The following is a 144,179-nucleotide window of genomic DNA, read 5'->3' on the forward strand; positions in this document are numbered from 1 at the left end:
GAAAATGTTGTGCAGATGAAGAAGCCTCATTGAATTTCTTTTATGAATGTCAATGTGTTCACCTATCATCATCTTAAATATTTAATGTTCTATGATGGGTGAGAGAGAGACAGTTTTCCATGACCTGTCACCTAAACAAAAGACACCCTGTCTCAAATTGAGGCTAATTGTCCCCATTAACATATTTTCCATATTCATGGTAAAACCCTCTACCCCAACTCCCAAGCCATTAGAACTAAGATCGTTTCAGGCCTAAGGGAACACGTGCATGCAAATTTAGGTGGATCAGCGTTTCGCGTGCATGCATTATGAAGGATTGAGATGACTGATAACCTATCTGAGTTTTATTTATTCTTTTATGTATTTTTAAGACTTGTTTCTCATTTGCACTTACACCAGTCACTTGAAGGTCTCTACAGCAATAAACATGAATGATTCCATCTGTTTCTATAATCTGTACCAGTGTTGGAAATGGATGAATAGAGATGCCTCCACAAACCGCAAAACCTCAGTTGTATCACTCCAACCACAGAAATGTGTTATGAAAAGCAAAATAAAAGAGAAGCAGTTTTTCAACAAACAGGAAGGGCATAGATACAGCACCATGCACGCACACAGGCAAACACACACACAGTAGGCACAGTTGGAGATGAGTTGTCCTTTCTGTCTGAGGTTTGAGGACGTATTGTAAATCAAATCAAATCAAATTTATTTGTATAGCCCTTTTTACACGCAAGCATGTCACAGAGGGCTTCACATACGCCCATAGAACTGCCCCTCAACCAACCTAAACCCTCAAATCTACTGCAAGGCCCCAATGTTCTCAGGCCCTGTCTGAGAAGTAGTTGGAACTACATCTTATCATTGAGTCTGTCCATGTCACTGGAGGGACAGTCATACTTATACACCACCCTACCTACATGCTCAGAATTCGTTTTTCTGAGATGTAGTTTTAAAACACAAGATTGGAAGTTTATTACAACTACATTGCTGTTTCACAGCACATTTAGCTTTCAACTCTATGGTGAACATTTGTTTCCATGGAGAGAATTCATCATAATCATCATCATCATCTCAGTCCTGTTTTTCTGTCCAGCTGGGTTGTGAGCAGGATATGACATCATGAGGTCGCTGGTTGTCATTTTTTGATGGTTGGCAGCCACAACTGCTGATGCCTCAGCACCTGTGTGTAAACAATAATTCATCAACCCATCTGAATCAATAATCTTTGAGACAACCATGTCATACAGAAATGGCTGTGCGTAACTCATGCAACACCAACCTAGCTCTTCCAATATCCAGATAAAGCAATGTATTTGCCATTATAGTATATGTACTATTACAGTTGAAGTTCAAGTATTTTATTGTCAGATGCACAGAACAACACAAAGTCAGACTGGGCATTGAAATTCTTAGGACAAGACAACGCAAAGCCACCTGGCATAACATAACATATAAGTACTCGGAACATAAATTACAGAACATAAATTACACCTGTGATAAGCAAAAATATAATAAACCTCCTAAATATACAAAATAATATACAATACAGTATATTTAACCTCTAATACACATAATAACCTATACTAACCGTAGACCTATACCAACCTTAGACTTATACTAACCTAAAGACAAGTGGGGTAACAATTAGTGCAATATTGCTGATAGTACAACCAGTAGCTGAAAGTGACAGTGTGTTAATTGGCTAGTGAGAAGTGGCGAGAGAGTATCAATGTCCATTCAGAAGCCTGATGGCCCTTGGAAAGAAACTATTCTCCAGTCTACGTGTGCGAGACTGAATGCTTCGGTATTGCCTGCCAGAAGGCAATGGAGTAAAAAGACTGAAGGATGGGTGGTAACAGTCTCTCAGAATCCTGCCAGCTTTCCTGAGGCATTGTGTATGGTAGGTGTCCTGTAGGGCCGGGAGTTTCCTGCCAATTATGAACTCAGCAGACCTGACCACACTGCGTAGGACCTTGCAGCCCCTGTCTGTGCAGCTCCACACTGTGATGCAACCAGTCAGTATGCTTTCTATTGTGCATCTGTAAGTTAGTGAGGATGAATGAGTCCATGCCAAACTTCTTCAGTCTCCTCAGGAAGAAGAGGCGTTTACAGGCCGCTTTGACCACCGTGTCCATGTGAGCAGACCAGTTGAGGTAATTGCAGATGTTCACCCCAAGGAACCTGAAGCAGCAGACTTTTTCCACTTCGGATCCGTTAATGTGTAGGGGTGCATGCTCCTCCTCCTGCCGCCTCCTATAGTTCACAATCATCTCCTTAGTCTTGCTGACATTGAGAGAGAGGTTATTATCCTTACATCATGATGTCAGGGTATCAACCTCCTCTCTGTGGGCTGACTCTTCACTGTCAGAAATGAGGCCCACAATTGTTGTGTCGTCTGCAAACTTAAAGAGGAGGTTGCAACTGTGTGTTGCTGCACAGTCATGTGTGAACAAAGAGAACAGGAGAGGGATGAGCACACAGCCCTGGGGGGTGCCTGTACACATGACAGCATAACGTAAGTATCCTAAGTATAACCAGAGATTTCAGCATTTGAACATCATGCCTTTCCTAAACGAATCCTTTAATCCCTTGTAACCTTTCATAAAAGTCACCTACTGGTGAGGCCATACTTGTTTAGTTTATATGCTCATGTGCTTACTTACAATATATTCTCATGAGGGACCCTGGTCAATCTGTGATCCATTTCACCACCGTTGATGTGGTGCAGTGCGACAAAAGCTTTTCTTTCTTTACCCTCTATCAGCTGTGTGGAAACATTTCTAAATGGTTCTATGTAGTATGGCTCTGACTCTATTAATATGTGCGTTCTACCTTAAAAAGGTTTGTGTCATATCAGAGAGTTGAAAAGAAAGGTCAGAGAATGATGGTAGGAATCTAGAGCAGGAAGGCTGTGACATCTCAACACTATCAACTTCATCAAATGATCATCCATATGTGTTACATTGGCATTATAATTGACCTTGTGTAACTTATTCCTGATAGAAAATGGAATTCAATTTCCTAAAGACTGTAGGAACCCTTAATTAGTCTGTCTGTGGTGTCAGTGTTTGTTTCAGGCTCATTTGCAGTTGAAGGGAAAAAAGCTGAATTGACAAATTGTGCTAATCCAAGCATACAGTTTCTGAATATCAAAGCCATTCATTTGACTCAAACTGCACTGCATGCAGTAAATTCCATAGTAAACAACAATGTTCCGAAACTGAAAGGACAACAAAAACATTTCAGAATCTGGATTAGTCCCATGTTTAGGCAAATATGTAATCTAATTTCATTTTAATAAAATCAGTTCCTGAGCGGTCGTTCACTTCGTACAGCTCCACAGTTTGAAAAAAGATAACCTAAGATTGCTAGGATACAGCACTATGTGGTGGTTAAATTATTTTAAATAACTCTATAATCGTTTGTCCTACAGTATATTGTAATGTACAACCTTTGGATGCATAGGTAAACACGCTATAATCTTTGCTACGTGTAAAAACCTCGTTTCTGTATGTCATTGCTACTGGACATGGTACTAATATTTCATAAACATTTCAGTATAGGTTCTGGCAGATCTTTCTGTTCAAAGGGCTTGTCTATTTTTGGGGGATCATAAAAAGAGTTCCAAATTAGGCTGACAGGAAAAGTAAATGGGAAAGAAAAAACGAGTGAAACGTGTGTGAGGGAGGAAGGGAGAAAGAAAACACTTCTGGTATGAATGGAGCACCATCTGCTGACGGAACTATAGGTGCGTCCTCCAGTCATCTCTGTTTGTTATTTTTGTACATTTAGCCTACTTAGCATCAATGATGTCATAGTCATAATTGAGCATTACAATGTAATATTTGCAAATAATTTTTATTTAGGTCTTATCTGTAGGCTACAAAAAGATTTGTCACTTTGACTGATGGGCCATGATGTTAGAGAAAGTCATGCGCAAGTCAACGGAACATAACATGATGAATGGTTGCCATCTGTCGGCGATAAACAAAACCTACTCTTCAGAAACTATTTTTCTAACGTTCCCGACAGGTCAACCAAAGTTGAATTGTCCTAGTAGAATCAGATATTTTGGATGCAGGAATGAAATCAGATAGCCTCATCCCTAAACATAATTGTATTATTTGAAATGTAACCAGGTAGCCTACATGTAAAAAAAAAAAAAAAAAACTTTCTGTTAGGATAAGTCGTAATATCTGCAGGGTCGAGAGAGGAGCCGATCACTCTAAAAGCGTTTTTAGAAACGCGGCGCTAGCAAACCCATTGTCTCCAATAATACTGCGCTTATCGCGCGCTCCTCTCATGAGAAGTGCTTTGCGTTTTTCTAGACCTTTTTAGACGCGCATAAAAGTTACACATTTCAGCACACCATGTCAATGTCACAGGCGGCGCACACAGCCCCGCTCCACAAGCAGATTCACCCGCTGTAAAAAACAATATAAAAATTTACGAGGCGTTTTTGAGGCAGCCGCGTTCATAGACACGCGTTCAATATGATCGGCCCCAGAGGCTACGCGGTGTACACCTGATCCGACAGCTCCCTGCCTACAAGCCAATCAGATTTTAGCGTAAACACACAATTGCGTAATCGGTGTTGTTGTGCTCAGGATGAGCCCAGCTAGCAAGCTAGCATAAAAGACAGAGAACTGAAGTTCACGACTGTACTGGTCGGTCGTTGTCGTCTATTGAAATTAGTTTGAATTTGTTTTATGTGGGATTAGTTTTCCGTTCTGTGTTAACACAAGATTCAATGTCGATTAAAAGGGATAGTTCAACTGAGGAGAGTTTACAGGGTGAGTTTAGAGATGTTCTAGAGCTAGCTAGTGCTAGTTAAGAACATCTCCTAAAAGCTAGCTAGCAAACCAGGCCACATAACGTGTTGTAACATGTGGTTTAACGTAAGCCTTCAAAACTGTATCGATTTGTCCACATGGTATGGCATGTCTAAATGTAAAACAGATACGTGACATGTCTACTTTGAATGCGGTTGTAGGTTCCTGGATAGAGCTTCACTATGGCACGAGCTCTCAGGGTCCACAGGGGACTGGGAGCGGGGAGCAGATCTCCAGTATGCAGGTAGACCTGGAGAAATTGCTGCTGGACGCACAGCACGAGTCAGGCAGAAGCAGCTCCAAAGGAAGCTCCCAGTGTAACAGGTCCGATCACCAATTAAAGTGTGGCATACTGCTTTAGTTGAATGTGTCATTGCAACCATCCAAGGGCTAGTGTAGAATCAATGACGCATAGACCCTCCATGCCCTCGTGAATGTAACATTCTCTCACTTTCTACAGTCCCCCGAGATCACAGACTCCTCTTCATCTGTGTAGAGGCTCTGAGGGAAACAGTTCCCAGGTACTTATAGCCTACATGTAACAGACTTAGCTGACCTATCGGCAACCGAAGACTTGACACTAATGTTGTTGTTTTAGTCTGAAGAAGACTACCAAGAGAGAAGACAGGAAGTAGAGAGCCTGATGAAGAAGAATGCTGATTGGATCTGGGACTGGTCAAGTCGACCTGAAAACAACCCACCGAAGTATGTAGCTAGGAATCTCCCCTGTAGTTTTAGGCCAGTTGGATAAGTTCTGAGGAAAGCACTTTTAAACTGACCCTATATTGTGTGTGTGTGTGTGTGTCTTCTGCAGGCAGTTCCAACTGAAACACCGTAGACGCTCAGGAAACCTCAGCATCAGGAACACTAGTGTCATGAAGAAGGGTGGCGTTCTGTCACCTGACTTCCTGAAGCTTATCCTGCCCTCCTTGATCATCTCTCACATAATGGCAGTTGGCCTGGGGTAAGACTCAGGGATGTTGAAAGGAATTCACAGGCAAACTATGGGGATGTTTGTGCAAGGCATGCATTGCATGTGCTGAACTCATTGTAGATCAGCATTTCATGTTCATTATTAGAATATAGCTACAGTCTTATTTCAGTATGTCATTTGTGTTTCTCCTTTTTCTTAGAATCTACATTGGGAGGCGTCTCGCCACACACAGCGCATACTGAGGATGAAGTGTTGTGATGTAACCTTTCACGTGGGTGTGACTCATACAGCTGAGCATGCCTGAGAACAGGTCCAGGATCAGGGCAATATGGTCACGTGACATTCTATTTTAGCTTTGATGGCTTCATGTCATCATCGGCAAGCAAGGCATTGGCTATTTGCTGCTTTCCTCTCCCCCCCTCCAAAAAAAGCCTTTCAAAAAATAATGTGCTGCCATTTCACAGCCTGTCACTTTCACTGGTTATCACTTCACTTGATTATTTTTCATATCTGTTACGATTAAATCATAGTGACATTTTTAAGTAGTTGGTTTATTTTGATGGTAGTTTAGTTGAATTTCATTTTTAAATATATTCCTGCACTAATTTTCACACAGTATCATGTAGATTAATGTTTGTATTTTTTTGCTTACATTTTGTTAACAGTGAAAATATTAAAAGGGAATGCAATGTGACGGTTCAAACAATTGAAAGTAATTGGACAATCATTGTTGGATTTTCTTTTTGTTAACAATTTTGTTAAAATAAAATAAAAAATAAAATTGTAGTTGGTTTTTATTTACTGGAGCAAGCACCTTCAACGAGTGACAGAAATACATTGTTGCCTTAACAAATATACACTCAACAGGCTAAGGATTGTTTTCTCGATCATTGAATGAATGCCACAGACAAGCACAAATGAACACAATTAGATTTTATTCAACTTTGGTCAAAATAATTAAACAAGTGAATACATTGCCACTAAGTTGAGGATCAATGGACAGAGACAGCATTGTGTTTCCATTTTAATAACATAATCAGTACATGTTCCTTGTATAGTCAACCATCATTTTTCCATTGACCTGGAAAAAGATCCAACATTTGCACTACGCAATTCTGATTGGAGTGGCATTCCAAATAACGAATAAGGGCACATATAAGAGGCTTGTCTTAATGTCCTACTCTTCACATAAAGAACCATAAACTCTGCATGTTTTGGAGGCACTCGGTATCATTTTAACTGTATGGTGTGCAATAATCCTCCTTTTAACTAGTATATCTGGTATTTTAAAAGACAGCCACAAATAGCAGCAGTAATATGAGGACATACTGTAAATCTATACAACAGGATTTAAAAATAATGCACATAAGGTCTGTAAAACTTTAGGGGTCATAACTTGTAGCTGTCATTGATAGTATTAAGGCTGCAGATTCCCTTTGTCCTGTGTGGCCCCATCTCCAGACAAGTTTTCAGCCTGCATCTTTAATAATCAACCGATAGATGTAAATGTTTTGACACATGATCGTTCCCCAACAGTGGTTCTGAGCCTAAGTAGTTTCTTTTCCAAGATTGCTTCAGAACTGCTTAAAGACAGTGGCGTGACTGGACATAATTTTTTCCATCTTTCTACAACATAAACACATGCAAAGCAATAAAGAGCATCATGATGTGATACATACTTCTAAATTTGAAAACACATCTGGAGTTTTTGTTACTTTTATTAGGTGGATGACACCATTAAATGTTCTTGGGTAGATACAGTTAGTGAAATAATGTTACTACGTCGAATGGTGTCAATTAGGGATGAGGGATAGCAAGGTGTTGAGAAAAGTCAGTTTTCCAAATTGATGACAACCTGAATACATGGTCATTGGGGAATGTTAACAGGTAGGCCTACAGCACACCAATCCATGTATCATAAAGGTCAAGAAGTGTCGTCTTAAGGTGGTATGATGTTGACAAGACGTCATTCCCAGGGCTCTTTAGAGTTCAGTCATTAAATAATGAAACGGAGGCTCAAAAATGTTGACAAACACCAACGTTCAAGAGTTTGACCTCTTACGAGGGCCATTCCATTGTTTTGACCAAAGTCTGTTTTCTGGGTCTGAGGGTGTCTGAATTGGCTTGTTACCAAGGACAAAAAAACAAGCATCAGACCCAAAATAAAACAAGCCTACTGATCAACCTCTTGCAGCAACAAAAGGAGACAAATGCTTTCAAATTCTTCACCAGGACAACAAGGCTGTTTCTTCTTTAACAGACAGACAGACAGGTAGGCTTAACAACGCAAGAACGGTAAAGCCTGGTCATCGAAACACACGCTCAAACTCCTTGTTAGTTGATTTTGTCCTGGAAAATGTACAGGTTGTTGGTGGCTGCCACGGCGATCACATTATCTTTGGGGTGCCAGGCTGTGTGGAGGATCTTCTTGTTGAAGTCTAAGCTGTCCACGCTGATCTCATCCTTCTTTCTCTTGCCACCAGTGGACACCTTGCGTGATTTGAGGGTGGCCCGGGGTTTGCTGCTCTCACGGGACGCCTCCAGGGTGATGTCCCTCCTGGTGTTGCGGTCGAACATCCGGAAGAAGTTGTTATAGGAGCCGGTCATGATGGCACTGAGACAGAGGGAAATATGGACATTTTACATCCTTTGTTCAAGACATTTAAGGCTGCGGATGTTTGTATCCACTTATTTTGGCAGGCTAATCAAAATGCTTAAAGGACAAGTACAACAATGCAGTTCTGCTAAAAGACAAACGGTGAGAAAACTACTGGGGCATACCTGTCGCTGCCATTCCAGCAGCACTCAAATTTGTCAAATATGCAGTCATTTTCATACAATGAGCACAGTTTGCTGCGAAGGTATTCATGGACCTGGAACAGAAGAAATGAATGATTTACTTATTACTTCATTATTTACTTCTTCAGTTAATCATACCACTTGAATGGCGTTGTTGACCTTAAATCTATTCCTGGGGAATTTGAATACTGATTGACAGAAAGCAGTTTTCAAAGCATATATAACTTCACCCAAGGCTATGATACTGTATGTTGACTTTAGATGGACTAAAATATACAACTAGGGTACCTGATAGGTTTCCACTGGCCTATTCTCCATGTTGAGGTCCCACACTTTGACTGAGAGGTAGTCCCGTGTCATCATATAGCGCCCGCTGTGACTAAACTTCACATCTGAGATGGAGGAAATGATTTCTGAGAAAAATGACCTGCTGCTTGGGTCTTCAGGCTCCTCAAAGACTGGGGACAAGGAGAAATAGCCATCAATATACATTTGATAAATTCCACGTGGAAACTAGAATCGAACTGTGGCATAGCATTTTCTCTTTTAGTCTCTTAAGAGCCATACTCACACTTAGTGTGCCTGTCACAGAGGGCTGCGGCTCGCATGTCACAGAGACGGATGGTGCCTTTGCTACTGCTGTACACAAATACATTACATTGGTGAGGGTGGCACTCGGCAGCTGTGATCACTTCTGTCAGCTCCTCCATGTTGGCCGGCTTGATATCTACAATATCTGGGAACACGCTGTTAAGGGCAAGCCATGAACTAGCCATGTAGTCACTATCATACATCTCAAGCATTGCTTGAATGGATACTATTGTATTAATACAGACATCAGCTAAAACACCAGCAATAGGAATTGAACCAGTCACTTTCTGACAAAGGATACTAAAACTACGGTCTGTGATCTCCATGTGCCACAGGTTTATTCTTAGGTCGTCTGCGGACAGGTACGTTTCATGATCGCTATTTACAGAAATGGAATTAATGTGATAGGTGTGCGCATTTGCAAAGATCCTCCTTGGGCTTGCTTCTACCATAAGGTCCATTGGCATTATCACAGGTACCTGTGGGTATGAAACAAATTCCTTTTAGAAAGCACAGGCTTCAGTGTGAGGTTTTATAGTATTTACAATATCTAGAATATGTGGTGAGACATAAGAAGACATCTACAGAAGCATACCCGCAGTGAAGTAATTCTAAAGGGATCTCTGAGTCGTCCATCTTCATCCTTTAGGTTGTAGCCTTCAGCTCTTTTGTCTCTTTCACTAATTTTCCACAATTTGATTGTTTTATCTGCACAAACATTGGAATGCCTTTTGGTCAACATTATTCCCTTTTTACAGTTAAAACAAAAGTTATAACTTATAAGTAACAGACTACTTCATAGCAAAAGCAAAAAAAGCTCTTACCATTTGTTGAGAGTAGAAAGTGAGCAGCGTTTTGTTGGGGTAACCATCTTATTTTGTTAATTTTCTCCTCAATTTCTAAACTTTTCAAATAGTCAAACTCAGGTTCATGACTCTGAAAAGTGCTGTAGACATTATATTCCCCTCTCAGGTGTGGTCGATTCTTCGACTGAAAACACACAAAAGACATTCGCTGATATTTCTCATTCTCAACATCGAAGGCCACATATGCCATGTTACAGCACTGGTCATGTGGTCTGTGAGAATGGAAAAAAATGTGGTGGCCTGGATCATGACCCAGATAAAGAGCTGGCTAGCCCTAAATTTTCCTATGTGCAGTAGTGTGCTTCTTGCCACATGTTGCATACATGTAGCCTGTAATTAAATGCTCACCTCTTCTTCATGTTGAAATATTACCACTCTGCCTCCCTTATCACCAGTTGCAAGCAGCTCCCCAGAATAATTAAACTCAACTGTTGAGATAATATCAGCTGAAAGAAATAAAATGATTTTAGTAATGTTCCTTATTTGCATTGAAACGTGTACAATACATTGAGACAACATATTACACAAATAAGCCGGAGCCTATACACACAGAGAAGCATATGATGGTGAAAATAAAACCCAAATCTGACTGTACTAAATAGAGACCAGTCATTGATAGAGACGAGGATAGAGAACAAGAGACGTCACTTGTCATACATTCAGACGCAGAGCGATGACGTCACTGCTAACGAGCTATAGATCAGGGTGTTTGCAAAAAATATTTAATTTAACAACAGGCTACCTAAGGTCATACATTATTCCAAATATTTAGACAAACATGCATGCACTTTACATATTTTCCCGATATCAAACATCAGAGATGCTTGCTAGCCTCACTAGTGATTCGAGACATCTGATCTGACAGCAGCGAACAGCACGTATTAGCTTGCTAGCTTAGCACATGCAAGGACTGCAATGTTTTATAATCATGCTACACCGTTCCAAAACAATTACTCCTGCCAAAGAGTTCACATTAGGGCCTAGAATCGAAAATTGTCTGTTGCGACCACTTACCTTCTGCAACATCTTCATCTATTGCCCCTTTCACTTGAGAAAAACACCACTGAAAATCATTTCCTCCTGCCACCCCTGCAACATATGAATGAGGCTTCAATATTGTGTAGTTTGATAGCCAGCGACTATCCATTACGTCTCAATTTGGTTTATTCAGGATTAACTTGATATCAGACAGGCCACAATGCTAGCTGCCTGACAGATACAGCTACTGGCTAACGTTGATTAGCTAGCTCACTTGTCTAGCTCGCGAGCTAGCTCATGTAACTAGTGATGCCCTGTTAAAGCCCAGACTAGAAGTCACTACCTTACCGGCCATTGCTTCATTTAGCGGTTATTGCTGTACACAGCGTGCACTTGCAATGCAACTAGCTGGCGTTGGCCAAATTGCTTGTAACATCCACAATCCAGATGAGTAGTCGGCCTCAGATTCTCAAAACCACGGAAATTATCTGTGATTTTTTTCTCCAAGATGGCGCACAGTGCGTGACCGTCTGACGTCATTTACACATGGTTCTGAGTTGAGCCCGAGTCATCCAGCATCACTCCTTATTTCATTGCGAGTGAGCGGTTGTTATAATGTTCATTTAACTTGACATGCATTAAGTATCCATCTATCCATCTATCCATCTATCTATCCATCTATCCATCTATCCACCTATTCATCCATCCATCTACCCCTTTATCTCATTATTCGACCAAGCCCCTCTGCTATCAGCTTGATATGTCACAATATCAGATCACCACTACTTTCAAAAGTAGATAAACCCCTTCCTTAGTTTGTTTAAAAATCCACTTAATCTGATATGCTGTTCAGAAACTCTATCCTTACGCTATCCCAATGGATGTGATTCATTGATAGTATACGTGTATACCATCCAGATACATGTTATATTTAGATAAATATCTAGATAAGGTATTTATCTAGATATACGATGTTTAGACAGGGTGTGAGGGACATCCAGTGGACATTTGGAGACCTATCATTTACTGACTGAAATGACTGGGGAGAGAAACAGGAGAAGAATACATAACCAGGGTCATTAAAATCACCCATTATCTTATTACTAGGTTAAATCATTACATACATGGGCACAACATACAACACAATATTAACCTAAGACCCACTAAACACTGTAGATACAGGACAGATTAAGAGCAAGTGTTGAAATCCACTACACAACTTTCTAAAAATAAGATACATAAATACAATTGATAAACAAAATAACATTCCAATGTTCAGTATTAGCTATGCTATCATTTTGTATGATTTGATATGGTGTGACGACATTACTTCTGAAATTCAGAAAATGAATGGGAGAAATCAATCAAAACAAGGCTTTTTCTGTATGTTGCATACTGTATAACCCTAATCAACCCCTTAAACACTTACGTTCGCACACTTGATTAGAACTCTGAATTAAAATATCTGGTTGTGATTTAAACAATTTACAATTACATATTGTGGGAAATAATTTGTTGCAAATGTAAGCATTTGGAAATTCAAGTGTTGTATACATTGGGCCTTTGTGGCCCACATCTTGGTTGTTGTAACTGTGTGTACTGTTGCTACACCAGGTAAGAAGAGGTGTTGCCTTTATTCCGAGCCTCCAGTAACACCACTGACTCTGATAGTTCCCCTCTCCACTGGGAATTCATTATAAAACAGCTAGGGGCTGCTTGTGGAAGGTTACTGTGCTGCCCGTATGTTAACTTGTCGCTATCACGCAAGGCAAACATGTGGTGCAGCTGCTTTCTCTGGCTGTGGGCTACCTGGAGAGATTGATTGGTGAACCTTGTGTTTTATCCAGGATCAGAGCCACAGTCAGTAGACATGGCGCCTCCGGAGAAGCAGCCATTTTCCCAAGAAAATGTTCCTCATTACCAGGACCCTTAAAATGAAGGTGTATTGACATAAGTTGGCTTTTTTGGTGAATACATCTTACTACAGTATTTACTACAGTCTTTAGTGCCTAAACAACAAACCCACTCATCATCAACACTTCTTGGTTTATTTTTATATCACACATGACGGCATGCACAGATGCACTGTGACTTAACTTTTGATTGAGATACTGAGTGTAGTATACACTGTGTGCTTTGATTGACTTGTTATGGTCCCAAAACCTAGATAAAAAATATCCGACAGACATAAATACCATGTTTACTACATTTAGAAGGTTGCATTTTACAGAATAAAATGTGAAGTATCAAGGGAGGGTTACCTAAAGTACCATAAACACAAGTTAATCAAACCTTTCACACTCCACTTTAGAATACATCTCCATCACACACACCCTTACCCCCCGACACCCCCCCCCCCATCTCCCTCTCCCCCGGTCAGTCTGCACACTGGACCTTTCTGCGCTGCTCTGGGGCATGAGCCCTGTCCAGTCCCTCAGTCTTTGCACACACAACAGCAAAGACAAACACTATCAATTATTCAGGACCCACTCTTGTTTGGCTTCTGTGCTATCTTATTATTTCTCTATTGTTGCTGCTAGACTCTCTCTCTTCTCTCAGAGGAAGAGAAATACAAGGCCCGAGGATTAGGGCCATGCCCTGCTTGGTAAATTAACACTGATAGTGGAGAAAATCTACATGCATACCCCTCAAAACTCCTCTCACTGCATACTCACTATCCTCAAGGAAGAACCTCAGGAGCTCTGTGAGACCTAAAAACATGTTTTGTTTGTTTGCATGATCCTCGCATACATGATACTCGCCTGTGCCCAGACTATGGTCATTATTTACATTTCAGAAGCAAGCTAGATGGAATGTCTATGACTGCTTATCCTCAGTTAAGTACAATTCTACAAATCTCAATGAGGGTGACACTTTTCTCTATGATTTACTAATCGGAGAGGATGTCATTCTTCAATTAGCAAATTATCAGTATTCTATATTTTCAACACTAGATGGCACTATGTCACTTATTATTTACAGTCGTTCATATTTGTGTGAAGAGAATGAAATGGTATGCACTGCTTTCATTGTCTTTAACTTTACAAAAATTAATATGTGACATACAAATGAGCCAATACGTATAATCTTCTTTGTTCTCCAACTGGCCAGGGTAGTAGCATCCTTATACACTTTGCTTATGTCATAGCAAGTGCTTGGTGTTCAACTGTAAAATAACATTTTAAGCAACATGATGATATTATACATTTATAACACTTCATGACACACCTGTGTCATCAATTGTACCTATCAAGAAATATATTGGACGGAATATACAGCACAAACCTTGCTGTAATGATAAGGTGGGTTAAATTGCACTTGTATCTTGTCTTCAAACAGTCTGTCTTTCCTCAGGGGGAACAGTGGAGTTCACCAAGACTGTTTCTCTAATAACACTCCTCGACAATGAAGCATCGGCTCGTAACACACTGTAAGCTGCCACAATATAGGACAAGTATAAAGGGCTTAGCAGCTAATAAAGTAGCAAGTCTTCAAATCCATGTCAGAGGAGCAGTGTACCATAGGGACCTTTCATAACTCTTGTACGGAGTATGCAGGTTCACCTGCAGAGTAAAGGTTACACGTCCGCATTGAACTGCTCTGATCGGATGAGTTGCTTTGAGTCCTGTCAAGACTGCATGTTTCGTTTTTGTTTGGTTATGAACTAAACTAGGATGACTTTAAAACCTCATTTTAAATTGCTTCATGAGACAACATGACAACATGCTTTTAGCGTTTCCTCCTAGATTTGCATTTTGTCTAACTGGTAGTTGCTTATTGTTGCACTTGAAATAGTGTGTTCATTTTCCTTGTCCACTTTTTCAGCAATACATATAGCTTCAAAATAATAAATGGACTGTGTTTACGTGGTTAGTTGTAGCAAACTTATCAAAAATGATTAAAGGCCTCTCAGCAATTATCTACAATTGCTTTATTCCACAAATGGTCTCTCTCTCTCTCTCTCTCTCTCTCTCTCTCTCTCTCTCTCTCTCTGTCTCTCTCTGGTGAAGCTGTACTTTACCTGAACATGGACACTCCTCCAGCATTTCCACCCACTTTGTTTGAGTCTTTGATCCACAGTATTCCAGTTAAAGTTACACCCATGTGCTGCAAGTTGAAACTTCCAGCATTGTTGCTCAGGGGAACCTTATACCCGTGGCGCCTTGTGCTTTTGTCCTTCCCTTTAGCAACAGAACTCTCCTATGGCACGGGACAAAGGACTACTCACGACACCATTTTATGATCTCTGTGATGATACTGTTTCCTTTTCTTGCTTGTTGTTACCTACATCTACTTAATTTTCCTTTCTACTCTAAACCAAGAAATTAATATATGTACGAATACATTTGCCTCCCTCTCTGATAAGTTTTATAGGCATGGAAATTATATGACAACAAGTCGCTGATGTTTAAAATATTTTATAAAACCAGTTTGTCTGATGAAATAAAGTGATGGGAGAGAAGTGCAATTTGGATAAATGGATTCCGGACTGAATATTTGCTCAGTTCTAAAATAATTAGATACATATTCATTGTATCCATGTTTTACCTTTACCATCACTGTTTATATTTATTCCACTAGATTAAATGATTAAATGAAGGTTGATGTCAGGACAATTCTCCAGGTTTACCTTTTTTATTCATGTGGGAGGCATTGCCCTTCCCCTTTAAAAGGTAGTAATGAAAACTACACCATGTACACAACTGTCAAGAACAGTTGCAAGAGTAATTGGAGATAAGGTATAAGAGGAGATTAACACTATCTGTTTCAACAACTGCCATTTGAAATGTTCTATGAGTGAAACCTTCATGACCAAGTAAATCAGTTTAATATTACTTACAAAAACTACACCATGGAACAAATCTTCAGACCATATGTGTTTCTCCAGGGTTTCTCTACGTTTTCATTGAAACGGTATATAAGTCTAGGCCTATATGGTGCTTGAAACTGCACTTTCATGCTGTAAGTAAAACTCTGTTTATGTTGAATAAGTCATACACATACAGTAGCGTCTCATGTAAAAGGAGTGTCCCATGCATTAATACCTTAAATGTTTACATCCTGGGTCTCTGACAAAGTTCAGGGTTGACATTTGAGATGCACGTGGATGCCCTTTTGCCTTCATGTTGCAGTTCTCCAGAAAATGTGGTTTGGCATGTTTACATAGGATTTCTTCATCTTCCTTTTATGCCCCCATGGGCCATCTGTAGGTGAGAGGAACTAAGATTATGATCCCCTGTTTCTCTGAGGGGCTTTTCCTTATGCACACCCTCACAGATGTCGACATTTGGTTAGGCGGTGTTCATAGAAGCCCTAGATTAGCAGCAGAGCTTGGAAGAGTCTGTTTAGGCATAGTTATACGAGTGGTTACTTTATTACATGTAAACAATACATAATGTGGTGTGATATAGATCTTTGTGATTATTAAAACATTATAGGATGTTAAGTTAAAACTTAAAATTAATCACTGGTTATTTATTCTGACACTTTTAACCTTGTCTGGGTTTTTAGTCATTGATATGTCTGACTTGTTCGGCCAGACATTAAGATAGAATCAAAGTGCCCAGCAGATGGTGAGCTATATGTCATAATACTATCAAATCCAAAAGGAATTGAAGATGGAATCCTATTCTCCCCTCATCGCTTCATGGCATAATCTTCACAGGATTTTCAAAGCAAAGTCATTGAGAATTGCCTAGCACAGGGACTACTTATCTGGGGCAAATATGGTTGACAATGCATCGACTGCGTTTATGTACATCACACTCACTCAGTACCGTGAATGTTTCCCAGTGAGCGGGTGGAGCATCCTCTCCTGAATTCTATTTCTCTTCCCACGTCCCAGCGCTGCCGTGGAAAGTAGGCCAAGAGAGTGCCAGGGCGTTGCTTTTTTAAGATGATCAGTTTGTCGGTGTGTTTTTGTGTGTGCTCAGGACAGCTATTCATGTGGCTTCACTCTGTAGAACAAAGACTTGCATTATGCCATTTGCACCATGTCCAATGGCAAAGAGGGGGAAATTGAGAGGTTGGAAAATAAGGACAGGGCTCTTAAGTGTAGATGAAAAGATAATACAGAATCTGACAGAAAAAAAAATGAATTTACTTCCTCTTTTCCACCTCTTTGTTTGGGCAGAAGGGTCCCTTGCTGGTAGCCTTCAACTGCTAAGGAATACACTGATTAATTTTAACTATTGCTGTCCTGTTTCAGCTGACATCACCATCAACCTTGATTCAAACTCACATTCAGTTTTGACAGCTTCTGGCTGTGGAATATTATTGGTTCAATTGTTGTGGATGTCAAATGTGACGCAGTCGTACTTTGTCCTGCCTTCCTACTATTTCGGGACAGTAGAATGTGTGAAAGTCAATTACAACCTATAGTTTATTTGTCAAGCTTTATTTTGGCATACCTGACATAAATGATTTGAATGAGGCAACGGAGAAATACACCCATGCACAAAAGCAAACATCACTAAACATATCCCAAAAGAATTCCCAGCTACCTCAAGTACAGACTGTGACTTTAACAACAGGTTACATCATACAGGTCAATTAAAGTCAATTAAACGCAAACAATGTAAACAAATGAGAGGTATGAATAGATCAAACATTAGATTGGTTTCATTAATGATTGAGACAATCAAATATGGAAAAACTATTAAGATAGATTGGGAAAATATGTGAACATTTCTTTGACTCCTGTAGGTGGGGCAATACCACCATGGGTCAGTTCCAGCTTATTCAATGGGTTCAATGAGACAGGGAACGTTTTCTACATTATTTCTACATTGAAAACACCATCTGAATCAAAGCATGAGCGCATAAGTCTTAATTCAACATGTGTTTTGTTCTGAAGATGTCAACGTTTATATAAACTGTCATTTGGTGTTGCTGGTGTGTGTTTCAATTGAGAATAAAAGACTATATAAACAGCAAAACTGGCCATCAACATGACAGGCCTACTTACTTTGGCCTTCAAACTGTGATGGACATTAAGAAGACATGCTATGAAACGACAATACCTAGAGGTATATGGTCATATGTATTTTGGACTAAATTTCCAGGGGATGTTTTAGATGTTAATAGCCCTGAAGTGGTCTCGGTTTCTTATTTAATTTCTCTCGCCTTCTTTAAATGTAATTCGCCCGCAGACTGCGCCGCGAGGCTTTAAACCGCGCAGAAACTCTCTCATCATTTCCTCAGCAGAATGGAAATGCAAATTGTGCGAGCGGGCAATGCCCTTGACAGAACTCACCACTGCACACAATTAATGAGACCACTCTCTGACTGAAGTTCACGAAAATGTGATGTCACAGCAATGCAGGGATATGTCACAATATTAGTCTACAGAAGTATTTTATACTCTATATATTTTATTACTGTAATAATTATTAATAGGCCTAATAAAAATGTTTTCCATCATCACTATTATGATAATGATAACGTAAACATGTTTATTTATTTATTTTTGCAACTTTTAACTTAAAACGAAATGTAAATATTTTAGGGAAATGGTATGGTGGCACATGTCTAGATCAGACTTAGCGGTATCTTTTGACATCTTTAAGCAACACTTTCAAAGAGACTAAAGCAATCATCCCCATCAAATCGCGCATTCTTCTAAACAGATGATTTTTTTGCACATTGAATTTAAAGGTATTGTGATATTTAAAATAAATGTTACCACTCTGTGTTGTTTTTAATTTTTTTCAAAGAAGGAAATTCGATTAATAGTAGGCTATAGGCTATAGCAGAGGTGACCAGCTGGCCCAAATCAACATGATGATCACAGTAACCAAAGAGGGGCGCTGTCTATCAACCAATTCGGACGTTAAAATTGAGGGCAGCATCGTAAACTCGGGTAGGCCCACTGTACATTTCCTCAATATACTTATTTTTGGCTATTTTATCATTCTTTGCATTATTTCTTGGGAAATGTGAAAGTCTTAATAATTGTATCAAGGTTTGACTAGTCGAGTTTTTTAAGGTTTTTTAAGGTGTTATTTGTTTTGGTTGTCGGGTTATAGGTTGTTGACTATTTATAAACTTGAAGCCTATTATTCTAGCCCATTCTTCTTTTTTTATAATATGCAACGCCAATTTCTGTCACAAGATTTCCCCTTGGCTCCTGTTTCAGAACCATTAGGCCTCGGTAAAGGCTTGAATAAATATGAAGTCTGACCTAAAAGCACTTGATGAACAAAGGTAACCCAATCAAATTGATTGACCTAGTCCTAATTAGTGAGAATGTTGCCCAAATATTTTACTTTTATGCAACAAATATATGTCACCTTTTTTATCATTCAGCGTCTACCCTTACAAATATTTTCACTTCTTAGAACAAATGATGAAGGTGGTTTATTTTTGATAATCAATTGAAACAGGTTGAAATAAAGAAAATGTCCTAAAGTAAGCCTACATATGGGCAGCTGGGCAGCGGCCCTCTGATTGACTTTGCCTTGACATCTGGGAGGCCCGCTGGCCCGTGGCACGCGCATAGGCTGATGTCGCCATTTACATGCAAATTTATAGAGATCATGAGGGCCTCGCCCCGTGAATTCACACAAAAAGAAGACGTCACTCTCAATACGGAGGAGGTTGGTTCCTTCAAGACGGGAGGTCTTGCAAGTCATGGTGCACATTTTTATTGATCACCGTCAGTGATTCAAAAAAGTTTGGGTTGTATAGAGCTTCTCCAAGTTCATTGACTGTGAGCCCCACTGAATAAGACAAAAAAATACGCTTAACTGGTCATTAAACTGGCCTAATATTTTGTCTGTGTGGTGATAAAAAAATAGTGCTCTTATATCAGGAATCTTGTTGCCACTTACCTTGAGTAGCCTATAATGTCTCTTAAAATGTTATAAATTATTTTTCTTTAAAGCTGTATGAAGATAAAGTGAAAAAATGAAATATAGAAGCCCACACCATGTCATACACATATATTTAGGCTATGCTTGGCCACAGAAAGTACGGTAAGTGATTTAAATATTTATTTTATTTTGGACGTGTGATGCTTACGTTCACCTAATGATGAGAGCGCATTTTCCACGGTGTAAAGCCCACCAAGCAGATGATCCCGCAGAATGAGCCGAAACGGATTCAGGCTCCGCGCCTCTGTGAGGAGCAGCTGACTCCCTCTCTCCACGTCCAGATGGCTCCTGCACACAGATTTGCATTCATTTTCCTCTAATATCTTCTGAAATAGCGGGACAGCTGCATTTGTTGTCAAATACGGTTTAAACTCCCTTTCAGGATAGCATCGTTACCTACGTGACGGGTGTGGAGATCCATTTTCCCTCTCCAGTCAACAGTATCAGAACTAAGAGGATTTGTCTCAAAGTCTCCTAATTTGATAATCAGATTTAAATCGCATTGGTGCGTGTAATCAGGGGTTAAGTTATAATAAACGACTTGGAGCCATGTGCAAAAACCACGGTTTAAATTCATTGAAAGATGGCAATGCCAATTTCACAGCCACATTTTCACAATTTTGGTTCTTGGTTTATTTAATGTGTTACACCTCAAAGAACATTCTTATGTTTGGATTGACATCCTATTGAAATTGAAGTTGTCCCCAAAAATATCAAACACCATGCACTCATTATCACCATGTGACGTGGAAATAGATTTTATCAAAAGGTGAAAGCAACAGATTATAATTCACTTATCTTTGGCAGTAGCTATTAACCCTCACACCAGCTAGATATATTGCTCTCTCTCTCTCTCTCTCTCTCTCTCTCTCTCTCTCTCTCTCTTTTTTCTCTCTCCCTCTGTCTCTCCCCCCTCCACTCACATAGAAACACACACACCATCACTCTATCCCCCCCCAATGAGGCGCATGGATTCTCTCGGACTGACATGGCCAAACACGGCCGACAGTGCTTTAGTTAGCCTCGAAAATTAAAACCGAGCAACTTCTTTATTGTGAAACACAGAGTACACAATGCAAATTAGTTTGATTGTGTCATTATACCTGTTCAAATCCAATAACTACAAAGGTCAGAAAATATGCTCAGCCAAATGTAAAGGAATTGAACCCGTGAATGATTGATAGTCCACTGCATTATCATGCAGAGTGTATGTAATTAAATCCCTAAATACTGTTGTGGCCAATTGTTACAAGAAATAGTGGTTTTAGTGAGTGAAATAACAGGCTACTGTACTTTTTTGGCCCAACGATTTTATAGCTGTATTGACTTTATTTTCAGAACACCAAGGACTGTACAAAGCTACTTATTTTACTTAACATGCTGTTCGGATTGTTGTTTTTCGATTTCAACAGGCTACAACTATACAGACATGTATATAACATAATTATTGTAATGGGCCATAGGCTGCTTGTCAACTGTTTATGAAAAATAAATAAGATTTAGACAATATGCAGTTACAGACCCATTATAACTGTTTTCGTTACAAAGTCTTGTGAAAGAACAATTCTTTATCAACGCTCAAATTTTTATAACATTTCTCAAGGTCTGATTCTTTTCAATAATTAAAGGTTATTGGAACACTGGAAAGTGCGTTCACAATATTCATATAAAATGTTAAATATGACAATGATTGAATTATGTTTAATTGTGATCGGATTTTGAATGATGGTTACACCTCGTTGAATTTTCATATCATAAAAAAAATCAACTCACCACATTGCAAGAGGAAAGTGGAGCGAATGTTCTCAGATTGCTTCTATAGGGCTGTTCTCGTATAGTCGAGTGCCGCTGCTTGACAGGAACCGTCAGCCCACCATATATGGTAAAAGCTACGCCCCATGAGCGTCATATTCTGACAGAGCCTCTCCCGTGGGTTTAGAGTTTTGGCTCTCGGGAAAGATTTCAGTCCTCGGGGAAAGAGGGCTTAGTTTTGCATGTTCCCATCCATCCTGCACGACGCGAAAGGCCCCTTATCCACCTCTCCTGTGTACTAGGAACACCTCTACGGTGATCAGCCTTTGCCTGTGTTTGTCTTGTGGAGAAGCAGTACCTTTTCAGGAGTGGTTTATTCAACTGTGTCCTAAAGGTTTTGGATGCGGTGCTTCGGGGATGTTGCCACTTTGAGAGCATCACCCAAACACAAACAACAACCATCGATTTTTCTGTGAATAGGAAAACCAAAAAGGAACAATAGCTACAAAAAAAACTTGTCGATTGAACAATTCACTTTTCCAGTCTGTGGATACCCCTCTTACTAAGTACAGCACTTTGAGAATTGTTCACATCGTTTCAACCCAGGACGGACTGAAGAGGGAGGCAAGACCTGTGGACCGGGTTTTCCCTCGCAAGTCTGATACGGCTCTTAATACTTATCCTGTAAACCCTGAAGGATAACACGTTTGGACGCTTATTCGGCTAATTTCGCAGGAGGCTTTTTACACGTAAATTGTTCTAAATGTTTGGGATTCAGGAAACTATACCGCGGGGTGGGACAACGATGAAGGAGGAACCGCTGGGTGGACTGAATCCAGTCCGCTCATGGATGCACACAGCTGGGGTGGTGGATGCGAACACAGCCGCCCAAAGGTACGCATGCCAAATCATCTGATTTTCTCACGCATTCCTCATATCGACCCTCAATCCCCTCAATACTCTGTATCAATTACGGTCTCCCAATGCCCCCCTTTGGCTTTCCCCTCTTTCATTACATCAGATTACCCTTATTGTGACAAATCAAGAAATCTCCCGTACTCAAACGTGCTACTGCATCTCCAGTGTTTTCATCAGCTCTCATCATCTTTCCCCCGTGCCTGATACTTAACCGAGATGGTTTCTTGTCTTTTCCCCGCAGCGGTGTTGGCTTGGCACGGGCACATTATGAAAAGCAGCCGCCTTCCAACCTCAGAAAATCAAATTTTTTCCATTTCGTCTTGGCGCTGTATGACAGACAGGGTCAACCAGTGGAGATCGAACGGACAGCCTTTGTGGACTTTGTGGAGAAAGATAAAGTAAGCTACATGTTTTAGAACATCTCTTGAGTAATTTCATGATATTTAAAAATATAGCTAAATAAAGTAGTTCATTCAAGTTAAAATGGCTGTCGGTCTGTTAGGTGTCAACGCGGATAATCACATTTTATCTCAATATCTTATTATCCCCTTTTCATATATATACTTTGTGAATAACGGGCATAGATAGAAAGTTAGATAGATAGATAGACAGATAGGTACAGATAGATAGATATACAGATAGACGCAGATAGATACAGATAGATACAGATAGATATATACAGATAGATAGGTAATAACTAAAACAATTTTCATTTGCTGACAATTTTCAGGAACCTAACAGTGAAAAAACTAACAATGGGATACATTATAAACTACAATTATTGTACAGCAATGGTAAGTGAAATGCTTGAATGCTTGGTTTTTAAATTGTAGTTTCAAAATAATATTAATTGTAATATTCATGATGTGTGATAGCCCATGTATGGTATTTTATATAAATTACGATTTATATAAATTATGGTATTAATATTTTAAGTAGTGTGATTACTGAATTAAAGCTTATGTGCTAGTCCTAACAATGCTTATTTTTGCACCTTAGGCGTCAGAACAGAACAGGATCTTTACATACGGTTAATCGATTCCATGACGAAGCAGGTAAGGTTACTCTTGTATTCATAAAGTACCTCTTACCCACTGGAGACAGTGGTTCTTCCACCTGCACTCTTCACAACCCATGCAAACCATAACCTTTAGGGTATAGAATGTGCTTTTGAGATGTGTTTACACTGTCTCAAATAAAATCACATTACCTGTGTAACAAGAATAGACAGTATAGCCACTTACCTACGTTTGAATCTCGTCGAAGTCATTTTATATAGGCTAAAATTGTCGTATACTTTCACATTTCAAATATACAAACTATATATATAGTTTTTTTTTCTAATTGTATTTATTTTAGGGACATAAAGGCTAATTGATGTTTTATCGACACTTGTTTTTAGATTGCATGTAGGCTATAGGCTTTTTAATTAACTGATATAATTTGTTTGATTTGAGTTTGATTCACCTACATTGAGATTTTTCAGTGGCTTCATAGCCTAGCATACCTATCTTAAAATAGAAGCATACAGGTTAAATATAGGCTATATTTGTAATTTTTTTATTTATTAAATTAGCATTTGTCATAATCCCCAAGGTATGCAGAGACTATTTAGTAAGTTAATTACAATGGACTTTCTTTGAATATATATATGTATATACACACATATATATATACATTATTATTTTCTTTAAAATGTGTGTTATCATCTATAATTTAATATAGCTGATACATTTGAATAGAGCCGTGAAAGCCTCCACTACTCACAAGGAAAATTCCTCTGCGAATGATGTGAGTCAATGACGCAGAACAAGCAGTTTATGGATTTCTGTTTCTGCAGCTGCAAACAGTGACATAAATCAAACCAATACAGATAATAGTCCGGTGCTTAACAAACACAAACAACGTAATGTACAGGTTAATTTAATGCTATTTCTTTTATTTTACGATGAAATGTTAAAATATGAGTGATCAATCAAAGTCCCCCTAAAACCAACATAGCACTTTATAAAAGCACATAAGTTTTGTTACATCTATACTTTGATAAGAGAAGTGCTTCTATTTTACAATGCCTGTGTAGGCTACGTCTGTTATTGCGTTGTATGCTCACTAAAAGGGAGCAAAGTGTCTCTCTCGCTCCTTAGAATAGAGAGAAGGAGGAGGGATCGAGGGAGGAGAGCGGCAGAACTGATAGCTCCACACCATCTGTTTCAGCCAATGCTCAAAAATTACTCAACCGTACCGCCAGACACCGCTTTTTATCCACAGAAAGATCATTGTTAGCAGCTCAAAATAAACAACAGATTGCCCATTAACACTTTCCCCCAAATATCCACAGATTATAAGCATATTGATGACACTTCTTATTGGATCACTCTTTATTGAAATATGTAGCCTTCAGGCCTATACAAAATCATTTTTTTTTTGTACATGTAAACATTTAATCTAATCAATTTAATATTAGGCTACTTTTTAAAGACAATATATTATTAGGCTTCTACAATGATGACAGTTATTAGTATGAGACCTTTCTTTTGTGGGCCGTTATTAGGCCTATTCATCACCGGAAATAACAATGTAGTTTACCTGACAAATACATTTACAAATATATTTAAAATGAGTTTGAATTAGCTAAATAATATTTATAATAATTAACCTACTTTAGAAATATGGATGCAAATTCAATCGTTTTCAATAGTTGGGTGCTAACAGTCCCTGTCTTCATTTGTTGTATTTGACCGTAACCGACACGTATTTCTGTATCATTCTCTCAGGCCATTATTTATGAGGGGCAAGACAAGAATCCCGAAATGTGCAGAGTTCTTCTCACGCATGAAATCATGTGCAGGTAAGCGATTTTTCCAAAAACACTCATACGGTTAACCTTAAATCTGCTGAGAAGGATGTTTCCAACTAATTTTCTCATCTCTTGCATTGGGGTCACGTTCAATCCAAATTCGATCGACCACAGGCCTCGAAATCTCTTAAGGATATCGAATACTTTAGTTTGGTATGAATGTGACTCTAACTATATGAATTGAACATTTGGAAAAAGTTTAGCAGTATGCACGAGAGAGACGATTTTACACATTGCTACTTAATCCTAAAGTACACTCACAAGCACCTTGGAAAGGTTTTACGGTCAGGGCTGGGTCTATGAAGTCTGTTGAAGTTTGATGCCTGTTACTGTTTTAGAATCCGGTCTCGGTTAATCCCACCTGTCACCAATGATCAGCTACCATATTATCGTCTTTAACCACGTACATCTCAACATCTCATGTTGCGCTGCTATTCAGCGGTGTCATTGATACTAAAAGGAAAAACGTCTTTTGTTGTTATTGTTCAGCTCAGCGTGAGCTTTGTGAGAATTGAATTCGGATACTGTCGGTTAACCTTTTCTTTGTTACACCCGAGCATTGTTCAAGTTGTTGGTTGAATAAAGAGCAAGCACAGCATAAGAAATAAGCATGAATTGCCTTATGCAATGAAAAACTCATCCCTCACGTTCTGTGTCTAAATGCATCAACCACTTATTTGTGACACGTACAGTATAACATGCTTGTGCATCAGAATTTGTTGTTGTTGCTGTCACCGAAGTGCATTTAGTCTACTTTAACAATGTTGCCTATCATCAGCAAATAAGGCAAGGAATGTAACTTCATGTTGGTATTCCAATGCATTTCCTCATAGAAAACTGCCATCAAGCAAATCATTTACTTTAATGTCCAAAAGTGATACCAGGAAGTGTTTCTCAACATAGAATCGAAGTCTTTTATACTTTATTTGAATGAGGAATGGCCTCTGAAAATCATAGTAGGTTTGCTTAAAGGATTTGTTTTCATCTCCTCACCAGACAGCATCAATCAATAGCATTTCTATATGTAGATATACATGTAACTAGCTATATGTTAAACATTTTTATGAAAGCTACAGTGGTTTATTAATGTTTTACATTCTGTTTAAATTAAAAGCCCTGTTTGAACAACTGAAGGTATAGGTTTAGGGGGATGATGGAAACATGTGGTGGGGATAGATTATGCTTTTGAGGCCATAATTGATAAATGCCCTGCAGAAATATTGGTTGAGGGTGGCATCTTGCATCTCCCCCAGAAATAGCAGCTTGGCAATTAGAGGTAAACAAAAGCTGAAGCTGTGAAAAGTGACTCCCCTGTCTCCTGCCTCCAACCCCCCCCCCCCCCCCCTTCAACACTGAGGCAAACACCACAACATGTCGGTTTTCCATTTTATATCACCCCTCAGTATCAGTGAAATAGTAAATCACGTGTACAGGAAAATATCATATCAGTCCTTCTTAGTCCAAACGGAAGACCATTTTTCTTCCATCTAGTTATCTGTGCAGTGTTTTTTTGAATCAGCCACATTGTTTTGATCTGAAACGCATGCTCCCTGTTTGTCTCCAGCCGGTGTTGTGACAAGAAGAGCTGCGGGAACAGGAACGAGACTCCTTCAGACCCTGTGATCATCGACAGGTAGGCCACTTTCCCCTCCATCCTTTCACTTTATGTGTTTGTGACCTGTCTGTCAGAATCAGTCCTGTGTCCCGCTGGGGAGGGACTGCATGAATGAATGAGCGAGTGAGCGAGTGAGCAAGTGTCTGAGTGAGTGAGTGAGGGAACAAGTGAGCAAGTGAGTGAGCGAGCGAGTGTGAGTGAGCGAGTGAGAGTCCATGCAGTAAGAATTTGTGTATGAGACCTCCCCCTGTGGGTGTCTGAGCGCCCAGGTTTGTTTCCTAACTTCGACCTTATGGTCCACTCTGTGGGAGCCGTAGGTGTTTTTCCGTGTGAGTGGTTGAGGGGCGTCTTTCCCAGGTTCGATGCTCTCTGAGGGTCGGTCGCCACCTGTATAGGGTTCATTCAAGCACAGGTGTTCCAATCATTGATGCATCTCACTGGGAATTCTCCTAATTAGCTGAGGAGAACTTCATGGATTTTGGCACGGAGCCTCTTCCTTTGTTAAAGTCTGTTCCTGCTTACATAGTTAGCGGGAGTTCATCATAACCTGTTATTGTGATCTATAATGTGGAGGTTATGATAAAGTAAATGGTTTTGTAGAGTATCATCCTGTCAGAACAGTTGGGTGAGCAGAGAACATTTAGGGATGCAGTGTCAGATTTTTGGTGCTTGCTTTACTGAAAGAGCTTTGAGAGAAACGTCTTTTTCTCTCCACAGGTTGTTATTTCATTCAGAGCATTCAATGTAGACTCCTTAATCTTTCTTACCCAGACAACAGTATGTGTGGGTGTGTGTGTGTGTGGGAGGGGGTTTGGTGGGGGTGCGGGGTGGGGGTGGTATTTTCAGCATTGGATTTCAATGTAACTCTCGCCATGGAGTGGGGGAGAGACAGCAATGCTAATGTTTGACTTGCCGGAATCACTGTTTGCTTAGCAGAGAATGCCTGGTATCTGACAGAGGGGACAACTCTCTTATTAGTAATCAAATAGGGCTGAGCAGTTGTTGCTGCCACTCCAACAGCGTCTCATGCATCAGGAAGTAGGAGCTGCCCTGGGAGTCTAGATGGATTACCACAGCTACTGCTGTCTGACGACTCGCTGGTGACACACATGCGCCTTGCTGCTGTTGACCATCGCTTTGTAGTGTTGTAAGAATGCAGATGGCGTACTTCATGTGGTGTGATCAAACCGATTCAGTTTGGAGGCGTCTCGGTTAAGGAGGTCTGTTCCAAAATCTCCAAAAGTAGTGTCTTTGTCCGGTGTGTTCGCCGGTAATGAACAGAAAGTGTGAGGTTAGGAGGATAACGTGAGACATGTACAGTGTTTCTCTAACTTCTGCTGCTTTCGGGTTGACTTTGTGTCACTTGCCGCCTTCGCGGCGTCGGGTTTCACACTCACATTGTTCTTCAATCTGCAGGACAAAACATGTAACACAAGTACAATAGCAAAAAAAAATGAACGCACATGGAATCAAAGTCAAGCAAGAGAGAACAAAAACAAGGAAAAGAGTGGCGGCTGGGATATTGTAAGCTCAGCCAGCAGTGGAGGCTCCGATTTTCATTGTGACGAGCCTGAATAGCAGCAGAGTATCCCTTTCCTTACACAATGAGCGTCTCTGTTGAATCACAAAAGCATATGTTCCTCATTAGACCCTCCCATTGTCTCCATGTCGTAACTATGAGCCCATCAGCTCACCCTCACGGACCCACACGGTGCGTCTCACTGACTGTGGAAGAGCAGGCTTGGAGAGCAGAGCGGCAGTTGTGTGAGGTGGCCGGTGCTTGACACTCTCACTGGGGTACACATGTACAACACATTGACCTACGCAGGGCCGTTTCTGCCCCAATCTTTCGGCCCATTTTCACCGAACATATGGATAAGCGTTCAGTTAAGCCTGTGTGTTTTACAGTCACTTTTGTTACATCTGTCATTTTCTCATGCAAATCATCGGAGGCACCTGTGCTGGGGTGGCTGCTGGCTAAGACTGATTATTTCCATTACATATGAGCCGAGATGAGTGATTCAAACCTTATTGTGGAATCAGGCCTGTATCATCGTCCTGTAATTAAAGTATAGATATAGCTGCCTTCCATATTTCCTAGAGAAACAGTAGCATTGCAATCCTTAAGTAACAGATTTGGAGTGAATCATTGATGGCGTTCTCTGTAACATTTTCCCAGATGGTACGAGGGGAAAGCGCACACAGCTAGCTGGCATCTAGCAAGACATTAACTGGCGTTCCCATGGATCTGGCATATCCGACTGAGTTTGGGAAACTTATCATTCCAAATGTGTCCTATTTTCCTGTGGTCAAGCCAGACATCTGTTTACCCTATTTTCTCCCAGAGTTAGATAAAGATTTTTGGTTATATTTTTTGAAGAGGAAGGTTTCTTTTTTTTATTAAGTTTGTTAGATATAATCCTAACAGCTGTCACAAAGTTTCAGCACTGGTTGGGTTTTGAATATTTCACAACTTACTCTCGATGCTGTTACATTATTCATATTCATTTTTGGAGAAGGACAGTTTGTATTTATGTATGTATGTATGTATGTATGTGTGTGTTTAAGAATGTCCATATATCTTGTGTCTCCTGCAAAGAAAAATATTACATGTCTTCCCAACACTCTAAGTAAACATATTTTCCTCTTCCAATGAAGAAATGAAAATGTTGGGTCTCTGTTAGACACTAATTGCATTTCGTTACTAATTGTATCCATATTGCTATGACTACAGTAGTTGTAATTGGTTACAATAATATCTTCCCAGTTATGAAGTCAGTGGTGAAACGGATGTCACATCTATAAGCTAATGGTGCCTTGAAGTAAGTGCAGGCATAGGTTTACTCAAGCAGTAATTTGAGTCTGGAGAGTTATAGTGATGAGGTGCCCAATATCTGATTAGGCGGTTTCCTCATTTACTATATGTGTAGAGCAGAGCAAGCCAAACATAACTCAATTTGCGATGACTCTCCTAGCCTGGTATCTGTCTTCACTCTCTCACATATTGACTTTGTCTTCTCTCATGTGAAAGATTAGATACATTGTTCAGGCTTACACATGGATTTTGTAATAAGAAGGCACATGCTGTTGAAAGAGAAGAGAAAATGACTCATTCTCAATGTCAAAGTTCATAGGTCACACAGTGCTCCTTGCGCTGTAGAGATGCAGCAGATTTCTCGTGAATAGCATGCAAGGCGTGTACTTCTCAGAGCAAATGCTGCACATACATAAATCTGGAATCTAATGTATGTTCATACGGCTTAACATCCTGTGTCAGTTTAATCTCTTTTTCACAGTCCGACTGTGAAGAAGACCAAAACATGTCAGGTCCATTTATTCCAGCGTCAACGGCACTCCCTTTCACTTCCTGTCACAAAGGTCAAAGGGTACTGACCTTTGGAGTACTGCCCAGCCACTGAATAATTCATGACATTGACTTTTTTTTTCTTCTTTTATTTTGGTCAGCACACATGGTTGTGCTGTGGAAGGCTTTTATTCATTTAGCTCATTTGAAGAGGCCTCTGTGCACCTGTTTGTGGTATAATACAATTACATTTTTGGCCTAATGTAAATTTTGCTTAGCTCTTCGTTACGTCCCTCATTAGCGAGCTGTATTTTCCAAATGACGTTGCGTAATCTTTCATTTATTGGAACACCTACGAGGTCATATCCCAGAGTGAACTAGCTTGTTGTAGAGGTTGTTTACTGGTAACAAAAGACTCAATGTTTGACCGGCTCAACTGTGGTTTCTCTTCCTTTCTTACAACAAATAGGAAAATGTGTGGGTTCCCATCTGGTTTTTGCAAAAGCATGATTACCTCCAAAAGCTGAACAAATGCCAGTATTTATAAGGTCAGCTCTTTCTGTGGAAATGTGATGTAAATGAGAAACAGCGAAAGGGGACATTAAACAAAATTAAATTCATTGTCTCCTTTAATGTCATTTACATTTTTGGCTAAGCCCCGGACTGTCAAAGAGGATTTCTGAAACCATTTTAATTACACTTCGGCTATGGAAAAGAGGGTGTGTTTTCATTGAGGCAGTGTTTTGATAACCCGCACAGAGAAGTCTGTTTATTAAGTACCTAAATGACACATTTTCACAGCATCTGTGATGGTAATTAATATTGCACACGAAGGAAGTATTTCCAATCCGCTACCACTGTCTGCAGTGCGAGTGAGAATGATGCAATGCCTAAGTCACAGCCACTCTGTGTTGTCATGGATGTTGAATGCTGCAGGTGTTTCTCCTGGATGTTTCGCATCAAACAGCACATCAATCGCACACTGGATGTGGGCTTGAAGTGTCGAAGTCAAGTTGATGAAAGTGGCTGAGTGCGCACGGGTAACGTGCACCCGCACGCACGCGCGCGCCTATGTTCGTGGCTCAACAATCTTTCCACCTTTGCGTTGTATTTACGTCTGTCTCGATGCAATTCGTGTGACAGATGTGAGTGTTTGACACCCGTTGAGGAACGAGAGAGCAGACTGGCCACCCCTCACTCGGGCCGGCGTGCCGTTTGAGTGAAGCCTGTCTCCTCTTGAGCCAGAGCAGGACGAGCAGGAAGTGTTGAGAGCGAAAGCTGTACTTGGCAGCCCTGAGTTGGCTTGCACTTGCCGAAAAATGAAACCCAGACCCTCTGTGCAGCCCCCGGAGCCAGAACCTCCTTCCCAGCGCTCCAACATCCAGGATTGGGTAATACTGTTCACGAAGCAAAACATTACCTCAAATTATTCGGCCCCTGCTCTCTATTCCCTCCTCCCTCGTGTCAGTTTTATCGCAGTTTGTAAATGTCAAGACACGTACAAAGACGCACAGTATAAATGATATTTTCCAAATTATGCTCTCATGTTTGGGTTCACATGAGTGGCGGCTGAACGTAACACGGTGCCTGCGCCTCCCTGGGGAGGCCCACCTCACTGGGGTAGGATTCCCCAGTGGCATCAGCTAATGGCAAGACTTGACAACAGCAGAGAAGCCGGGGGTGTTGTGTTTTACTAGTGCTGAGCAGGGGTGATGACTTTAACATGTGTGCACAGAGAGAGAAGGAGATGTTTGTGTGTGTGTGTGAGCGTGTGTGTGTGTGTGTGTGTGGTGTGCTAAAGAGTGAGGTGTGTGGTAGGGGAGAGCAGTGCGGGCCAACAGAGCGACGGGTTCGGCTCCAGCTTGACGGCAGTGAAAGACGAAACATGGTTCCACATGTGTTGAGAAAGAGCAGTCCATCTGTCCGTGGAGACAACCCCTCCCCCTAACCACCCCTACCCCCCCCCTCTCTCTCTCTCCTCCTCTGCCTCTCTCTCTCCCCCACTCTCCACTCCCCTGGTTCCCTGTGCTGACAGGAACAAGGCCAGAGCTGGGGTGATGGGATGAAGGTTGGGCCAAAAGCAACACTGGCCCTCAAACACACACACACAAACCCACACACACACATACCCACACACATACACACACACATACACTCACACACACATGCAGAAGAAAAGGCTGATCACAATGCTGGTCATATACTTGTTATTGTAGTGTTTATCTGCTTTGCCAAAGTTTGTATTTTATTAAGGACTGTTGAATGTAGCACTGCCATTCAAGCGAAACACAGTGTTGAGGATTCTGTGGTGTTGACAAAAGAAGTAAATGTATCAAGAATAATTCATTTGAAAGGAATTTACAATTGTGCACAGTCGTACATGGTCAAAATCATACGTTATTGAAAATTAAATTGGAACTAAATAAAACATGTTGCTCCAGCTCAAATATTTAACAGCTCTCTTTTATAATTAAACTCTGTCGCTGTTTTAAGATGTTGTTTGGTTTCTTAAAGCATTAATGACGCAAGAGCCTTCTCAAACAGCCCTGGATTCTATGAATCGCATTTAGGTCACACAGCCGAGTGTTGTTTCAGGTTTTTTTTTTCTTTTGAAAAAGGGTCTCCTTTCTTTCTCTTGGCATGTTCTCACTCCTATTCAATCCTTATTAGGTTCCCCCTAATTGTCAAACAAACTGTTGGGTCAACCTCAGTCGTATCTGGCCGTAAAACAGCACATTAGGCCCTGGTGAGGGATATATGTGGTATTTCATCGGAGACGGAGTAATGCTGGGGTTTTATGGTTAAGTACCAGTTCACGCCCACGCCATTTGTTTCGCATTAGAGTGGAGGTTTTGTAAATCAGATCAATATGCTCACTGAGATGTGATTCCTCTCCGGGATCTCCCCAGTCCTTCTTTTCTCCAGTATTTTTCTTAGAGGACTGGTTGTCGATGCACACTCCCTCCCTCCCTCCCTCCCTCCCTCCCTCCCTCCCTCCCTCCCTCCCTCCCTCCCTCCCTCCCTCCCTCCCTCCCTCCCTCCCTCCCTCCCTCCCTCCCTCCCTCCCTCCCTCCCTCCCTCCCTCCCTCCCTCCACTCCCTCCCTCCCTCCCTCCCTCCACTCCCTCCCTCCCTCCCACCTTCACCTCAATCTATTTCCATTTTCAGAATGTAGCAATTTGTAGTGTGACATGGCGGAGATTAGGATGGGAAGCTGTCGGAGGGTTCTATCGGACATGGTCCCGTTCCCACTGGCGTGAGGTCACAGGACAAAGACAGGGGGATTCTGGGATAGGGTCATCAGTTACCTCGGGGAAACGAGTTGGTCTGCTGCCCGCTCCGCTGGCCCAGGGGTCCCGGGATGTATCGTAGGAGAAGCCCCAGAGAAAGCGTCCTGAACCAGTGTCATTTATTAAAAGTGACAAGTTATTTCTAAGTATAGCCCTGTTTTTATTGTTTTACAATGCTGTCATTTGGAACAGTGACTCTCTGTCCAGGATTCACGTACAAGTGATGAATGTCAGGGGTGACCCTATTTTTCTATTATTTCTTTTTACACATAATACACATTTCGTTTTAAACATATACACATCCAGCACTCACATGGGGACGTGCAGTTTATGGCGCTGCTTGTTATTGTTATGAATTAAAACAACTACCAGGCCAAAATAGAGATCATTCATTTCACAGCCCTGATGAAAAAGAACAACAGCATCTCCCCAGTTTGCTCAAAGACATTTGTATTGTAAATGAACAACAGCTTGCAGTATGTATCTCCGGCTAACCCCTCTGTAATCAACCCCAGAGGTTACACTCAACGTAACCACACTGCGGTGTGTGGGAGGAGAGCAAGGAGACGACTCTCACTATCTTACTGCACTAGCCCGGGCACTCTTTATTTTGTGTTGGCACCACATCTGCGTAGACAAACACACGAGTCGTACTCATCCTACCAACCGTGTGTTGTAAAAACGTTTGACCCCTTTTTGCATTGTGACTAGGTAGGTGACCACCACCCCCCCCCCTCTCCCCCAAACACACACATCCTTGCCCCCCCCCCGCCCAAACCTTCCCCTCTTTTACAGCCTGCCTCAACAGTGTTAATGATATATGACAGAAATTTCCTTGTGCTGGTTCAGTGGCAAGAAAGGTCCTGGCTAGTCTATATCAATCCATCTGACTTATGTTCCCATGTCTTGAATTACCGCATGATGGAAACCTGCTGTGGGCTCCTCTCACCAATTTAAATCAGATCTCCTGCACCGGCCGGCGTGATATTGATCCATATTCAACAGCCAGGCTGCCGATCGATCAGTATTGATTTACAATAAAAAACACTCGTCTGCTTGTTCAGCAGCGGTCTGTGTACTCTTGAAGAAAAGAAAAAAAAAGAAAAAAAGGCGAAGATGTCTTCGCAGTGCTTTATCCGCCGATATAAACATGTGGGCCGGTTGTTCCCTCTCTAGGAAGAGGGGACGTTTTAGACCAGGCGGTCTGGCGAACACCTAGCTCTGCCCACAGCAGGTCCGGCAGCCCTCACCAGCCAGGTGAAAGAACACAATAAAGATGATTTAGATAGATACTTCTGAGTCATTCATGGACGAGGGCTCGTCCCTCTCTGATTTAGGGGGGGAGGGTGGCCAGTGGTTGGGGTGTGTGTGGGTGCGTGTCGGGGGGGTGTGTGTCGGGGGGTGGTGGTGGTGGGGGTTGGGGTGGGGGTGGCGGTCGTGTCAAATTCATCGGAAAAATTCATACCGACTGTTAAAAGCGTCGGATCATGCCTGAGCACTTTTGCTTGATTTCTGCATGTTAACACGATGACACGACTTCCTGCGGTTTGGGGTATTAATTGGACCCTCTGGTGATCCCGCCCGCCCTCCCACAGACAGACAGCCGGGAACACGCCTTCCCACACGGTCACTATTAGAGCCGAGTGTGTTAGCCCGAGCAGGGAGGCCCACTCAGATCCAGATCCTGCTGTACTCCGCGTCACGTCTTAGTCCTAATCTCCAGGACTTCCTCCTCCCCGCCAAATAACTGTTCCCATCCAGCAGATCCCACTCCCAGCCCCAGCCCAGGCTGGCCACATCTGAAAGTTATTATCCCCAATCTCTGACATCCAGGAGTTTACAGTTATATAATGATGGGGAAAACCGCATGTCCCCGGAGGGAGAGAACATTTCTGGGATGCCTCCCCATCTGTTTCTGGGGTTTGGGTAGCGGGGATGGGGGGTGGGGGTTTGTAGCTGGTGGATCGGACCGAACCCCTACAGGACGGGACAGCGGTCTGGCAGTCATTACATGGTGTGATAGCGCAAATCCAAATCAGATCTCATCGACCTCCCCCTTCAGCAAGGGTGGCACCCTTCCCTCCCAGCATGCCCGGCGTATGTGCTGTTTGTTTGGTTTTTGTTGTGGGGAGGAGGGCTGGGTGGTGGGGGTGGTGTTGTGTGGTGGGGGCCAGGGTTGGGGGTTGGGGTGTGTGGGTGGGTGGGGGGAGGGTGGGGGTGGCTGTGGGTGAGGGTCGGGAGAGGTGGCAGGGGGGGGGTGGACAGAGGCTCGAGGGCTAATGCGGGTCCTTGGGCCAGCCGGGTCGGAGGCGGCGACGCTAAACCCGAGCCGCCCGGCGTTAGCTGTGCTCCCTCACCGCTGGCTCGGCCGTGTTTGGACTGCAGCTCCGGTTTGCTTTCTTAGAGGGAAGCTGAGCCCCTGTAATCACTGGCCCTTCCCTGGGGTGGGGGAGCCCAGCTCAGGCGGAGGGGAGTGATGACATAGGCTCACAGAGGCCCGGACACGCCAGCCCCGTTGCTCTTAGACTATTTATTTTCTCTTCTCATTGTATGGTTTAAGTCACACCATATTAAGTTTGGACCCTATGCACGTGCATGGCACTCAGATGTGATGAGGTATACGGCGTAAATCTGTCGTCTTTGTTTGTACTAATAATGCCGGGGATTAGTGACTCACTGACCTCAGTGTAATCTTTATTAGTCTGTTAACCATATCCTCTGGTTATGAGGCAGTCAGGCGGGATCTGATAGGGGAGAGAGAGAGAGAGAGATCTAGACAGACCTGCATCCAGGGGCAACGGAGGTTAACCTAGGAGCAAATCACTCGCAAACAAGAAATCTAACGCATTAGCTGTAAAGTCTTTCAATTTGTTTTACGGATGAACACATGTAGAAATGCACTCGTGTCGGGATTCTTCTAGACTGGGAAAGCCTTGCGTTGAGGAGTTCAACAGCTGCACACAAACTGTGTGTTGTGTCAGACCACCAGCAATGTTTTATTCAATGTCACAGCTCTGTTCTGTTTTGTTACGTTATTGAAATAACGCCTGCCGATTCGGATAGAGTCAACCTGGTGGGCCAATCTCATTGTACCCAGTGGAGAGTGAAAGCCATCTCGACGGTCCTGGCTCAGAAGAACACACAGTGAGATTGGACGAGAGGGGGCCGAGAGAGACAGTGAGAGAGAGAGCGAGAACGAGAGAGAGAGAGCGAGTGTGTGTGAGGGAGAGAGAGAGAGTGCTCCAGATGGAGAACCCAGATAACAGGGGAAACGTCCGGGCCCTGTTCCAGGGGTTTCCATAATGGGACGCTACCCCTGCTTGCTTATTAAGTTGTGCACACAAGGAGGGGCAATGAGGAAGATGGAGAGGAGGGGAGATAAGGGCCACGCAGGGCAGCATGGACGACCCCACGTGCCGTCACCTCTCTGTTGTAAGTGTCAGCCAGACACTGTCGGAGAAATCGCAGGTCAGATGATTGTGGCCTGAGCGCGGCAGCGTGGGTAAATGCCTCTTTATTTGGATCGGCCGAGAGGCGCACCGTGAGATTTGTGTTTTGCTTTCCATCCGAAATGGAGAAAGTGCGACGCTGAGTTGAGGCCGGGGGGGGGCGCCTTCAGGGGGTCACAAGGTCACGACCTCCCCGGTACCTGAGTTGACCTCACACAGCAGAGTCATTTCTCAGGCTCCAACAAATCTGGGTGACTAGCTGGCTGGCTGGCTGGGTGGTGCTTGGGTGGGTCGGGGGATTGGGGGTGGGTCGGACCGGTGTGGAATGATCTATCAACAACAGCAGCAGACATGCAGACAGCATGGCAGCTTCTGCAGCTAAACAGAGTGAGACAGATAGGCAGGACCCTCTCGTACGTATCAGCCGACAGAGGTCAGGAGACAAGGCTGAGCGTAATGGATGTTTGACACTGACCTCTCATCCAAACCAGGTGTATTTATCAGCATGCTGCCACCAATGCCAGCTTTATCCGCTTGTGAATTATTGAATTGGGCGGGGTGGAGGGGGGGGGGGGGGGGTTTATAGAGGTTTTGACTGTCTTTTTCTCTCCTTTTTCACCGTGGCAGTTGTGTTAGGAGAGTTAAGAGTCTGCTTCTTCAGCTCCTTGTAAGACCAGGATGGAAGGGATGTGTCAGTCTAGTTTTTGTCCGTTTTTATGTTTTATACCATTTTTCACGCAAGCCGCTGTCTTCCATGTTTAAAATTGGGGATCATGTTTTGCACACTGTCAGTTCCAACAAGCCCCGCTTAATCCGCTCAGAGAGAAACGGGGGGGAGGGGGGAGAAAACTCTGAAGTTGCATTTTTCCCTTCCAAGAGCCACATTTGTGTACAGATAGGCCTGTCACTTTCTGAAACAACATTCATGATTCTTTGATTGTTGCTCAGCCATCACCCTTTGTCATCCTCCGTGGGAGAAAGGGGAGTTTTACAAAGTGGCTTTTTGTCGTGTGAGGGAAGTAAACTTCATCAGGTCGACGGCGAGGTGTGCTTTATATGTCACTCAGTGGAGCTCCCGCCTAATGAAATGCTGCATACAGATTCCTGCCTGCGGGCTCTGGGGGATAAGACCGTAGTAACAGAATGAAACAAACCCCTTCCCCTTTCCTGTACCCATACACACACCTCTTTCTCTCTCTCTCTCTCTCTCTCTCTCTCTCTCTCTCTCTCTCTCTCTCTCTCTCTCTCTCTCTCTCTCTCTCTCTCTCTCGCTCTCTCTCTCTCTGTCTCTCGCTCTCTCTCTCTCTCTCTCAAACACACACACACACACGCGCACACCCACACATGCACACCCCCGCGTACACACAGCGCGGCAGTGCATCCATGTGAAGAGATCCAAATCTGCAATTTATTCAAATATTGATATTTCTACTTGTCAGGAGAAAGGTGCCTTGAAATTTCCTCTGAGTACTCCTGTCAGAAAAATAGCGAGAAATGTGTCAGATAATTCATAAATGGAGTTCAGCGCTGTGAAGTCAGTGGGGAACAGCAAAAATATATATGCTTGTCAATGAAGAATAGGAGCAATATTACAGAGACCGCTGCTCATTCTTCCATCATGTCAAGCAAACAACCTCTGCAGGCACACAGGACTGTATTAGGAACTCTGCCTGTGTGTGCATGAGTGTGTGTGCGGTTATATGCTTATGTGTGCATGTGTATTTGGACATGTCTCCATGTGTGTACATTTGTGTCTGTATATTTATCTGCATGTGAATGTGTGTGTGCTTTAGCTATGTTGTGGCTCCTACTTAGAATCTGTTTGTTGTCTTTCTCCGCCGAGACACACCATTTCCCATCCTCTCGGCAGCCAATGGGATCGCATCCCGGTCTGTAGAGGGCCGTAACCGGACGCTGCCTGGCCTCCATGTGGTTTAGATTAGGGCCCCCGAAGCTGTGGAGGACGCCTCAAATGACGTGAGGCACTCGCAACACAAATTCCATTCTGCTGAATGGTGGAGGAAAAGAGCTCTCTTGGAGGATCCTCCGAGATGTTTTGGCTCCGACGTGGAGCGATTAAAACAGGGCGGAAACCAATAACTCAATGAATCATGGCGAAATGTCCCGTGAAATCTCGCCCCGACTCTGTCACACCCCTCCTGCGAGGCCGAATCGACTCTCTCGCTCTCTCTCTCTCTCTCTCTCTCTCCCTGGCTTCATTATGAGAACTTCTTTCGTTTTTTTTTAAACAACCCTATCAGAAAAAAGCTCTTGTTCTGTTCTCCGTCCACTGACTCAAACTTTCCGCGCCCGGGCAAGATAAGGTTCACTCGTCTTCCCGTCAGCTACATCGCAGTCTTGACAGACGCGTGGCTTCGCCGGCCCCCGACATGATGCATCGGGCGGAAGCGACGTGCCAAGGCGAGACAGAAGCGGAGAGCCCCCCTATCTACCGCGGTCACGTGACGCCATAGTTCATAGCCCCGTTGACGAGGAGCGGTTTGGCACAGCTTGGGCCCCATCTGGGAGATGCAGATAGCCAGACAGGGGAGCTATTTTACAGCAATGCATCTGTGGGCCCCCGAATAGCTGTTTAGCATACGCCGCCGTACAGGAGAATGTGGTCTCAGCGTGGCCAGCTGCAGATTAGGCTTCATTTCCTAAGTACAAATGCAACACCTGATCCGAGAGAGTTTTGAAACGGCGTCGACGGGGAGGGGACTCTCGGCGCGTTTCGTTCCGCGTTCTCGGCTTCCTTATCCGGCCGAGGTTTTTTTTGGGACGCCGCGTGGAGTGAGTGATGTGCTTAAGTGCGCTGTCAAGTCTCAGGCCGTAGTAAAAGCCTAAAGAGAGCGTGTCCAACAGCGGGCTTGGTGCTTCTGTCATCCGGGTGTCAGGGAGAGGCAGTGCTCTCACTGCTGACTGTGAGAAGGTAAACGTTTACCACCTCAATCCCCCATTAACTCTGCCGAAGGCTCTTCGATCCTCTGTGAAAATAATGATATTGATCAGGCCGCCACTACAAACGCAATGGTTGCCTCGGCAGAAGGATGGCTCTTCATTACAATATGGGGATTTAGAGGATGTGCTCTGCACATGGGAGTTGCTGGCGTTTGTGTGTGTGTGTGTGTGTGGCTGTGCGTGTTTGTGTGGCTGCGTTGTCATGGACGTATCTGTTATCGTGTGCCGTCTTTGTGTCGTGTGTTGTGTTTGCGTGCGTGCGTTGTCTGTGTGTGTGGCGGGCGCACAGCTTCTTCTTCACACTCGCCATCAAACAATAAAATCACTCTGCAGCGTCCCCTTCTTCTTCAAACAGAGACCGTAGCAAGCGAAGGGTGGTACAGCACAATTAACTTGTAAGCCCAACCTCACACACCCTTATGGGCTTGTTTTTGTATCTCTTTCCCCCTGCTCTCCCCTCTCCACCAGGCTGTCACATTACACTCCCCACCCCCCAGCCCCTCTAGCCCCCACCCTAACCCTACCCCGCCCCCCCTTCCCCTCCCCCTCAGCCTCACAGAGTGAGCCTAGAAGGCTCCACGGAGATCAGGAGCTCCCTGTCGGCCGCTTGCTTTGTCACGGTAGCCCAGGGAGCGTGGAACTCACCCAGAGCTGTTGAACAACACAAAGCACAGGGGCTGTCAATAGGCGCTCCGCAAACTAATTGCCTGTCAAATGAACCGCCCTCGTTAAGCTGCCCACACACACACACACACGTGCACGCCCCCCCACCCCCCCCCCCCCCCACCCCTACGCACGCGCACCGGGGAGCGTAGAAGACTCCGAAAGCGCGGTGATACCTTGTTAAAGGAAAGACACACGAGGGTGGCACTTCCCAGTCGTTACCGATGTGCCATCGAGCAAGCGGCACCGGGATTGCTTTCGGTGTCATTATTAAAGGGAACACATAGGGAACAATATCTCCCCGTCCGATTCCGAAACAGCACTTCCACGGGCTGCCGTCATTGCTCCTCCCTTTTTTACCCTCATTAGACAGTGGCAGGGCGCCGTACGCTGACTGTTATTGCTTTGTGTTGGCGTTGCGCGCCACGCGCGCGCGTGTTTCTCTGTAGTCATTAGGGGCCGTAGTAGTGTAGTGCCGGTGCCTTGTCTGTGTGACTGTAACAGTGGTGTCGGGGATTGACACAGCTGGGGAGAGCAGCTTGAGGCTGCATGCTCAGGAATACACAGGGGTGTTCAAAGCCTCTCTCTGAATCCTGATCAGAGCGTTGCCCCGGCCAACTGATGGCCTATTAAATATACATGCGCAGGGGTCAGGCGCTGGAGGTCTCGCCTTCCTCCCAGCCATGTGCACTTAAGCGGAAGGGCCGGGCAACAATAAAAAAAAAAGGGAGAAAACCTCCTCTCGCTCCGGCGAGCTCTCCCCTGACACCCTCACCTCCAGTGTGTACGTCAAGTACAGCGCTCACCTGGTGCCATATTACAACTCGCCTTTGTGAAAAGGCCAAATGATGCATTTTTTACGTCCGTCATTATATATTTATATTCAATAACACCCAAGGACCTCTCTCTCACTCTCTCGCACTCTCTCTCTCTCTGGCGGTCTCTCTTTTCTTTTCGACGGCATTGATAAATAGCCCCAGTTGATACAAGTGTCGGTATCAGTGTCTCTTCCCGCGGGCGTGTGCACAAGAGAGAGACAGAGGGAGGACTGGGAGAGACCTGTATTGCCCAGTCATGATTAGCATATTCCGAGTGACAAGGCCTCTGTGTTCTTCGTTAAGCCAGCTCTGTCCGCCTAATGAACTGGAGCACCACTTTATCATTAACCCAGCCCCGAGCAGTTTGAAGTGTGGCGGAAACGGCCTTACTGGGGCGTCGCAGGGACCTGGTGCATGACCTTTCACCCTTGTGAGTGACCAATGAGACAGGGGCCGTGACAGCTAGACACACAGACACACACTCGCCCTGGAAGTCGACTAAACAGGATCGGCTCCTTGTTGTAATCCAGTGAAAACATGAAGAGCAGAGGAAGGTCTGTGGATTGATTAGGTAATAGGATCATGGAAGGATATCCACAAACTGACAATGGGCTTGTTGAACATCCACAGGGTCGGCATACATCATCACAAACAACTTGGTGGTGTCTCTATTAAGAACCCCCCCCCCCCCCCCCCTTCCCTTCACCTCCACCCCTGACATTATGTCTCCCCCCCCCCCCACCACCACTTTCTCGCTTCTCCTTCTCACATTGTTTGTGCTCATTAAGAGACGGGGCGACCCACACATTCAAACGTCAGACCTTCCTCTCATGAGTAATGGCCACGCTCTCACGGAGGATAATGCCGTTTAAACTCAGCCCAGCCTGTCTATTAGGAGAGACCCGATGGCGGACGACCAATAATAAAGAACTATTTATTCCTCTCTATGTGACGCTAACTAGGTAACATATCACGTGGGGCCCTTTGCTAAGGGCCTCTCCTCCTGTCAGATATGGCACCCTCCATCCTGTCCCCCCCCCCCCCCCCCACCCCCCCTCTTCACTCTCCACATGAGTCTGGCCATAAATGCGCACACACCCCATATATATTTGATGGTTAATATTTATCCTCGCTAGGGAAGTGCACTTTACATGTGGTAACATACGATTACCTGCGATTCTTATGGCAAAGAAACAAAATCGATATGGATATATAATTCATGACAGAGGGGCTATCAGTTTTTATGGCTCTCTATCCAGCCTCATTAAAGTTTTATCGTAATTGACTGAAACCAAGAGTTTTTAAGGCATGTTTCTCCCTCACTTTCTACCTTTAATAATTAAGGTTAGTTTAATTGGTTGTATTTCGAAGCAGCATGTGAATGATATAGGACTGGAATGATACATAATGATATGCTATGCATTCATGTGTCATTTTATACATTCAGCAAGGCAGATGAAACATCCCAATACCTCAAAATACCACCACCCCCGGCCCCCCCGTCCCCCATCCCCTACCGCCACCCCAAACAGACCCCAAAAATCGAAAAAACCCCAGCTCCTTCATGAAATTCTTTTCATGTCACTCATTGCTCTGTTAATGCAATGACACGCCGCTGTCACTCAGAAAGCTCCCATCAACCCCTTAGCCCTGAATCGACTCCACTGATTGGTGGTCAACTTGTTCTCTTGAAGGGAGATTGACAGATGGAAAATTGCACTCTCAGATTTCACCCTTCATTCGTTGCAGTTGGTCTTCCACTCGTCAGGCGTCCGCCACGGGCCCGAGACAGACAGAGGCTTTATCCATTAGCCGTTTGCTGGGCGGGCGGATGGGCAGATTGAGGAGGGATGGAGGAGATTGGGGGGAGGGGGGGGGTCTTGTAGGAGACAATCCTACATTTGAGCACTCTTGAGGGAAAATCAATCATGTCATCATAAGTGAGAAGTATGGATGAATTTCATCAGCTGGTTCCTGTCTTCCTCACGCCACTGGCTTCCTGACTGGCCTGTCCCACTGATTGGCTTGCTCCATGACCCCTGAATCAGGAGAGATGGAGGATGTGGCTTTAATAGCAGAGATAGGACAGGAGTTGCATTGGGTGTTTCTTTTTTCTTTTCTTTTTTTACTGTACTGCTATAAGCCTCCTGTGAGTTTTCCCTGACAAAAATGGTCAGGGATTTACCACATCATTTTGTACCAAGCCAGCATTAAGCAATGATGTTTCTCAACCACTACTCTTTCCCCCCCGATATGATGAAGTGTTACAAAAGGCACTGGTACTTTGCCTCTCAAAGTCGTTGGCCTATCGTCTCATGAGGTCATGGATGAGCTCTAAAAGCATAGTGGGTATAGGGTGTGAAACAATCAAAAATGGATGAAAGTGATGACATGGAAAGCAGAGAGGAAATATCGACGGCTCGTTTACAGCCTTGTTGTGATGCGAGTGACAGAAAGAGAGAGAGAGAGTGAGAAAGACAGGAGGAGAGGGAGAGAGGGAGAGGGGTGGGTGGAGAATGCGGGAAGGGGGGGGGGGGGTGAGGGGAGGGTTAGAGTGGTGATAAATTTAATGGAAAAATCAAATACAAAACAAATTCATTCCTCTCAACTTGATGCTTGAGTCGTTTCTTTCTTGGCTTGAGCTAAGCCTTAAAATAAACTGTCACTCCTTATCGATTGCATCTGAATTGTTACCGAGATTTCTGAAAAGTAGTCTTGACAAGCAACGTGCAAATGGTCATCTCGGGAGAGGCGAACATGCAGACAGGACACTTGATTCTTCAGATGAAACAAGGGGCTTCTTCTCCCCATGTTAAATCTCAGGTGACACACTTCCTAGGGTCGCGCATTGCATTGATGAATGTGTCGCTTCATTGGTTGCTCATTGGTGTCAGTGTTATCGGTGAAACTGTAATGTGGCAATCCTCCCTCACTCCAAGGCAGATCGAAAGGTTATTCTACTGTCATTGCTGTGGTGCTTGCTACACAGATAGCGGCTACGGCGCACGGAAAGATTTGAATTCGATTTGTTTATCCACGTATGCGTGCAACGTCTACGACCCAATTCAATGTCGATTCTATGAAGAAGAAAAAATGCAGCTCGTGTTTAAATGAATGCTGTCTAACACAGATATGCAGCACTGTGTATCACGATACATTTGATTGCAGTCCTACGGTTTGCTCATTGTGGCTCTACTGTAGCAGGCTGCATGGTTGTGCTGTGTAGCAACTTTGAGCCTGAAGACAGGGGGCGGGGTGTGGGAGCTGAGGAAAGCTTGGTTGTATCCACTCATCCCCTAGCTGACAGAGCGACTGCAGGAGAAAAGGATTTCGCCGGATTGAGTGCCATTTTCTCTTCTTTAACAAGGAAATTAGTGTGTAAAGGAGATCTGTCAGGATAAAGAGCAGCTTGACTGCCGCCAACCTCCCTCACTCTGTCTCTCTCTCCCCCTTCCTCCTGTATGGCTCTCACCCTCTCCCTCGCTTTCTGGTTTTCTCTCCCCCATATCTCTCTCTCTCTCTTCTCTCTCTCTCTCTCTCTCTCTCTCTCTCTCTCTCTCTCTCTCTCTCTCTCTCTCTCTCTCTCTCTGTCTCTCTCTCTCTCCCTCTCCCCCTCTCTGTCTTACTCTTTCCCTATCTCCCTCCCTTCCCCACTCAATGACTCCCTCAGGGGATCTCCCTTGAGCATTAGCAGAACACATCCAATGTCCCAGCTACATGATTTCATGATATGATTTGTACCGGGGATTTACAATAATCCGGAAAAATAAAGTTGGAAGTGAAGGACTCTCAATAAGGCAAGCAAACAACCAAAACCAAACCCTTTGAAGATTTGCTTTATCTTTAGTTGCATGGAAAATGCATTGGCAATTTAACAATAGGTTTGACAGGTTTGAATAGCTTTTGCCTTTATGCGGGTGATTAGATTAAGAAAAGGAATTTCTCAGATAGAACATCATACGCTCATTTAAATTTTCATGTCCTCTGTTCTTGCTCAATGATTGGGAGCTGGGATGTGTGTTAGAAATTAACTTGTAGTCAAAGCTTTTATTGCAGAACCTCATGAGGGTATATTGGGTATATGTACATGTACTTCTTAACGTTAACGTTTTGCTACAACATCAGTGAAAGCTTACTTTGACACCTGAATGGGACAGCTAAGAGACCGCCCAGTGTGTTTTAATCAATCTGCATCAAAGGTGTGAGGTATGAAAGAAAAAGCAAAAACGGAAGAAAAAAAAACACCTAGATGAATTTCAAGTGTGGACTGCTCTCCCGATAAGAAAAACAGCCTCGCAGGTAAGTAAGAGAGACAATTAGGGAATTTCCGTCAGCGACGGTGCTGCATACTAAAAAACGCAAATCGCTATTTCCTTATCTGGCCCCCACTGTGCAGGGAGCTGCAGCTGAGGTCCGATCTCACCCGTCAATCAAAGCAGCCGCTCAGTGGGGGGTGTGTCCTGGTGCGAGAGCCTACCCCCAAGTCATTAGCAGGCACAGTCAAACTGTACTGAGAACTGCTCACCGCGCGCCGTTTTGAATATGCCCGGCCCCTGTGACAGGATCAGTTTAGCGATCTGTAGGATTGATCTCCTCTTTAAAGTTTCGCCTGAGGCGACTCTAATTGGGGACGAGGCTGCCTCCCTCTCCCTGCTCTCCCTTAACTGTCAGTCTTGGCTTTGTTTACTGAGGACATGCCCAAACCTATTTACTCAATAATGAGGAGACATGGTGGGGATGCTGCTGATCACGTCGAGGCCCACAGCGGGACTTCACACTGCTGAGGAGGGAGGGAGGTAGAGGAGGAGGGGAGAGGAGGAGGGGAGAGGAGGAGGGGAGAGGAGGAGGGGAGAGGAGGAGGGGAGAGGAGGAGGGGACAGACCCCACTCCTCGAGTTTCTTGGAGGTTGCGACATCTAGCCCACACAGTTATCGCCGCGCCGAGTCATGCGATCCTTTTTTCTCTGTGTGCTCCCGAGCCCTAGCACGGCAAGAACCTTCTTATGGTCCTCTTGTGAAGACCCCACAGATGACGTTGGCTGCATCGAAACAGCGGGGCGTCCGAGAGGCGCTACAAAACAAGCGAGAGAGATGGCCAAAAGCCAATCCTTCAGCCCCTCTGACGCATGTTCAGGCACCACTGACGGTGCGTTCCAGCGGACCACTGATGAGAGGCGTGCTTTGGCTTGATAGGCCACTTCCTCTTCCTGGTTCTATAGAGCCAATGCCTCTTCAGATCCCCCCCTTCTCATTTAGGCTGCTCTCACCGGCAGCGGATGACAAAGCCCGCGCGGGCGAGGAGGAGAGGCTGAAGCCCATTGATGCCCTTTGGGATTCATGAATGATGAAGTGAAGGGCCCCGCCGCTATCGGGGAGACACAACATTGCTCTTAATAGAAAAGCCTTTAAACGGGGGAGAGGAGGTGGGGGAGAGGGGAGAATGGGGGGTGTGGGGGGGGACTCTCTGACACTCGGCTGATAAGAGGGAGCTCTTCAGAAGTGGAGCCGGGTACAATGGGACACACTGATGGGGGTACAATGACACACATGTTGCTTCTGACAGACAGCGATTTAGACGTGGGAAAAAAAAAACGAGAAGGGGGGGGGGGGACCCTCTCTCTCTTCCCCCCCTTTAGCTCCATCATGTGTCTGGTACACCTGTGCCTGGTGTCTTCATTTAACCGCAGCCTATCCCAACTTCTTACCGCCATGCAAGTCCCGAGTAACCACAGCAACCGGCGATGAAAGATTGAATTTGAGAATGTTTAATTGTCGCGAACACGTCGTCATTTGTCATCTGGGGTTTGAGTAGTCAGAGAAGGTAAACAGAGTTACTTCCCAGAAGGAGGAAGAGGCGGGTATCGTGAGAGGGGAGGGTGAGAAAGAGAGAGAGAGAGAGAGATAGAGGGGGAGCGAAAAAAGAGGGGTGCAAGGAGAGCGGGAGAGAACAGAGGGAGCGGGAAGGAGAGAGGGAGAGGGAGGGAGAGAAGGAAAGCTGTCAGTTTGAGGAATGAGCGTGATAAGAGGAAGGGACTCACCAGATGGGCAGAGAAAGCGTCAGCGTACTTCTCAATTAAACATGTAAATACAGCGAGCAGGCAGACAGAGAGGCGCAGAGTTAAATAAACATCACGACGGGCTGGGATTACACACACACACACTCACAACACCTAAATCTTTCAGAATTTCCGAAAAAGATCAATCTACATTCTCGACGAATAAGTATGCTAATATCACATCAAATGGAAACGCACAAAATAGACGATCACAGGTGTGTATCACCTCCCACCAAAAAAAATCTCATGAAAGGACTAGAGTTAGTCTGATGACATTATCGATGTGATGTTGTAGACGTTGGACATTTCTCAACATCAGACAGACCCCCCACTTGGCCTGGTTTCATGCCCAGAGAGTCAGGAGAAAGCTCGGATCCTGTCCTTCCCATGGTGCTCAGAGGTGTCCTGAGAGAAAGCGAGAGAGAGCGCATGGTATCATAAACACAGCATCACCGTGCGGTATTTCTTATTCATATCTCTCCTTTTTTTAACCCCCGATTATATTGAAATGTTCCTCAGTCATTCTCATGTGTTATTCTGGAGGTTTACAAGACCCACATCAAGAAATGCAAAGCAGGCCGTGAATAGGGCTCGGCATGCAGAACGACGAACATAGCGTAACTGGGCACCATCTCAGAGTGTATTCACCGATTGACATTCAGCCCAGATGTTATCGCATCGCCTCAGTATTTCAAAGCGCTGAGACGATGAAAGACATCTGTCACTTGTTGCCTCTGAGCTGAAAGTGAACGGGCTGGGGAAAACCTGAACGGACAAAAGCCCATTTTTGACCACCGGCCCCTGACGTGTTTACAAACGGAAAGAGACAGTGACAGGGAAACCCTAGATGAATGGATGTGTGGGCGTTGCTCTCCCTCCTCATTGCCTGTGCTAAGTTATTCCGTAGCTGGTAGGCCAGCGGGGGGTGCAGCGGGGGGAGTCAGGAAGTGGAGGAACAGGCAGAAGCAGACAGAATGCCTGGAGGTCTCTGTAGGAGCAATAGAGCAGGCATGGGAATGGAAGCTACTGTAGTAGATAAGCACATCTGACTGGACGACCCCCTAACCTCATTTCACAAGTGAGCATTGTCTTATGTAAGTGAGCAGATAAAGAGTACAGTGTGTTTTGTCGACAATATTATCACTATGGCAACAAAATAAGTGCATCACAGTGTGTTTGTACAACGATAACAAAGTAGTCATTATTGTTATTAGAAGGGAAGTACTAATTATAATCCTGATAATATTACTATAATAATAGCAGTGGTAGGATTTGTGAGAGAGGTTTTGAAGCCGTATCTTAAGGGTAGTATTAAAGTGTATTTTGATATCACTCTTACGACAATGGCTGCAGTCATTTATCTGCTGTCGGCTCTCCCTCAGACCTGTATCTATTTCAGGTTGTATGTCAAGTGAGAGCAGCTATATCTGGCTGGCAATTAAGCTGGTCCTGCCTCCCCTTGATGCTTGATTAGTCCGATTGATGGAGGAGGCCATATGTGGCGGTGTCAAAACTTGGCAGCCAGGCTCCATCCTCTCAAATGAGAGGCTGGCAATAAAGAGGCAGGCTGCCCAGCGAGGGTTTACGTATGTGGGGCCTGCAGTGCGGAGATTCGGGCCCCGTTTTCTCTGGAGTCCTAATGGCCTGGCCCCCCTACAGCCAAGTTCCATAGGGCTGAGAGGTGGCCACTGGCTGGGGGTGGGAGGGGGGGGGGGGGTGTCACTGGACGACCCCTCTGGGACGGGAGCTGCAGGGTGGAGGTAAGAGGAGAGGAGGGCAGGAGGGTGGGAGGGGAAAGGAGGGGGAGGGGGAAGAGGAGGGAGAGGGAGGCGGGAGGCGGAGAGAGCCGAAAGCCATGGCCCCCTTCCCAATCTCTCTCGGAGACAACAAAAAGGGAATGCTTGAGAAGGGGAAGCAGCGGGAGGAGAGCACAAAGACAAAGGCACGGGCAAGGTCAGTGGAGCTAATGGGCCTGAGCCGTGCGCTGCCTAGGGCTAGGCACACTTCTGTTCTCCCTCCCACACCGGGCCTTCAAAGACCCCCGGGTCCACCCCTCTCCTCCACTGTCCTCCTCTCTCCTCTGCTCTCTCCCTCAGAGCATGGGAGATGGATCCCAAAAATTGTGGTGCCAGTCACAAGTTCACACTTTTCGTCTGAACACACAACCCCAAACGCAGTAATGGGATTAATGTGTGTTTCATTTGCTAATGTGCCCAAAAAAATGACAACATTCTTCGCTGCATAAATAAGTGTATTTAAAGCTTCCTTGTTTAGTCTCCTGTCACAATACAGTAACAGTGAGCCCAGATTTCACAGAGTGGGTGAACAGAACTGTTGGAGAAAGATGCACTGACTGACTGACAAACCGACTGACTGACTGACTGACTGATTGACTGGCTGGCATTGCTTGCCTGGCTCCACTCGGAGGCTCCTTTAATGTGCAGCGGAGTAGAATAAGTGAGTGGCTGTGGGCACCAGCTGAGCTCGCTCTCGTCTTCGCCTGGTTGCTGAGGGGTGAGCCGCTGCCACCTGACACTGGGCACACGGCACAGGGCTGCTCTTGGCAGCATGGCACGGCACACATGTCCCCTCATTTGGATGGAGATTCAGACACAACACACAAAAGCTTCACTCCCCCCCCTCCTCCCTCTGTCCCTGTCTCACTTTCACTCTCCCCCCTCTCCCTGTGTTTTTTTCTTTTTTTTCTTTTTTTTCTCCCTCTCTTCCCCTTCTTTTAGTTTTCAAGGCATCATAATAATCTGGGTATCTTCTTGATCATGGCCCGTGTTTTTTTTTTCTTTCTCTGTCTCCTTCTTTTCTTCCTCATCTTCTTGGAGACGAGTTTGAAATTGCCTGCGTCAGGACTTTGCTAATTAAAGTCATACTTTCAAAAATGCCATAATAACTGTTAATTAGCTTGATGCTATTTTCAGCATAATTTGCTAATTAGTGGAAAACCTGTACAGCGTTTCTCTCTAATTACAGTATGGCTTTGCACGGCGCATCTGTGCCTTGACTCCAAATGATACCATTACAAAGTCCCGTATTACGCATTCTCTCAAAACAGTTAATTGCCTCCACAGACACGGAGCTAGATCAGTCAGCTGATTTTTATGGTAATAAATGGACAGACACAAGCATCCCTGGTTCTTGTTTATTACTTAAACAAGAAAAACAACCTCCTTATGAGATGAGTTGAGTTTGAAATATAATCCGACTGCTTGAATGATTTTGTGTACTCATGCATGGGGTTGCCCCACCGTTAATGTGAAGCTATGCTGCTATCTGATGTGAATACAAGTTTTTTTTTATGTGTTTGCAGTAGCACTTAGCACTTTGTATAATAGAAATGTGAAAAATACAGTGAAATAATACGTTTATTTTTTTTTTATGAACCTGGTATTGTTAGTAGAGTATTCATAATTTTCTTTACTGGAGAAATGGCCCAAACAAGTACTTAGCTAGTTGGCTAGAATGTAAACAACTATTAACTGTGTATTATTAGTGACCGCAAATGATGTACCTCCCAGAAGCTTCCCGTGATTCGACACATACTGTACAAGAGAATTACAGCTATTAACCGAAAGGTGATCATGGTACATGTGTATACTAGGGACAAATTATGAGTCATTAAGTGTGGTGATGAGCGTGATTGGCGTGACCTCTGACCCTCCCCTCCTTGTCAGCTGTGCCCATCCTCTGCTTTGCCCTCCATTTGACAGCCACCAGTCTGACAGGGGGTAGCGTTGGCGCCGGCTAATTAATGCACCACTTCAGAGACCCTTTCATTTATGGCTTCTGAAAGGCATTATTAAATTAATTAAACCACCAAGAGTTAGTCATTATGAAATCAGGAGGTTTACATGGATGACAGCGTTTATGAATTAAACATCCCCAAAGTTCCTCGCAGGAGATACCCGGAGCTCAGAGTGGGTACCTAGCGCGACAGATGTTTTGCACCCCCCCCCCCCCCCCCCCCCCCCCCAAGCTAACCTGTATTGCAAGCGATTTAGGTCTCGTTTGGGGGTTTGAAAACTGAGATGGGGGGGAAAAAAAGGTTTGGGGTAGCTAATGAGCAGAGAAAGAGGGGGGAAAGAAGGTCACATGCTCTGTTCATGTGTAGACAGTGCAGATGGTACCTTATTCCGACAATGCAACGACGAATCACGTCAATTTGATGATGGTTAATAGACAGATATTCTCTGTTGGGTTCCCGAGAACCATATGAGCTCTCTGTTAGCCTCGGTGGAGCGCTGTATTCCGGAAGTTCACGCAGGTGGTTTTTACATCTTTGTGATCATCATGTGATCTTAAAGCTACAAGCGTTTGAGAGAAACGGAGCCCTTACAGTCAGGCTCAGCTGAAGAGCAGAGCCTAGCAGAGATGAGAGGCTCACTCAAGGGCCCTGACGATGGACCCCTTTCATCTGTACACTGAGATTCACAGATCTTCTCAAGTGGCTCTCTATCTGTGTCCTCCTCTCTCTCTCTGTCTCCCCTCCCTCCCTCACTCCCTTTCTCACTCACTCTATTTAGGAAGTTTGCCAGCAAGTGTCTTTGTTTACAATGCCAAGGGAAAATGTCAGAGCCGTTGAGAAAAAAATATCCTTAGAATCTTTTTTTCTTTTTTTCTTTCTCTTTTTTCATCTTTGTAATCTAACAGTTTACTGAACTTGATAAGTGTCCTATCAACATGCTAATCAAATTACTTCGGAACCAAAATTGACAGTTTTCATTAATTATACAAGATTATTCTAATTGCAATTCAAATTTATTCATTCCGAACAGAAGGTATTCAGTAATATTTTACAAAATTTGCATATTAAATGGAGGGAGTTGTGCATTATGCATGGTAATGTATGCACAGTTTCTTATTTTTAACTTCATGGCCATATGTGGTGTCGTTGTAGGAGCAGGTGAAAAGTCTAAGTGTGTTTAATTTGCTTGACAAACATTCGGCTGGAGCTTGTCAAGGGGAGTATTGTGAATGCCAATCTTTATTCCCTCTTTATTGATTACCCCAAACTCTAAACATCTGGAGGTAAATGGCACTGAGAGACATGAGCTGAATCATGGGATTAGTACCTTCAACTACTGAATCACTATCAATTACACCAATAACATAATTCAAGTGCACTGCACAAGAGCTGCCATACCTTGACTTCAGAAAGGATTATTATTATCACACATGAAACTGATACATGAAACATGAGAACAAGGGGATGTGACCCTACAACCTTGATGGAAAAAAACATAAATATGTGTTACATATTTCTTTATTTGGACAATGTATGTACATTTTAATGTTCAAAGGACAGCCCGCTAATGGATGCTAGCAGTAAAACAAACATATTTACTTGTTGAAACACACAACCTTCCAATTTGCACCTTGTTTTCATTTCCTAGAGCAGAACAGGCATTGAAGCGAAAACGTCTTACCGGGAAGCAGTTTACTGTATGAAGACAGAAGTGTGTGTGTGTTTGTGTGGGTGTGTGTGTGTACACTCAGAGGCAGTGTGTGTGCGTGCTCTAGATTCACAGGCGAGGACGTGTATTGTAATGTAAGTGTAATAATTATCAAACAGCATCGGGAGCTCTGGGTGTGGACCTGAACACAGGGAGAGCATGTTTGATGTGTAGAACCAGCCCGCGGTGCATCCATACAGGGTGACTAAATCGCACGGTTCATGGAGCACATTAGTATTGCTCCACATCCACCCACGCTCTAAAGGTGATTTCCATTTAGACACACATTTCCACATGAAGATAAATATGACTTGAATCGTAATTTCCCTGAAGTAAATATAATACAAATACAACATAATATAGTGTCAGGCCAAGCAGGCTAATAGATTACTGGCGTGTTTTCCATTTGTATGGTAAGTGGTGAGCCTAGGTGGTGGTCTAGCGAGTAACAAATTGAATGTTTAATCCATCTCAGTGCAGATTGAGGATATCAAAAAGACTGGTAGTCTTATGAGTTCTCTGGTGACTGGTGGTACATTAGATATTTGTGTTCTTTGGGGGCTTGAGGAATGTGTTGGCTTAGCTAGGAGTGCAAAGTGGCAGATAAATGTAATTTCTTATCTTTTATGAAGGCATCTGTTATTTCTCAAATAGGTATTTGAACTTGACATATTTTGAGTTTTTCACTCGACTGTGCTGTAATGCCTGACTTCTGTCAGACTTGACTGTCTGTATTGAAAGAGAGGGAGTGGAAGATAGCTGTGCTATTGTAACACACGATATGGTAAACATGCCTCTTGCCAATTATACACAGACAAGCACAGGGGTTAACACTACCCCCTCTTGGAGCACTCCAACTGTGTTTGTCATAGAGCGGCATGCTCTCCACATTAAACATAACCTCAAAGAGAAATGTGCAGTACATTTGCTTTAGTGTCATCACACATCCTCTGAGTACATATTTAATAGTTTAATAAATGTTTGCTCTTGCGTTTTGGGCTAAGCAAGATTAACTTGAAACCTCTGAGCATCTTTTAAAGTAGGACAAATTGATATTTTTAAAATGTCTTAATCTGTTTACTATGATGTTTATGCAAGGAATTATTACAAACTAATTAAAGAAATCAGCTTGATATAATTAGTCATATTTCAGGAAGCTCATTAGAAGTAATTAGCATGAAGAATAAGCCCTGTAGGAGTGAAGGCCCTGGCCCATGCAGTCACCACATCTCTGCTTTATCTGGTTACACATCAACCCCCATTGTTTGTTGTTTGAGGATGTCTGAAGTGGCCCGAAATATTTTCAGTCATTGCCTCGAGAGCCAGGGGGGCGTCTTTCAACACATTTCTCCCCTTAAGCAACTCAACCTGTATGTGGAAGAACCAGACACCCTCCCCTGTCTACATAAAAGAGGAGGAGAGAGAGGAAAAACACTGTCTGTTTATCTGTCAGGTTCCCTGACAAAGAACTGAGCTGACAAGGGAGGGTTTCCCTCTGTGGAGTCAGGGGGCTTTATTCCCCATACTTACATGCCCAGTCTATGCCCAGAGACTCATGTTATTTGCAAATCGCACTCTTTGAAATTCTCCCAAACGGAGCGAGACATGCCGCGCTACCAGTTTGTCAGCAGCCTTCACAACAGCTAGCTATATCGCTAACAGTGTGCGCTTCTGGAGGATGCAGCCTTCTCCCAGCATTTGCCCCGCTGTCACTTTCTCCGGCACAGTCGATCTGTGTCTTCATTCCAGGAGTCCAATCTCCCTCAGAGGGTTGTCATCTCCACGATGGACTGACCAATCATCGCATGACTTACAACCTTGAGTACCCGATATTGTGTAACTCCAAATACATGTTCCAAAAAAGACATTTTATATCGTAAAATTCCAATTTTTGAAGTAGTGTTTACAACAATCTGCGGGAGTAACATTGACCTGACTGAAGGTTAAGAGTTCTATTAGTCAGAGAGTGATTAGGATAGGTTATCTTTATGATAACCTTTTGCACCAAGTGCTAAGAGCGAAAGGGGATGCGCCACACAATGTCTGTTTATTCTCTATACCATTTTCCCACAAGCCTTTCCTAAACATGCGGACAGAGAAGGGCTTGTGTGGTGCTGATGTCACAGAGCTACCTGGCCTCCCTCTTACAAAGGCTAAGGTATCATTAGCTTGGTACACACAATGGCCATTCAACCAAGCTACTGCGCTCCTCCGGAACACAGAACAATGTTATTTTTTGTCTCAGAATTATAAAGACAGAGTTTTGCAGGAAACCTGACAGACAAAACCTTTTCGAAGGTAAATGCTTCAGGCGGCTTTTTGGTTTAATCTTTTCCCATTAGCATTTTACTTCTTTTTCTTTTCACACAAAGGCCATATTTACGGGGTCAAAAGCAAAGGCTTTGGGTCTCTGGAGGGTGCTTTTTCTCTAGGCAGATACTATGGACTACTATGAACCTTTGTTAGCCATTTTATATCCTGTAAGTTACCAGTAGGTCTATTGAACACTTGGATTCTGAAACAGAGTACCAAACCATAAGAGTATATCTGTGAAATTATATATATTGCCTTTTTATAACCTAATGACAGCAACATAAATTTTTCCAGCATACGACCCTTATATAAAGAATGAGATAAATCACACATGCATGTGTATAAGTAAATATGTCCCTATTACAATGGTCTGGGTTTATATACTGTACAGTGATAGTAATATTGTCAACAGTACAACAGCTGTGCTAAGGGTTCATATGTGCTACCTTTGTGTGGTGTGTGTGCGTGTGTGTGTGTGTGACTCCATGTGTGTGATTCATTCCAGGGCAGTTTTAGTCCTTATAAAATATTCATTTTGGTTGTGCAGGGCCCTGTAATTGCCATCTCTCACCCTGAATTATTTATACCTCGCACAGACTGACAAAGCTTTGCCATACGGCCCCAGATGAATCAGAAAGCAGCCATCTCTGCTGCCAACAGCACTGGGCTTTCACACAAATATGGCAGCCACGTCTCTCTGCCTGGCCTCTCTTAATTTGACATTTTCTTTTCCCCCTGCCTTTGTCCTAGGTGCACAGAAGGTTACCTGTTAGCTTTAAGCACTGACCTGTTCTCTCTCACGCTCTCTCTCTCTCTCTCTCTCTCTCTCTCTCTCTCTCTCTCTCTCTCTCTCTCTCTCTCTCTCTCTCTCTCTCTCTCTCTCTCTCTCTCTCTCTCTCTCTCTCTCCTACATGACAGTCCACTGTGGTGGGTGTTTTTGAGGCAGAGTTAATGTGGCAGCAATAGCAGAGTGGCTGCCTCATGTTTTATGATGACTGACCAGCCTTGACATCCACTTTAGATGCATGTATTATACATTAGTAATAATATGATGTAGGGAGCAAACACACTCGTACATTCATACATCTGTGCACAGCTAACAAACACACCGGTGCACGCCACACCAGTGGCTGCACACACACACAGGCACACACTCATAGCCCCCCCCCCCCCCCCCCTCCCCCCAGCCCCCCACCCCCACACACACCCCCCTCCTCCCCCACCCCCACCGTCCTCTCCAGGATGCGGCATGCCTGTCAGTGAATGGTCAAAGCCCTCCCGCTGCTCTTTCCTGTACAGCTGCGTTGTGTTGCGTATGCCTCGGCCTGATCCTTCCAAGGTGCTGCCCGTGGGGCCAGGGCACGTCTCCCACATGCACCGCTCTATGGCCCTCATTGTAGGCAAACTCTGGGGCCTTCCAGGCACCCCACGTCCAACACCCTAAATACTACTATTCACCCCAGTCGGTTAGTCCAACATGTGCTTATCTTCCATCTCACTAGTGCAGCGAGGTGCTGACTGGTATTTCCTCCGAGGCCCCAAGCCCCAACGCCAAGCAGCAATCAGAGCACCATATTTCCCCCCTGTACGAAAATAACCCAGAGATACCTTCTCCACGTCCAGCTGGCTTTCAGTGTAAACATTTTGGGAGAAATTTGAGCTGCATTGTTGACATGGGTGATTACTGTAATTAAATAAAGCGCTCTATTTACCTATTGAGAACACGATAAGGACAATTATTAGTATCGTGTCTGGTGTTGGTTTTAGGATTGTCATTTTGGTGAGAATGTGGACTATCTATGGTTGTTGTTTTTTCTAACAGTAGGACCACAGCAGAGAGAAATAGCAGAATTATTTATGGTGTGTGTCTCGTGTGTCTTGTTTTTTTTCTTCTTACATCTTCAAAGCCACGAAACAGAGAAACCATATTCAAAGTAAAACAAAGGACAGACACAGGGATAGTACACAGGAGCTGTAGTTAGCTGTTCGAGATCTGACAGACAGAAAGAGAGAGAGCGACAGAGAGAGGGAGAGAGAGACCGAGAGACAGAGAGAGAGAGAGAGAGAGAGAGAGAGAGAGAGCGAGAGAGAGAGAGAGAGAGGTCTAGGACTATGAAGCGCTGCACACACCCCGGACCTCGTCCCCAGCACAGTTACACTGTGATGGATAGTTCTCAGGAGCACTGAGTCTTCATCTAATCTGTTTCAGTAAACCTGTGCTGAGGCCTGGAGGGAGTCTGGGCTAGATGTGTGTAGGAGTGTTTGACGTGATCCATTTGTGCGAGACAAGCATTTCTCTTTCTGTTAAGCAAGAAGCTAAGGGAAATAGAAAGAAGGAAAAAAGACAGAGAGGGAAAAAGGAAGAGAGAGGGAGAGGATGCTGTTATGAGTCCAGTAGCCATGGACTAGATGAAGAGAGATTGACAGAGTGGGGGATCCTCTAGTGAAATGATGTCAATGCCACTCTACCCATTAGGGGATGGGAAGATAGTGGTTGAGGAAAAGGAGTGTAGAAGGATGAGTGGAGGAGGGGGGTTACATCAGAGAGTGCAGAGGGAATATTTTTACCATTGGCAAAAACCAGGTACAAACAAAACCGAACAGACAGTGGCAGAAAAGACAGAAGACATACATCAGCAGCACTACCTTGATTCATCCCTCACTAGAATCATCTAGACCTGTGGAATGGTCACCGTTGAACAATAACAGTGACTGTGACATTGACTATTGGGTTCCAAAGCGGAGAGCAATGGCTCCCTGGAGTGTGAAGGGTTAATTTGGCAAACCCAATAAGGTTGGATAGTAAGGCACTTGTTCCCTGCTAAAGAAGTGATAGGATCTGTGTGGCTCTGGTCCCCGGACGCTTGTTCGGGGGGGGGAGAGCAAATACCGTTAATGCGCTGTGGTTTACAGCAGCTCGAGCCCAGGAAAACTGCTCTGCTTGACGAGAGAAGACAACAGCGACCAGAGCGCGGCACAAACCGACGCCCTCCTCGTTTTCGGAGATCTGAGAGGTTGAAATACAAAGTCAGTACTATGCCCACTCTTGTAGATTGAGATTAGGATCTATACATTGACACCTTTACATCTTTTCTTGCTCTTACTCGCTCACTCCTATAAGTACTTGGGCCTGTCACAACAGGGATGTGAATACAGTACAGTGAAGGGCCTAATAACTGGCATGGTGGGAAACGCAGGAGGCTTGACATTAAGACCCTGGCGTTTTGGAAATCCGATAGGCTATTGACCCATGTACTACTATCTCAGCGTAGAGATCTGGTGTCAGCAGATTGTAGTCTGGTGTTGGGAAACGGTTGTTACAGAGCCCGCTGGAACAGAAGCAGCTGGGTTCTGATGGGCTGGAGCTGGGCGCTGATCGATACACACCGCCCCGCAACGGATGACCTCACTGTCATGGCTGCCGACTGTGGACGTTGCATGTTAGTCATTAGTGCTGGGGCACCAATCAGGAGTTTAGGCCTGTCAATACCTGGCTCTCTCCAATATCACAGCCATCTGTCAGAGTATCGTGTGTCAGTTCTCCACAAATGCCCTGACAATTTGTATTTTGTGACGTTCGAACACGTGGTCCAATGTGTCAAATCCCATTGCAAAGATTTCTTAACCTCTGCCAAATAAAGCACGTTGTACGTAGTCTCGCAGTGAAGTAGGAGCACCTTTAACATGATCCTTATTTGGCCCTTTCTCTGGTGCTTAGTGGGTTGACAGGGAGAAGTGAGGGTGACATCTATCCCCCCCAATTAGGTCAGCTTCCCGAATTAGGGAAGACTGTCCTCACTTCATTTATTTGTTCCCCCCACCCCCCCCCCGGCTCTCTCCTCCGTTTGATGGTGGGAGAGGGGCGAGCTAGAATTAGGCCGATGGGTCTCCCTTTGAGTGTCAGCCTAAAATGATCAGAGTAAAGATAAGAGGGTCTAGCAGCCCTCAAATCAGTCAAAGTGCCAAAGTCGGCCTTTTTCTCCTCAATTACCGGGCCTGTGAAGCCAGGGAGTGGAAACAGCCTAGCCCGTTGCATTACTAAAGAGACAATCTATTTCCCCTTTGACCGGAGGGAGAGAAATCATTATGGCATGATTAGTAGCTCTAGCAGTGGGTGCGCATGGAGGTGCTACAGGAGGATGGTATTAATTGCCTTAGTCCTCGCCTGAGCGGGATTGTTTTAGCGTTGATTTGTGGACCTGTAAGACTGCCAGTCGGCAGATAAAAGCTGACGGCAGGGTCTTCGTTAAGACTGGCAGACATCAGACAAGGCGGGAGAGAGCTGTGTGTCAAAATAAGCTCTCCCCTCCATCTCCCAAGTCCTATATCTCTATATAACGCTGTCTCCCTTATCTCTTTGTCTCACCTCTCACTTACTTTTCCCCGGTCTTTCTTTTACTCTTCCTTCCCTCTCTTGTCCATCTGATGAACTCCACCCCCCCACCCCTCTCTCTCTCTCTCTCTCTCTCTCTCACTGCCTCTTTCTCTCAACCAACTGATAGCTGCCTGGGCCGATTATTCCATCCAGCTTGGTCCACGGAGAGGCTCCTCTCATCTCCTCTCCTGTCTTTGCCGGAGCCTTAATTAGCCATGTTAATATCCCCTTCATTGGCCTTAATATCACTCAACACCTTCCTCCATCTCGGCGGCCACCGGGGCCTCCCTGTCCTGTCAGAACAGCTGATTATTGAGAAGGATAGCTTTAATCAAACCTAATTGCAGTTCATTCTTTCTCCCTATCCCCCCTTGCCCTCCGTTGCCAACATCTAATGGCAGCGACGACTTGATATCCCATTAAAAAACAATTAAACAACCTCCTTTTGTCTCCCTGCGTGCCAAAACACCAGCCCAAAGTTCTGTAGATATTTAAGAAGTGAGAGAAAGGGAGCGAGAGAGGGGCCGCGTCTTAATTGCTTGCCTTTTCACCAAGGACCAATTTAGACAATGCTCATGTAGAATCTTAAACAACTGTAATGTAATAGATGTTTCTCTGCTGCTACTGCTTTGGACTGCTACTGAAATTAAGCTTCTTTTTTTGCGGGGGAAAACAGTTGTTAATCGCCTTGATAACAGTAAACTCAAATGAGCTCTAGTACCTGCTAGTGTGAGTACATGTTATTCTCCTGTTGTCTGTTTCTTCAGTTTATTGTTGCTTCACTTTTGACTCTTAAGTGCTAAGAGCAGCCTTGTAAGAAAGTCACGCAGGATCATAAACGAATGAAGACGCTCCTAGTATGTTGCTTCTATAAAATATGTTCACTGTCAAGTAAAAACATTTAAACTGTTTACTTGATATAAACTGCATCTTGCACAGAGTGGCATACTGCATGCATATATACACAGCTGAACGCACACACTCGTCAAACCCAATCTGTACGAGAGGCGACAGACAAATAAAAGTCGTATTTCAGGTCTGCTTTCCGCAGATGTCTGCCGCTCCACATTACGACTCTATTGGGAAATAAAAACAGGGTCAGGGAATTAGAGTACGTAATGGTCATTCTGATGATCGGCCAACAGATGCAACCTCAACACAGAGCGAAACACAATTAAGCGAAATGCACTAATGACAAAGCCCGGTCTTTTTATGGGCTAAGCCACACACCAACGGGCAATCAGAATTCTGGCGTGGCTCAAAATGTCCGTTATTGATGTCGCGGGCCAAAGCTCCTTGGATGTGAGGCGCAAATATTTTTTCACCTCTCATCCTCTCCAGGGCTCTCTGCGGTGGTACTGGAGTCTATTGGAGGGCGCTTCTAAATGGCTAGTGCGTGTGTTAATGTGGCCTGGGTTGGGCGGGTCATTTCAGAGGTTGATTTACTGCCCTGGAAGGGAGCCCGCTGAGAGACGCAGAAGGCTTAAGTGTTGAGAAAGCGTCCTTGCAGGCCACAGGCCTCAGTGTTTAGCTAAATAAAATGCTCATGCAATATGTGGCGCAATATATGGCAGCTAATACCGGTAAGTGGCTGCAATGCTGTGAGCCAATTTCGTTTTTTTTCCAGCGGCAACATTGTACCGCACATAAAGCGAGTACATAGAAAGAGGTGAAAAATTAGCATCTGTTACTGTAAGTGTTTAGACTACATCCCATTTTAGAGAACCACAAAGCATCAACACTTGTGGTTCTGTCTAATATTTTGTACACGTGACAAGCGAGTCATTATGTATTATGCATTTGCAGGCGTGTTACACATTTCCATTGATCGTAGATGTTCAGGATTAGTTAGGGGGAGGCATTTTACAGGGTACGACACAGTAAAACAAGCCTCAGCTTAGCTTACTCTCCTATTCTCCCTTATCATTTTCGCTCAAAGGTTATTGGAGATCTCTCTAGGAGGCTTTTTCAATAAAATCCCACAGAACTGACGTCCACAGGCTAACGTTTGGCAGCTGAAGCGCGGGCTCCCAGACTAACCGAGCCCAGATCCCTCTTAGACGTGACATTTGTTCGGAGACGATTAGCCAGGTTGTAATTTGTGGCATAATTGCCTAACCCACCCACCAGTGTGTGTGTTTGTGTGTGGTTGTCCGTCTCTGCGGTTGTATGTATGTGTGGTTCTGTGTGTGTGGGTGTGTGTAAGTGTGTGTTTGTGTGTGTGTGGCGTGCGGTGGTCCCAAGAGTGGCCGCCTAATTGCCTGACAGGCCTATAAGTTTTGTGGCGCGCTCTCACCTTGTTAGGTCCTTTATCCCTGATGCTCTTCAAACAAGACCTGGTCACAGGTGGGCCTCATTTGCCTCCCTATTGAACAGGAGAACTTTAATTGCACAGGGGGTGTTCTGGGATTAAATAGGTGGGCGGAATATCAAGTGACTTCCTGTATGTTCGCAGCAGATGGGAGTTGGAGAAGGCTGTGAACTCAGGTGAAGAGATGGGATGACAATGGCTTGATGCTAGAAGCAGGGTGTTCTCTTTGAAGGAACAGTCGCTATGGTTGGATTGTGGAATGGTGAAGTGCCATATATTAGTCAGACCTACGTAACGTGCCGCATCGTCGAGGGAGATGACGGCCATTCCTATTGGCCTTTTGTCTTTGCTATTGGAGATCTGTGGTCTGGGTTTGGTTGACTCTAGTTCCAGTATGTGGTGAATTAAAACAATGTGTTTGTTTTTTTGTGCTCTCTCTTGCAGATTCTTCCTAAAGTTTTTCCTCAAGTGCAATCAGAACTGTCTGAAGAATGCAGGGAATCCCAGAGACATGCGCAGATTCCAGGTAACTTTAAATTGCACGACATCCTTAAGAAACGTGTTTTCGTCACGTTTCACACGCACACGCGCGCACGCACACACACACACACACGTACACACATCCGTACACATGCACACACGGATCTGGGAAGTATGGAGAGGAATTGAGTGTTTGAGTGTGAGTCAGTGCTCTGTTGAACACATGTAAAGAATATTTATTGGGGAATAGCATCTGACACAAATAAGGATGTAGGATTTAGGAGGTGCTATCAATTGTGACTCTGACAGCTTTCTGAGCCACAGCACAGAATGAAGGAGTATCCCACCACGTGTAACAACAGTGTTAACTCGCACACACACACACGCACACACACACACACACACACAGACACACAGACGCGCGCACACGCAGACACCCACACAAAACACTGTGCAGCCAATGAAAACCAGCTGAAAGGTGTTTCCCAACACACTGTAGCCTGGCTTGCTATCAGATCACAGCCAGGGAGCAGTAAGTCTGGAGCCCTTTAGGACTCTCTGCTCCAGGACAAGAACCCTCCAGCTCCCAACCCAGAGAGACCGGGGTGGGAGGGGTGGGGGGGGTGGGGGAGGGTCTGTCACAACAGCCAAAGGTCCATGACAGGAGCGTCCAAGAGTAAGTCGGACATGCTGAAGTTCATAGGAGACAGGGCGATCATACTTGACAGACACTTTTGTGTCTCAGGCAAGCATAAGTGGATGCTTTTAGGGTTATGTACATCTCCCCCTCCCCCCCATTCACATCTGCTTCATCTCAACAAATTCAACAAATGGAGATTTATTTCGTAAAAAGAAAACACAATCGCCAACATGGATTCTATGAATGTGATTTATCATTATTGTTCGGTTTTGGCATTGGGGAGTATTGTAATGCTTCCCAATATTTTTGGCGATCATCTCCGGTCTCCTGTCCAATGGCCAGAATGCCTTTTTTTCCTAAATAGATTTCCCAGATGCTCCTGTGTAGGTGTTTCTCCGGCCAAGGTTGTGTATTCTGCATGCCTTCCACTCCACTTATTACCCCCCAAAACCAGCTGGAGGCCAGAGAGGGCCCAATCCATCATTCCAGGCTTGGCCTAGCTCTGAACCTGCTCACAAGAATGGAGCTCTTTCACCTCCTCCCTCCCCCCCCCTCCCCCCTTCTCCTTGCCTTCCCTCTGCTCCCCACCTCCTCCCTTCTTCCACAAACCAACCAAACCCCCCCCCCCCCCCACCACCACCTCAATCTCTCTCTCCCCCCCCCCCCCCGCCAGCCTTCACTCCCCCCCCCCCGAAAATTCCACCGCTCCACTGAGGTCAGTTACCGGCGAAGTGAACCTTAGAGGGGCTCTCTGTTTCCGGCACGGAAACACTTTGGCCATTCATACGCGCACCACTGTTTAGAGATCTGGTGGTTAAAAGAAAAGAATAACAAACAAAAAAACAAGCTTTCTCAAATGTGGAGTCTGCCTTTTTAGGAATCTGATCCTGGGAAAACTGTTTGTTTAGCGAGGAGAACTGTGACCATTCAAGTTGTTAATCTGTACGTTTACCCACCACCGCATTTAAATTGAGAACAAACCTTATCAATGCTTCTGCATGTGTGTTAAGACGGTCATAAATGAGGGGAACATGCGTTGTATTTTAGACACCTGAGTGCCTGAGTAATCCAAAGTCACTGTCCAAAAATACATTGTTCCAACACAGCTACTCAGACAACCAGACCGGACCCGAAGATTTCAACTGCTTTGCCTCCTGTTCTGTCTTTGTGTTACGGATTACTAAATGACACGTTCTACCTTCACTCTTGTTGCAGGTTGTCGTATCAACAACCGTCAATGTGGACGGCCATGTCTTGGCTGTTTCAGACAACATGTTCGTCCACAACAACTCCAAGCACGGGCGAAGGGCTCGCAGACTCGACCCTTCAGAAGGTACGCCTCCTTATCTGGAGAATGGTAGGCACATTTTACATCTTATTATTTGCTACGCTCTCTTCCTTCTCTTGAATAAATCTTTTTTTAATTTTTTGACTTCTTCCATTTCCGTAGTGCTCTCAGTCTTTTGGCATCCTTTCCAGCTCCATCTGTGTCAGTCTGTTCTCTTTTGTTGCTTCTTGTCTCCCTAACACTCACCCTTTTATTAGAATTGGACATGGTACATGTTATACAGTGTGAAATGATTTTTGAAATGATAATTGTGATTCCAATGCTACCGGCGATTCCTGCTGTAGAACCTTGTGCCGTTTCCAAACCTTGTGAAGATGTTAATTGCGCCTAAGTTTACTTTCGAGCCTTGGTGAAACATGATCAAATTGCTTAAGAATTTCACTGTGAGGTCAATTTCCTGTCGTTCGGGGTGCTGCAGTTTCAACTGTGAGAGACCAGAAACAGGGAGGAGGGCAAAGAGGAGGAGAGGGGGTGGGGCAGGGGGGGGCGTCTATGAGAAAAACAGAACTTACTGTTTTTCTTCCAACTGATTCCATATGATAGACTGATTGCCTGCTCGGCCAAAAGAGAGAGAGAAACAGGACCACCAATCCATGGGAAATCCAAAAAGTAAAATGCACTAAACATAACCTTTTGACCCCCCCCCCCGGTCCCCTCTCACAGATGAGAGCGCACACAGCCGAAAGATCATGGAAAAAAAATTTGGGAGCCAATTGTGCAAATTGCTTATCTTCAGATTTTAAGAGCCAATTATGGGTGGCCAAACAGTTTATATACACCAATGACTAAACCTACCTTCAGCCTGAGCTTTAATAGGCATTAATGGTTCTATCACCAAAAGCAAATGTAATGCTTAATAGAACAATGAAAAAAGAAAAAAAAAGACTACTAGACAATTAATATATCTCCATGCACTCTAGCCCTAGTGGGGGGAAAAAGCTAATCTATTTGTTTTTGTCTTTATTAATGACTCCTCTACTGGAGAACAAAATCAAATAATTAAAGTCCTGCCCCAAGCACCAAAGTCATTATGTTCGCTGACGTTTTGTTTGTGTGTCTCACGTTTATGACACGATAGGTGTGGATTGCCTAGCAACCAGTTTCTTAATGAGGAGAGCAATTAAAGAGGTTGAGCCCTCTCCACCATGTTTACCTTATCCCACGGGACCCTGTGTGTGTGTGTGGTGTGTGTGTGTGTTCTATACAGGTTACTGAAACCCCATCCTTTTCTGTTCCTCCTCACCACACCCTTCAAAGCACAAGACTGACTCCTCAAACAGCCGAAAAGAAAGCGAGCTGTTGTTGTCAGTTGCGCAATTGAACGTGGCAAGTGCGAAGAGAAGCTTTTCATCTATCGGCAACTCGCATGCAGCAACAATGTTAGCATAAGCAACGACCTCGTCATGTTCGGAGACCCCGTTTCAGACACTCCCTCGACGTGACACGTGAGAACAGGATACTCGGTCATAAAACGTAATCCTATCCATGTCCTCCATAGCTCACTGACACCAGGCAGGCAGACAAGGCAGCGTGCTTTAAATTAGCAACACATTCTTCCCTGGGAGTTCACTGGGTGAGAAGCCTCTGATATGTGACCGAGTGACTCAGGGAGGCTTCCTCTCGATGCCTGTGTGACTGGCTCTCATTGATCACTAGGTGCTGCCCCCTGTTGGCGCTGAGGGGGAATGTATGTCAACACCACCTGAACCGTCCACGTTCTGAATCTGTGGCCCTTTGTGTAAACTATCACACAAGCATATGTATTCAGACACAAATGCGCCTTTGGCTGGCTGTCACTCACACATGTATACAATCAGACACAAATATGTGTACAGATTCTCTTTCGAGCTCTCGCTCCCTCTTAGTCACACGGGCGCACGCACACACGCGGGCACACACACACGCGGGCACACACACACGTTCCACAGCTCTGTCTCCCTTGTACAGAGCACCACACAATATAGTAGACTCAGCATAGAAGCCTGCAGGGCTTGGCTCATTTACATGCCAAGTGGCTGTAATGTTGTTAGGGTTTATGCAATAAAGACAAGTGAATCCAGACTGCTGGGCCTAAAAGAGGGAGAGAGAAAGAGAGAGAGAGAGAGACAGAGAGAGCGAGAGAATGGCAGAGAGAGGGAGAGTCAAAGGGAACAGATGGTCTAGGGAGAGGTAAAAGGTATAATCCCATCAGCTGCACTATCAGCCGACCATCTGGACATCCCACAGCACAATTACAACACATTTCAGCAGGCAGAACAAAGGACAGCCTCGCCAGGGCCACAGCAGACCTGTTTGAGCGTCTCAATACTAGAGCTTTGACCTCAGCTCAGATCTGGGATCAGTTGGACGTTACTCTGGCAACAGCCGAAACCAGGGAGGACGGGAAAACCTGCTGATCCCGGATCCGCCCATACTGGTCTCGACTCAAGCAGTCACCTGTCCACATTAAGCATAGATATGCTGCAGCAGAACACAACAGTTCCTCGAATAGGTGTAGAGCAGGAATGCCGTTTTCCCCCTGTTGTGACTCTTAAAGTTGGTACGTGGGTGACTGAGCTTGACACTGGCAGCCCTGTATGGTCCTGTGGTCTCCATCCCCTCCCTGTGATGCCTATCATCTGCTGAGGGGGGCATTGTGCGTGTCTATCATCAGATCGCCTGCGCTGCCTGTGTAATCCACTTTGCCACGGTCCCCATTCAACACATGCTCCCCTCTCTGTCTGTGCATTGAGACATATGCAAATGATCAGGCAGAAGGGTGGATGGCTTAGGGACTCAGTTGCCGCCGCTGCACGGATCCTTTCTGTGTGTGTGTGTGTGTGTGTGTGTGTGTGTGTGTGGGAGGGTGGGCTTTGGGATTTCTGAGGTGTTTGTGTGTGTGTGTGAAAGTGTGTGTGTTTGTACATGTGTGTGTGCTTGCAAGCTGCAGCTGCCCCCCAACATCCACCGTCATCTTTCTTCCTCCTCCTCCTCCACTCTCTCTCTCTCTCTCTCTCTCTCTCTCTCTCTCTCTCTCTCTCTCTCTCTCTCTCTCTCTCTCTCTCTCTCTCTCTCTCTCTCTCTCTCTCTCTATCCCACTCTCCCTCTCTCCCCCCCCCCAAAGTCAATTTGTTTACAGTAATTTTGAAGGGTGAATTATTTGCCGTAATCGTCCGTACTGATGAAGGTCAGCTCCTGAGAGGGGACCCCGCATGCCCACAGAGGCTTGGTCCTCTTTCAGGCGCTCCGCTTCGCAATTAAAGAAAGCAAATGTCACTCCTCTAGGCCTCCCAAATGAAAATCTGTAGGAGGTGATTAGCATGAAGTCAACAGCAGTGGCTGCTGAAGTCAGATTCCCTGTAGTACCAGTGTGTGCACTTTATGGGCCGGGAGAGACAGCAAACATGACCTCAGCAGACCTAACAGCAAGGCAAACAAAGGAGATGTCTTGTCTGTGGTGATCCATACAACACTGGCTAACAGTGATTTACTTACCTTGAGTGTTAGACACTCATAATGAAGGCCAAACACTGCACTCATGTAAAACCACCCGCTGAAAATATTCCTCTGCATTTTGAGTAGCAGTGTAGAATCATGGAAAATTCACAGTGCTGTATATTAAATTATATTGATGGAAAGAGATTAAATTTGATATTGGTATTATATGGTTAGCTGTCAAGCTATTTCTGTTGTAAACATAGGGTTTGGTGTGAACACCATATTAAGGTAATACATCAAATGACAGTGAGTATTTGGCACAAGATCATTCAAATTAGATTATAACAACAGCCCAGAGCGCTAATGTATGGTGCAGCTATGTCGCAAAAACTCCTGCCAGATGAAAAGCATTGTAATAAACAATCTGAAATGGATTGAATCGATCACAAAAGGCACAAAAACCGTGTGTGAATAATTCATAAGTGCATTCATGATCTGAAACCTGAAACCGCATTCAGAGCAATAATATGTCAGAGAACAAAGACAATGGGCCCAACATGAACCAGCAAAGCTTTAGCTCGTCATTTTCACTTATCAGCCTTCTTCTTGACTCATTTGAGACGTGTTCAACTTTGAAATATTCTACTGTAAACGCAGCGCTACGCTTAATCAATTCTGATGGCTACATTTGCCCTGACACATAATTTGCTACATGAAATCATTTTCCCGGGCGAGCCTAGCGTTTAGCCTTTGTGAAGCGGACCATTTGAAGGGTCTGCTTAACTACAGCACTCTTAACGCGCTGATGAATGGTTTTGATTCTCTAGCCTTAAAGGAGAAATCCATCATGTTCTCTTTCTTTCCAGGGGTGATTACCATCGCCACAGATATATACATATATGTCTATGTGAGAGAGACATGGCTTCACTGTGTGAGAGATAAGGTGCTGAATTCGCTCTTCTGTTTTGTGTTGGATAAGCAGCCACCCCGTGCATCAAGGCCATCAGCCCCAGCGAGGGCTGGACCACTGGGGGAGCCACCGTCATCATCATAGGGGACAACTTCTTCGACGGCCTGCAAGTCGTGTTCGGGACCATGCTCGTATGGAGCGAGGTACTGAGCTCTCCAGGACTGTGCATGTTTAGGGATGCTGTTAGAGATTTGATATTTGGGTTTGGAGAATGAACACCCGGGCGTTTAGCGTTTGGTTGAGATGGTTTCCCGTGTGTGTAATTCTGCCCCCCCCCCCCCCCAACCCCCCTCTCTGTCTCAGCTGATCACCCCCCACGCCATCCGTGTCCAGACCCCCCCCAGGCACATCCCTGGAGTGGTGGAAGTCACGCTGTCCTACAAGTCCAAGCAGTTCTGCAAAGGTGCCCCCGGGAGGTTCGTCTACACCGGTGAGTCAGGCTGCTTTGTGCCCCATCTCAGTCTCTCCTTGGTGGGCTTGACTGCCCTGGCATTCCCCCCCCTCTCTCTCCCTGAATGGAGATCAGTGTCCATGCATCGCTAATGAACTAAGCAGGGCCCTTGCTCTTAGGAATGTTAAATGTGTGAGATCTGCCTGACTAGCTCAAGGTGTTTGGTAGACGGGGCTTCTACGAGTGCAACTCGATCCCTCCCTGAACTGCCATTATAAAGGGTTGCTGCCAAGCTCTGTTAAACTCAAGCTGTCAGGGGAACTTACTTTGCCAGTTCTATTTACCTAGTGTGAGATATGCAGTGCATCTGTTAATTTGCTGATTTCTGAGATATGTTACGGGATTTCTTATTGTTTTAAGATGTAAAAGATTTGGAATTGTCTTGCACAATGTGAGTGTGAGTGTGTGTCTGTGTGTGTGTATCACACTCTAAGTGAAGGCTGATTATCTTGGCAAACAGAAGGAAGTGGTGGTCTTATCTGTCATCATTGGTGAGCAGGCCGAGGTTGCAGGGGTCACGGTCTGTCTGACCTGGAAGCCTCTCCCTGTTAGGGCTCTGATGGGGGAGTGAGACACACTGCGCCAAAGCACCCCCCCCCCCCCCCCCCCCACCACCACCACCTTCCACACCTCCCCCCACCATTCCCCCACAGGCCTCAAACACAGCCCCGGCCTTGAGCTCACAGCACATCCACCCGAAAAAAAAAGTGGAGTAGGGTTGGAGGTCCAGGAGGTAGCCCCCCCCACCCCCCCCTCCCATACCCCCAGCCAGACCCTCCATCCTAGGGCAGCTGTTTCTCATCAAGCCCTCCCCCCCCCCCCCCCCCCCTCCCACCAGCCATTCGTACCCCTTCCCCTCCAACCATGCAGTCTGGCCCAGCGCTCCTGCGTTTAACCTCCCTAGCAGGGGCCAGAGCAGAGGCCAACAAGGCACCGGGATAATGAAACAAGAGTGTTGTGTGCCGTGCAGCGAGTGTGTGTGTGTGTGCGTGTGCGTGTCTCACTGAAGCCTGGGGAAGGTGTATAAGTTAAGACATTAATGGCTTCTATAGCACCCCGGTGAAAGTGCCAGGTCCCTTAAGAACAGACCCCATTAGTCACACAGGCTAAGCGGATTGGGATGATTACCATCAGGTTTTAGTGGGGAAACGTGTCTCCGTCTGCAGCTCTCTCTCTCGCGTGCACGCTCGCTCGCTCCTTGCCTGGGTTCCTTCTCTGTTCCAGTTAGTAGAAAGATACAATTACCCCGCGAGGCAATGGCTCTGCAATTGATTAGTGCAGTGAATTAAAAGAGAGAGTCGCTAGCGGACAGGTCCAGCTCCTCGCCGCGCTGCCTCACCTCACCTCGACTGTACGGGGATCAGCGTTTAAGAGGACCGGGCCGTGAGCGGACTCAGGGCGCCTGACGGCAGGATTAACGCCCCGTTCATGCAGTATCTACAGCGATGGGACATTAAAACCACTGAGGACAGTCGGGTCACCTAGAACAGATACATGATATTCCACGTCGACAGAGCAGAGGTTTTCCGATGCATTGAAAAGGTGGCCAAAAGCATAGATTCACACACCCCACGATAGAGTTGTTGTTGTGGTGTGAAATCGCTTTTCTTCAACATGGTAAGTTACCAGGCTTTGGATGAATCACGACGGCAGTGCATGTTAAATGAAGACACGAGCAGAGAGCGATGTTCCTACTCTGTTTTGAAGGGCACCGAATGTAATGGTGTCATGTTAGTGCACCGTGTGTGCATATCAAAGGTCCATTTATCAAAGCCCATGCTTCAAGCGTGACTATTCAACATGCCTTGAGAAATGCGCTTTGAGACCTTTTTCATGTTGACTCTTCTTGCCCCAACGCCCTAATTGTGGAGATTTAGCTCGCTCAATTTAAGAAATTATCACAAATTACCCAAAGTCAACAAGGAGAAGACTGCAGCGGGCTCTAACAGCAGACGAACATGCCGTGTCGGGCCGGCGTTCTGGAAAACGTCCAAAACTCACAGGATATCTGTGAGAATGGGAGCCCTATGTCGTCCCTCCAACACAAGCTAATAGACACCGTTCGACTGAAGCTACTTTAAACGTCACCCTGCTTTGAAAGAACACATGGTTTTTAACCTTCAGGCAGTTCCATGTATGTGTGTGTCTCCTCGCCTCGTTCGCTTGCGACTGGGAGAGCTGGTTTGTCCTTAGTCTGATCCAGGTATTGGTTATCCATGGGTCAGGACAGCTGTGAGAGCAAACTGTCAGCGAGGTTGTAAAAAATCAAAAGGAGACAGGAGTAGCTGTCCCTAAGTCAATACTACGCTCTGTATTAAGCACTGCTTTTTTAAGCAGAGACTAAGTTATTAAGGATCCTTCCTCGAACCTCAAGCTTCATTGCCACAACACTTTTTTCCTTTCAACCCTTTTGCAAAGTTACAGTAGAAAAGTGTATACCCTCCAAGAATAACTTGGACTAAACATGTTGTCCAATTTGACCATGTAATTGCATGGGAGCGTTTGGCCTGGTTTCTCAGAGCCCTCCCGCCTTCCCTCCCCCAGCCCCATGCAGAGCTTAGCGGCATGGTGGGCCAGCAGCCCTAACCCACTCAGACACTATTTATCCTAATCAGTGACATCCACATAACCAGGATTGCTTAAAATGAACCCTTTCCTCGCCCCAGAAAACGCACATTTGCCAGGGACCCATTTGTCATGGGTAAATTGAGGGTCAGTAAACTTCTTGGTGTATCCTCTAGTGGGGATCTGAGACATGCATCATGAGGTTAGAGGAGAATGATTGGCGAAGGCGAGCTGTCACACATTTGTCAGGGGAGGAGAACATTATTTGCTAATTTCCCAAGCTGGGCACTGACAGGGTGCTTCGTCTTCAGACCTTAGGTGACCACCATGGCTTCTCAGCTATTAGTACAAGTCAAGGGCTCTATTTTTTCCCCTCCCATAAAGAGACTGTAACAAGAGTCATTGGTTCCGACCTCCCAGAGTCAAAGCACACATGGGTGAAGGATTCTGAATGAGCCAGATGCCCCCTATACAGTAAGGAGCTCCTGTCTGGCAGACTTAGTTGGGTCCAGACAGCCTTGAGGGCTGATGGATCACAAAGTTTTCTTGTCAAGGTGACGGTATCGACTCCACTGCACCAAAATCTGACAAAATGGGTATGAGGCAGTCATTCATCAACGTAAGGACAAAGAGGTCATGTGTGCTTCACTCAATACTGCTGGAGATCAGGAATGTCAGCCTGGGATGGAGTGGAGAAGGAAGATCTTAATATACTATGGATCAGTTTTCTCTTTTATCCGTTTTTTCCCCCCTTAGTTTGTAAACACTTGGTTTGGCGGATGCAACGCTTTGTGAATATTTGATTCTGTGTCCATGTACTTTCAGGCTGGCTGGCTTGCGTACAGTATGTTCACACGCCAGAGATATAAATAGTGATAGGACTCTACGACTTAGACTCTAAAATTAAACCCTGCACTCTACTCTGAGAATGTGGGGAGAAAAAAAAACAACAACACGGTATTGTGGTACTTCACCAGAGAAAGAAAGAAAAAAGAAGTTAGGTAAACAAACATGGAGTCCTTTATCAAAGCAGATCAGATGGGGTCTTGTCCTGTTCAGTCAGTGTATCGGGCCTATCCCCCGGTCTCCCCTCCGCCCATCGGTCCGGCGGCACTTTGAAGTTGTGGATCTGGGGCTGATCAGATACCCTGCCTCATCGCCATTTCCTCCTCCACAGGGCAGGGTGGGGAGCTACTGGTCAGCCACGGGGCGTGACCTACACTTACAGATATGCTGTAATCAAAGCCGTTCACAGAGGTATGTAAACATATCTCTTATAAAGGGGGATTCAGATACCCACAACAAAGGCGACGGTGCAGAGTCCTAGACCAATGTGCGTTTGAAACCCGCCAGATAGAACATGCAGTGGAGAGCCTTTATGACCACTAGGCAGTAAAGAAATAAGAAAAACAGTTGAAATAGGCATTTACAAATGTCATGGCCGTTGTTAGGTTGGATGCAGCACAGCGCTTTGACCGCGTTGACCGAGACCCCATCACCCTGCTCATTTCTCTAATACCTGTCCCACTGTCTGTCTCATTAGAGCCATGGTATTTAGCGAGCTCCGCGGGAGTGTCTACGACAGTTGTCGCCCAGTCAGACGGCCGCAGATGGGGAGGCCCTTTTGTGAGCGTGTGCGGATAGCGACAGGGTTTCAGGGGAGGAAGGTCCTTGCGTCCAATTAGGGGTCTGACGTGACACGCGCGCTTCCTCCCCCACTGTCAGCCGGCCTGTCAGGTGGGCTTTGAGCTGCGCTCGCTGGCATTACACCACCGCCTGTTATCAGGAAGTGACCTGTGAAATCCGGCGCTGAGAAATTGATTGAAATAAGTGGCTGCAGTTGAGCATGTCTTTTACCTATTAGGCTACAGTACAGCTCTCGCGGTGAAATTCAGCACTAAGTATAGTGGCTTGGTGGCTTTAAGGGAGAACGAATGGTACCAGGACAGAGGTGTTTCTCTGGAAAGAGGGTATTCATTGATTTGATTTTAATTGGCCCCCCTTTTTGCTCTGCCGTGTTGTTAGATGTCTGTTTTCTAATGGTGCTTCAGGCTTCAAATGGATCGTCCTCACTAAGTTACTGCATCAGTCCTGCACAGTGAGCAAGGTAAAAAAAAAAGGATGGGGGTGGTGTGTGGGGAGGGGCGGAGGAGGCTATTGATAGACGAGATGTTCTACACCCCCCCCTGACCCCCCCCCTCCCCGCCCCATTTTCAGTGCATTCAACATCCAACAGGCTTCGAAAGAACTTCAACCCCCACCCACAGCCCCAATCGTGCTCCCCCCCCCCCTCAACCCCCAACCCCTCCCACCACTGACTTTGATGATTGAAATTCATCTGCAAGTTTATTGAGAAATGAATGAGAGAGGCTGCGCGGTATTGACTGTGAGAGGAAAACACAACTCATCTTGAATGAGGGGGTGCGAACGCGGCCGTAATTTAGCCGTCATCGATCGGCGCCCTGTCCATGTATTGATCTTCATTTTACAATATTAATTTGCGCCTGCAATCAGCTGTGAAGGCACCCCATCTGATTCCTGTAGGTGGGTAATGTGTGAAAGTCCCACGTCACCCTCCCTGAAGAAGCCCACTTCCTTCAGATGTCGTCTGAGGGGACAGAACAAGTGCCGCCGCCCCTGTCGACCAGATATAAACGAAAGGAGTTTTGATGTGGATGTATGGATGTGCAATACCATACATCCCTGCAATTTAACCTTGTTAATGACATTTTATCTGTTGCAGGTGCAATATCAGCTGGAAATGTAACTGTCCAGGTTTTTGGTCTCATCTATATCAGCTCAAAGTTCATGAAATTTCTATGAACATTGATCGCACTCCATTGATTCATCTTAACTGCAGATCTATGACATTTTAATTTCCTGTTCATCCTGAGACTTCTGGAGATGGAATCACTCAATGAATAACTTGCTGGGGAGTTGGATGGAGAGAAATATGGTCAGTGTTCATAGGCCTCGGGTTTGATTTGTGTGGATTTGCTGTGAATTCAGGGTAGACTGGGTTCGGTTTGAAAATGGCTACCATGCATGCCTCTGTGTGGGGTGTCAATCCTTCTCCTCTCTGCACCTGGGAATCTATAGCATTGAATTGCATGACTTCTGAGCATCTTCCAGTGAACCCGATCTGTGGGGCCCTGCTCAAATTCACCTGTTTACCTTCGATAACCCCTGATTGCGAATTGGCTTTTCCTTTTAATCTCCGATTGAGCCTTCGGGAAATAGTACCCGCTTAATGAGGACACTTCTTGATGTGACACCATCGGTGATCTTGAATGCATTCATTTCCATGCTTTTCATATGATTTCAGAAGCCTAAGAGGCTTCTGTTGGACACTTTGATGATCTACAAATGTAATAACATTTGAATGAACTTCTCCTTGTTCTGTTATCGGCACCCCCTCCAACCAACTCCCACTCCTCCTCTAATTTGTGTTAAGGGAAGAAAAAAAATAACTGCTCAATGGTGTAGGAGGAGTGGAGATAAGCTCCGAGCAGTTAAGTATAATTAGCGAAAGTAATAGCTGGCAAATGGCAACAAGGCTAGGTTTTTATCTCCTGGAAAGATAGAGTTATCGTAATAAGCTGTAATGGCGGGCAGGAATGCTAGCACTGTGTGCATGTTTCCATTCAAGCCCATAGACTTAACAAGGAGTCATTTCCCTGAAATTTACTGCCCTACTCCAACATTTCCCTACGTTTATGCCCAATACTGTAAATGTCAATACACAAGTTCAATCCACTCCCATACACAGAGAGGACGGCAGCATGGCTGGTGTATTGCCATGTAAGCATTTCTATCTGCCAACGTCGGCCTTGTTCCGTTGTTCCTCTAGAGCGGTTACTCATGTCCTATTTCTAGAAAACATGGCGAGGGAGCAGCAGACCATGCTCAGGCGCCATGTTCGACCGTCCACTCTGCATTTTAAGCAAAGTGGCCGAGGTGGGGGCCCCTTGGAGTGGATGTGTGAGGAACAAGAGCGGGATGACAGGCGAGATTAAGGCATTAGATCAAAAAAAGATCGAGGAAGTGCACATCCCAGGCAGAGGAATTCCACTGAAGCCATGCCATTGAGTGGGGTGTGTGTTTGTGTGCGTGACGTGGTGTGTGTGCGTGCGTGCGTGCACGTGTGTTTGGGTGTGTATGCGTTGCTTGAAATGAGAAATGATATGCTCACAGCTGCACACACCGAGTCATGCATTCCACTTCTCCATATTCTGAAACATGACCGTTCCCTCAGTAGAGTGAGGAAATTACTGAAATATTTATCAAGTTTTCCTCCAGCCTCCACCAAGAAGGAGTACACTCCCATGTGCAGCCTTTTTCTTTGTCGAGGAATCATTTAGCTTTTTCAAAACAATTACATTCTTAAACCGTCAACAACTTAAATTGAAACATTTTTGATTTTGTTCATCAACTAGCCCTTGTATGTTAATTTACAAACAATTATATCGATGTGTGAGTAATGGGAAAGCAGTGAACATTTAGGTAGGATAATTGCACTTAATGCTTCGCTTTTGCAGCTGAACTTTCAGTGAATCTGAAAGTGAAAATGCTATTAGTGTTTATCATTCTTTCCTCTCCTTCTCTCTTTACTCCCCCGACCCCTTCCATCTCTGGCGATGTATTCAAATGCAAAGCCTGCCTTACCTCCCTGTGTCTTTTTCTCTCTAATTATCCGTGAGGTCAGTAAGCAAAATGGGGAAGAAGCCAGGAGATCAATACAAATTATCCCTGAGCAAACCAGTGCTGACAGTTTGAATTGCAGCATATGTTTACCCAAAATCAGGCAATTTATCTTAATATCAGGCGAGTAATGCAGCAGGGGTGAGAGGTCAGACAATCTCTCCACCTCATAATTACCCGCCTCTAAAACAGGAAAGTGGTATTGATTGGCCGCGGGCCGGGAAGCGGGCGTGACTGGAACGTGCCAGCAACTCCCTCCCTCCCCACTGCTGCTCACTAGCCCCGCCTTAACCCCCACACCCCTCCCTCCCCCCCTCGGCCAGACTCCCCACCCAGAGAAGGATTTATGGGATGTGTGTGGAGGGGTTTCATGTTTCCTCACCGTGGCAGAGAACCTCAGGGTGGGTGGGTGGGGGGGGGGGGGTGACTACACTCCCTACCACCCCCCACCTCCCTCCTCTCTCCTCAGTGCTGTGTTGGGAGGATGAAGAGGACCAAACTAGTACTGGCATTTATAGAGTCCAAGGGCATCACGGAGCTCCTGGACTTCTGACATGTTTGAGGTAGATGTTTGAAAGAAGGTGAAGTGGGACATCAATTTTTTACACATAGTCGGATCAGGAGACAGGCTGAACAGCCAAGTTTAATAGATGAAAAATAAAGCTCCCCAAAATGTGATTGACAACAAATAGCTTGCTATGAATACTGTAGAACAATTATTATTTATTGTGCAGAGTGAATCCCAGTACTCAGTATATATAATGATCAGCCTTGTAGAGATATTGATGTGGCCAGTGTCTGTCTGCTGTGTACATGGTATGACTACAGAACTGTCAACCCATCAACTGACAGCACCGTTTAGCACTAATGCAAGTCTCCATCAGCTGTCAAAAGCATTTGCATGAAATCAATAGCAGATGGCGGTGTGTGTCACCAATTTCATTACGTGGGGTTGTTACAAAGATCATCTCCATGATAGATGAGAGAGCGCCGCGTCGACAGAGCTCTGCCCCGCCGTCAGCGCCGCCGTCCAATCACAGGACCGGGAGACGCGTCCTAATCCCCGTTTACGCGAGGAAGGCGTCACATTTGCTCTCCTGCGTCCTGCGTTCACCTCGAACATCAGCGTGTTTACCCGTGGAGTGCCTCGACACCGCATCCCGTATGTCACAATGTCCTCCCCAATAACATCTTTGGACTTTCGGAGAAAAAAAAAATACAAATCCCAACTGCTTCAAAAATACATTTACTGTACGCACAGTATTCGTTGGATCCCGGCACACCGAGTCCTACACCATGGCAGCCCCCAGTCGGTTCCTGTTCTGGATGTGTGGTGTGCTGTGTTCCCAGCATGCCTGGCGGCTGGGGTAGGCCCCAGCTGAGGCGGAGGACAGGAGAGCGTGATGTATCACCCGGAGAGAGCCCAGTGACAGCCTCTGATGATGGATGGCCTGATTATGGAGTGCTTTTTACACATACACAATTTACATCACACTGAGCAGAGGGGTCTGGCAGGGCTACAATGCACAAACACACACACACAAACACAGACACTTGTGCTCACACAGACACACCACGCCACACTCTCATAACAGATGCACACTCTGACACATACACACACGACTGCCACTATGCATAGATAGGAGGGGGGAGGAAATAACAAAAGAAAGAGGGCAAAATGTTAGCGAGAGCCTTGTCATGTACGATCAATAACACAGATCAATCTTTTATTTAGCATAAAATGGCGTTCTCACGTTTCAAAAGCGGACCTTTGTCTTTTTGGGATGCATGATGACACGTCAAATGTAATTTCCCCGGGTGTCTGTTGTGACGTGGGGTTTATTTAGGTACACAGTGCCTGGGAATCCATCCACCCTACGCGGCCACTATCTGGGAGCTGGTTGTCATTGACCAGTACCTTGCACTCTCCATGCTGGAGCACCTAATTGCTCCACTTGATCATGCTCTACCTAGCAATTACTGTATTTAAGATTTTGCACCAAAGGCTGTTTGCGTTTCCGAGTTTTGCGTGGGTTCGGGAATGTGGGTGAGAAAGAGAGAGAGAGAGACAGAGAGAGCGAGGTAGAGAGAGAGAGAGAGGTAGAGAGAGACAGAGAGAAAGAGAGGGTGTTTACCCTGTCCTCCTCCTCCTGCTGCGGCTCCCTACCCAGAGTGTTTGTGGCTCCGCCTGGGCGTGTGGCGTCCTCCTTCATGTTCGCCGGTGTTCAGCAGGCCCAGCGAGCTGCGCGGTGTTAATGCTGAAATTACATGCTGAGTAATGAGTGATGGGCCAAATTACAGGCTGAACAATGAATAGAGGCAGGCAGCTCTTATTAGTCTCCACAGAAAGCCATTGATTTATGAAGCGCCGCGCTCGGCGGAGTTACTCTGCTGAAAATGATATCTACATTGAGAAGTGATGTTCTCTATTAAGTCGTTCCTTCCACCCGTTCGCCCCCGTCCTCCCTCCCTCCCTCCCTCCCACTTTCCCTCCCCTCCCTCCCCTCCCTCTGGTCCCTGCCTACGGGGGTACACACATGATTGTTTAGAATCAGGCTGTAAGGAAGCCTTCAATTACCCATTAGGACTGTCAGACATAAAACGTACCGGTCTTACACCAAGTCTGGGGTTATGATTCATTTACTTTGCGCCTCTGATTCATCGGCCAATATGCCTCACGCTCCAGATTACAGTTTGAAGGCTGCTGGAGATTAATGTGCGGATGGGTCCCACTGCCGTATTTCACAGGCCCAGCTCGCTGCTACGGGAGGTGCGGAAGGTGGACTGACAGCAGCGTACCGTAGATCAATGTGTGGGCAGCCTTTTCACAGATTATTAAAGCACTGTTAGATTAAAAGACCCCCACCATGTAGTTTGCAGTCAATATTCTCAATTAGATAGAAAGGGTGAAGGAAGGAGGGGGGGGGTGGGTGAGGGCATGAGTGAGTGATCAGAGACCTGTCTGAGTTTGATGGGGGCTATCATAGCTGTTGATGTGATAGCACTTGGTCACACGTGTCTGACTCACAGCCTGCTGGGATCTTAACTACAAAGGGAAGGTTCACCCGGCACTGTTAGTGTCTAGATACAGTACAGTACAGAAGATACAGTACGCTACTGTAGGTCAACTTTCCAACTGATTCATTCGCATCTGAAGCGAATGGATGTCTGACTCGGATGGATGTCTGTGACTTCAAGTGATGTATTGCTTTGTGAAGCAGGTTCATGTCTCAATTCAAGAACTCAGAGTCGTTATGCTGAATTGCCTTCCTCTTCTGTTCCAGCCCTGAATGAGCCGACCATCGACTATGGCTTCCAGAGGCTGCAGAAGGTCATCCCCAGGCACCCCGGTGACCCTGAAAGGTTACCAAAGGTAACTAACTCTAGAACAACTGCTTGTGTGAAGATAATGGTATATGCAGATATGCTCCCATGGTGAGGTAGACATGTGTGTCACAACAAATAATCCCCATGGTCTAATGGTAAACACTTTGGCCATATGAGTGGAAAACCCAGGGTTTGATCTCCATGCTAAGGTCCTGCTACACACATAGAGACTAAATGGACTTTTTGCAAAACAATAACAATCCAAGCAGCACCGTGACCTGCGAGTACACAAAGCCCAACCACAGACAAAGAAACAAAAACATAAAGCTTTACCAAACTGAAATGCTCACATGTGCCCCTTCGCCATCAGAGTAATGGTATTGGTTTTGTGAGGGGGTTAGGGGGAGGCGTAAACTCTCTGTGTGGTAAAATAGCTCAATCAGGCGTTTTCCTCTCCAGTAGTCTGAGGAGATGGTAATCTGGATAGAGCTCCACGTCTGTACCCTCATTACCCCACTCCTGTTTTCCTTTCATTTTCTACAGCTCGATTTGGTTTAATCTTTTGTTTACAGAACCGTGTGCCGTAAACCCCCTAGTCTTAGTTTGGCTAATAGATGAAGAACCTGCCTTTAATATGGGCTGGTTCTCACTGTTTTCTTTTTTAACGGAAGTAAAAGAGTAAAGAGCATTTTTGATTTTGGGCCGCACATGAGGAGCCTGCCATGTTGATGCATTTTAGAATGAAAAGCCAGAGACCAAGCAGCCACGCTTTTTTTAGTCACCAGAAATACTTTTTATTCCACTAATTCCATTTCAACTGAAGGCAATTTATTACTCTGCTTCAAACATTTCGATCCTGCTAATTTCCATATGCTGACTGGCATCCCAGATGCTTCAAGTGTAATATTATGACTGATTAGTTTGCTCAAATTCCCATGGCATCTACTAAAGTGGTGACCACCTCAGAGTTTTAATAATAGCGTAAAACCTTTTAAGACCTTATCTATTAAACCCCAGCATGCAACACAGCAATATCATTAACGTCCAACGGACAATTTAATAAAGAACAGACTGTGTGGTATGGTACGACCATGTCAATGTGCAGATATACGACAGCACAGTCAGTCTCTAGTACGGCAACTATATTATATGAAGTGCTTCAATTAGATAGTCCCCATGGAGACAGAAAACAACACCTGGACATGAAATGTTACTCTAATTTCAACTGTAAATGTGTAACAGCACAAAAAAAAGTCAAAGTCACTTTAATATCTGAAAGAGATACGCAACCTCTCTGGCCTGTCTCTGAGTCTCTATAGAGCCTTTTCAATTTAGCCAATAGATCACCAAACATGCAACACAGCTGACAATAATGTCAACACACACTTTAACAAAAGAGGCCATTTTATTTTTTCCCTCTTAGAATTAACCGCCTTTAGCAAAGACATTTTGACACTGAATCCAAGATAAGTCTCTTCAGGGTGCTTATTCCTAATATAGCCAGGTCTCCCAGCATAAGCATATAGCAATCACAGAGTGAGATGAAACCCTGCACTTCCAATAAACAACATAAATATTTGATTTGGTCTCTAATGGACCCAAATATGGGGTTCAGGGGGCATGTAAATGATCCCACCAAGTGATTCGTCATTGTTAAGCTTGCCATCTGAGGGTCGGCTCTTGGGGTCAAAAGCACATTTCCAATAAAAGCGCCTCTGGCTGGCTGGCATGTTAGGTTTGGAATGAGAACAGAAGCAGGCATATAGAGAACAGCCATTACTGGGTGCAGGTGAGGTGGGGAGACTCTATAAAAAGGAGATAAAGCTGGAGGACGTGTAGTATGCATTAGCAGAAAGGCAAATCGACACCGCTCCCTCCCTCCCCCCCTCCCTCCTCAATGACTTCACCCCCCAGTTGATAATATTACTGCACTATTGATTTCCACCAGCCTTTTCCCTTGGACCAGTAAGACACGTGGTAATTGTAAGGAGACAGAAAGCCAATACAGGAGCGCTCATGGATTGTAGGGGATGCACGCTAATATTGTTGCTACACAGAGAAAAATGGGGGGAAGCTGTCTCTGATTGAAGTTTACCTCGTAATTTTGAGACAACATCGCAGATGACAGGCTGACCCTTTGGGAGGAGCACGGATAAAAATTCAATGCAAAGTCCAGGGTGAATATGAAAGCAATAAGTGTGAGCAGTCAAGTGATGAGAAAGGAGATTGGTTTGTGGGCATGGCGTTAAGTGAACAGAGACTTCTGAATTCACCCTCCTTTTTAAGATCTTGTTATAAAACAATTTTCGATTCATAATATAAAAAAGACAATTTATAATACTATTTTGTGCCTTCCGGCAGTAATGGACAAATAGACTAGATATCACATTATATCACACTCAATTTCTCTCTTCTGTAACAAATTATATTCATTACGAAATTAAAAGCGGAAACTCAATATTGTTTTATTATTAACTTGATTGCTTTGGATTATTTTCTTTTTTTTCCAATTGAGCACAAAACTATTCTTTTCCAATTCTTTGTGTAATCCACAAGGAGAAAATATTACAAATGTGTTCATGTCAAGCAATTACCCATGTATTTAAATGAATCTCTCTTCCTGTGCTCTTTGAAGTACCTTCATCTAATGGCCCTATGCTTCTGAATGTATTCATTACCTCAGGCTAGAGCTAACAGAGTAATTGCCTTACAGTTTCATAATGGCATTAGCACTCCAAGCTACATAACCTAGCCCCCTTTATTAACTGTGATAATATAAGTACACAATCCCGGCTAATCTTGTGCTTGAGAAATCACAATTTGGCGGTTTTTAGACCACAGAGCTGTCATGTAAAACATGTAATATACCACATCATTTGTCATGCAAAAACTCAGATCATGTGTGCCGTCGTATGTCTTCATGAATTTAGATGAGCTGTTATGTTTACTCTCACATTTTGTACAGTTGTTGAACGCGAGATCCCTGTGTAAAACAACAAATGGAGAAATATCCGTCATGCCTTTGTCACAGAACACCAGAGATCATTTCACTGCTTTAATTGTTTCCATTTAACATGATGTCTTCTCATATGTCTCCATGACAAGAAAGCCAATTACACTTATGCTGAAGTAGTATACAGATTTACATGGAAATGCCCTCAGAACACTATTCCACTGCTAATCGTATTCACAGCGTGAGCTGATACGCGTGAAAGCGTCTCGTCGGAAGCAAACAAACTCCTGCGTTGATTGGGAACAGCACTTCTCATCATCCCTGGATATGACTAGGCCCCCACTTAAGCATAGCCTTGCGAGTCAGCTTGGTTAGTTAAGACACCACGCGGTAAACGACAGATTAAGGATGAGAGGCAATATCGTTTTCTCCCTCTCTTTTTTTCCAGCTGTCCTTATGTTGCCGCTACAAAGTACCATATGGACGACGAGGGAGAGGACGTTCACAGAGAATGAAACATGGCTCGCGAACGTGACAGTCTTAATTGCTGTAATTGTTGTTTAAAATTGAGAGCCATGTAGAAGATCTTGAAATATGATAGAATAGATTATTGGTAATTATTAACTGCAGAAAAAAATGAAAGAAAACCACTTTATCTCACTCAGCGAGCGAGAAGAGAAATCTGCTCCGCCTGATGAGAACACATCAAGACAGCTGGTCCTCTCATTTAGTGTACCTGCCTTACGACAACCATAATTCTTTATTTGTATGCAAACTAGATGCATGCAACGTTGAGCATACACACCAATTTCAGAGGTAAAAGCCCATTCTAACAGCCACCCATCCGGTAACTTGGGGTGGATTAAGCGATATGTTTCTATAAGAGAGCATGGCAGACGCTGGAAGTGGCTTCCACAGTGATTCATCTTGATAAATCAAGGACTCGGAGAGAGATATGCTCTTCAGGATGAAAGGGGGCCCATACACACTCCATACACACTCCATAAGCTACGCCTTGGAAATGCAGGCCAAGTCTTGGAGGCCGCTGTTTGAAGGCGTGAAGGCTGTGTTTACATTCATTTACGGCAGCTGCCGTTTTAATCCAAGACTGCTATTGCCAAGTGATGGAACACTTCAGACAAATTACTGAGGCCCGCGAGAGAAAACATGGGGAATGTGGGAAGAAAACAAAGTCCATCTGAGGTGTTTCTAGTGACAGATCTGCATTGCTTTTAACCGGGTCGCTTCTGACGGGAACGTCAGCTTATTCACGGTGATACAGCAGGTGACAACAAACAGGCGTTTCCAAGCCCACCTCGAGCTATATCGGAAACGTCCCTTTGTCACATTAGATACACCTAAATGAGGGAGACGGCTCTCATTGAGCATATTTCTTACGGCATCGTTCGAAACAAAAGCAGTTCTGGTTCTGGGGTTTAATTGTAAATGTTCAATTCAACGTGCAGATAAAGAACACAAACAGGCCAAGCCACAAGGCTGGAACAGGGGAGGGAGCACTGGATCTGGGGCCAACTCATTTTCAGTTGTCAAAAAACCAAAGCAACATAGCTAATCCTCATTGTCAAGCAGGGGCAAGCATGCAGACATGGATAAGACCCCATCCTGTGCATCCATGTCCCCCAAGGCACAAGCACCCTGCTCTCTTTGGATGGGAAGTCATTTGTGAAGTCCTTTACAACAGCCAGTCAAAGAGGTTAATTGAAAAATTCCTTAATGTCATTACGACAAAACTAGATTAACCCGGGCTAATTCACTTTATTGTTCTGAAGAAAGAGGGCTCGGCATTGAACTCAGGAGTAAACGCAAGACTCTGAAATTAAGGGTGAGGTGTTGTTTTAAAGGACTACGCCGGTTTAATTAAGATATGGAACATTATTCATTGCTCCCTGTGGTTCTAGAGACCAAAGAGTAAGTGGACAAACAAGAGTACTGGTTTCTCTCAATTCAGGGTTGTATTTAGTTACCGTACCACTGAACACACCTAAGTGATACTGGCTGTAACGGTTCTAGTACTGTGGTGCCGCTTTTTGCACAGCTATATGGAGAGTAATACTTTATTAAGTCATGTACAATTTCCTTTTCGTCTATTTCAGGAGGTCTTACTGAAAAGAGCTGCTGACCTGGTTGAAGCTCTATATGGGATGCCACATAATAACCAGGTATGTAGATCAACTTGATGTTAAATGTTTCTCTGGACAAAGATTTGCACAAAAAACCCCCCACATCAAATAAAATCACAGGGAACCTTTTTGAAATTGCATGGAGGATGAATATCAGAGATGGACCTTCACTTCTCCATTGATTATTTGCATGGGTAAACTGACAGGAGCGATGCATCAAACAAGGCCCGGACAAAGAAGCAGCCACACAGTGTGACAGTTGAAATGTAAATAACCCAACTTCCTTGTGTCTCCCCACTCGCTGTCCCAGGAGATTATCCTGAAGCGGGCAGCTGACATTGCTGAGGCCCTGTACAGCGTACCCCGCAACCACAACCAGATCCCCTCACTCGCCAACACCGCCTCCCATGGCATGATGGGAGTTAACTCCTTTGGCAGCCAGCTAGCCGTCAACGTGTCCGAGTCACAGGGGAACGACCAAGGTTGGTGGACCACAACCACTGCATCTACTTTACCCCCTCATTCAGATAAAGCAGGTAGAGGAGACACGTGGCTCACACTTTAGCTTCACATCATGTGAACTCTCATTTAATCTGCATCATAAGTGATTGTGGAAGCAACTTTGCTTTCCAACAAATACCAAAAGTGGAAGCGGAGGGAAGGCCCCTCCGTCTCTAACCAGCCTCTCCTCCTTCCTCTCTCGCGCTCTCTCTCCGTCTGTCCAGTGGGGTACAGCCGGAACACCAGCAGTGTGTCCCCTCGTGGGTACATCTCCAGCAGCACCCCCCAGCAGTCGAGCTACAACACCGTCAGCAACAGTATGAACGGCTACGGAAATGCTGGCATGAACCTGGGAGTGCCCAGCTCTCCCGGCTTCCTCAACGGATCCTCTGCCAACTCCCCATATGGAAGTGAGTAGCAGCCCAGCTAGCCCAGCTAGCGCCCCCCCCCCCCCATCCGCATAGCTTTGCCGTGCCCAGATTAGCTCTTTGCTGTTACGACATCATTTATGGCCTGTTTACAATATTGGGCAGTCTACGTTGGGTTTACATCGTTTTCTGGCCGCTGCGCTTAGTTTACGCAGGCCAAGAATCGATGTACATATGCTTATTTCCTCCTTTCCAAAAGAGCTCCTTTTGTGGTATTTTTAGAGTAAGATATTATTGATAAGGACAGACTGTAGTGCTATTTGATGTGGTGAGCCAGCCCTTGGCTATAGTGGTGTACACTGTCTCACAGCACGATCCCACTCTCTCCCCCCCCCCCCCCCCCCCCTTTTTTTCTCCCCTATCGTCTCCGCAGTTAAACAAAAGAGCGCCTTTGCCCCTGTGGTCCGACCCCAGGCCTCCCCACCCCCCTCCTGCACCAGCGCCAACGGCAACGGACTGCAAGGTGAGCCCCCCTCACCCCCCCATCCCTTCCCTACGGACTACTGGTCAGATACCGCTGCTCAGGCCTCAGTCCGGTTCGGTGAGGGACTAATCATTACAAATATGCATTTTGACAATCTACACCCATCACTACACACATGCACACACACGCACACACGCACACACAAACACACACATGCGGGAGTACAAATGAATCTTCTCGGAGGTCGTAGGGAAACACCTTCCCAGAATTGTTTTAGTAATTATGTTTATTAGGTTTTGTGCGTGTGTCATGACCAACATGATTGCTTTGAAAACAAGCTTAGCCATAGTGTGTGCCCCAAGATTAATAACATTGGGCTTAATGAAGTGGGAAATTAAAGTTCATCTTGCTGCACGTTCATACTTATTAATACATGTTGTGCAGAAATTAATGAGCAATGCCTTGCCATCATCTGTGCTGGCAAACTTAAAAGCATTTCAACCATGACTCCAAAAATACTGAGAGCAATATAATAATATTTAATTCCGGTACCTTACTAGCCTAGTAGTTAAAATGTGTGAAAATAGTGAGTATATAAACTGTGGGCAAGGTACAGTTGCTAATGATATCCTAGCAGATGGTCTTGGTGAAGGAGAGGAAACTACCTTTTGATCTAATCTATGCTGTTTTAGATAATGACTCTGAAATGGGGCTTAGTGAGTGAGGAACTGGAGGTATAAAGTCGTGGTGGGAGGCGGATGGGGGTGGGGGGCTGAGTATAGAGTGTGTTAGAGTGTCTAGTCTAGTCCTTTCACTGAGCAGGGAGGAGGAGGGCTGTACTGTAGCATGGCATTGTGGGAAGTGACCATGTTGTTGCTTTAGCGCTGCCGTGGCCCAGTCTCCAGGGAGTCTGGGCCACTGTTTGCCATTACCCCAACGCCAGGAGAAATATCACACATAGCAAGACTGGCGTGCTGGGGGCTGAAATGTCAGAGCAAGAGGGAGGTTTTGAAGCTCTCCTGTTAGGAAGGCGTACACTCGCACACTGACGCACATGACAAACACATAAGCATGCACACCCACACACACACACACACACACACACACACACACACACACACACACACACACACACACACATGCAGACTCACAAATACAAACAGACATACACACATACAAAGGCACACACAATTACACGCATGATTTCAACATGTTTACTGTGTATGGTCTGTCATATAAAATACATATCTTCTGTAGCACCTGTCTAAAATGTCATTTCTTTTTTTCCAGCTATGTCCGGCCTGGTTGTTCCTCCGATGTAAATGCACTTTCCCCTTCTCAAACACCAGTCTACCCCCCCACCCCCCAAAAAAAACACACACACATACACACACACAGACACAGGACGCCCCTTTAGCACACAAAGAAAATGCTGGTGTAGTCTATAGTCAAAAGCGTATTCTGTTTGTAATGAAGATGGGTGGGGGGGGGGGGGGGGGGGGGGGGGGGGGAAGAACAAACAACATTCTTATAAAGACATTTTCACAAATTCGAATTTTGGACCTGTAAAGGATTTCATGAGGACCACCATTTTAGTGACCAATATTTTTTGTTGCTCATTTTCCATTTTATCAACCTTGAAGAGGACAAAGGACGATGAAGTGTTTATTTTGTATACCTGTTGGGTTGTACTTTTGCCTCGGCTCTTTCCCCTGAACCACACATACTGTACTGGAAGGAACTCTGTGGACTAAACAGTTGGTTTTAATGTAAACACTGATGTACAGTACATTTACCTATGAACTTGTTTGCCTCAGAAATTGTTTTCTGTTTCAACTATCTTTTAATAGATTCACAACAGTTGTGTGTCTTTCTAATGTGACTTTTTTGTATTTTTATGTGTGAGAAAATACACCGGGGCCAAGAAAGTTTGAATTTCAACTGGAAAATATATGAAATATATAATGTAGAAAATCAATCATAAAATACAACACTTACAAATTAAATGGGGAGGGGTTGAGTGGGCAAGATTGTATCCTGATTCATTCCTGCATTTTAAATTAAATTTGTAATTTATTGTAGCTAGAAATCATCTTCAAAAGTAAAACAATTCTCTTGGATTCAACCAGAACACTGGCGTGTATAGAACGCTTGGCTCTGTTGATGAAAAACTATGTACTTCCATGTCTAGAGCTTCCTTTTAAGCAAGTGTGTTTTGCCATGTTTTTCAACCCTTTTGCTAGCACTGTATATTAATGCGTTCTTAGGCTACTGTGAAGTCTGTTTCTTGTTGACGAGGGCCATCCTCTTCCCTCTAGCTCCAATTCCCTTATGTGTTTTATATGTGGTATAAATTGTAGACTATTGTGATATTGCCAAACTTGTGCTAAATATTTATACATCTGTCTTTTCCATGTTATTTTAGACCAACAAAAAACATTTAAAGTAAAATGAAATTCCATTGAACATGTAGGAGTTAATTAGAGAATAGTGCATTGTCATATTTCTGTTCAAATACACACTTGCGCTCACTGAGGGGACATTTTGTAACATATCAACTATAAATATTGTATTTATCTTGGAAATTTTGTATATTGCTTTTCATTATGTATGTATTAATCGTCATGCCCTTAATATAGTGATGCAGCACAGAGAATTCAGCCAAGAACTGTTGCCTTCATTTGTTTCTTTTGTATTTGATGAAATGCAATGTTCATATATTTCACATGTATCCTCAAGTTTTTGTTACTCTGTCAAGACTCTCTGTCCATTTTTTTTAAAGGGGAAGTCAAACTTCATTGTTTATTTTTATATTGATTTTAAATTATCTATACAGACCATTTTGGAGAAAACTTTGTTGGTTGTATTGTCAAATAAATTGTTTGTGACCCATATGATAGTTGTTAAGATCCAATAGAGACTAATGTGCATGAGGGACAACCTTGGGGGAAGAAACTCCATTTGTGGTTGTATTTTCTTTCTGTTTTGTAGAATGTATAGAAGTCATTTTTACTCACCACTTATGACTCTGCCACATAGCTTAAATGTGTTTACAGGGAAGAAAATTCAAAATGTCAACATTTGGAATGGAAACAGAAATGAATAAGTGATGTTTTATTAAAGTTTTCAGTAAAAAAATTATAGTTCCTAAACTGTGGACTTTTTCAGTGATCTGTCTGACTAGAAAACAAAAGCATACTGTTTCCTCGCATGTCATAAAAGTCCATTTAATTTCCCCCCAAAAGTTAAATGAGTATTCTGTTCCATATTCTCTTATAGCTAAAGATTCTGACTTTGAGATGTATTCCTATTGATCTTTACATCGGCATCTCACTTCAGTGGTGCTGTTAAATGCATTGCAGCCCTTTCATAAATACTGCAGGCTTTTTATTCAAAGTGCCCGAAATGGGGCCCATTCAAATCCCTCATTTCATTGCATTAAGCCACCAAGTTAATAAAGAATCAATACATTGAAAGAGCAAGGTTATCCTTTGTCTATAAGGGTTGGTATCGTTTTGAACCTCTCATAGTTTGAAAGCTGAAAGGGGACCCCTGTGAAATCTATACTCATCAAGTGGGTCAAACAGAGAGATAGTGGAGTGATGGGGAAGAATACTGCCTCTCCTTTAAAACAACGAAATATCTTATCTGGCTTCCTGAGTGCTTGCTGAGACCAGGTCAGAAAATGTCAATTTCTCATCAACAGCAACATTGTCCATGGCCACCTCGCCTTTTAATGCACAATTAAGGCGATGCAAGTTGAGTAGCAATCAGCATATCACAGCTAATTATGTCACCAGCTTGCATGGATCTCGTGGTGGGGGAGATAGTGCAGGCGTTGCTGATAGTGTGAGGGGTAGATACGCACACGAGCAATTCAATTTTCGACCGCAAACGCCTTGTGCTTCCAAACATTCCCTCGATAATCCAATGTGTCTGATAACAATAGTGAACGCACCTGCTTCCTGACAAAGCACTATCCGTTTCAGATACACAGACACAGTTCTGGATCCATGGTCGTGCTTACTGCTGTTTCGCCTCAATTCAATGACTTAATCTATCTACTGTAGAGCAAAGCCAGGCTGCAGCCTGGTGTCCAGTCTGTACCTTTTTAATGAGCAATCTTATTCCTCATATTAACTGAGTCCGATTTGTTGTTATCCAATCCAACTTTGTATTTATATCTCGACAACAGAGGGTTTCTTCTATACATCTTTGAGTTCCTTCATGAACACCTCCACCTGTACAATCCCTGTTACCATGCCCAGCGTTACCAAGCTGTAGACGCATAGCGAGATTAAGACCGATGTTCTTGGCCAGGTCTGACTGTCCTCTGTATCCATGTCCACAGCCTCATCCCCGGCCTCAGCCCGGCCTCGCCACTCAATCATGGTGAGAGCCTCTTTATTGGAGAACCCTAATGGCCACCCTCCACCATGATCTTAATGTGTGCATTAAATATTTATAAATCCTGAGTCAATAACGCCTCATAAGCAGGGCCCAGTCAAGCCTCCCCCGCCCCTCGTACACCCCCAGACCATGTGGCCACCGCTCTCTCAAAACAGCCAGAGGTCAAGGGGTCACGCAATCAAAGGAGAGCAAGGCTCGCTACATCCATATGTTGCCACTCTTATCAAGACTTTGCTCAATAGCGGTTATCTGTCAAAGGAAAGAAATATTGAAAGCGTTATCGATCTTGAGTAGCCTTGTGCAGCCCAGGGCCAGGCTTCTAACATCTGCTCATGCATTGTTATATTTCAGGAAAACCCACTCTCAATAACACACACGCACACATACTGTAAGAGGGAGCTAGTTTATCTTCTGTCTTTGCTACACATTGCTGTGCACTAACCAGTCCTGTTAGTAGGGAATGAGGGCTACTGCAGACTAGACCCGTGTGCCTGTCCTGTACTTTTCCTCCGATGCATATATGTAGATGTGTGAGTCAGGCGTTATGTATGGCCATATCCGCTGTTCAGGTGAAAGATTGTGCTCTGGTGATAGCGCTTCACAAAAGCACCCGCTGGACAATGAGCCAGTCAATGGAGAGCCCTAGTTGAAAGGGGCCACAATGGCTGAGCACGCTGGGAATTGGGCTGGATGATATAAAGGAATGAAACCTTCATTGAGGCCATGGAGGACAAGCATTCAGAAAAGGGGTTTTGTTTGGTGTTTTATCAATCCACAGTTTCCCAAGAGGAAAAACAATTCAAACTGACCTTAAAAGAGAATATTACCTTACACACCCACTCCCTGTGCAAGACTTATTCAGCCGCTTATACAGTATGTTCGACTGTTCAATTGCAGAAGGGTGTAGGTTTATTGTCTTTGTTCCTTTCTGTGGGCAGTGGTTACATGTCAAGACAGACCATACTCCCCCCCCCCCCCCCCCCCCCCCCCCCACAACCTGTACGGTTTCATATATAGAAACACAACTTTACTTTACAGAATATACTCAATAAATAAGTGTAAATGCACACAGCATCTGCATACCCAAACTACTGTATTATGACATTACTTGTGCAAGCTCACTTATAATTTTGTATATATTTATGCATTTTATATAGGCTTATGTGATGTCAATGCTTACTAAATAATACTGTATCATTCTCACTATGAAGGCTCAAGACAGACAGCATGACCTCTTTCACTGAAGCACATTAGCTCAGTGTCTGGCTCCCTGTGAATCAGTCCATCAGATAAGACCTTAGTCCCATATCTACAACCCATTCTGAGTCAGCTTAGACAGGAACAACTCCAGATCCATACAAAGATTCCTTCTTCCCTCTTTGCGAAAGAGATGGGATGAGCAAAGTATCCCAGCGCTCAAAATCCATTAAACTTGTATTTGGGTGTCATTTGATACTTCATCAATGATGTATTGCATTTCAAACCCACAAATGCCGGATTAACCCCTGGCAGAGACTTTCACTGTATTTCCCCTCTACTGTCTAAAGTTTGTTCTGTCCAGGGGTGCACACAGTGCAGAAACCATGGTCAAAAAGTGTTAGGCAACTGTGATAAACTAATATCACTTCAGCTCTGTTCTCTGCCACAGTCAACCACACAGAGGTCCTTTCATAGCTCCCCTCTGTAGTGCTTTGTCCACTAGTTCTGGATATGATATCATCTATTAATAATGTATTGGCAATGGATTACATAAAAAGAGAGCAGAAATAACATCCAATATTCATGCCCCCCGAGCTTGACTGTGTCCAATCCGTTTGGCCTATAAAACCTTAGCCCCATTTCCATATCCGCTGTGGGTCGCGACAGGTCTGCCGCACAAAGACTCACAGAACAGCTCAACTCAGGAAAAGGGCTGTAAAAATTGGGTGGATTTCTGAACCCTTATGAAACAGCCCCCTTGGAAAAAAAAGAGAAAAAAAGACCTTTTCCGATTTCAGCGCCTGTGAAAAACTTGGTAGTGTATTTCCCTCTTTAATTGTGCCACTTGAGAAATTGACGTGCCTCCGAAACATGGCATGAATCTCACAGTTATTGCAGTCCCCTTGGCGGGGAATGTTGATACAACATCTGCATGCTATAGAAAGTAATGGAAGTAGCAGAGGTGGCAGCTGCAAAGCTACAGGAAGTGTGCCATTTTCGGGCAGCACTGCTGTGAGAACCAATAAACTGCCATCCTGGTCCTGCATTCGACTCTGATTGTGAGGACACCATGACAAACAGGGCGGGTCTGAGACTGGTACATGCTGGGGGATGACAGCTCTTGTTTGATAGTCAATAAGGCTCATTAGCAGAAAAAATGGAGGAGCACAAATGTGGAGATTAAATGGCTTTAGAATGGGTCCTGCTCATGGCCTATTCTCACAGGAGCCTTAACCATGGCTATTACCTCATATTTTCTTCCAAACATTATCCACTTAAATCCTTGTGAAATTGTCCCATTTCCTATGCCTACCCACCTTGTACAAAGACACTTGCCATTTAACGAGGGCAATCTTTGCATTCAAAAAGTTCAACCTCTTTAAATATACATAGGAACCTTTGCAAACTTTCTACACCAGACACAAGCGCTCCCCTGCAGCCTCTCTTACAGTCTCCCACCTGAAAGCAGTACAGAGGAAGTGTCTCTCCATCTCATGGAAGAAACGGCCAACAAAGTAGTGTGTAAGAGCCTTTCCCTAAAGGGTCCTTGTCACGCCGTGCCAAACCTCTGTGATTATCGTTGTTTCTGCAGAGAGTGTCCATGCCTGCCAATACTGCTGTTCCATAAATGAATTTGGCCCCTCGTCAACAAATTACCTAACACGCAGAACTGTGTATGTGTCACATCCAATTCCAACTCACTGGCTTTGGTGGAGTGTGTGTCGGCAGGAGGACTTAATCATCAATCGTCAATCATAATAAGTGAAACACGTTGCTATCTTTTTTTTGGGGTTGAATAACTACAGAACTTAAGGAAGAGAGGGAGGTGTTAGAACTTGTCACATTTGATTGGGACGGTAGGTGTATTTTTATTTCAGCTGATGTATGGTTTAATTAACTGGTCTTGGCAACTCTGAGATGGCACAGGTTCCCAGTGACATACAGAACTCCAGCATGGATTTGATGATCAAATGTCTCCAATTTAAGCATTATCTTTGCAGGGTTTATATTAAAAAATATATAAAAAAATGTGCGGAGAATTACTAAAATGTGCTTTCTCATTCCTTGGTATTCTGTGGCAATAATTTCCCAATGTTGATCGATACAGACCAATTATTTAATCTTGTCTCTATCTAATCAATGATACAACATTGCACATGAAACCTACGAAGGGTGACTAGCAACTACAAATATCAGTTCTAGATCAATCCCATAGCATATATCCTAATAAGTAAATATGTAGCATGCCGCGCCAGGATGCATTGCTCGGCTCCAAGCTCATATTTTCCCTCTCTCGCTCCCAGTCCTGCTACAGTCCACTCCTCTCAGGGCCGTCATATAGATCGGAGTCTGTCGGGGGCCAGAGGCGCTGACAGAGCCCAGATGCTCCCAGTCTGTCTGGGGGACTGGGGAGACTGGTGCCATGGGGTCCTGGAGCCTGTGAAGTGCCGCCCCTTGGTCAACATGAGCGAGGCTAGACCTGCACTTTCTCCAGTCTGAGACACTCAAGTTCCCGTTCTGACAACGAGGCTGTGGTCATAGATTGATACGTAAAGGAATACACACACACATGCACACACACGTAATGTATGGCTGCTCATCAAACGTAATTACCAGGGCTTGGAACAACACACGCTTGTGGTCACGCTGACACACACAAACACACGCAATTATAAACAAACCATAATATGTTACCAGCGAATATAAATAAAATGGTTTCGGTTGCAGCCAATCCTGCATGGATACGAACACTTCGACAAACTTTGTCTTTGTTGTTTACTAGTTTGTAACTTATCTGAAAGACTGACAATGAGGGGGCTGGGAGGCAACCTTACTCACTTTTAATCAAAGTTTTCCCATTAGTGTACTGGGCGTCTTTGTTGGGGTGTTTCTTTGTTCAAAGGAGACAAAGGCCCCATCTGACTCCTGCTCCCTAAGAACACAACCATCATTACAGCAGCATCAAAGTATGCCGTGTTGTTGAAAACCCCTGTTCCTCTTTGAAAGAACGGCTGGACTGTGGTAGTGTGTGTCGGTATTAGATGCTGCAATGGCAGCTGTTGTGGCTGGGCTGCGTGGTGCCGTGGTGTCAGGGCCTTTGAGGCCATCCCAGCCCCGACCCGACAGCGGGGGAGGAAACCCGATAGCCCTGCCAAGCCCGCTCTAACGTCTGCGCGTCTGACAGAAGGACATAGCCATATCTGCTCGGCTAACACTCCTCTGGCAGTGAAGTGGCATTACTCTCTGTTTGGGATGGACGGTGAGTTAAAGAGGTGCATATGTGCTTTACGGTTTGCATTTGCTCGCATTTCTTGGCATCCAGCGGTGTGCTTGAACGCTACAATGGGAAGGGGCTGTTTGTGAAGTACATTTGCAGGACTAATGGGCTGTGCCATGTAAGAAAGTAGCAGGTGAGCAGACTATAAGTTCTTCAGGAGATAATAATGCTACAAGTAATTAGAGGGGTACTAGGGGGGGACTAGAGTGGGAGAGTTGGGAGCAAAGTGTGTGTATTTGATGTGGGGGAAGAAAATTACTCTATAATGAGAAAGGGTGGCAGGATATGAGATGAGAAGCCGGGAGTTGGAGACAGGATATAACTTATGAGATGGAAGCGGTAGAGAACGTTGTTGTATAAGCTCAAATGTTTTTTACAACTATCAGCCATGATTAATACAGTCTGACCAGATCACTGCACTGCAGTGAACATTCTGAAAGCCAACTACCATACCCTCTGTCTTTGTGAGGTTCTAATGTGTGTGTCTGTGTGTGAGTGTGAGAGAGAGACAGAGAGAGTGTGTGTGTGTGTGTGTGTGAGGGGGTTAATAAATGTTGAATCAAACGCCGCACGAGACTCTCACACTCCTTAAGGGTTGCCCATTAGCGGTGTGTGGGTGCATGGGGAGTTTATCAGTGTCTGGGTGATTTATGAAGTCAGACTCAATATCATCTACTTCACCCACACACATATACTGACACACAAACACACACATACGGGGACATACACATGCACACATATGCGCACGTGCACACACACACACAGAGGCAGATATGAGGTCAAAATTAACCGTTTCACCGAGATTTACTGTGCAGATGATGAGATAGCCTTAACCTCTTTAAAGCTAATTCCATCGAATCCCAGTGCCAGAATGATAGGGAATGGGTGAGCATATGCATGGCGCTAATATACATCCACACTACTCATTCATTCTTTGTAGAGAGGGCATATATTATCCATGTGAGCTCTCTGATCCCTGAGCAAGCACCTCTCATGACCAATTACTTACAGTACACTGCCTCCACTAATCTGACACTGTGATGTGGCCGGACTCTCTTTCACACTCAGAAATAATAGAACTCTACAGACGTCAATATCTTGCACTCCTAAATTGTGTGGTATTCCACTGAATTGACTTAGCCGAAAGAGAGAGAGAAAAAAAGAAAGATATATATTTATAAGAAGAAGAAAAAAAGAAAGAAAAAAGAAGAGGGTGCTTACAGTGCACTTCAGAGTGGCCCTGTCTTAAATGGGACCCCTTGTGTCTGTGTCACAGCTCCCTTCGTTAAGGGGCTGACTGTAGCTTGTAGTCACCACAGGCATCATTAGCCCTGTGTGAAACCGCAGACTGAGACCCATTCTTCATCTGCCTGTCTGCCGCCTCGACATCCACACGAGGACCCCTCTCCGATGGCAGAGCGGTGAGAGGGAGTCCGGCACCACTGTCAGACACACGGGCGAGCTGATAGGGGAGGAAATTCGGAATGTGGCTACTTCAGTGTAAATGTATTCAGCAGCCCCTCTGAATTGGTTTCTATGAAGGTTATAGTGGATATATTTTTGGAAGGTGGATTAGGCTACCTGAACAGTACATTGGTAATGTCTCCCAGGGGCTCACTAGGTCAGTTCAACACTGCTCTCTGAGAGTGGAGGGGATTACCAAAATTGAGCAGTAAAGTGTACTATCCAAACTGTACTATATTTACAGTGCAGCGCATAACCGTGAAATATATACTGACCAGTGTTAAACAGTGTCTTGGGATACTGTCATTTGAATCAGCTGAGGATATTGTCAAGCGCTCAACATCAGAGCTGCTGTTGGGGCTTGATCACCCTGAGGAAGATCGTATCCATCTCAATGAGATCAAATGATGGAAATTAATGCATATATGACCTAAGTTAGGGGTATAATGCTCTTTGTAGAATTCAAAGCAGACTTCTTTTCCCCGTTCTGTACTGCCCTCTATTGGAAAGCACTATTTAAAATGAGACGGAAAATGGAATATACACTGACGTGACTCAAATATTTGACAGATGTATGGTAGGTGGGAGAAAAATACAAATCAAAAAATGATATAAATGTTGCTTCTTGATCAAAATAGTAGATACATGAGTAAGATTACTCATATTGTGAAAGTGAGTAAAATGACATGAATTTAAACTTTATTTACTTTGTGGGAAAAAATCAGAAAAGTGTTTTTAAACAATGACACTCGATTGGGCAAACTAAACAAATTAATACACTGTAAATGAGGACAGAAAAAAGCTTTAAACCAATACAAAGCTGAAGCCCTATACTGGATGTTGAACAAAGAATTCACTTGGCAGGGAATGAAATAGCCAACAAGAAGTACAAAGAGTAATTCAACATAGGAAGGAAAACAATTCAAGAGACATATTTTAGGGAAATAATTCAAAAAACATTCCAACAATATCTGGCAAACTGAACAGACACCCATGGGATCATGTTTGCAATTCCTGCTGTTCTCTGTTAAGGTTATTTCTGAACACACTCAATGAACAACAGCTCTCTTGTCACATGAACTATGCATTACTTTCATTACGGTCATTTATTTTGTTCAGACAATTCTCAAGTTTCAGTTATTTTGGAAGGTGAAAAGAAGCGAATAGGCCGTCCGTCCTGGTCTTGTGGAATGGTCTCAGGGTTTGAGTGCTCTGGTTCAGTGAGCGAAGGACAGCTTTGGCTCTCACTCATCCTTCCTTTCTCAGCTGCTCGTGGCTAAGCAGCCACTGTTTCAGATGGTTTCCCTTGCCACGCATGTATGGTCCACTCTGGCCACTGCTGGTGATGACCCGGTGGCAGGGGACAAGGAGAGGAACCTAGTGCCAGAAAGGTGTTCAGTTACCAGCAACGAGTAACAACAGAACCATTTTAAACTTAATCAGAAGAAGTACATGAGAATCATGTTACTCCTGTTGTTAGGTCACTGTAGCCTTTAAGAGACACTGTGCTGTGGTGTACAAAATGTAATACAAATGCGATCCTATTGTCTTCAGCTTTGATAACAAAGAGTCGCTGAACCTGACTCTCACCCAAGGAAAAAGAAAGAAATCTCCAGAACGTGACACGGTGTGAAAACATGAATCTACGGTACACAATTTTCATGTTTCTTTACCGCAGTCATATTGTTTCATTTATTCATGAAGCCATAACTGTCAAGCTTGATACTCAATAGATCCACATTGAGAATAGCTGCTCAGTCTTTGGATGGACATAAATGTTTTTTGCTCTTTAATAGTATAAAGCAAAGCAGCAATCAAAAATTAATGGGCAAAAACACCAGCAGGATGAATATTCAATGGAGAGGGTGTCAACATTAAGATGTGATAACCCTGTGATCATTAAAAAGAGGGAGTCAGTGGAGCGCTTATGCTTGTTGCAGTCGGCTGCCAGGGGGGTCCTGAGTTCTTTGTAAACTAAATGGCTGGAGAAGGATTAAACAAGCAGGCAGAAATCCCTCCTCTGGTTGTGAATTTAGGGATAAGAATAGAAGCAAGGGGTCGAGGACAAGATAATTACCATTGTTTATTTTCACAGGAAAAAGTCTAAAAATATTGTATTTGCAAAATGCTGTTTATACTCTGTCTAGTTACGCCCCCGTATAGTATATAGCGGTTATTGCTTAATAGATGTTGCCTCCTTGCAAGGTCGGTTGTCATGGTGTGATGGTTGTACCACTCCTTCCTTTAGAGCTGTACAGCAGAAGGAAATCCAATGTGGTTTCAGCTCAAATCCATCATTAAACCCACTACCATATCAAGAGCAATAAAACTTTTCAACCCTTAGATTAACCTTGCAGACAGCAAGGTACTGCCAGAATACTCTGATCAATACTGGGTTCCCTAGGTTTGGAGTGAAGGCAGGCAACCCTCAAGGCCTTTGGATCTGCCTGTTCACCTGGGGAAAGAGCACTACACTCGGCTTATCAATACTCAAATCCTGGTAAGGAAGTGCCACGGTGAGGCGGGAATCAATACCGCGCTCAGCTTTCCACAGCTGAAGCCCAAGTGTATCAGCACTACTGACAGGTAATTGACACTGACAATCTGATTCTACAGTACAGCTGAATCATGAGCCTCAAAGATCCACGCTGTGAAATATGCGCCAGAATGCTTTCACTGAAACATGATCTTGTGCAAATGTATGTCTACTGCATATTTTTGAAATAACTCCAAATATAAAAAAGAAAAAACAAATATATACATTATTTATTCAGATCCTAATAACCGTTAATACACACTTTCAACTGTTTGCTAAGTGTTACCCAGTGTTCACACAAATATGAAAAATTGCCAAGGCAAATAATCCTTTGGCATAAGTGATTACTGTGCATATGTGCCTACACTAAACAATACATGCTAGTGTGCGTGCGTGCGTGTCTGCCTAGTTCCGGAACAGTGGAGGCAGGTAGTGTTCTGTTTGACACGCCACACCAGTAGTGCCCACAGCGCTACATGGGCAGAGCTAAACGGGCTTTGATCAAATGGTTTGATCAAAAGGAGACGCACAACTTGCCCTCTAGCCCTCCATTTTGTACAGAGTGAATGAATCATTGGGAAAAACACAGCAACCATGTTCCCTAAAAGAGACAATTGTGGTTTTACCACATAGGAGAGGCCCCAGAAACTTAAGGTTGCCAGTAGAGATCCTAAGAGTTGGGGTGGCTCAGTGTGGGATTCTTAGGATTATATTATCATGCAACTTTTATAATGAATGTATATCCCAGGTAGATTTTGCGGTTATTTACTTAACACCCTGATCTTCATTAGCAGAAACAACAACACGTTTAGCTCTGGTTGAAGCCCTTGTGTTGAGCTTGCCTGGAGAACCTGAGGTGCCTGTCACATAAGGGTTGGGCCAACTAACCGGGTTCCTCCTCATGGCTCCTCCCACAGCTCGGGAGGCTCTTGGGTTGCCCGCCATCTCAGCCAGGCGCTTGTACGACACCGTCTCTCCCATTTTCACGTCCCTCAGAAGAGTTTGCAACACTCGGCTGGTGAATGCATCTACACAGAGAGGAGGAGGAGAGGACAGGAGAGGAGTGGAGGAGAGATATGGAAAAATAAAGGAGGGAAAAAAACAAGGACTAGCATTTATTGAAATCAGTCACACACAGAACTACTGGAGTGACTTCTCCAGTGGCTCACAGACACTCACAGTGAAGTAGCATATTGACTACGTCTCCTTGAGATATGTGGTACCTATGAACATAATAAATGTATTGTACCCACTCAAAATGGCTTCAACTGGACAGTATAAGCTGTAGCCTGACATTTCATGGGGCACAAGAAACCAAATGGATTTTCATGAATCGTCCTTGCTCGCCTTAATTCGTTCTTTGGAGAGATTATTCAACGTCTACAGAAATAATGAAATACTTCAATTTGACCTTAAAAATAGCACTTTAACATGGTGCTCGGTTTGGTATGAGAACATTATTTCCAAAGCAGAAAAATCTAGGTTATGCAAGGAAAGGTCACAGCTAAAATTAAAAAGTTCGCTCTTTCATTTAAAAGGATTAAGAGAGGCCAAAAAGACTGCAAATGTGCTCCAGATTTTTAATAAAAATAATTTGAATGTTGCATACCATTTGTGGCAGTGGGATGACTTTGAGGTTAATCAGACCAATTTGTCCTTTTAATTGCTTTCTATTCAGAGTAGATTCATTATATCATCTTCTCTTAAATGGTGGAATTCACCGAATCATCTGCAGCTTAGCAGACCATATTAACGGCTTTGATTTCATTAGCACGTCGGTAGAGGCATTATCTTTTACTGTACAACCACCAGACACCGGCTGAAAGGCATGTTTGGATAACCAAGATCACAGTGAAAAAGAAATCTACCACATTTGGAGCAAACCTCGTCTATCCTGGAGAAAAGCCGAAGCGTTGAGAGCGCCGTACTGTATCTGTGTGGTTGAAAACCACCTTTGTACGGTGGATTCCGGAACAAAGATCGTGTTATCGTGCGAGAAGATTCCTCAAGTCTGCTTCACCCACACCCGGTCATGAAAATTCAATTAGTGATCTCCCATTCTCTCTCATTTGCATGGTCTCAGAGAGCACATGACAAGTGATCTATGTGAAATCACTCTAAATTGGCATTGTGTGAAAACATGTCACCCCCCCCACCCCCCCCCCGGTCTCTCTTCTACAGAGTGAACATCTTTCACTCCCCAGGCTCCCTACCTTATAGTCACTCTCCCACACAAAGCCACGTGAACAAGGCAATTTGCCTAAACTGGGGGGAATAAGTGTAAAACCTAAAGGGGGTAGATTTGATTGATGCACACCCATGTGGGTTCCTTGTCTTGAACAAGGCCCGTAGGTACGGTTTAATAATTTTTCAGGTAATAATCACGCTGTCAACGAGAGGGCTGATGGCTTCTTGCACAGACTTAATGCTATGCGATATACCCTTATCAAAATTGTTCTTATACATTATTCCTGCTCATGCAGCATGGATTTGGCCACGTGGAGCATGTGGTGCATATTGATATCACAGTGATGCTCATGACAAAACGACAACGCGTGGGAACAGATAGGGACTGCGGGTTTGACAAATCCCTGTTGATGCACACATTATTGAAAACCCTCTCAAAGTCATGGTGCCACTCTGTGCTCAAACACCATTGGGCTATGCCACAAACAAAACAGCACGAGGCCGTGGCTGTTGCTTCGAACAGCTACCCGCTGGGTTAAAAGTACGGTCTGGTTCTTCAGACATATGTAAGTGTGGGTATTTTAACTGTGAGTGTGGAGGTTAGAGAAGTCTGCTCCAAGCACAGCTGAACCGGGGGAATTCAAGCGGGTCACTTTATGTGACCTGGGATGATTTCCAGAGCGGTCCCTCAGCCCCATACTTCATATAGGGCTTAATATGCTGTGTCTGGGGTCAGGACCCTCTTTAGATAGGGGAGCACCAGTGTCAATTGTTTAAATAAAAGTTGAGGGGGGACCACTTACAGGTTTACGGACATCCCGTAATTATGTCACAGGTCATTACCTTCCAGCAGGCTAGGAGGCCAGGCTACAGGAGAGACCAGATTGGCCAGCGGCTGAAATCGATGGGCAGAAATGGATCCCACGATTATGAACATATTGATGGGGTGTGTACTTCCCAGATTCGCCACGTCAAAGAAGAAATCGAATCGTTCATGGTTCTTCGCGGACGATCTCTTTGAACCGGCAATCAGATCCGATATCCCAAATAGCGGGGACCACATGGTCCCGACTGACGGGGACATTTCCCTTTGCGGCTGACATCCGCCCACTGCGGGTAGTTGCGAGAGCACAACACGAGAGTGGAAGAAGCGGCTTCCTCATTATCCAGCGGGCCTAATGGGAGGGGAGGCTTTGACTCCCAGTCAACGGGTCTCTCGAGTCCGGATGGATCCACCCTTTTGAAGGCTGACGGGGGTGCTGATGACTCTCTGATTATTCGATAGGCTGAAAACGTTCATTTCCCTAATTCCTCTCCACATCACAGGGGCGAGTCGTGGTGAGTGTCTCATCTCGCCCTGCGCTGTGCACAGGGGGAGGTTCACTCTCCTGCAGGAACTCAGTCTTTTGGGGCTTTGAAGCCCGTACCCTCCTCCTCCCCACTCTCACAGGCCCTGCCCTCCCCCCTATCCCCCCGCTCTCCACAGCTCTGTTCCCCCCTATCCCCACCCCCACCATACCAACCCCCACACACACACACCCTGCCTACCGCCCCCCCCCACCCCCTCCCGCCACAACCCTTCCCTGCACATTCCCCATGCCGCTTACCCAGACTAAGATCCCCCTCCACTGTTACATATGGATGTTTTATTAATGAGATGAGAAGATGCATTGTTTCTAAGAAGGTTTGTGTTTTCGAGGAGTTGCGCGTGCACGCACGCACACACAAACAAACAAACATGCACTCGCACGCAAGCACGCAACCTCCTTTCCTACCTCGGACGACCAAAGAGGCGTGTGTGTGTGATGTGTTTAGCGACGGTGAACGCTGAAGGAGAACGGGCCTCACATCTCCTCTCGTGTCACCTCGCTGCAGTGCTATCCAGTGACAGCTCATATGAAAAGCTTCTTGTTTTGTCAGAAGCGAGGAAACAAGACACAGGAGCACATGAGGAGGTCGTGACAAGACTGCGTGGCATGCTGCAGAAGAAACATCCAGAATCTCTCGATCACAACACATTAGGCAACAACTACAACAACAAAAAGTTGGTTGTCAGAAATTGCAATGACCTGATTAAACTTGTTTTTTTGTCTTATTCCCACTGTGGTACAATGACAGAAGCAATTAATTCAGGGGTTACAAAGCCTCCTGTAATTCTTACCCATAATAAGACAGTAGACAATGTAGAGATCCTGCAAATCACCCCAAATAAAATTATAGAACTGTCTTTCCTTGGAACAAATCCTCCGGACGTACGAATTGAACATAGCTACCCCAGCATGGCCTGTGGTTTTAACTGCTGAGAGCTCCATATCCCTATGCCTCGTATTCATGCAGCCACTCAACAACAGACGAGGGAGAGAGCTGGAGCGCAGCACAATCACCTATTCAGATCAGGTACTAATGAAGAATTCCATCTATCCTGAAATTTAATTAAAACCCCAAAGACTTCAGATGAGATGCGATTTGAAAGAGCCCGGGGCGGGTACACAAGCACTTGGTGGCGAAGGGAATCACGCTGAAAGTTGATATCGTAATTGGTCCTGATGTATTTTCTGCATTGCCTTTGCGGGAGCGTGGGACTCGTAGCTGTATACAGGGTCTCGGCGGACTACCTGCTCATTGAAAATGCCATCACTCAAGTACTGTGGATCTGCATGAAATTAGAGAGCAGCCACAGCCTGATTGCAGAGGAAGAGAAGCACAGTTGTCAAATACATACATTAGGGTGTTTCTTTTTCTGTGTTCGTTTTCACCTTAAATGCCTTTGTCCTGTTTGAGAAGTAAAAACAAGAAAGCTCTTTTTTCCTGTCTAAGGAAATGTGCCTATAGTATTCTTTCAAAAACGATTTAAATCCTAGATGTTTTTTTTAAGTGAATTATCTTTCTATCTTTAACCCTTGTGCTGCCTTCGGGTCACATGACCCAAAGGTTCAGAACTAACCATCGTTGTGTTTACCCAATTTTACCCAACAAAAAACAATTTTATTTTAACCTTCGCAATGTGGAGGGTCTGAGACAGCCCGACGGTTAAAAGAAAATGCTTCACTTTGTTTTTGTATGCAGTAAAGTTGTCACAATACGACGGTGGGTAACAATGACTGATGGGTTATAATGACCCGAAGAGAACACAAGGGTTAAAAAAAAAAAGAAATACAACAAGAACCTCTACAAAATGGTGCATTTTACTCAAATGACCATCTTATTCAATAATAAACTATGGTGTCACAACTTCTGGTTGAAAGGACACTAATTGTCCATTCTTTAGGTTCCCCTGTCCACTGCAGTAGGTGACTGGTCAAGCCAACAAAAAGCTCATTGAAACTTTACTACCATTCACATGCTCTCTCATTAAAAAAAAGCTTCCTGTCTGAAAATGTCAAGAGTGGAATTTGATCAGTTTCAAAGAATGTGCCAAGAATCATGGGAAAGCTGGCCAAGACTAACACGCACTGTAAGAGCTACAGATTACTGAACCAAGTTACAGCTCTGTGTTCTGTGCTCTCTCTTTCGCTCCTTCTCCCTCCCTCCCTCCTGCTCCTATCCCCCCCCCCACTCTTTCCCTCTCTCCCTCAGCCATAAAATACTTCATTATAACACAGTGCGCCAGCGAGTGTAAGTGATGTAACTGACAATTAAGAGTGAAAGCCCGATCCCAGTCATGGCTCTGCAAATATTTATCCATGACAGACCTCCGTGCAGGGCGGGGTGGTGAAAGGCAGGGAGGGGGAGACTCCCTACGGTCCACGGCTCCGAGAAGTAGGCCTGGAGCCATTCAACGCAGCGCTGCAACTCAGGGCTGGATTCCGCTCGGCCCTCGCTGACCACACAGCTCTGGGGGGGCTCGTCTGTCCTAGGACGTCCAGAAGGAGGAAAAAGTCATAAGGATGAAGAATTCCTTGTTGGAGATTGATGTGATGTGCCAGAAGGGTGTAATAAAATGCCTTGAGTGACTCAGATGCGAACTGACAGAACAGTTTCGGTGGAGTGTTTAACCAGGAAATGTTCATCATCGAGCGTTGGCCTCGGAATTTCGGACAACTTGATCAAGTCAGTTTTCAATAGTTTCTCGAATTTGTAAACACTTTTGACACTTGCACATTGCAAAGAATAGCTATGAGCAAAAAACACTTTAAATGAAAATGGTATAGTGTTATGTGATTATAAAGCAGTGGTGACAAGCCACAAAGAAATTGGTATCCTGTGTACCTTAGCGAGTGAACGGCTGCTTACAGGAATTTGTTAATCAGTTAACAGATGATTCTCTCAGTGCTGCTGACTGACCACCCCCTGGGTCAAGGCCAGTAGACTGACCTGCATTTGACATGTTAAGACCCTATTTGGATGGTCCTCTCTTAGCATGTGCATTACTGCAAAGTGGACCTCAAGCTGTGTGTAAGATCTAACATACACCGCCAACTCCATTAACTGGTGTGCGGACCTATAAATAAATAATATCACCATTTAAGTGCCCTTTTTTGAAAATTGGTTTATCCTGTACGGTATTAATAATACACATTTACTTTGTTAAACACACAGGCCATCTTTCTTGCTGCTCGACCTCCTGGTACATTAGTCAACACGGTAAGGGTCTACACGTAAGTGTTCTTACACTACTTCAGGAGGTCACAGTTTGAGCAACATTTTATTCCACATCTGAGGAGAAAGAGTTGCCCCTGTGTTATGACAGGCACAGTTCAGCAGTTTAGCTTGCAGTGAAAAGCACTGCCTGGCAGTCTGGGGCTGTGATTTGATGATCTGGGGTGCTGTTTAACACTAGGTGTAAATACTGTAAAAAGGCGTAAATACTCTGAAGTGTAAATAAACCAAACCACAGTTTATAGTGAGTGTTGAAAACTGAGAAAGCCACCCGTGGCCCTGCACTGAGACCCACTCAAACAATGGCCATGGCTCATGGCAATCTCTGTCGGCATGGGTGAGTGCCCAGCCAGCCCCTACTTGTCATTGTCTCTCCTCTCTCCCTCCCCCCCCCCCCCCCCCCCCCCCCTCACCCCCACCTCCCACTGCTCCATCCTCATTTCTCCCCTCTATTTCTCTATCCTACTTTGCCGGCACTATTCCCCCCACCCCCCACCATACACTTTCCCTCAGTGAAGATCTTCAGGCCACTGTTCCCTCTCGCCCCTCTCTAGTCCACCCCCACCCCTCCCACCACCACCACCACCACCACCACCACACCACCTCTTTCTCTCAGAGAGGATGTTCCAGCCAGTGCACACTGACAGCTCAGGGATATTGTGTGTGGAAATGTTCCTGTTGGAGCCGCAGGCCCCGACAATCTGCTGGACAAAGGCTAGAGCACCTTTGCTTAAGGCTCAGACCCTTTGACCCACACTGAGGCTTCAGACTTGTCACCAGGGCTAATTTTCCCCTCTTCTGCTGACAGTCTCATGCTAAACGTGTCTGAGTGAGCCTCCGCTGACATAAACAGCACAGCGCATACGGCACACGGTATTCACAGAACGAATGTCTCTAAGGCGAAGCATCAAATCTGGACTGTATCGGAAACATTGGTGGGACTGTATCAGGTGGAAAACTAAAATGGTTATCAAATCAATGTGATCAGTGTTCTTGCAATTACAATGGAGGACAGAAAAAAACAAATATATATAACTGACTGTTTTCAGATTAAAACAAAAACAAAACAAAAGAGAACATCCTGTCCAACTTTTCATTTCCAAAAACCTAATATCTGTCCCTCAGTGCAACAGTATCTCTCTCTTAAATGAGCAAAATGGTTCAATCTTAACTGCTACTGTAAATTCCTATTGAATAAGCTAGAATATTTAGAACATCAGGTTTCTGTCCTTTCATTGGTGTGAATATAAGATACTGACTCTAACTTGGCAATGATTTGCAGCAGTTGAGAGAATATTTCCCTTGATAGCAGATTGTGATTTGAAAGAATTTCTAATATTGTGCTCCTGTCACAATCAATTCCCAATTACCATAAATCATTGCTGTGCAGAGTGAGAGTCATTTGGCTCTCCACCTATTTTCTTCCTCTAATATAAAAGAATGAATAGGGAGTTGATATCACCGTTAAGGTGGTTATTTCATCATCCAGGAAGAAACAATCAAAAGGGACAAAGAAGGTGAGAGAGCTGGGAAATATTGTTTCAAGAAGAAGAAGAAAAAAACGGCATCCATTTTGTAGATTACCATGAGGAATTTAAAAAAACTAGCAATAGTATTACCTTCCCTCAGTATGACTGTCAAGCTACTGGGCTTGAACACACATCGAGCGTACGTTAGCAGACATGACTAATTGAAATGGATTTTGTCAGTCTGTGTACCAATGTCTGGTAGGGGCCAAAAACAGTGGTACACAAAAAAAAGTCGGGGGAAAAAGAAACAAAAAAAAAAATGGGTAGTCATGCCTTCATCCTGTGATGCGTGATAAGGCTCATTCTGACTGGATGGCCTGTCACGTTTGACACGGCCTGTCAGAGTTCCCCTTCACCAATCATGGGTAACACAGCGGGTCAGAGGATGAAATAGAAAAGGCCAAGACCAGTCCATATTTCCCTTAGTCTCATCGTGGCGGCTACTTAACTGGGAGATGTCAAAGACTCAAGAGAGCATGAAAACAGCCTGAAATGACTGTCTAAAAAGGGAAAGGACTATTCCATGTCTCTATGAATGTCAAGATCCTGATGGTTTTTCAGCCAAAGGCTGCGATACAATTGTAAGTCACTTGCTCAATATGGCTCGTTCAAGCATTCCCGAGATCCTTCAGATGTGGATCTAGACGCTGACACAGAGAAGTCAGGAGCTTTTAAAGCAGCTCACTCTAAGCTGCCCTGCTTATTCTATTCCACAGGCCCTACAGTATAGCTATTCTGAACCTCAGCATGTCATCTAGACTCAACAACAGAGGATCCATTAACTGCTCTCCAGAAATGTAATAGCTGCCTTATTAGACAATGTGTCCATCAAACAGGATATGGGTCTCACACTAACCTGTTCAGTTGCACGGTGAGGTTCTGTGCTAAAATAATTATACTCTAGAGCAGGCAACACAGCATGCAGCGATTAGGCCTCCCCCAGCTAAGCGGCCACAGGAGTCAACGTAGACATGTTTTACTAGAGCTTTACCCCTCACCCCATAATGCACTGCATACACACCCAACACAGCTATGTTTATGTACAAGTGGCTAGTGAGCACTTTAAATGGTGCTTTTAGTCTTCTATTCTCAAGTGCCGCCGAAAGAGATTCCAATTACCCAAATGCTAAGAAGCCAGAAAGGGAGACACAAAGTACATCAGGGATCCCCTGTAACACGCGACTGGGACCGGAGGAAACTCCACTGCTAAGGACTGAGAGATGGGGGGGACAGTGACCCTGCATGGATAGCCTCTGTCAGAATTTGACCATGTCAAGCACAAAGGCATTATGGGAATCCAGTGTCACCAAGTCCTAATTACTGTCTGTGTTCGGAGCAAATTACTGCCTTGTTCCTCTGATTAGCGAGGAGGCTAATCTTCACCTGTGTACGCCAGCACTGCTGAGGGCCCTTGAGTGTTAGCGCTTCGTCTTCTGTAATTTATTTTTAAATCAGTGCCCGCTCCCAGGAGTTTTGAGTGTTTTGTTGTGAACCGCTTACCATGATCCCCACCACCACCCCCTCACCCCTAAATCCTTGACTAAATCCTTGTTTGGTGCCGGAGGAAGATAAGCAAGAACAACACTTGGGCATAATTGACTCGTACTCCTCTCCAAGATGTCAGAGTAAAATAATCTCTCTGCATATCACCTCGGTAGAATATGCGAGGTAAAGGACTTTATAGTCCAATGTAATACAGAACTCCATTCCGTTTTAAAAGTCACAATGAATAGCATCATGCTAAAAGTTTTTCGGATGACAGAACAGAAATAACAGGAATTGGAACTCAGCCCAAACCCTCTGCTACTCAACACTCAGCACCCTGAGACTAGTTTTAGAAATCTCAACATTCCCTAATGTTCAGCTGACGACTGAGGGACTGACAGAGGGTCCGTCCGTCTGCGATGGGCGGTTTACAGGTAGTGTGTTACACAGGTGTTGGTTTGCACAGGAAATGACACACGCAGGCTGATTGGGGGAGGTCCCAGGGGACTTGGCCGTAAACACAGAGCACAGATGGGTCCAGGGGCCAGTGGGAACAGCACCTTAATGAACACACAGCTGAGGACTACTCCTCGCACAATACAACCCAGGGATTACCTAAGGCCACAGGAAAATAAAATACAACATTTGAACTGTACATCATTAACATAGCATGCCACAAAATGGTTTAATGAATATTCTAATACATGGGGGCAAATAGAAAAATCACACCAAGATATTAGTTGAATTTGAATTAATTTCCTGCCATTTGTTTCTACTTCAAAATGCAGTAATGCTGGTCTAGTGTTGAGGGACATGTTAAGCAGTAGCATACCCACTCCAAATCCGTAATGTACTCTCCTTAACTAAGTCCAACCCCCACTGGCCCACAGAGGGAGGCCGACATTTGCTGATAAGAGACCTTGGTGAGAAAAAAAAAAACCTGAATAGGCAACACACATTCCCTGTGATCCAGAACATTGATTCACAACACTACATGAGTGTGAGAAAACAATAAATGCGTCACCTCAGACATTTCACACCAGTAGTTGGTATTGTGTACAAGCTGCCCTGACAGCTAGGGTATTAGACAGGAGGGAGTACCGGTAAGTGCCCCGGCACGTCGATGCGACTGTGATCACGTTGAGAGTGAGGAGCTAAAGAGTGAAAACACTCGACCTGTGAACAATGAGGACACTTTGCATCTCGTCCCATGTTGTCCGTGACAATGGAAGGCTGTTGGGCTAACTGGTGATAAATAGACTACACCCTTCTCCTTAAGAGCAATACAGTGTTCTCAATTGCTAATCAGAGACTCAGTGAGCAGGTTTATTCAAAAGACTAATTACTGTTGTACCTCACTCCAAATGTAAGAGCTCTTATAGAGGGACAAGAGGGGTTCTTTCCTCTTTTCACTTCCTGATGGGGTATTTCTTTACAAGCAGGCCTGCTTTTCAACAAAAGCGTTTAAAAAATCTGTGATTGCTTTCATCACTTTAATTACATTCAGAAATGGCATTTCTGCCATATAATACACCCCTATTGTTTCAGAATTATCTATCTCGGAGAGTAAAATCTACAATATTTGACGACACTCCAGAGCTAAATCGCCTCTTGAAATTGAAATATGCTGGTGAAATACAAAATAAAAAGACAGCCCTTGTTGCTGATATACTGGAAGCGCCATGGCTTTCTACAGACTGCTATTATTATGCATATCCAGGTAGAAAGTTAATTAACCCAAAGCTTAAGCTAATTATGGTAGCAGAATGCTATCAACCAAACGCTTTCAGTCAGACAGCTGTCCAGAATTGCATTTGCTAATCATTTGTCTTTTGCCGGAGCATATGGTACATTTCCCCGCTATCAGAGGAACAACAAACAGATGAAAATCATTAACTAAAAACAATGTGCAATGTGAAAAATCAGACACAGATTTATACGGCTTTGTGTCAGGGAAAAAAAAGGCGGATTTATAGCCTGGGAAATATAATGATAATTTTGGTTTGAGCCACTTAGGATTTTCGGCAGATCACATGACCCATGTGTGCTGGGAATTCAGATGCACAAATATATTGTTTATATCTATATGCAAATGAGACAGAATGTTTATTGTTTATGCGTGTAATATTAATTAGAATTTTCTATGGAAGCATACAAGAGGAGCTTATTTTGAACAGCTTTCTAGCTTCTGGTGTATTTTCACTTGTCCTTCCACTGCAATGTTTTTGTATTGTTGATAAAGACAAAGCAGTTTCAGCTTTGAATACATCAATTATTGCTCTAAAATCTGTTGGGCGAGATTTCTTTTCACAAAAACACTGCTGGCTGTTAAAGAATGATTGATATCAGTATTGCCTTGCAACATTATCCAGCAATAAAGACTACTCAAGTTCTAATGCAACATGTCACACATGGGCTCCTGTAGTACATTTCTATTGAGGACCTCACAAGCTAAATTGCTTTTTCCAGCTCCTCCACACCTCAGTCGGGATGACAGACAAATTGATCAAATCATTGTAAAATAATATGCCCGCGAAATGTCTCGGGGCAGAAGTCCAGACCCTTTTCTTTTCATTTTTTCATATTGCACCCTAATAAAAAATACTCCCTATTTTGTATTATGTGTCTATGTTGGATGTAAAGGTCGAAAAGCATCATATTTCAGATTATAGTAATCTCCTGTAAACAAAATGTGTGTAATTTTTCAGTGAACGCTCTGGCCATGCTAAACTAGAAGGAAACTGGTTAACAGAGTTGGGCCCCAACAGGGGTTGTTGAGATGTAATGAATTTGTTCATCTGATGGTGCCTGCAGGGCTGTCGTTAAAGCCGCAGAGCTTTATTTCAGGAAATGTTGCTTAGATCAGTAAAGAAGCAAAAAAAGGGGCCTCACACGTTTCCATTAGAACGCTGACGGTCATGGGGTGTAAGCAATGCTTCAGGAGCATTTGTGTAGCTATAATGACGTTTATCAATCAACTATTTATCATTGTCACGAATGCTTTGTTAGCGCTTATGCTATCCACATTCAGTCACATTCTAATTCCACAAACGCTGCCAAACCTTGAGCCTTATAGTACATCTCTCCATGATAAAAAAACATGATTTTGATGATGGGTTAGGCTTGGATTTAAATCCTGTTCTCACATTAGGGGACGTACAGAGAAATGTGATGGAGACTACACGTATGATCGACATAGCAAATGATATTAAACTGAGAAATGATCTACTGATGCGAATCATTACATTCATTTGCATATTCTTACTGAACCTGAACACACAAATTAAACCACATACAGACTGAGAGGGAGCAAGGTGATGTGCATGGATACAGGACATCTTTCATAATCAGAATTCCATATTATTAATTTCCTCACTTCTACTCATTAACAAGTAGAATGCTTTTACTGCTTGATGCATTTTAGGAAAATGGAGACAGTCACGAAGCAAACACATGTTGAGGTATAATATACAAGCGCATTAATAGGTTTCCATAAATTAGAATTTGCCATACATTTTCAAAAGGATGACTTCCTATTTGGTGCATTTGAAAATTGTTTAATTTCCAGAACCAATCAAGTTTATCAAATGTGAATCTGTGATACATGGATATTTAATTTCCATCTAATCAAAACTAATCTGAGATGTCGGGTGTGGACCTGAAAATGTAAAACTGTAAAATTGAAGAGTACTTTTAATGGAGATTTTAATCATTTTCAGATTTTTTTCTTTTTTGCAGGAATCTCAGAGCACCTTACAGTAGCTACAGTATAAGAAGTGCTTGTTTACACTCTGAAGTATAGCATACAGCTGGGATCAAACATAACTTCAGAGTACAGTGCCAACCATGATCCCAATAGCCTTAGCTGACCCAATAGACTTGGTCTCCAATGAACTCCTTTGTGGATAATAAACAGTAATTTTTTTCTTCAAATATTTCAAATATACTGCAGGAAGAATCACTACCACATGCCATCAGAAATCTAATTTCAAGCTCAACCGTATTCTAGTGCCCCTCATATTTCTAGCGCCTCTCATATTTTGCCCCAACTTTCTCCAGGATATTTCTTATGGGATCTACAAAAACGCCCTGCTTCCGATGAGGAATGGTGGCACTCCATCATGGGAGTGGATTCTGTCTGCCTGTAAATTTCACACCTTTGTTTATAACGTCACTGAGTAGGCTGTTGTACAGTACCTTTCAGCAGGTGCCACATCCATTATGATCTGGATGGTGTGCACACCATTCTCACATGCGCTGACTTGGATCTTTCCCAGGGGGCTCAGCAATGAGATGGTCTTCTGGGCGCACGGGCTCTCTCTCTGGCTCATCTCACCGTCCTACACTAGGAAACAAATCGCCTTGTATTCAACAGAGTATTAATGTGGTTAACTTTTTCCATTCTCATCCCCTTTCTCATTGAATCGCTTATTGAAAAACGTGGCACGCATGTGTCACACTTTACATGTTACAATGCATGCCCTTCAAACAATGTCATGATTTGACTTGATCCTTACATTAGAATCTAGGATTTTCCTTCTTTCATAAAAAAGCAACAATACGCCTACCTAACCAATAAATCGTCCATTTTTCCCCTCTTTCTGTTCTATATATCACATAAATGAGAAAAACAATGCAGTCTGTTCCCTTGTCTGGTGGGGGATTCCCTAGATAGCTCAACATTATTTTCAATCCGTCATTTTTGGTTGATGGCCGGGATGTTTTTCTAGCATTAAATTTGTTCCTTAGGGTGCAACTCCGATGGGATTCTGGTTTCTAGCCCTTAACAACAGCAAAAACGTGCAGCTTTTCTGACGACTGAGATGGATACTGGCAATAACCAGACAGCAGTTTCTTTTTTTATTTTTACTTTGAGGGGAGGGCAGATGATTGACTATGTTATATGTGAGTTTTTGAGAGATGGGGGTTATAATAAATAAAGGTCACATTGATTGGAAAGGTTTCCAACCAGGAATCACTTCTTCCAATAAGGCCTTCTGTTCAACACACTGTGTAGTACAGAGCAGTAAAGTAACTTTGCAATTAAATTGGCTTATTGTATTCCAGCATGAAAGATGCTGTATTTAAGTTACTTGCATGATAACATGTATTGAAAGTAACATTTAACCCATGTTATGTGTGCATTAGTCTGGCTTTCTTTTTCCGTGAATCATACACCCTACAAAAAACAGTGCAGATGCTGCTTGCAAGGATAAAGGTTTGAAACTTCTTACAAGTAAGGTTCCCTGCGTGTTGTTCTGTCTGAGTTGAGATAATATCAGACTGCAATGCATCAAAGCAAATAATACATCGAGCTATTGGAAAACCCAGTAGTTTCAAGCACGCACAATAGGGATGTCATGCAACCTGCATCGTATCCCCAATTTTCGGGTCATTTGAGTGGTAGGCAAAACTGGCGTTTACTCTCCAACTCTAAGTTCGTTTGCCACTCTTTCATAAAAAGCATGAGGTAAGATATAAAAGCTACAGTACGGATATCATTACAAAGATACAACTTTGCTGCAGCTTACGTTTAAAAAATGTTGCCCAGATGAACATTTCACCATTTCAGCGTTAGCGTGTGTACCGCAGATATTTTCTTCCGTATCCTTTACAACGTGCATCAGGCAGCCAATGAAAATTCGTTAACACCTCCCACTCCCTTATCACTATGCGATCATTGGACAGAAATAAATGTTACCCTCCTCTCCCGAGATGACAGAGGACGAGATTCAAGTAGCTTTAGAAAACAATATAGTGACCATTTTCCAAAAGGTTTACCTGATTGAACAAGTAAATAAAACAGAGCATAAGGCACAAATACTTTTAAGTATATATTTTAATAATACCTTGAGCATTATCTTTAGTGAAAGAATGCATTTAGTTCACCCCTTATTCATATTGTATGGGGCTAACATTAGTCCACTTCTCCCACTTAGTTTAATCTGATCAGGCTACTGTGAGTGTACGCTCTCAGTATATCATTAATCATAAAGTGATACAGGACAAGTACTCCTCTGCATTCTACTATCTGCCTGCACTTTAGACTGTCATTCTGTGCAGACTTCCATTTGGGGAGTGTAGGCCCTTTGGCCCCCCACACCCCTCTCCACCGTGGTGAGGGTGGAAGCAGGGAGAAAACGCTGGCCCTGCAGAGACCATTTTGAAATCTGTGAGGATTTCCATGCCATCTGGACCCGCTGCCAGTCTGCCCCAGATAGTAAGGGTTGGCAACGGTACCCGACGGTGCAATATGGCTCTCTCTTTAATGAACTACTAACTGTCCCCCGTTTTAATTGATGTGACATTTGAGTCATTTATCTCTGACATTTCAATGAAGGATGATTCTCTGCCTTGCCATTTACTTTTTTGTGCTATTTCTAAGAGTCATTTGCATTTTGCTGCTCTAAACCTGCTTTTTGTCTCTCATTAGCTAATTACAGGAACAGGCATGATTAATACAAATTAACATAACACAGTTTAATATACTATGGGCTTGATGCAAAATGAAACTTTTTCTTCAAGTACAGAGGAGTACATAGGCTGATAACATTGGCTTCCTACTGTAAAAAGATGACTTGATGACATTAGAGGCCTGCAACCTTTATCCAGATAGCGACATGTACAGTGTGGGACAACTTATGTTCACAGCATGGTGAGAATCAAGCCCAATTAATCAGCATATGATTGCAGTGAGCAGCCCCCTCTGCTGGATCACCTGAGTCATTATTGCATTTGAATAGAGAGCGTCTCAATGGCCTCAACATACTTCTTACCCTGTGTTCTTGCAAGTACAATATGGAAAGGAGTGCACAATGTGGTGTTTTATACAGTAGCTTGCAAATTTGATGAATCAAATCAGAATATTTTCAAATATGTAGTTTTGACTGGGTTTATCTTTCCTACATTACACAGCTTTAGGTAGCCTACGGTACAAAACAAGTTTGTCAGGGGCACAAAGATGTAAATTTGAGTGTCAAAACAGGAAAGGCTACTGACCATGGAGGGTGAAAGGAGCAGCCTCGATGTGCGTGGGAGGAATATAAAGGTTCCACTCCCAATTGTTTGCCATAAATGACACAAGTTTTTTAATCTTTTAAAGATATCCTTTCCAAACAGAGTTCCACTGGTGACGGCTGTTCCTTTGATTGTGAGCAGCATCATTGCCAAGGTGTGGTGCCCTATCTGTGTTGGCAGCCAGGCCAGATAGCTTTTGTTTGAGACTCAGAGCTCCTTTTCCTGTTCAGTTTCCCGCACTATTTTTGTTTGTGTGAGGTGTTGATTGACTTACAGGGAACTGCTTCCTTTTAGTGTATGGCACCAGATGTTTGTGAGAATAACAACCCCATTTATTGAATTATGACAGAAATTGTTTATGAGCAATTCTCTCCATCCGTTCATGTAGGTGGCTCTGTCCTACAGCGTTTGCCTCGGTCTCGCCCCTTTCCTGTGTCCGCATGCTCGCAGCCATGTCTCCGTGGGAGGAGTAGCAGTCATTTATGATGTGAGGCATGTTTGAGAATTGAGGAGACCAGAGACAGCATGAACGGCATCATCCTACTCCCACACAAAGGCATGTGGAGTATTCTTCAAATTTCCTACATTGAAAAGATCCAGTCAGGTCTCAGTATACACAGTCCAAACAAAAATGATGTGTTTTTATCGAAGTTTGTTACAGAAAATTTAAATGTGAACCAACATGAATAGTAGAGATACAATTTGTCTAGTTCTATCTGTCAGTAAGAATCAGTGCATTTACTAATCAGATTTCTGGTCCCACTCACTGCAAATATTTGTCATCCATCACACTGACTTATTTACTGCATCTGAGTCTCTGTTTCTCCTTGCTCTTATATGAGATGCTTTCGTTATTTTACTGTAAAAATATTGTCGAGGTTGTCTGAACACTCTGCAGATGAAGAGGCTTGAACTCCTGACAGGCAGTGTCGCCGCCGCCGTGACACACTGGCCCGCACATGCTGCGCAGCATAATGATGACATTAGGATCCAGTGATAATATCAGCAACGCACTTCAGATAAATGACTGATAAACCAGGGGTTGTGCCTCTCGTATTACACGCTTGACAGAGCAGCTAATCAGTGTCCAAGTGACTGCTATTACATAAATCATGAGCTCGACTTTGATGCATATTCCATCGGTGTTCCCTATTCATCACGTCATCTGGGAGACTCTATCTCTGGATGGCTGGCTGCTGGGCCAACAGACATTTTAAGAGCACATTATGTTTTCATTAGAAATTTGATATGATCTATTGCTGTGTTGATTTGATTTTCCGTGCTCGGTCATTTGATCAGGAATGACATTGTAGTTGGGTTATTGTTACACAGATTATTACTGAGATTCCCTTTCCACTGATGTTTATGTGGCTTGCTACTGTAAACTATGTTTCCTTGTATTACAGTGTACTGTACAGACAACAAAGTGCAAAGGATGTCTTGAAGAGGATGTGGAATATTATATGGTTTCCTGTCATTCCATTTGTGTAAATCAAATATTTTTCAAGACGAGACCAAATCCATGAAGTTAAATCAGAGGCACAAGTACCATAAAGGAGTGAATCACTCTGTATGTTTTATTCTGTACTATTGGGGTCAGAGGATGTGAAGGTGGGGGTGTTAATTTAATCCCCATTCTTACCCAGAGCATGGACACACTCTCTAAGGAGCTTTATCTCTGACAACTGTGTCAAATTAGAGAGACCACGAGCCCCTCATAAAGAATATGTCTGTCAGACTGCATTGTTCCTGGCCTCTGAAATATACAGCAGGAGACAAAAATAGTAGATAACACCATAGTCCTGTAGTTGGACTTCAACATGATGAAATAATTTTCGAGCCATGTGATCCTGTCAGTGAACAATCTGGTAATAAAGCTGACGTCTGTGTGCGGTCGGTTTCTTCTCATCTTTTGTTTGGCTATTCTACAGTGCAATAGAAAAGATTATGTATGATATGCCTTACTCTACCTTCATATGTATGTGGTACTATTATTAAAGCATTTGTCCAATTTGTACATTTTGCCAGATTCGTTTGACAGAAATTCCTTAATCAAACCAGAATTTGTCGAAGTTATGACACTGTTTGAATATAATTGATGATAAGATAACATTCCATTAGCCATGGTGCATAACTCTCAGCCAGTCCAGTGTGATAAGTACTCATCATTTATCTCCCCAGTATCATCGCTGCCCCACAGTCGAACATGTAAAACAACTCCTAATGTTCTTCCTGGTCCCCTATGGGTGTATCTGCCTTTTATCATCATTGTCCCTATTCTAAAGGGACTTCCTCTGGAGACAACATTTTCACTGACCTATGACCTGAAACATATTTTCCATTTGAATAGTCAGACTAGTAAATATTTACAAGCATGTTTAATGTATAATAGATCTCATCTGTGAATAGCAGGAGCCATTTTCTGCTCAGTCAGTTTCTGATGTTGGACTTGCTTCCTGCCCGGGGTAATGTTGACCCGTCTATAAACAAAATAACCCGAGTCTCATTTAGGCCAAGTAGCATGCATATGCAGTGATCCCGTCCTTAGGGTATAAACCTACATGCTTGTTACAAGTAAAGCTGACTGTCTCAAATGTAAACATCTTAGTACTGTAAGGTTATTGTATTGCTGTGGTCCCAGATGGTGGTGAATTTAATAATGTGGGTGGATTATATTAGAGAGAAAAAAAATAAAGTAATAATTTGAAATTGTTTGGGGAGCCCTTGTGTCAATGGTTATGGAGGCTAAGGGACATGTGTCCCTCAGGCCACTCTTAAAAAGCAATGGCTTTTCTTGTACAGCGATCTGAAATCAACATGCGTCACACTACCACTAAAGGCTGTTATCTTCCGATTAGGAACACATAATGTATTTGATTTCATTATTATGAAGGACAGTGAATAGAGGTAGAGGATAAACAAACAGGTTTTCCTGACAATGAGCCCAGCATTTCTGTGCTTGAATATACATTTATTAGGGAAACAAGTCAGGCTTTGCTACTCGGGTGCTTATACAACCACAGGGTTTTTAATCTCTTTCTTGCCGATGAAAGTCCCAGTAATTGCTATATTTCCCTTTTTGTTTCAAGGACCTTTGACGATCCCTTGGCTTGCATCAGAGGGCAAAGTCATTAGTGGAGAAATGAGCTCAAGTGAAGAGAAGGAGATTGCCGTCTCCCGGTGTGATGGGAAACTTTACCACACATTGCATTCTAATTTGAATTCAATTACAAATGTTCATATATATGTGACGTAAGGACAATTTAAAAACACATAGCGTTTCAAAAATGCTATTTTTTGCCTCTATCCTCCCTGCCAGAGACCGTTTTCCAGAATTGTGAGCATTTTGTGATTTTTTTTCACTTTCACCGAATGATAGATGGTTTCAGTTGTAGAAAAGAAACGTTTGCTTCACACTGAACAAGACATTGAGTAAGCTCTGTATATTGCTCTCTAATTCCTACTCAGCAAACAAGATGAATGTGAGCAAAATCCCCAGGTGTACCTTACAAAAGGGCTAATGACAATATGTTCATAGTAATCATGCTGTTGTTGTCATTATGCTATCAAGTGCTGTGGACGGGACAGGGCACATCAAATATTTAAAGTTGTCAGTCACGTACCAATGCGCAATGCTTTGTTGTAGATGGTTGACAGTGATGCTTTGAAGTAAATCACAGGCATTAAGAAGAAAAGCTGGCCCTGTTGACTTGTATCACGCTGGGAATCAGTGGCCCAGCATGTGTTGCTGTGTCTGTACTCCACACTCCTGTGGAACTATGCTGTCCCCTGGGTCGTAGCACTGCTCCCCAGGGTGCACTGCATATAATTACCCACAATCCACCCTGAAACAGCTCTCATTTACAGTAATCAACAGTCTGCACTTCAAAGAGTCCATGTGGCATCAGACGCCCAGAGTCAGCGTGTGTTATTACAAATTATTATTACTGCCTCTCAATTACCTATGTGCTGAGGACAGTGCAAAATGTGTACAGTAGAATATGAGATCTCTGCATGGTTATTATCCATTAAAGACTGACTAGGGCAATGAAGATGCACTGGATGCGGCTAATAACTTGAAAAGACCTACGTTGGTTCAGTATGGAAGTCTTGTGTCTCCATGCTAGATAATAGGGGTGGGGGAGGGGTGTGTGTTCAGGGGAGGGGGCGGGGGGGGGGGCGTAAAGAATATGAACTACATCAGTAACCCAAATTTACATGAGCAACAAATTCAGACGCAAAGTAAGAAATATCAAGATTCTTTGATTATTTGGCACACATGGTGGTCTGTGTGATAATGGTCATTAGCATAAAATGCAGCCATCATTAGGGTTGATTTCAGATAATGGTCAGCCTAGAAACCATTTTACACAGAGCAAGCCTTTCCCCATTAAAGACATATTAACAGAATTAACTCACATCATGAAAAGGGGAATCACTCTGTTGGGTTGCCCAAAGGATAATGAGCTTATAATGTGAAGTGATTCCTCCATTCAACAGTTCAGTGTGTGTATAGATTTGTATTGTTTAGGCCTGGCATAACATTTGTTTATAATGTTGCATTATGAAAAGAAACAACATAAAAAATAACGCGAAACAATTACTGTATTGAGAGCCTGAGAAATTGGTTAATCTGTGAAAAATATCACAGACAATTCCCATTTACCTCTTGACGGTGGAAGAGCAACTGTGGTGCTTCAGAGGAGAGCACCTTCAGCCATGGCCTACTGTGTTCTCCGGTGAGCAGCGTCCTCTACAGAAGCTGCCTCTGACCCTCTGGCACTGCTGGGCCTCATCATTGCCGGTCCATTAGGGATGCTGGAGCAGGTCTCCAAGCGGCCAGTTCTGCTGCACCACATTACTCCAACCCCTCACTCCTGGCAGCTCCCCTAGTGGCCAGGTCATGTCATGGCACGGGTGCCCTGTGAGTGAGCTTGTACCAGGTCTGCCCTTGACATGGCCCCCGCCACTCCCCCCCCCCCACTCTCCCCCCCACCCCCCCTCCACGGAGGAGGCAGAGCAGACTGTCCGAATGGGGCATCGGGGGTGCCAGCTGGTGCCAGCTGCGAGGGGAGGTATCCAAGGTGGCGGACACCTGTCCTAACTTGCGCCCCCCAGCTCCCAGAATGCATCTGCCGCGGCCCGGCAGACCCATCGTGGGGAAATGAGGCGCTAACCTTGAGGAGAAATGCTCCCAGCGTCACATTAAGAGAGACCCTAATTGCTGAATGCTAGCACTGCCAAACGACATTAGGAAGTGCTGTCGTTTACTTTAACATAATGGCTCAGCGTGTTTTTTGGCCAAAGCTCTTTTGCTTCTCTGAGGTGCATCGCCACGGTGGCCATTTTGCCTCTGTCATGACCAATCAGCACACAACTTGAAGACAATGGTAGTTCGGAATATACTGATGACTTTGGAAAGACGTGTGCAGATGTGAGAGTTAGTGCACTGGTGCTGATATAAAAACCCCACAAGGTAAAGACTGCTCCGTAGTGGGGGGGGGAATAAAAACCAAACATACCAGCATGATACTGCAATGGCTGCCACTTGCCAGTCAAAATGAAATAGAAACACCATTAGTGCACACGCCAAAATGAGTGATTGTATTGTTCAATCTCTTTCTTACTACCCGGACCACATGTGTGTTTGACTTTGTCGTTTGGAATAAATACTAATACGGTGCACTCTGTGTGATTAAATGAAACAAGCACGCTCATTACATTATGCATACTGTAATAAGAATAGCCGTGGCCAGCATGCACTTCTACGGAAGAGGCTCCACAGAGAACGGTCACATGTTCCTCGGCTGCACCAGATTTTTGGGGCGCCCATTAGCAGAACAAAAATCACCTTTGATTTAATGAAAGGTCCTCATTTGCTTACCGGCTCCTCTCACTTATAGGCACATGGTTAAATTAAGCCCCCCCCCCCACCCCCCAGCCCCCCCGCCTCCCCCAGCCCCCCAGCACCACCACCACCTCTAGCAGACACCTCCCCATTCTTAGGAGAAAACGTCCTCTCTCCTGCAGGATAACGCTGTGATGATTCTATGATCTGGTGTTTCAAGTCTGCGGGAGTGTCAGAAATCCACTGCAAGGTGCTTCTAATTGCAGATACACCTCAGCACTTGAAAGTAATGAATGTGAGCACGGCGAAACCTCCAAGGATCAAACACTAGTAATACATCATCAGTTCTGAAAAGGGTAATTCGTTTCCCTTCGCCAAGCAAAATATTAGAAGTTCAGATAAGGGTTTTATTATTAATTTATTCAAACCCCCCAATACATGATTTTGTAATTGAAGTGCTATGAATAAAGTAACTCACATATCGTATCCAGCCTCAGTGCTTTGACTAGACGTGGGATTTGAGTGGGTAAATATTGTCTGTGTCGAGTAGGAAGATTTGAGCTCAAACAGATTACTCAGACGTGTTTGACTTAGCCAAGTTGACCTTTACAAACATGTTATTACTTTGTCTCGTTCGCGAATGCAGAGGAACGCACGGTATCTGAGGAAACCTGTGGTAGCCATCTGAAAAAACACCCTGGTAATCAACACACAACATGTATGTGTGTGTGTCTCAATTACAAATCAAAGTACTTTGGCACAATAGTGAACTTCCACCTTAAACACAGTAAGAATACGTGTTGTCTTCCGACAGTTTAGAGAATCTTCTTTACTGGCTATGGGATCCACACACATCAGACTTCACTAAACCCACGCCTATAATATCAATATTATTCCTACTTTCAGCTCCACCTGGTACTTCCACAATGCTTCACCTCCACCCACCGTGAAGCAAGCATGCCACGGGGACCCTGTGAAAACAAGCCCTGTGGTTCCGTGGAAGACGGCCTCTTACTGCAGGTCGACCCGTGCGGCCACCGTGCTGCTGACCCCAGGAACGCAGGGGTAAAGAGTTCAAAGCCCAGCTGTCTGATTGCGATCTCCCTCGTCCAGGCCATGGCCGCGCGCCGCAGGCCCACTTCCCCGCTGCTTGAGACTAGTCGGTCTCTCACACCGAATCAGGATATGCCATGCTCCTTAAATGATGCTTTAAATTGCTGGTGTGCAGTTGAGTGAGGAGCATGTTTGTGTGTTCGCGGGATGTAATTTACAGCCCTGTGTTGAATGCTGTAGAGCCCCACCGCCTCCCTGAGTGTGGCGGGCTGGTGTCTGCACGTGGCATCTGTTAGTGAGAGCGCTGAGGGGGGGACTTAACAATGTGCCATTCACGGGCCAGATGAGGTCCGACTGAGAAGAAGAGGAGGGACAGGAAGGTTAGGAGAAGGGCAGAACAGACAGGGCCGGGCTAGTTAGTCGCTTACATGTTCAAGTAAAACCTCACCGGAACACTCACTCTGTGATTCCGCTGAGCTGGGACTGTACATTTTATAACTTTGGAATTCCTATTTTAACTATTTAGTAACCTTCCTTTTTGGCAGTACAAAACTATTTATAACGTATTTATAACATTTATACTGCCATATGCTGCAATATGCGATTTACTGAGCACAATTATTATTTAATTTGAGTTTTGAGTCAAACACAATTTATTTCAAACATTTACTCAGAGCCACTAGACTAGATCCTTATCTTTCCTCCAAGTCTGCATTGTTATTGTATTGCACACATTGTGCTTTCTAACTAAATGCTTAGCAAGGCATTACATATCACAACATCTTCAATTGCTTTCTCGCTGTTAATGTTTAAAGGTGTCACCTGAGCACACTGACAAATTGAGAGCAGACTGTCAAGTGAAAAGAAAGAGAAAAGGAAATATTTCTTTTGAATCGTCCTCAGTATTTACTTTATCTTCAGGTTTTGTCCTCAGTTTGAGTATAAATACAAAGCCATTCCTTCTCAGTTTCCCCACTCAGACATACAGTGTGGAGATGGGCAGTCCTGGGGCTGGGCTGTGTAGCGACCTGTCATCCAGGATGTACAGTGAGGAGGTGGGTAACCTCTGGGGGAGACAGGGGGGTCTGAGGTGTTCAAAACGAGAGAATTTTCTGGGGCTGATAAATGAGGCTCTTCCTAACTGCATATGGTATGTGTTTTAAACTGGCTCCCCCTCTGCCCCCCCTCCTCACCGGCCATCCTTCATGGAGAGTTGAGGGGCCTTCTGCTGTACTGCGGGGCCCAGGACAGGCCCCCTGCAATCGGTACATATGGCTCTGGATGACATGTGTGGCTTGGCTGATTCATAAATTGTTATGTTTTTGGCTGTGCCTGTCTTAGTGCATTGCCTGTAGGCCGTAAGCGGTTGTTAAACTCTTTATTGGAAGAAAATAAGCATTTTATCATTCCATATGGACACCTGCTATCCAATAATTGCTAGAATAATAACATTTTTGCTAAAAAAATTTTGGGGAAACAACTCATTAATACACAGTCAGCAAATTCGGCCTTATTATTGTAATCCAGACTTGTATATTGGATGAGTTGGGTGAATAGCTAGTCGTATTCAACGCCCTAGTGCTTTAATCCAATTGGAACTCCCATCAAATACTCAAATACCATCACAGTGCTACTCTATGCATCAAACACCAACATACGGCACCAACACTTGATCACAAATGCTTTTAACGACTCGCAGCCCTGTGACCCTTTGGCCTGAGCAGCACTTTGCGCTGGTCATTTTTCAGGTCCCAGCCCTACTACTCCAGTCATGATGGGTGCTCACCACACATTCCCCCAGTCTTGGAGCGGCCGGGCAGGACACACATGCCCTCCGGTTACTCCACTGGAGCTTCACCTCCTCCTTCTAATAGCACCCCCAGCCTCTCGCTCCTCCCAATGTAGTCTGCTCATTGTTTACTGTACATGCGGGTCCCGAGTAATAATAAATAAGGAGCGTGTGTGCCGTGCCAACATGATTGATGACGACAGGGAGGCAAGGTCAGGATGGAGGAACAGGCTAGGGCTGTCCGACTCATTGAGTTAACACTGTATCCGTATTGTATGAATGTCACCAGCGATCCAGTGATTTATTACTACAGCCACTGCTCAATTCTCTATTTTTTAACCTCCTCTTTTTTTTTTTGGTGCCCGACCAAGATACGTTATTTGAGGAAGAAATGCAGACAAAATTCAGTGGGTCAGTGTATACATTTGTATATTGTTATTGTATAGGCCATGTGGCTTCAGTTAAATTGTTGGACACAGTATGTTTTATTGCAATTTTAATCTAGAGAAGTGATAATAGGCTAAACTTATGTTGGACTCATTCATCTCAACATCTCAAATATATTTTTGAATTGGAGATATCTTTTTTTTTTTCTCTGTCTTTCCCACACATACGCAATACTCTATTTGTTTGAAGCCTATAAGTTTTAAGCAGCTAGACAATCATTTTCTTTGAAATGTAATTCCTGATGTTTCCGAATCAAAGTGACAAAAATCTTTCCAGTCACTTTCAAGAGTGCCTTCTTTTATCTTTTGTTTTTCACAGGATACTGTATAACCTTTTGTCTTGGGCTGAATACACAATGGCCCCTTGGACCTCAGGACTTCTCACTCTTTAGTGCATGTCAAGAAGACACCAGTCTGGACTATTTCCTCTGGGAGGAGGGTAAGCAAGTGCCACGCTCTGTCAGTTAGCGTAAAATGTTTCAGACTGAAGATGGATGGAGACGACGTGTCACTGTGGCTCAAGCGAGCTTTCAGTGCACCCGTGGCCATGTCCTGGTCGTGTCAACCAAGCGACTGCATCACCAGGACCTGTCCCTCTTTCTGACTTAGCATACACAGTACATGACAAAAGTAGTGGCCTTCCGTCAGAGCGGTGAGCAGGATGGAATATTCTAGGCTACAAACACACAATAGTCCAGTTCCCTTCATGGAGGCCACATTTGACCGTGAACATTTAACATTTAAAGCTTTATGAATGTGTTTGTTAAAATACTTCCAAGATGGATTTGGAATAATTTCATGGATGCAGTTGACGAATGATGGTGTCAAATTGAATTTGTATTATCTGTAAATGTTACAAATATTTTACCGCCAGTAAAGTAGCCAGAGGATGAGTAGACCCTGGACTTGAAAAGTCTTGGGTTGTGACCTCTTCAACTGACCTCCTTCAATATGTTTCCACAGGCAATTCCATAACCCTCCAGCCAACATTTAAATGCTTCCTGTTTAACAGGAAGTTCCACATCACTCTTTGGGACCAGGGGTAACGTTCAACTGTGCGAAACGGCAGTGTGCAGGAACCTGGTTTAATTTATACCATGTCTCATCACCTCTTTGTGCACACATACACACTCTGAGGTATTCACACATTCGGGTGTGCACACACAAGCACACACACCAAAGCCCACAGTCCCGCTCGACTGATAACTGTCATTGAGGTACAGTAGGTAGCGGCCTTACACACTCACTCAAGTAGAAGCCTCCGTAGCGACAATCATTTTTTGTCTCCCACTTTTTATTCGCTGCCTTTCTCTTTCTCTCTCTCTTTCAATCCTCTCTCTCTATTACTCTCTCTCTCCCTCTCGTTTTTTTACTCCCTCACTATTTCACAGTGTTGTTATTGGAATGCGTGTGTGTGCTGGTGCGGACTGTGAAACTGATGAATGACCAGCCGTGGCAGATTCATAGTCCGGATCCTGGTGCAGCTGGAGAGGAAACTAATGGCAAGCTGGGACTGTGGTGGTCTCAGAGCTAATACCTGTCTCCTCCATCAGGAGACCTGGGGGCATTTTTTTACACCCAGCCAAATAAGAGCTCCCCCCATCATACTTTTAACACCCTCCAACACCAGCCCTCCTCCATTCCTCCCAACACCAGCCCTCCACTTTCTGACAAACACACATGCATGACACCGGGGCACGCATGCATGCAGATTCACCCGGTGAGAACACGTGCATGGACGCACACACACACACACACACATAAAATTCACAAACACGCAGCCACCCATCTGATCTTCCAAATTGCCCAAACTGTATGTGTATGCGTTGGGGGGGGGCGGGATACAGAACGCAATCCTGTACAGAATGTAGTTACTGTACAGTGTTGCATTCTGGGTATAATGAGTGATATTAGAGAGGCATGGCTCATCGTTTGCCGGACTTTGCCAACTCTGCTTCTCCGCTTCTCAACCTCCCAACCACGCAATATGATTTCTCCCTGCCCGGCGTACAGTACATCACTGTTTCAAAAGTAGGCCTTCTCATGCATTACCCTCATTAAGGTTACATCCTCATCCTGAGAGAAGCGTCTGAAATAGAATCAGCGCGCGAGTGGAAGTCATTAGTCAGTTTTGAGTGTGCATATGTTCAATTGACCTGCAGTATGTAAATTCCAGCAATACCGAGGCCTGCATATGGGCAGAGTCTCTCACTGGAGAACCGTCCAGCATGGTGCCTCATTACAGACCCTCCTTCCCACAGTCCTCGTTGGTAATTAGAGAGCTTTGTCCGCCACATGATTCCATTGCTCTGACCCTCAGAGGTTACAGTAAGGACGTATAGATCTGTCCCCCCGTCTGTCCGTCTGTCCGTCTGTCCGTCTCCATGTTTGTTTTGTGTTGTTATACTGTCGTGTCGATTTGCGTGGCCGCTCATATCATAGTATTATTATTAATATTTTTATTTTTTTCGGTTTAAATGTTTATTTGTTCATATTTGTATTCCGTGATTTGTGTAATGTCGCAACAATCACATCAGTCTCCGATTTCAAATCTTTCTATGTCTGTTTTATATTTTGTTATTATTACTATAGTCGCCCTGGCTTACACATATTCTCTCTGGTACTTTATTTGTATTGCTGCCTTCTGAGAAATTCCCAATTTTTCTTCTACCCTTTTTTTTTACCTGCTTGTCAAAATCTAGAAGCCATTAGTGGTTTTATCTCCAGGGCGACAACAAAGTACTGCTAGACCCCCAAGATCCTGAGGCTTAATTGTTATTAATTTACTGCAATTAAAATGTGTCCCTCTGTCTGTTTTTTCATGCCTTGACAAGCAGGGATATTGTTTACACGCAAAGAGAAACTGTTGAAGAACATTTCCAAGCAATGTCACTGCCTATGCATTGCTCTAAGCAATTCCGGCACACATCATGATAAAGCCCATATTTGAATAGGAGCGGATATCAAACACATTCATTAGGTTACATGCTTCACTTGATTAATTATATCTGAAGAAAATTGCGGGCACTTCGGATCTTAGTCTGGTAGTATCGCCATGTGCCACGGATCCCTAATTTCCAAAAGAATAGGTGGGGGCTAGGGGGATTTTTTTTTCTCCCAGACTATCCCGGACAGCCTGCCTCCCTCCCTGAGGAAATGAACGTATTCAAATGTATCTCCATCAATGAGCACAGTAATTATGAATTCAGCACTAATTAGTAGATACACTACTTTCCTTGCATATTTGATTTCCACTGTGAGATGTTAATAAGGGAAGTGCCCATTTTTGTCCTATCTCATAAAAATTCCAGAATGTTGGAGTGGGGGAGGAGGTGGAGGAGGGGGGGGGGGGGGGGAGTAAGGGGCGAAGAGTGGGAGGGAGGGGGGAGGTTGAGGGGGGCAGATGGTGAGAGGGAAACAGGGGATGCATTAAGTATGCATGGAAGTCGAAAAAAAATAAGTTTACAGATAATTGGTGTGGTTACTGAGGGGCTAAAACAACAGTGCTTACCTTAGTTAACATTCTGCTGGCTAAACAGGCCTTTTAAAGACACACATGCATGGTAAAGCTCAAGTAGAAATCTCTGGCCCCCTTTTCTCTTATCATTTACTACACAAACGATCCTGTTCTAGAAAACAACATCCATTCATTAATGTAGTTGCTTTTTCAAGAGTACAATATTTTGTAAATATTTTTGTTCTTTTTGTTGGACTGTCTTGCAAACAAAAAACGTCCTACATAGCGCCCTAAAATCGGCACTACATTTAGTCTGTGACAGAAACCCACACCTTGCCATCTTTCAGCCATGGTACCGAAACATATGTCTGTGATGTGTTTTATTAATGGAATACTTGTTTGTCACACAGCTGCACATTATGTTTTCATGGCAAATAATTAAACATGCAACTCGAGCAAATACACTCTTAAGTGGTTCAATTAATCAAAGGGAAATAATTCTAGTAATATAACTGTTCATTGGAAGTGAAGGACTTCATATTTCCACCGCTCTCAGATTAGGCACCAGATGGGCCCCCTTATGCCAGGGTTAGTGTGTGAACGCAGAAGTCAAAGGCCATACCTTTACCAATAACATGGACATATTTCTGGAGCACACACAATTGCATTGGATACAGTGGATTTCTCTAATTAATCCAATCATCTCTTTAGAATGGGGATTTTGGTGCCCACTGGTCCCCTCCTTTCTGACAGGGATTTTCATCTCTGTGCCAGCCCATACCAGCCTGCCAACCTAGGAGCCCGCTCCCCTTCTCAAGGAGACTGTTATGACCATGTGGTGTATGTGCCAACCTCTGGCTGTGGCTGGGAGATAGGGAGCGTGCACACACGTGCACCCACACACACATACAACCCCCCCCAAACACACACACACACACACACGCATGCACACTCACACACGCACACACACTCACACACACAAACACACACAAAGGATGGGCACAGTCGTCGTGTCACAAAAATGGAGATAATCTATGTTCAGCTTCTCTATCATCATGGCTTGACAGGGGCTAGTGAGGACATGGGCTTAATGATAGTATTGTCTGGATCTCAACCACTCACCAATACACGCACGCACACACACACACATAATTGTGCACGCAGTGTTACAGTCTCATCACAAGCACACGAAGACGGCGCCCTCACACTCTTATTTGACTTTGTGTGTGCTTCACTGGGTTTATTATGACAGGCTGAGCGGCGGGGAGGGAATTAAACTGTTAAGCAGACATCAGAGGCAGTCTAATGTTTAATGCAGGAGCCGGGGCATGTGCTGACTGATAATGAATACAAACAGGCCAACGTCTTATTTGTTGTGCTTTTCATTGGAAACGACTGGGGTGCTTGACATCCACAGCTAATGTACTGTATGGTCTATTGTTCTACCCCCCCCCCCTCTCATCTTTCCCTTTCTCGCTTTATTCTTTCACTTGTCTGCTTTTATTGTCCTTTTTTTTTTCTTCTCCAGGATCTGCTGTCATTATCTTCAGGAACATGCGTTTCCTTGAATTGAACGTCTCGGGGTAATGTTGTAATTTGGTGGGAATCTTAGCGCTGTAATGATAATGTGTGGATACTAGGATGGGGTAATGGTTGTTAAAAGGTCACCCCGTGAGCCGTAATTGGTTCTTTCATACCTCACTATGTTTACTACGATGGAAGGCATGACCTCGCTGGCAGAAACAGTAAATATGCCATCTTGAGAGTGTAATTATACAAGCTAAGACTTCTTGGCTCCCTCTCACCACCACACCTCTGCTAGCCTCTCTCTCTCTCATGCCCTTCCACACCCCTGTTTTCCCTTCTTTATACGACAACTGTAAGTGGGCCTTGTCTGTTTAAAGCTTCAACAGCAATATCATGATGTACTGTAGCTTAGGTGAATATATACTGTACGTTATTGGAAGTGTTCCTTGGCAATCTCACCGGAAATTAGCTTCCTATATTTGTTGGGGATCGCTCGTTGGAACAACAATAAAAAGAATCATGTCCACTTGATATAGAGACTTTCTACTCTTGTGAAAATGAATGCACTTGTTTTTTTGCCCTTAAAAAGATCTGCTAAATAATCAGTTCTCAACTCTCTCATATAGGAAGAAAACATTTCATGATGAATGGAAACATTGAAGACACATATCAGAAGGGGAGAATTGTCTTATTTTTTTAAGAGCGTTTTTGTAAAATCTTAAAGTTCACTTGATATGACATTGTTATTCACATCGCGCAGCTTAATCTGCCTTTGCGCCAGGAGTTACATGACTCATTAACACATAGCCAATCATAAAAACATATTCTTTCGAGATTTACAATGAATAAACTGACGCATTTAATTCTCTGCATTACGTTCCAGAGTACGATCAACACTGGAATACAGGGCAACAAAACAGGGTTGAAAAGTCAATTGTTGTTCTCTGTTGTGACTAACGTGTATGAGAATACAAGTAAATGTGAATGTATGCAGAGCCATAGCACCTCCCTGTGGCTCTGACCACCTCACTGTACACTACTATTCTGTTACCTCTCCTGTAAACCATCATCTGACTAAGTACTAAGATTTACTGTACTGTAAACTGAACTGGGCTGAATTAGGTTACATTGCATAATTTCCACAATATTCTATTTTTAGCCACAGTTAAAGACATGTAAATCAAAAGAATGTACATTTTTCTGGGGGTTTCTGCATGTGCAGTACGTTTTCCTCTGCCTCATAGGGACTCCTATGAGCCGTGGCTCTCATACACAATCCTGGTTACATTGTTATGGCTGCATCTGAATTGAAGTCTTGTCGCAAAATCTATTTTCTTATACAGTAACAACACACTAGCACTTTGAGGGCAGGCGAAGCACAGCTCATATCTGTGAAAATCTCCCCTTAATACAAGACTTCAGTGAGAGGCACATCAGAGGAGACATTTGCGCCTTAAGAAGTGCATTCATTTGGCCATTTGCCATGTTTCCTCACCAGAGGAATGGCATGATGAATGAGAGAAGAGGAGAGGCAGATTTTCTCTCCCACCTCTCGGCACTCCCCTGTGATTACTAATACAGAGCCCTGCAACCTCCCACACTAGAGGAAAACTGTAGGCTTGCACTCATATCCAGGGTAATCTTCAATTTCCCAGTATCATTAAACTGAGTCTCTGCCTTTTTTTTTTGATGGCCTAGGAAACTTGATATACTGTGATTGTTATGACATGAATACTTTGTTGTAAACTTGTAAATGGATAGGTTGCTTTAAAATCAATATGGAAGACCTTTTTGTCTATGTGTTTTTGATGTATTGTATTGGGTTACAGTAACAAATACCCCTTTTGTCAGTTTATATAAGATAAACCCATGGATACAAATATTGTCAAGGCATAAAACAAATTTATACCCAACATCTCAATAAATAAATATTTATATGTATTCAAGTCAAATATAACTGCTGTCAAAACCTCAAACATAAAGCTTTAACCTTACTGCACCCAATTTTATAGACTTAATTTTATTGTTTTTCAATTTGACAAAACTTTATACCTTGTTTCACCCTTTCACTCTTAATAAGACTGGGGCCTCCAGGTCAGGTCTTCCAGAGTAACTGTCCAGTTACTGTCCGGAGGTGACTACAGAGGCTACTCCCAACCACCAATCTCACCTCGGCACTGGGGTTTAAAACACTTAAAACTTCAGATGTATTATTTACTGTACATATAAACTCACATTTCCGATTATAAATGCTACCCCTAGGTAAGGGGGATGAAGTCAATATATTCTAAAAGCTGAATCCAGTGAATTAGAGTGGGCTGTTTCTGTGTTAGGGGGGATATACTGCTGTGGAGGGGCGGACTGTGGAAATTTATGTGGGAGAAAAAATGTATGTTCAGCGGAACGGCTCCAAACCAAACATATTATCTTTTCAAATGCCCTCCTCTCTGAAGCCTCGCTGAGTTGTTCACAGAGTGTAATTCGCTGACATGATCATATTATAGAGAGTTGAAGAACATGCTCTTTCTGGATTTCTCTGAGGGTAAGGAGCTGCAGCCGATGGCTTGCACCCTAATCCACTGTGATTTTGTATTTCAGATGCAGAAAAGGAGGATGGAACTGTAAAAACAATAAACTCATATACTAAACCATCAAGTTCAGCTCCTCTTAGAGTTGGGCTTCACACTCGGGCAAATAACTCAATTTATTTTCGTGTTCATTACAATCTTTATACTGATTACACACACCACCGCAGAGACTGCAGACCATGTAAACAAGGTGGGCTGACCTTCTAAATTAATAGCGCTGTTCATTCAAACAGACGAAAAAAGAATAATCGTGGAACCAACCGGGGCACCTGAGGATTACCGTTGGAGTGTCTGCTGGCGTCAGACGCCAGGTCCCTATGACAATTTTGGAGGACGGGTCAGATAAAAGACAACAGAAGGAAAGCAGGATCAAAAGCCACATGCTTTCCTGTCTCCCTGCTTGTTCTGAGGGGCCATACATAGTGCATTGGATTCATATCAAGGTCTTTGTACAGGGAGAGCCCGCCAACAAGCTGTGGCCTTATTATTCTTTACTTCAATAACAAACCCGTGTCTTCCCTTCTCCCCATCAAAGTCAGAGTCTCTCCAGAAGTGAAAATACACATCATATATGAGTCATTCGTCTTCCTTGAAATTTAAATAACTTCCTTTGAACCGTCGTCTTTGGTAAGCCAAATATGCAATTCTGTTTAAAAATGAAGTATTTGTATAAGACACCTCAACAGTTTTCCTCTCACCGTCTACACGGTATAAGAAACGAGGTTTGCTTTTCCCACGCTGAGAAACGACACCACATAACTTTTCCAACCTTTCCACCGCCTCCTCACCATTAAGGCTCTCAGACATCCATCCCTTCTACTCCTGAGTGACAATAACAAAGTTGGCCACATCCATTCAGCACTGTTATCCGTCCCGTAGACTATAAAACAGAAATAACGCGGAGGTTTACTCACAGTGAGGGGTTACTCTCAGGCCGGACCTGGGCAGCCATTTGGAGTGACAGGGCCGCCCATCAGCCGTCTGTAACGGGGTCAGGGGGCCTTATGGGGACTTGATCCAGAGCGAGGCCAAGGGGACCGGGCCTTTAGAGAGGATGGATGGAGCCCCGGAAAGAAGGAAGGACGGGCTGATTACATCATTTTTCAGAGCTTCCAAAAGGCCTGTAAGGACCTCTGGGCGGCCAGATTGACAGTTGGCCTCTGCGATAATATATTTTGGAGTGATTTGTCAAAATGAAGAAATTGAGCTCACTGGCCCGTCTCACTAAGCTGGGAGTGACTCAATTGGCCACTCTTGAGGAAGACAGCAACACACTTACAGCAGCCGGTATTGAATATGTGAAGAACAAAGTCAAAGCAAAACATTTATCAACATGACATTTCTTTATCTGACTCTTTGTTGTTGTTTTCCAAAATATCTTTTGGCTCTAAGGTAAAAACATTAAGGAAAATGTGTCAGACTGTGAACAGATTTAATCACTTTCCTGCGTTATTCTGTAGGCTACAGTAGGTGTCATTTGTTTTTGTCGGAGCGAAATGTTTTGTTTTCGCGTGTTTCCTCAGTATCTGCAAATATTCCCTGAAGGCATGCTGTGGTGCGGTGTTGCGCCACCTGTTTTCAAGGCAAAGACGTTCCCTTGGGTCCCTCAACAAATCGACTGCTCTGTTCCTCCTGCGGGGAAAGAGGCACCGTCACTCTTGGGTTTTGGGTGTCACGCTGAAAGACGTTGGAGCACATTCAACATTTCCTGCTTTTCCAACAGGTACGGTGAAAATCTCCTCCGGTTATACAGTTAAGGAGCGGTTGCTATCTAATCCGAAGAATCGTTGTGAGAAAAAAACACATGTCTGTATTGTTAACTGATTTGTCTTTTTTGAAATATTTTATCTACCTTTTTTCAAGAAAGCCTAAAGTGTTTATGGCAGCTATTATTTCTTCCTGTAAGCCTACTGCCTTTGTTTTGTTTTTTCAACCAAAAAAACCTTTCCTCCTGCATGTCCTTGGATCAGTCCTTACCCAGAATCACAGGTATAATGACTTATTCCACTCTGTCAGAGAAAAAGCATAGACAATAAGAATCTGGACTATGTTTTACCAGTTACAAAATGGGTGTAGGTTAAATCCGCATAAAACATACGGACATTGGAGGGAGGGCTCTATTACAGAAGCGTAGTATATCTCTGACCCTAACGCTCAATGCACAAGCACCAAAGAAGATAGAATATAACTTGTTGTGTAGTATCTCCTTTTCAACATAACAGCAAAACTAGTTCTTATTTTGGATCTATTTTACTGTTCGCCCTACCCCTCTACATGAAATCGTTCTACTCAGTATAATGGTGAGGTACATGAAAAACTCTTGCTTCGTGACTAAATTCGGATCAAATGATTTCCTCCTTTCCAGGTTAAAAGCTCACAAATGATTTCCTCCTTTATTTTTTTTCCATCTCCATAAATGACATCAGTGTGATGCATGGCGTGAGAGAGGAAGGGAGAGCACTGGTGAGTGGGTGCTGCCACAGTGAACATCTGCTCTCTCTATTATCCAGTAAAACAGAGAACACAATGTGAGCTACAGTACAGCCTCCAGTCTACTATCATTAGAACCCGAAGTGCTGTTCCAAACACACCAAGGCATCGGATATGCTGCGGAGATCATCCAGATTAGGTCAGTGACAAAGTTTACCAAGCCCACAAATATATTTCACATTTTGAAGTTTGTAACCTCAGCCCTTTCTTTCTAGAAAAAAAAAAAGTTGACTTATTTACTGTTTGACTCACTCTTGACTAGCTCTACTTCTAATGATAAAACTGACGCGTGTCAACAATGCCTTTTTGAGGAATCATGAATATATTGACTGTGTAATTCAGAGCTGTAGTCTAGTCAAGTGCCTCTAGACAATTGAGCTTCAACTTCATGCACCTCTGTATTTTATTCAAAGCAGCTCGTCACCAAAGGAAAATCTTCTATTATCCAGCCTAACACAGTAGCCTGAGGAGAAACAGCGTATAACAGTGACTTAATATTTCATATTGGTTAGATTATTCATCCACACACAAAGACGCTTCCTTTTTTTCCTCACATTGCATGGTCCTCATTAAAAATGGGACACTGCATGTTCAAACTTTTAAAAAATTCAAATATTTTCCTTCAATCTTTAAAGAGCTTATATCTAATGAACTAAGATTTAATTTGGCATGGCTTAACATTCATTTGCTCTGTCCATAATTAGGAATGCAGACCTCCATATTAAAATGAAGGGCTAAAGCCCTCAGTAAGTTCCCAAGTGAAACAAGAATTGGTTCCACTTTAAGTATTAATTGATTGGCTTTGCACTAGCCCGCACAGAACAGGGTGTGCGCAATTGTACACACACGCACAGACAGTGTACGTGCATGCACACACAAGCTCGACCACATACACACACATACACACTCACACACACACACAGGATGGCATTATTACTCTGCTCTAACATCCCCAGTCAGAAGCTGCCTCATTTGCCTGTCTCGCAGCTCCCTTGAGAGAGACGACCTATCTGCTAGCAGAGCTTAGCATTTGATCATGAGTGTCAATATCAAACCGTAAAGCAGGATTATACACCACTGTCATCAATAGACATAATGGTTTTACATGTGTTCAGGTTAACTCAGCCATTTAATGTGCAGGGTACCTCAGAGATAATCACATGAAAAAAGTGCAAAATGTCACTAAATCCTCAGACTGGTATTGCATCGAATTACCAGACACACTTTGGAATGCAGAGATGGCATTAGTTAGAACGTATATTCAAAACATATAACCACTCATCGCAGGCCTACTGTGGGAGCATTTATCGTGGTTGTGTGTGTGTGTTTTATCTGTCTGTGTGTGTGAGTGTGTGTGTGTGTCCATGTACTGTAAGTGTTGTACTGTATTTATTTTTCACCTAACATCACACTCTAAACCTCTCCTGGTGCGACTGACATCTACAATCCCCTACAATGCTGTGAATTGCGTGCCGGTCTATTAGACACATGATCACATGATGGGGGATTAACGGACTGGAGTCTTCAAAGCTGCTATTCCAACTCCTGAGATGTGCTACAGGCTCCCCCACCGCTCTCTGCAGGGGTGTGTGGCTCTTCCTCAGAGAGTTACCTGACACCGCCGTGTCTGCACCCTGGGAAAGCAGCGCCGTGGCTCATCGTGGAATGCCACATCAGCTGGGGCGGCCCACGCTGCTCAGAGCTAACAAACCCTACATTTAATCCCACGTGTGAGCCGCCATGATGGAGACGTGAGTTGACATTGGAGAAAAAGAGTTAGGGTGGGAAGGGTGCGATGATTGGTGATAAAGTGGATAAAAGATGGGGAAATGCCATCATCGTGGAAGGGGGGATTGCTCAAGGCGTTGTTGTCGGTGACGGTAATTCCGAGGTGTTACGCAGACTCCATTGAGTAATCTGGAGATTGGCAGAATTAAATTAGAAATGGATTGGATTTATGAATAATCATGTTGAGTCTAGAAACCCATGCACAGCTTGTCAACACTAACTATACTGGGCTAACAGTGATCGTGTAAATTCCTTTCTGTGGCCATGAAATCTTACACAAGTCAATCAAAATGATAAACGCAAACCCACTGTGTACCCCCCATAATCTGTTATAGCGTGAGCTTGTTTTGCTGACTGCATGCAGAGAAGGACTGTATGTTTTAACTCTTTGATATACACTGTGATGTACACTGTGCCTGAAGAAAATGTGTAAATTATTATTTTTTTCTTCCCAAAAATACAATACAAAGCAATACAATATGAGAATACTAGAGAGAAAGAAAAAACAACTACAATAAAACTACAATAACATTGCAGGGAAAAAAAAGAAGTGGTTGCAATCTGAACTTCAAGTTACCTTTTCTGAGGCTGAACACTGGGAATTTGGACCTCCCAGTGCAAACATTAACGGGCTGAAATGCAGCTCTGGATGTAACAAAGGAAACAATACCAGGGAAGAGAGCCAAGGAGCCAGAGCTGGCACGCCTGTTCCTGGGACCATGGGAATTTGGCTCCCAGAAATAATGGGGTTGAACCGGGCCCAGTACCACTGCTACAGTAGCTGGGAAATGGCGTTCAGCAAGCCAGGCATCATCCACGGAGACTTCAAATCACAAGAGGAATACAAATGCGATATACAGGACATGTTCCACGTCACAGTGAGTGGTGAGATGAGTCAAATAATGGAAGGGAAGAAGACACTTTATCCTCATCCAGAGCAGGATAAAGCAAATACAAAACATCAGCCCAGCTTAGTTTATTTAATTTCAACAAACATGTCATACTGCATGGTCAAACGGCCAGCACAACAGAACGGCACACACAGCTTATTAAGGGGGATCCTCCGAGTGCAACACATTCTATGGTTGAAGGTTGGGGTAAACTAATATCCCTATGAATGTATGTGCATAATATTGGTTGTGTTAATGCTAGCAACCCCTCTCAAGCCTAATTAGGACAATAAAGGGTTATGGGCTAATGTGTGACTGCCATGCCAAAGCTAATGAACGCCTGGTATACCTTGTTTCCTCCCCAGCGTCCTTGGACTGTCATCTCCAACCTTTTGATGTTGTATCTGATTATCCAGGCAGCGATTAATCATGATTAAGTAAGCACCAAGACTCTGAGAGAGGGTGGGTGGACAGCAGGAAAGTTGCCCAGGTTCAGGTCTTCATTCTGGGCAGCTTCCTCTCTCTCCTCCGCCAACTGGACTCTTGTAATGAGACAGCAAAGTAAAAATTACGGCGCTTTTAAAAGTGTGTTGAGAAGGGAGATTTATTCACCAAGCCCAAGTTTTTCCAAGCCGTGCTGTGGCTTCCAAATATTTCCAACTGTACCGTCTTCCAAATGCTCTTGCCACGATGAGCTGAATATGAACAATTAACTTGAAGACCACAGCACATTTCAGGAGACCAGCATACTGTTTAAAGTCACTCCATTTTTTTGCACATTTTGAACTGAAATCTCAATGCACTCTTTTCTCACTATCCATCCCCCTGTCAGAAACCCATGTTCAGGCTTTGATATCAGATGATAGATTATTTAAATAGGTTAGATCAGACCTAAGGTAACCACCTATTGCCCTTCATGCATTTCTAATGTAACCTGCCCAGTCCATTCTAATGGAGAAACCCTGGCTTCATTACTCCAAGGTGCTGAGTCTTTCTGCAGAACGCTGCCTTTTCAGCGAATAGCCTCACCCTGGTGACCAGGGTCTCTGATACTGTATGCACCACCTGCAATCCATAGCTGTTTGCCCAGATGCCAAAATAATCAAGTTGGGCCTGCATGGCAGGTTATGAAAGAATATTAACTGTGGGAATAACCCGGTGTGACATGCGTCGCCCGCATGCACGATCAAACGGGGGGGGGGGGGGGGGGGGGGGGGCTCGATCAGAAAGGAGTTTTCCAGGTAGGACCACTGGCAGAGTCGTCTAGGTCTGTGATGACACCAACTCAATCATTGTTGCTTTGATGTGCGAAGGGTCAGTGTGGTAATAGGTTTGGACAGAGGTACAACGATTCTTTCTTTTTTTTTGTTACTTTCCCCTCTCTCTCCCTCTTTCCCCTCCTCTCTCTTTCTCTCTCTCCTCTAATGTGTTTAGCATTCGGTGACGGTAATGGGTTTCCCAGAGAAGGGGGAGTGGAAGCTGTTGTTGATACACGGTTAACGACGTAGCAGTGGACAGTGAGCAGGGGTCCAACACATCACCACTATCAATAATCTAAAAGTTTAGTAGTCCGCTTGGAATAGAGAAATAATACTTCAATTTCAACAACCCCTAACTGCCCTTTGCCATATGCATTTCCTCACACAAGATTCACTGTAGAGGAATTCACTTTCGATGATGGCCTGACAAACCACGTGCTTATGTCATGGTTTTCCTGTCATAGCTAGTTTCAGTGTGTTAGCCTGAAATATAACTTCACTAACAAGATTTAATGTTTCCTCCGCCTTGTTTTTCCTGTACCCCTTTCCATCAATCTCTCAATTTTCCCTCTTAAACCAATATTTCAAGCTTCAATTATGGTACATGATGTGTGTTAAGGGTACAGCAAAAGAAAAACAAAATAACCACAAGTGACTGTACAGTATCTTGACATCTCACTCAAAACACAACCGTTAAGTGGAAAATTTCCTTACCACAAAGACACAAATCACCCAGTCTCCTCTAACGTTTTATGATACAAAAGCTAAATCAAATTTCACAATCAATAGACAAACAGGGAAAATAAGCTAGCGTGAAGATTGATATGCATTTCAAACCCATTGGACAAATCCAAAACAAGCCAAGAAGATCTCCATATAATTGGCTATAGTGGTGTGTACGCACATATTTTCAGTTCCAACTCTGTTCTTCAGTTCAGCACGGGCTTTGAAATGTGGATTCAAAGCCAGCGGACTTTCCTGAATCAGTGAAAACCCCCAGGACTTGGTCTGGCCTTTGCGGAGGTAGAAGCCAAATATGAGACTGGCAAGATGAAGCACTCCGGCCTATCGTCTGTTCCTGGTAGGTGTTCACTCGCGATAAATATTTCATATTGGTACAAAACAAATAACTTGACATAATTCCTCCCCCTCTCTTCCGAGTGGGATGACAGAGAGTCTGATTTAGGAGTGGGGGGAGATGTAAAACCAGAGAAGCATGTCACTGCGCTGGATGCACAAGCTAACCGATACAAAGCATAGGTGAATTGTATAGAGATGTGATGAGTCAGTACTTGGTTCTTTATGTTTAAAGTATTCATGTACATTGTTTAAAATTGATCTCCCTAAAACATTCACCGATTAACTGATCATGAATCATAAAAGGGCGAAAGCCAACTGTTTTTTTTTCTCCTCATAACTACAAAACAAGGAGTAAGTGCTTTTTGAACGTGCAGCTAAACAGCACTCCAGGCTGAACTACTCATAATGCTTTCATAAGCAGATTTAGAGGTTAAACTGTGTGACCCCGGCCACAGTTACATTTACTGTCATAAAAGGACGAAATGGCTCAAACTTTAATTCCACGCTCAGACTACCATTATCTAGTTAACTATTTTCTCATTTCTTTTCTCCACCAGTGCTGGAGGCAGTCTCTGCTTTGTTGCGTTTGTCAATCACTTGTAATTTGGGCGCCGTTTCCAAAAATAATTATCAGGTGAGTGGCAGCCCTTTGCCTGGAGTGCCAACTCGGAAGCGACGTGCCCAAGAGTATTAATTATGCCGCTCAAAAATATGAAGTCTTTTAATAGAGAGGCTGACGTGACATCATTGTTTAGAGTCTTTCTTCCCCTACAAACATGACAATCACATCTGTCCCCCTGGTCACCAGCAGAAAAAGAGGAGGAATTGTCAGAGGAAGTTATTAACAAGCTGTGTACCATGTGATAAAGTCAGTCACTTTCAACTGGCACCATGTATGTTGATTTTCATAGAGGAGAAGTAGTGCCTGCCTACTGTCAACAACTTCAATGGAGGGTAGGGGATAGGAAGAGTAAGAGAGAGAGAGACAGAGAGAGAGAGAGAGAGAGAGAGAGAGAGAGAGAGAGAGAGAGAGAGAGAGAAAGAGAGAGAGATTGGGGGAAAGAGAGAAAGTGAAAGATAGGAAGAAGCAACATACAATAAAAATCACTTTAAAATAAAACTCAAATCCTTGTTATTCATTGCCTGTTCTGAAATGTGTGCTGTATGTTGTGCGGGCTGTGTACATTCTTAAACAGGCACCGACTAGCTTCTCTCTCCCACGAATCAAGGGTTCACAAACACAGCACTAGTGGTTCACATACAGCTGAGCCGTAGCTCCTCTACAAGCCCCTAAGAGGGAGAGACAGCTACCAGGGCTCATTAGCATCCTGTAGCGGCTAATGCTGCCTCCCCATTACTGTCGGAGGAGCTGAAATTCAGTTGGAGATGAGCACAGCCCAGGGGGCTTAGGGTTGCCAGTTTAATTAGTGCCTGATAATTTCAATAATGAGTGACAATTCATTGGGGCTTTTTAGGTTGGCCCACTGTTTGAGCGCAAATCGATAATCCGCTGTTTCTCTCCCCCCTCTCTCTCCAGCAGATAAAGGGCGGAAGCGGGTTGGGGGGTGGGTTGGGGTGGGGGTGGGGGGTTCTATCCCTTTGCAGGAATAAAATGAAAAGAATCAACTTGGAGAAGGTCCCTTTGAGACCCAGAAAGGGAAGCCTCTGTGATTTGATGTTATTGGATGAGCAGGTGGGTCTTTAGTTGTTGTTGAGGGTTCAGAGTAAGAACAATTTGCCTGGGTGATAGGGGTAAGTGACTGGAGGGTGAGGGGTGCACTTGTTGTCCATCCCAAACATTTTTTTAAGTAAACTCTGACTGGAGCCGAGCAGGGAATTGTGATCACTTGTAATGTGTAATACCACACAATTCTGCGGCAAATGAATGAATGTAGGTTCCTTGACATATACATACATAGTAGTAGAGTAAATGTAACAATTCAACAGTATCCAAGTTTTTCTGTGTTTTATTTTCAGAAGCTTTCCCTGCTCTGCAAGAGGTCTATCTTTCACATAGAAATAAGAGGTGGAGGTGAAAAAGGTTGAAATACACACATACTATTGAATAATTATCTAATGTTCCATGCTGCTTCTTGGTGTTATTGAAGATAGAGAATGGATTTAAGGTGACAAGACTTAAATTACCAATTAGCATATAACACTATGCCACTTTCCAACATGTTCTTGACTGTATCGTATATGTATAGTGCATGGAAAAATAAAATGTCCCTATAATTGACACATTCAACATTCAGAAAATGCTGTATGTTACCCATCTGTGATACAATACATCTCAATTAATTAAATGAATGCAGTGATAAAAAACATAATTAGGTACACAGTTCCACAATGTCAGCAGATAAGAATCCTACTAGAACAGATTTTGTCACCTGTACAACAATTTTATGGGTAAAATATCTTGTAACCCCTCTCTGTGAAAACACTGTAGCCCTATACTGCTTATACAATGTGTACAGTGATAGTTTTTTGCTCTAAGTCAGCAACATGCTCTGTCTACCATTTCAGACATAGACCTTCCCATAGAGCTGTAAAGAGGGGAAATGCGATGTGAGCACATGCAGTTTCTCATTCTGCCTTTCTGACATATTGTGAAGGACAGTAGCCTAATTATTCTCCAGCAGTGGCAGAGAGCTGCCAGTCCCTTCAGATTGAGCCGAACCACCGAGGCTGGAGTTTGATTCCTGACTTCTCGCGCCGTTTTCAGTCAGATACTGTATTATTTCCACCAGAGACTTCATTTGGAATATCCAGGAGGAGAGAGTGCACCACCCCTCATTGCTCTACCCCCTTCATCACCCTTTGCTCCATCTTCTTCTCTTAGACTGAACCAGGAAAAAAACGCAAGCGTCACACTAATACCGACAAGATCAAGAGAGTATTGATTGGTAGTTACTGGCCTAATATTCCCTTTATGACATCCAGTTCAGTGCCCCTTTTGTGCGTGTCTGTGGCAGTCGTTAAATATTCACGAGACGCTCTCTCCTTATGGTTCTTCAGCTGAATTTGTAATTGGGCCGTCAAAAGAGATACACCGAGGCCGTAACCAGACCCGTAACAATGGTCAACTCAAACAGAGATTGTCTGATATAGCCAGAGGGCTAATTGGTGATTAGCATGCACTGTTTACAGCTTTTTTTAGATATAATTATTTTCACCTGTGGGCCAAGGGCTAGCTGAATTCATCTTAAATCAGTCCATCTCGCCTTTGAAGCCTCAAGAGCTGCCTGTCTATAGCATAATGACTGGGAGGGAAGAGTGAAGTGCTTCTCCTGTGTAACAACATAATCATCAATTAAACCAAGGAAATGGCATGAAGTGGAGGTTTTAGCTCATTAAAAAAGCCCACAAGAAAAGTATCTCTAGATATATATTTTTTCCCTCTATTTCCATTTCCCCCTGTCAATGTCAACTATGTTTAGGAATTCAAATAATTCTGTCTTTCAAGATGAGCGGAAATCTTTGAATTTTAATTCATATGCTGGGAAGGCAAGATTCATAATAAGCGGTGTGGCTAAAATATGGATGACATTTGCTCTGAGAGCGAGATGGAATTGTCATGGTTTTTGTCACACTCATTACTTATCATTATCATTAAATTATGCCTACTGTCATGTTACTGCACTGTATAAATATACCTGACCTTGTAAAAAGTATTTAACAACCTCCCTTTTTTGAGGTGAAATCTGAATTAAAGAATGTTTTCCAGTTCACTCCATGAATGTTGTGCAATAAGGAGTGAATTCTTATTAACAATAAAATGTCATATTTTCCCCACTGTGACCCATCCAGGGCTAGACATTAACCTGTATAATAGAACTTTCTAATATATATAGTTTGGTGCCAGCCCTTTGACACTGGTGCATACACAGTAT

At 44.1% G+C, this 144,179-nt stretch overlaps 4 protein-coding genes across 16 annotated transcripts; 2 read left to right on the forward strand and 2 right to left on the reverse strand.

Annotated features, from left to right (window-relative positions):
• The first annotated feature begins 4,604 nt into the window (after positions 1 to 4,604).
• bnip4 (BCL2 interacting protein 4) lies at positions 4,605 to 6,550 on the forward strand. The gene is made up of 6 exons (XM_067236021.1): positions 4,605 to 4,796; positions 4,997 to 5,159; positions 5,296 to 5,356; positions 5,434 to 5,540; positions 5,650 to 5,799; positions 5,969 to 6,550. The coding sequence occupies exons 1-6, from the start codon at positions 4,754 to 4,756 to the stop codon at positions 6,009 to 6,011; spliced, it is 567 nt and encodes a 188-aa protein (XP_067092122.1). The 5' UTR covers positions 4,605 to 4,753; the 3' UTR covers positions 6,012 to 6,550.
• A 79-nt stretch (positions 6,551 to 6,629) lies between these two features.
• Positions 6,630 to 11,492, reverse strand: LOC136942951 (serine/threonine-protein phosphatase 2A 55 kDa regulatory subunit B delta isoform). Its single transcript, XM_067236020.1, has 10 exons — positions 11,352 to 11,492; positions 11,040 to 11,114; positions 10,374 to 10,471; positions 9,984 to 10,149; positions 9,755 to 9,867; positions 9,461 to 9,638; positions 9,140 to 9,304; positions 8,857 to 9,026; positions 8,551 to 8,642; positions 6,630 to 8,383 (listed from the first exon to the last, which is right to left on the reverse strand). Exons 1-10 carry the CDS (start codon positions 11,356 to 11,358, stop codon positions 8,104 to 8,106), a joined length of 1,344 nt encoding a protein of 447 aa, XP_067092121.1. The 5' UTR covers positions 11,359 to 11,492; the 3' UTR covers positions 6,630 to 8,103.
• Positions 11,493 to 21,965: 10,473 nt separating this feature from the next.
• On the forward strand, positions 21,966 to 87,850 carry LOC136942993 (transcription factor COE3-like). 13 transcript variants are annotated; one of them, XM_067236092.1, is made up of 16 exons: positions 21,966 to 22,522; positions 22,788 to 22,944; positions 23,277 to 23,340; positions 23,546 to 23,601; positions 25,321 to 25,394; positions 26,968 to 27,036; positions 62,466 to 62,547; positions 64,357 to 64,498; positions 68,886 to 69,019; positions 69,180 to 69,306; positions 79,878 to 79,966; positions 84,988 to 85,053; positions 85,325 to 85,550; positions 85,740 to 85,925; positions 86,317 to 86,484; positions 87,658 to 87,850. In XM_067236092.1, exons 1-16 carry the CDS (start codon positions 22,392 to 22,394, stop codon positions 87,687 to 87,689), a joined length of 1,803 nt encoding a protein of 600 aa, XP_067092193.1. In that variant the 5' UTR covers positions 21,966 to 22,391; the 3' UTR covers positions 87,690 to 87,850. The 13 variants fall into 13 exon arrangements, with proteins under 13 accessions (XP_067092193.1, XP_067092201.1, XP_067092198.1 ...); XM_067236100.1 differs by having other exon boundaries at positions 86,317 to 86,406; XM_067236097.1 differs by having other exon boundaries at positions 85,325 to 85,496.
• A 9,556-nt stretch (positions 87,851 to 97,406) lies between these two features.
• On the reverse strand, positions 97,407 to 114,655 carry mgmt (O-6-methylguanine-DNA methyltransferase). The gene is made up of 5 exons (XM_067236793.1): positions 114,586 to 114,655; positions 113,252 to 113,399; positions 105,134 to 105,294; positions 100,143 to 100,282; positions 97,407 to 98,095 (listed from the first exon to the last, which is right to left on the reverse strand). The coding sequence occupies exons 2-5, from the start codon at positions 113,383 to 113,385 to the stop codon at positions 97,967 to 97,969; spliced, it is 564 nt and encodes a 187-aa protein (XP_067092894.1). The 5' UTR covers positions 113,386 to 113,399; positions 114,586 to 114,655; the 3' UTR covers positions 97,407 to 97,966.
• Between the last annotated feature and the right edge of the window lie 29,524 nt (positions 114,656 to 144,179).

Source organism: Osmerus mordax, chromosome 5 (genome assembly GCF_038355195.1).
Source record: "Osmerus mordax isolate fOsmMor3 chromosome 5, fOsmMor3.pri, whole genome shotgun sequence".
Classification (NCBI taxonomy): domain Eukaryota; kingdom Metazoa; phylum Chordata; class Actinopteri; order Osmeriformes; family Osmeridae; genus Osmerus; species Osmerus mordax.

Bases quoted from the DNA above. Each gene is read 5' to 3' on its own strand.
- bnip4 (XM_067236021.1), top strand. From the start codon at position 4,754: ATGTCGATTAAAAGGGATAGTTCAACTGAGGAGAGTTTACAGG. The intron at 5,160-5,295 runs GTCCGATCACCA...CACTTTCTACAG, and splicing joins GGAAGCTCCCAGTGTAACAG to TCCCCCGAGATCACAGACTC. The intron at 5,800-5,968 runs GTAAGACTCAGG...CCTTTTTCTTAG, and splicing joins ATAATGGCAGTTGGCCTGGG to AATCTACATTGGGAGGCGTC.
- mgmt (XM_067236793.1), bottom strand. From the start codon at position 113,385: ATGAGCCAGAGAGAGAGCCCGTGCGCCCAGAAGACCATCTCATTGCTG. The intron at 105,295-113,251 runs GTACTGTACAAC...TGGACGTCCTAG, and splicing joins GATGTGGCACCTGCTGAAAG to GACAGACGAGCCCCCCCAGA. The intron at 98,096-100,142 runs GTTAGTTGGCCC...TTCTGGCACTAG, and splicing joins GAGCCATGAGGAGGAACCCG to GTTCCTCTCCTTGTCCCCTG.
- LOC136942951 (XM_067236020.1), bottom strand. The intron at 10,472-11,039 runs GTAAGTGGTCGC...TATTTCTTTCAG, and splicing joins AGATGAAGATGTTGCAGAAG to CTGATATTATCTCAACAGTT. The intron at 9,868-9,983 runs GTAAGAGCTTTT...ATGTTTGTGCAG, and splicing joins CTTTCTACTCTCAACAAATG to ATAAAACAATCAAATTGTGG.
- LOC136942993 (XM_067236092.1), top strand. From the start codon at position 22,392: ATGTTTGGGATTCAGGAAACTATACCGCGGGGTGGGACAACGATGAAG. The intron at 22,523-22,787 runs GTACGCATGCCA...TTTTCCCCGCAG, and splicing joins GCGAACACAGCCGCCCAAAG to CGGTGTTGGCTTGGCACGGG. The intron at 23,341-23,545 runs GTAAGTGAAATG...TTTGCACCTTAG, and splicing joins ACAATTATTGTACAGCAATG to GCGTCAGAACAGAACAGGAT.